The 144179-nt window shown below is 36.4% G+C and overlaps 2 protein-coding genes across 2 annotated transcripts; both read left to right on the forward strand.

The window, feature by feature from the left end:
- Positions 1-9472: 9472 nt before the first annotated feature.
- LOC139733265 (uncharacterized) lies at positions 9473-20138 on the forward strand. The gene is made up of 6 exons (XM_071644105.1): positions 9473-9478; positions 11898-12960; positions 17659-17850; positions 18415-18441; positions 19258-19539; positions 19906-20138. The coding sequence occupies exons 1-6, from the start codon at positions 9473-9475 to the stop codon at positions 20136-20138; spliced, it is 1803 nt and encodes a 600-aa protein (XP_071500206.1).
- A 4522-nt stretch (positions 20139-24660) lies between these two features.
- On the forward strand, positions 24661-108132 carry LOC139733268 (scavenger receptor cysteine-rich domain-containing protein DMBT1-like). The gene is made up of 24 exons (XM_071644106.1): positions 24661-24721; positions 25509-25658; positions 38858-39187; positions 39857-40048; positions 41248-41274; positions 42134-42415; positions 42802-43077; positions 46056-46188; positions 47052-47139; positions 53030-53120; positions 53647-53832; positions 59438-59770; positions 60811-61002; positions 62588-62767; positions 63134-63409; positions 91876-92046; positions 96167-96225; positions 96970-97060; positions 97684-97869; positions 102336-102665; positions 103181-103372; positions 104935-104961; positions 105817-106098; positions 107993-108132. The coding sequence occupies exons 1-24, from the start codon at positions 24661-24663 to the stop codon at positions 108130-108132; spliced, it is 4275 nt and encodes a 1424-aa protein (XP_071500207.1).
- Positions 108133-144179: the final 36047 nt, after the last annotated feature.

Consider the following 144179-nt stretch of genomic DNA (forward strand, 5'->3'; position numbering starts at 1 on the left):
CAAAAAACAGGAAGTAAACCACCAGAGTAACAACAATGAAGAGATTATCAGATTAAACTGAAATTAAGCATGCCTCATTAACACTTTCTGTCTATAATCAATGCCAACTTTCAAAGCAATAGCACTATTCTTTTAAAAGTTATTAGAGTTGAAAGTGAAGAGTGTGGACAAGGTTTTTCAGAAATGAAAAACTGATTCTAAAGACACACCTAATCACACTATTCTACCAAAAATGATCGAAATAAACTGCTAAAAAACACACTTTCCTGCCCGTTTTATGATACCAAATTTTAGCACAATGTAAAAGAAGACCCGCTCTTTCAGAAAATATGAAAAAGTCACGTTCGGCTAGGTTGAGATATTTCACTTATTTTCAGTCCTCACGCAAAATCAGTGTGTGCGACTTTATGTTCGTTTTGAGGTGCACGGTCACATATATATATATATATATGTATACATGTGTGTGTGTGTGTGTGTGTGTGTGTGTGTGTGTGTGTGACCATGCATCACAAAACCAACAAGTCGCCTGACATGGATCTTTAGTAAAGGGCAGATTCAGAAAGAGCAGACTCTAAGCTTTAAAATGATATATAACTCAATTCACATGGACTCCCCTAATCTACCTAAATACTGGAAAGAAAGCACACTCTCAGGAAAAGTGTGAACTGAGAAAAGAGGCTGTGAAGTACAGTGTCTATTCAAGCGCTTAATCTTTCATCAAGCAGCGCTAGATGTGCGATGAACGGGACAAAACATAGGATGTCAACCATCAGAGCATCAACAATGAAATGATTATCGGATTAAACTGAAATTGAGCATGTTCTTTTAACACATTCTGTCCATGACCACGGGTGTTAAATCTAACACCGATCAAACTTCAATAAAGGACCACACCCACAGGTGTTAAATATGCACTGTGATGGTGTTGAAAAGTGTTCACCTGACACTTCATGGTGTTAATTTGACACTGTACCTGGTGTTATTTTGACACTGTACTGGTGTTCATTCAAAAATGACACCACATGGTGTTGATTTCATATTTGTTGGTGTTAATATCAATGGTTTAACACCCGTCCAGCTTCAATAAGAGACCACACCAGCTGGTGTTACTTTGGTGTAAACTTATTTTCACATTTTTTTCAAAAATCTAGTATTTTAATGTAAAATTCTTGATCGTCTTGTTTAAATTAAAAATCAACAAGAAGTGCAGTTACTAAGAAACTCTTCAAAAAACAGTTTAAAATTTTGAAATGACACCCGGAGGTGTTAATTTAACACCATAAATGAGCACCGAAAATTTAACACCAGATCGGTGTTCACTATTTAACACCGGACTTTTTGCAGTGTACAATGGATCTTCAAGAAGTGAAAAGGGCCTCTAAATGCACACTTGATCATTCTGCTCTCTCTCAAGTTGTAGAAAAACTGCTGAAAAGACACTTTCCCATTCGTGTTATGATCCCAAACTAAGGAATAATGTAGAAGAATGACAACTCTTTCAGAAAATATGAAAAATTGAAGATTGACTCAGTTGACACATTTCACCTGTTTTGAGTCCTCGCGTAAAATCAAGGGGAGCGACAATTTGTTTGCTTTGTGATGCACGCTCACATATATACCGTATGTCCCAAAAAAAAAAAATTACAACGGGGCCCTACGCAGTGATATCTTTAACAATATTGCATCAATCTAAATACAAATTCAGGGTATGAAACTATAACTCATTGCCAACATCTTACAGAAAACCCCATTCGATTTGCTTCAGTGGTCAAAGAGAAATGAGGAATTTTGTAGAGGATGTCGGGAATCTCTTTTGTCCAAGTTCTGTCTATTGTTCACACACAAAATCATCCAAGTGCTAAACTCGAAAGAATCAGACTCATGACATGCTTTACTACAATCCCCATTTCTCTGTGCCCGCTTGACCAAATCGAATGGGGATTTCTGAAAAATAGAGCTAAGATGTTATATTTTAAGACCCTGAAGTAGCATTGAAAAAAATAATCATATTGGATGTTATCAATGCGAAAGTATTATTGTAATTTTTGTGGGACATACTGCAGTATATCCCTCAAAAATTACAATCAAATTTTCGAATTGATAACATCCAAAATCACCAACCTGTCTAAGTGCTACTTCGGGGCCTTAAGATATAACATCTTAGCTCTATTTTGCAGAAAACCTCATTCAATTTGGTTAAGCGGTCACAGAAAAATGCAAATTGTTGTAAAGCATATCATTAGTCTAATTTTTCCAATTTTAGCAATTCAAGGCTCTAGTGCGTGAATAATAGACAGAACTTGGACAAAAGAGATTCCCGACATCCTGTACAAAATTCCTCATTTCTCTTTAACCACTGAAGCAAATCGAATGGGGTTTTCTGTAAGATGTGGGTAATGAGTTAAAGTTTCATACCCTGAACTTGTATTTAGATTGATTCACTATTTTTAAAGATATCATTGCGGGGGGTCCCGTTGTAATTTTTTTTTGGGGACATACTGTATAATTATACATAGTACACTCAGCAACAACAAAAAAGTAAGTTCCCCCCTAACATTTTTGGATATATCTTAAAAAGTATTATACGGATTTTCATATTCAAAAGGGAATAGATAGGTAATTTCATTACTCATAACATGAATGGCATATCATTGCCCCCTGATATCATTATTCTTGTAAAAAACGCATTTTATGTCAAAATACACAGGAAAAAAAGTTGCACTTCAGGCTATATGAATCATAATGTATACATTTCCTATGCAAGTTAACAAATGACCTTTTTAAATTGTATAATTCTCAGGAATTCTTCAGATACAATGTGCTTCCCTATTAAACAGATGTTATGCATACTTTTTAAACAATAGGCCTTTTCAATATGAAAATGTTGGTAGAAGCCATGTGATTTGTAATTCCAATTTGGGTTGATCACAATAATGTGCTTATGGCCATTTTGCGTCATGCGCTCAAGTTGTAGATTAGTTTGTTGAGGGAAATGGCATCGAACGTATGGAGTGGCCTGCAAGATCCCCTGACTGTAATCCAGCTGAGAATCTTTGGGATATCATTAAGCGGAAAGCGAGCAAGAAGGTGAAAGATGACACTTCACTGCAAGAATTTCAGCGCATCTTGCAGAAAGCATGGGCCAACATTGAGCAGCGCAAAGTACAAACTTTAGTTAACAGTATGAGGAAGAGATGCCGGCTGGTCATTGAAGCGGATGGTGGACATATCAATTATCAAATACTTCACTGTATGCTCATGAAAAGAAAGAGATAGAGAAAAATGCAATAAACCATGCTTAAATGCTCAGAATCATGAGTGATTGTTTGATTATTTGTGTAAAAGTCATTGCAAATCACTAAAGTGCAACTTTTGTTTCCATGCATTTTGACATAAAATGCATTTTTCACAGCAATAATGATATCTGGTGGCAATGGTTTGCCACTCATGCTATGAGTAATACAATTCCTTATCCATTTCCGTTTGAATTATGAAAATCGGTAAAATACTTTTTGAGATATATCCAAAAATGGTAGGGGGGAACTTACTTTTTGTGTTGAGTGTATATACATGTATATATATATATATATATATATATATATATATGTATATATATGTATATATGAAGAGTTTGTTTGCAAAAAACGATAAGTCCATATTTGCCAAATGGAGATATTTGCGATTAAAGGTCAAGAAAAACAAAGAGAATAATAAGAAAATGTTTGCTTCTTTTGACCATAACTTCAAAAATATACCTTTATATGTAGTAACCAATATATCATTTAAAAGGTATTATTTTGTACTTTATGACAGAGATCGTACTTCAAAATCTTCAAAAATGGACTTATCGGTTTTTGCAAACAAACCCTTCATATATATATATATATATATATATACATACATATTCATATGAAATGACATCACCACATCGCCGATATTTGAAGTCACTTTAAACATTTTGAGATCTGCGATGAAACTTTACCTAAGCTGAAAAAAAGAAGACCCCCCCCCCTTACAAGACAGAGAACAGACAAGAATGAAAGCTCCTCAAAAATGCAGACGATGGAGTTGCTTCAATTGAGTGTCCTGTCCAAAGCAATACACAAATTTATGAGTCTGGGTTTCAGATTTCTTTGATGATAAAAACGATAAATGATGATTCACAGTCCGTGGGTCATATGAACTGTGAAGAAACACAGTTCACTGGATTCCTTCCAAAGAAAGGATGACGTCATTCCACTTTACGATGACGTCATTCCACTTTCATCGGGACGGAAGTGAACCTTTCACCGAGTGCGATGATTAGTACATTTTCATCCACATAGTGTCATGAAAGGCAAATTAATATTGATTTCTAAGCGGATATGATGACACCACAATGTCCAAAGAAGTCGATAGCCATATGTTACGAATTTTACTCGCCTGGAAAATTCATTAAAACAGAGAAAAGCAAAACATTATGCGTCGATATGTCTGAGAAGCTACTGGGAAGATTATTCGTCGTTCTCAACGGACTCGCTAAGGACTTTGGCTTTCATAGGTAAACCGACATAAATCTCGTTGACATTTTTTCATCTCCATAAATCAATACACGTTCTTTATAAGTTTAAAATGTACTGAATATGTAATAATCTTTGTCTATGTGTGCTTTACAGGAGTTCTGGAAACGATCAAACGAATACTTAGTGGGATTTATTTCTTCCCACGCTTAATGTAGCAGGTATATACCTCGCTGTGAACAGCGAAAACTAACGTCCCATAATCATATTTCAACCGAGATTTCTAGTTTTCTAAACAACCCGACCGACCGACCATATCTCTATCTGTGAGAGACAAGTCTTAGGTGTTAAGGAGTGATAACTAGTTAATTTGAATAATGCAACGTGTTGAAATTTTCACAAAACTAACCGAACCTAAAGTGTCAGAAGAATTTAAGCTTTTCATTGTTTTAGCAGTGACGTGTGTAACCTATCACCTCTTATCATGAGCTTCAAACCGTTTCTCAGTAGAAAAGGAATCACTTACTTGTATTACCTGAAATCATCCTGATGACGTTGTAGGTCAAGACGTAATATGTCAAGTATTTGCTTCAAATTGTGCTGTGATGCCTTGGAAAAGAAGTAATCGGTCCGATTAGCTGTCTTTTCGAGTTACTATCTAGCATAGGACGGAAATACAATGTAGAATGTGAGTTAACGGACAGCCTAAGGCGCCTACCGTACTGTTGTGGGCACGCACTGCACGAAAGTCTGTGACAGTGAAACCGGTAAGCAAACAAGCCCTCCGCTGGATTTAGTCCAAACTAACCTTCTGTTGTTTTGTTTTGTTTTGTTTTGTTTGGGGGGATTTTTTTTTTGTCTAGAATTCATCAGTAAGAAAAGCATAATCTCCTGAGCAAGCATCCTAGCGAATCTCAATCTGTCCAGACTCCTCAGGAGGCATCAGTTTAAACGTCTTCTAGTATACATTTTCTTTTTTTTTCTCCGAATATTTCTAGAAAAAAAATTATAATCAAAATTCAGAAGTGATGTGCGATAAAATGATATTATCTCTTTCATTCCAGTTGTTTGCCATGGTTGCTCTTCTCCTTTGAACCGTACAGTTGTTAAAAAGTCATGTTAAAAAAAATGATTTAGAAATCCTCAATCGATGTATTAAGATGTATTCATTTCTTTATATGATTATGATGATAATGATCCTAAAAGAATGCCGACAGCGCGTTTTTTTTTGTATACAACTTGTAGATATCTATGTTGATATGCCTTGCTGCTATTCTAGATTTTCAAAAGTTAACGGAAGCTCTTGTAGGAAATATTTCAGCATGGTTGACTGCTTTTTCTTCATGCTGTAGCGACTGATTTCAAAATCTTCATCATTCAAATACATTTTATGCACGTACTTTATGTTCTCTCTGATGAGAATATTCTATTATTCATTTATTTATTTATTTATTTATTTATAATCTTTTATTATAACTGATGGTATATATTTTGATTTTATCTCATCTCCAGTGAGACTGGTAGGAGGGTCCAACGAGAAAGAAGGTCGAGTCGAGATAGAGTGCGATGGGATTTGGGGCACTGTGTGTGACGGTGGCTGGAGTATAGAAGAAGCTCACGTGGTATGCAAACAGCTAGGCTACCCGAGGGCTTCGGCACACTTCATCGACGCTCACTTCGGACAGGGCTCGGGACCAGTGTGGCTCGACCACGCAGTTTACTGTCCCACGGGAAATGAGAATTCTCTACTGGAGTGCTTCAGACTTCCCTGGGGTTGTACGGGCCAGGGTTGGGGGTCGTGTGGTCATGGCGAGGATGCTGGTGTACGATGCGAAGGAGAAAGTAAGTGAATGAGAAATAATGTTCAACTATTCCAATACGCCAAAATAACTCGGTAGGATTTCGCAAAACTTGATAGTTTGTCTATACTAACCAGGCAAATGTATTACTATCAGCAAACTCTTTATCTCCGTTACAGAGACGAGTATGTCCAGGAAACCATGTCTTTTCCAAATCAGGACTACTTCTCCGATGACAGCATTTTAATGATAGAACGGTACAATCCCATAGTTTCATTCCAAGGTGTATTTTAATGCAATTTCAATATCAAGCAATTTTTAGGACACGTAAATTTTACTCATAGGCATACATATATTTTGATGCTTAATCTTCTTCTCTTTGACTCATTCTTTCTAGCAAGATCAGATGAGTCGTTGCAATATACAGAACATTACTTTATATTCAATGAGTTAGTCAAATACCGGTTAGTGATTGGCTAAACACAGTCACGTGATGGAGGCACATTCGTTATGTTCGCCCATGGGAGACCATTTTTGTTATGTTCTCCCATGGACGAACATATTCACGTAACAAATGACAAACGATACCAAACAATTGAACGATCATATTTTCACGCAATCGATAGGATAAATTTGCCTATGCAATACGATGTGAAAAAGCAGATGATCGATTATTGTAATGCGTACGAAAGTGTGATTTGAACAAAGAGGTTCTATGGAACCTCTGTCCATTTGAAGGACCCGCGCACAGTAAATTTGGCTCCACGCGTTGCGTTGCGCGATCGAGTGCGTTGTTCTGGTGGTTGACGTTGCGAACATGGCTTCCACGGAAAATTCTGCTCAAAATGCAAGATTTCCTTCGTTTTCCGACAACGAACTCGACAGTATCATTTCAGAAAAGGACTCAAAGAACACGAAGGATGTCATAAAACACGCAGTGAATGTTTTACGATATTACTGCACGGAAAGGGATATTTCAATCGCCGATGTCGAACCAAAGAGATTTTTCTCCTCCCCACCACTGGGGAAAATCTCTTTGTGTCGAACAGAAGTCCCCCGCTGAACTACGTCGTTTTCTCCGTATTAACCGGAGGGCCAAACCCCAAAAAGTCGCTTCCTTAACGAGTGAGTTGCACTCTCTCTACAAACTAAGTAGACCATGCTTATTTTCAAGTTTTTATTGTAACAAACAACATTCCACTGGTCTACCTCAAAAAAATTGTTGCGAAAGCCTCTAAATCCAAGATGGCGTCCAAGATGGCCGCCATATTTACTGAATTTGTTATTTAAATGATAGAATTTGATTGAAACATCAGACTTCAACAAATTTGATGTCATATGAAAGAGAATAAAATTGTCTACAAGTCGATACCATTTTTGTGGGTTATTGTGATAATTGGATTCAGATTTTAAGGAAAAAACACTCATTTTTTGATATTTTTCTGAAAAAAGGAAAATCATGAAAATGCTTGATTCAGCATAAATCAAAGAAAGACTGAAGGATTATCTTGAAACGTTTCAAAAATTTTGTTTGACATATAATTAATATTGGGAGAAAATTAGGGCTCAGTACCATTTTTGGTTCAGGAGTAATAATGTCTCAAACTTGAAAACTCACTATGTAAAAATGGCCACTTTAGTTGTGACAAGACCTTGTTTGTCGTGAAAAAAAGCCTGGGCACGCCAAGACTACTACACGCACCACTGGCACTGGCGCTTGTAGCAGCGCCAGTGGTGCGTGTAGTAGTCTTGGCAAACGCAGACTTTTTCTTTGACAAACAAGGGTTTGTGCCTGCAAACTAACTTTTTCATACCAAGTGGTAGCTCAGGTGACGCTGATTGCTATTATTTCAAAGTAGATTGTTCTGAAGCAGATGAGATGAAGCAAAAATATCTTTCAAATAGAGGTAGAAGCTTGAAACACTAACCTTGCTATAGAAAGTTTAAAACAAAATTTGGATCAATCACTCAAGAAATTCAAGATTGCAGGCCATCAGAGCTGACATAGTGTATTGCGCCAAAGTAAATGTATCATTTTGATTTTGATACAATTTTGTCTGTTTTGCTGTCTATTTATATGGTTTTTATATATTCTGAACATTTTAATGGTATTTCAAACCATCTTAGGTTTTTATGGAGACATTTTTCAGAATGCACCATGAATATTTCTCTAAAAAGTAAAAAAAAAAATTAAATTAAAAATGTTTATGAAAACTATGCAGAAATTAACATCTTTCCCATAATATAATCAATATTTGAAGAAAATTAGGGGTCAGTATTGTATTTGGTTCAGGAGTTATAATTTCTCAAACTTGAAATCCAATTTACATAATATATATTTGCACGCATCTGTTCCCAAAGACGTCACAGAGGGTCAAATCAAAGATCGTGCCTACTTTTCGAGTTCCACTCTCTCTATAAACAAGACCATTTATAATATTAAGTATACTAAGCAATGTTCCGTAAGTACACCTCAGTAGATTTGTTGCAAAAACCTCCAAAGTACAGATGCGGTCCAATAGGGCCGCCATTTTTATTGAATTTAACATTTCAAACGTAAAATTTGATAGAGATATTGGATTGCAACAAATTTGATGTCATAATCTTATGAAGGAGAGCAAAACTTCAGTAAAAGTTGATACCACTTTGGCTGTGTATTGTGATAAATTGGGGGGGAGTTGTTTGCTTCTCTTTTTTTTGGGGGGGGGGGGAATACATATTTTTATATTGTTTTGAAAAAAGGAAGAAATGTAAAAATGCATGATTTAATATTAAAGAAGAACTGAAGAATTGTTTTGAAACCTGCGATTGAGATTGAGATTTACTGAGATTGAGACATTATTCATATTTCTGGAATTATAGGCAACATCATACACTGTTGATAAGTTAACATCTAAAACTTGAAAAAATTATATTTATGCATTATAAATTTTGCATACAATGTGTTTACATGGTCACATGCAATATTGTTATGATCCAGTGACTTGCAAGTACCTGCAAACTAACTTTTCATGCCAAGTGGTATATAGGTGTCGCTATTACTGTAGCATTTCATCATAATAGATTGTTCTGAGACAGATGAGATTGAACAGAAAGTATTTTCCAAAAAGAGATAGGAGCTGGAATTTGTGTGTAATATTTAGCGATAAAAATAGTATCCACACAAAATTCAAGATGGCGGTAATTAATCAAGGTTGTCATTCAAGGCCTTTTTTACCATTAGTGCACGCCGTAAAACAAAACCCAGCTTTACTCATTTCCTCAAACTAGGTCTAACCTGTGAGTTAGGGATAGAACAACTAATGTACGAACTTAAATCAGTATAATTAATGCTAAATATTGTTAGATGTACTAAATAGATCTGATAAGAATGTTTTTTTATATACTAAATTGTTAACAGTTATCATGGTTATGGTTTCTTGAAAAGAAATGGTGTTATCTCCGTATGTTTTAGGCTTTATTATAATTTTTTTTACATGGTAGAATGTTTTGTGATACAACAAACCTGCACATATAAATCGAATGTGATATCTCTCCCAATGGTAAACAATACCTTTAGTGTGTTGCGTGAAAATTAAATCTCAGCTTATACACTGTAACTTATAATTTGATATATCTTTTTAATCTTCTTATATTGCTATCTATTACATGTTTCTATACATCCGAACGATATTGTACTAGTGTAAACCATATTGAGGGTCTTTTTTTTTGGGGGGGGGGGGGGTGGAGCTCATTCCAGTGTTTGGGTAAGGCCTAATCTTTGATAAAAAAAGAAATGCTTCTGTATCAAAGATATGCTTTTTTACTTGTATGTTACTCTGCTGTTGTAGAAACGTGAATGATGATGGTATATGTGTAATAATGTCTGATCCGCAGATGTCCTTGAAAGCCCTTCTGATCCGAACCCCCCCCCCCCCCCCCAAAAAAAAGGGAAGAAATCCGACATGGCGGTAATTTCTCAACTTTGCTCTTAAATGTGTTGTGCGAAATTACTTTTCAGTATATTGTTCGAATAAAATTGTCCAAATTGATTATTCGTTCTGTATATTCACATTTACAAATAAGCATGCTGAAACTGTATTCACTATTATCAGATTTTCTTACATTGTTTTTATGCTGATTTCATGTGGGTTATAGTGTCACAATTGATCTGAACTTATGCCATTGGTAGATGCTTTCCCATATTAGATATAAGGATCTCTCGAGAGTGAAAATGTTCATTTTCATTCATTTTAGAGTGACCTCGGGGATCACTCGAAGAGTGACGAGTGATCCCTATAAGGCAGGGCTCGACACTATGGTCCGGTGGCCCAGGGCCACCAAAAACGCACGTCGGGCCACCAAAATGTCAGAAATGAAGAATTTGGTGGCCTGATCGGGCCACCGAAAAAGGTCGAATATTTGCCTTTGGGCCACCAAAAATAAAAGTTAGTGTGGGGCCCTGCCTAAGGTCACTCTAAAATGAGTGAAAATGAACATTTTCACTCAAAATCACTCCAATTTCACTCTAAACTCACCGTTTTCTGTTATTCACTCCTCACATCAAAAGTAAAAACTTCCACTCGATTTGTTGTTGTTTTTTTCTTTTTCGGAGAGTAGAATATCACTGGCTTTAAAAAAAAGTCCATAAACACCTAAGACAGTTTAAGATAGCGCAACAGACAAAATTGTATCAGACTCGAAATACTACATTTAATTGGCGCAATACACTATGTCAACTTTGATTGCTGTCGTCTTGATTTTTTTTTTTTTTTTTTGGAGCGGTTGATCTAAATTCTGTCTTAAACTATCTACAACAAGATTGGTGCCAAGTTTCAAGCTACTACCTCTATTTGATTTTTTTTTTTTTTTTTTGGCTTCATCTCATCTGCTTCAGAGCAATCTACTTTGAAATAATAGCGATCAGTATCACCTGAGCTACCACTTGGTATGAAAAGTTAGTTTGCAGGCACAAACCCTTGTTTGTCAAAGAAAAAGTCTGCATTTGCCAAGACTACTACACGCACCACTGGCACTGCTACAAGCGCCAGTGCCAGTGGTGCGTGTGGTAGTCTTGGTGCGCGCAGACTTTTTTATGACCAACAAGATCTTGGTCACAACTAAAGTAGCCATTTTTACGTAGTGAGTTTTCAAGTTTGAGACATTATAACTCCTGAACCAAAAATGGTAGTGACCCCTAATTTTCTCCAAATATTAATCATATGTCAAACAAAAGTTTTGAAACGTTTCAAGATAATCCTTCAGTCTTTCTTTGATTTATGCTGAATCAAACATTTTCATGATTTTCCTTTTTTCAGAAAAATATCAAAAAATGAGTGTTTTTTCCTTAAAATCTGAATCCATTTATCACAATAACCCACAAAAATGGTATCAACTTGCAGAAAATTTTATTCTCTTTCATATGACATCACATTTGTTGAAATCTAATGTTTCTATCGAATTCTATCATTTAAATAACAAATTCAGTAAATATGGCGGCCATCTTGGACGCCATCTTGGATTTGGAGGCTTTCGCAACAAATTTTTTTGAGGTAGACCAGTGGAATGTTGTTTGTTACAATAAAAACTTGAAAATAAGCATGGTCTACTTAGTTTGTAGAGAGAGTGCAACTCGACCTCTGTTTTTAGCTTTTGGCCCCCCGGTTATATTTTCTACGCTAAGGTACGGCAAGCCACCGGAGACCTCTACGCTAAGCGTACCATGATATCAATAAGGTACGGTTTGATGCGCCACTTTCAGAGCGTGAAATCAATTGATAATACGAACAATACTATCTTCAAACCTGCTAACGACATGTTCCAAGCGGTGATGCAGAAGCTCAAAAGTGAGGGAAAAGGAGTTATCAAACACAAGGAGCCAATCACAAAGGATGACATGATCAAAATCAAGAACTCTTCAGCTTTGGATGTTTCTACACCAAGAAGACTTCAAAATAAAGTTTTCATGAATGTCACGCCACATTTCTGTAATCGCGGCCGCGAAAACCTGCGATACATGAAGAAAGACGGCTTTCCTATTGCAACAGACTCAACCAACCGATCTGACGTCTACGTGAAGAAAGACAAATTAAAAAAGAATCATCGTGGTGGGTTTGGCGGTGACGGTGAGGAAAGGCAAACAGGTAGGATGTATGAGAGTGCTTCAGATGATTGCCCAGTGAAGTCATTCTATTCTTACATTCCACGACTTAATCCTTCATGTGCATTCTTGTGGCAACGACCAAAGGCTAAATTCAGTCCTGATAGCCAAACTCCGTGGTATGACAATATGCCTGTTGGCAAGAACACCCTGGGACAAATGATGGTGAAAATTTCAACTGAAGCAAACTGTTCTACAAAATACACGAATCACTATTTGCGTGCAACGACTATCACAACTCTCGACGCAGCAGGCTTTGAAGCACTTCATATCATGGCAGTTTCGGGTCACAAGGCAGAATCTAGTCTGAAACATTACTCCAGAATTCAAGAAGCACAAAAACGACAGATGAGTTTCACAATTTTAGGACAATGTCAGTACAATACTGCCTGTGCCAGTACATCATCATCAGAACCTGGTTCTGGTCCTTCAACAAGCACAGTGCTACCCCTACTAGCCCAGGGTAGGCCTAAATCTACGGGCATGAGTAGCGCCAGAAATCGATCAGCATCAACAAACAGTGGTACTCTGCCATTTTTACCTCCGCCATTTTTACCTCTGCCTCTGCCATTTTTACACCGAACCAAAATGGCAGAGGTAAAAATGGTAGAGGTAAAAATGGCAGAGGTAAAAATGGCAGGGGTAAAAATGGCAGGGGTAAAAATGGCAGCGGTAAGAATGGCAGAGGTAAAAATGTCGGAGGTAAATTTGTCAGAGGTTAAAATGACAGGGGTAAAATTGTCAGAGGTAATAATGTAAGAGGTAAAAATGTCAGAGTCAAATAACTATTATGTCAGTGGTAAAAATATCAGAGGTAAAGTCGTCAGTGGTCGTAATGTTGGTGGTCAAAATGCCAGAGATAAAATGTCATTGATAAAAATTTAGTTGTAGAAATGCAAGAGGACGAGGTAAAAGTGACAGAGATTTTTTTTTCTTCATGTTTCTGACACTTTTCTCGCAATACGCGCTTTTCGTGCCTTCTCCTGAAATAAAGCACGGGGGAGACCGGGAAGAAATATGGGACACTCATGTAACTTGAAAAATGCTCGGCCAGTCAACAATCCAATTATATCAGTGAAAAAATGAGCCTCAGTACACCTGAAAATGGACATATTAACCTCTATACAGCTTTACAGGTATCTTGTCAGTAATATCAAACGTACAGTAGATCTGGTAGGTCCTATACTATCTTAATAGGTATTTTAATACTAGTGTGCAAACTTCTGAAAACAAAATTGCTTGATAACAGACATGCAGGTATGAAATATTCGCAGGGATCTTTTACTGTTTCTGTTACCACTGGAGAAACATGATAGGGCAGTGTTACATTTCTCATATGTTTATGTAAATCCTACTCCGGCCATGATGGTAATCAAATTTCTCTCCAGGTTGTGTCATTTCTCCCCGCTTGATGTCCCATTTCCCCAAAATTAGGGGTTAAACAAATCATTAATTACATGAAAATGTTTTTATATATATAGGGGTATCACTATGTACTCTACTGTGAATTTCAGAACCTATACTACATAATTATGATTATGACCTAGTTTGACAAGATATTTTAAAAGTTACAAGGAATCTTTCATGATGATGCAAAAATTTCCAATTTCTTCCCGGTCTCCCCTACGCTTTCCTGCATTTTTTTTTTCTCACGAATAACATCTGCGTTTTAATGGCAAGGACCAAACCTCCCACCCAGCCCCCATCGTCTCTAAACTATTGCAAATGGAGCACGTACACAAATTGTCCAGAATGAAAACTGTATTCCTTCACGACCAGTAGGGCCTACGTACATGTACAAAATATTTCCCTCGTTTTCCTCACTTACAGGTAGAATGCATATCGCCTCACCTGGCCTCTCTCTGGTTTATTCGGAACGTTTTCATCGAGTTATGAGATAAGAGTGCATGAACCGTGACGTAAATGATGTACGTTATTATAAACATTTAAACGAAAAAAAAAAGTATGCATGTGCATAGTGATCACAATCGATCTTTATCAAGGCAGCACAAAAAGAAGAATTTATTCACATTCATAGAAAGTGTGCGTGTTGTCATGATAAATATGGGGTTGGTTCATGCAGAAAAGAAAGTAGGCGTATACTTATATTTGTCATGCATCCGGTGGTTGAATTTTTTAACTCTTGGCTTTAAATTATTTTCACAGTGTTATTACTACATTAAATTTAGCCTGACTCCAAAGTCTTCAAAATAAAAAAATCATGCACAACACCAGATCGTAATACCCATGTTAATTCAAACTTTCACACCCTCTCGAAGGAGGGAGAGGTAATTTCCCCATCCAATGAAGACTTTAGACTAACATAGTGACAGCAAACTGCCTGCAAACAGGTTTTCTTACATGGTTATAGTATGTATTGTATGTTATTGTATATTGTCTTTTTGTGAGAAATTTGTCATTTGTATATATTTAAGGAGCCTTATTTTAATCAATAATGAAAAAAATAGCTTTAATTCATTTTCCATGATTACTTCTCATGCAGCAGAAGTGTTGTTATCGATGTCATATATCAATGCAGGACAGAGCTCTGAATTTTCTACACGAGCAGACCCCGGAAATGACAATTCAAACTGAACTGGTAATAAATAAAGAATTCTTCACCAAATTGATTCTGATGTTATTTCAATGAAGAATGGATGATCCACCCAACAAGCTGAAATACTATCGCATTTCATCCCAACAAAGTCCTAAAAACCTGTTGTTCAAATTTTGGGGGCCACCCTGTATAGTGTAAGCTCACCGTAATATTTTCGTTTATCTATTTGCATCTAATCATCAAAGTGCCACAGTTTTCGTAGCATTGTGGTCATCCCAAGCAAGTGTAAATGGCCCTTTAGTGTATAGCACAAACTCTGCCAAATTTAGTGACTTCCCATAAAAACGAGTAGCATTAGTTCTCACCTTTAAAGTGACTTGGTGCAATCTGTATTGTCACTGTAAACAGATTTTTGAATGCATACATTATAAATCAAAACCTGGTAGTCAATCGAGAGCCGCAAATGTTCTTACTCTCCTGTGCTACATACTACTTAACTACCCCCCCCCCCCCCGAAAAAAAAAAATGTTTATGAATCTAATGAAATGTTTTTAACAATCAGAATGGTAAAATCTTCGTTTGGCACCTTGGTATATCCATATTTTAACAAATTAAAAAAAAGATTCGTATTACTTTTTAATGATGTTTTCTTACTGTTGTTGTATAACGAGGGAACAATGTCATTTGCGGAGGCTGAATCTACCAATCTTTAGCAACGCACCATGTTGATAAATTTACTACGTTAATCATAATGGAATCTGACTTTGGAGCAACAGCTAAGTTTGAAAGGCATCAAACATTTACATCTGTTTTTCGCCTGCAGATTCGTTCAACAATAATTGAAAGAAATCCCATGGCAAACTATCGGTTCTTACTCTCACTAGAACAGTCTATTGCTAAAGTTCGTCTCCAGTTTTAATAGGCATAAGTTCGTGAAATGACCACTAAGTGTTCATTAAACTTCGAGATATTTGTTTTTGAGCCATGTGATACTTGAACAATTTAATAAAATATTTTGCAAGAGCTTACTTATGCCTGCCGATACAATAGCTGTTTTTTTTGTTGTTGTTGTTGTTGTTTTTTTGCGTTTGGTATGTTTACTTCTACATTGTGTCGTGATCAGGCCTTGTGAATTAAATAGGCTCCTACGAAACCGGAATGTGAGAAAATAACATAGAACAGGTGAAAAATGAGCGGTTTGCTTCGACTATGTCTCCTTCTCTTCTTTACACTCAACAGTTAAAAAATGGAAAATGATGACAATATACTAGCCTGGACGTGAGCGAAATTCGTTTGTGTAAGAGTGTGTATGTAAGAGTATGTATATCTGCGTATATAAGTATGTGTTTATACCAAAAGTGGTTTCGTGCGTGCGTGTGTGTGTGTGTGTGTGTGTGATAACTTCATTTGGCGAACAAACGTAGGACTATACTGTTTAAGGGGTTTGCAGCATTGTTGGAACCTCCCTTATAGTGATATATAATAGTAATAGTAATGATAATAATAATAATAATAATAATAATAATTATTATTATCATTATTATGATAATAATAATAATTTCCCATAGGCCTACTAGGCTCTTAGCTGGTTTGATATTCCTCTGAAATGACAGATTACGCCACTGCACTTGAATCAAACTCAGAATAATGAGAGTGATCTATTAAAAAAAAACATAATTCAATAAATATTCTTCAAATCTGCAGTTTGGATTTGATAATTCGATAGATACAGTTTGCTCTGGCTGGTTTATTATTCAAAACCTCTTCATACGTTTACCTCTGACGAAATCGCTCTCATTACTTCTGATTACCTCTGACATAATTACCTCTGCCAGTTTTACCTCTGTCATTTTTATCTCTGCCATTTTTACCTCTGCCATTTTTTCCTCTGCCATTTTTTCCTTCTGCCATTTTTACCTCTGCCATTTTTACCTCTGCCATTTTCACCTCTGCCATTTTTACCTCTCCCATTTTTACCTCTGCCATTTTTTCCTGGCACCGCACAGGCACAGCAGATTCGTGAGTTTGCTGCGTCAACTTCTCCAGTGAACATATCCCAAATAAACTCCAACAAGATTGATTTCCACCAGCACCTCCACTTTCATGAACGTAAGGTGAAAATTTTCTACATGTAGATTACAATAACTGGTCACTGTAGTTCCAGCGGTCTGCGCACAAAGCACTGTACCTCTTCATAACTATAAGTTCACGTTCTTCAGACTTTGGAAATTCTCCATGCTAAACATTGACCTAAGTTTCTGTGACAAGTTGAAGGTAAGTTTTCTCAGATTACTTTTGTGTTGACTATTAATATCAACCCATAACAGATGATGGTATTTCCCATATAATATAACAGATGATGACTTTTGTTGTCGGGAACATACAAAACGATCCTCAGAGTGTGAAATGCTATTTCGGGAGGCTAAAAGTCCCTCGACTTCGTCTCGGGACTTATAACCTCCCTCAATAGCATTTCAAACCCTTCGGGTGGAACATTCGGTATGTTCCCTCCCCCGCCAGTCATCATAAGCATCTATAATCATAATGTTTCTCCTTTTGTACAAATATGTGGACAAGTTTTGTCGGGAAACTCAAATATTTATACGTAAAAATATTCTTATCTAATTCACAGAATGTTTCGTACCTTTTCACGCTTTTCCTAAGAAAATGTAACCGGCATTAAAAAGCGATATGCAGAAAGCCGACGCAAACTAGGTTTGGCGTACGGCTTTACGGAATACGTCTACTACGACTTGAGGAGTGAGCTCACGTTTACATCTTCCTCGGTAAACAAAGGAGATGTTCTACAATGCCACGTGCTTGGTCTCGTGCGATCAGCCACGCTACAATTGCCAGGTGAGTTAATTGTGCATAACATGTTATACGTCATCATCTTTATTTTTTCTGGTCGACAAAGCATTGTTATGGGATTTGATAAACGCAAACTTTGGAAGTAGGTAGGCCTAACCACGTGATGTTGTCTTTTAAACTGATCACACTGGAACCGTATATATTTTCTGCTGAAATTAAGAATTTTGTAAGAAGCTTTGAATTTCCTTTCGCCTTTTCATGATGAGAACATTTCGCTTTGAAAGAAGGGTACTAATAAGATCTCTTAATTTTCTGTAACTATTCATTTTCGGTTTGAAATTATGACACTGTGTTGCTAGTTTTCAAATTCAGATATTACAGATACAAACAATAGACCAAAATAGCGGGACTCGTAATAAATGTATCAAGTTTCAAAACAGAAAAAGAAAAACACTTTGCAAACTACTGCTTAAGTATTTTTTACCCGAATGCATGTAGAGTATATAGTACCCTTCAACATTTCCGTATTTTCACCCTGTACTCATGCTGGCTAGAATCTAACTAATTCTATTTTTGCCTTTATTCATTCCATCTGCGAACATGAAATAGGATCAGGAGGTGGTTCATGTGACGGAGGTAACTGTGATATTTCTTTTGTAAAACAGTTTTCTGGCATAACGTTACTCAGCCTGTCACTTTTCTTTATGAAGACTTCCAGGAATTTTGTAGTGGAAGGTTATGAATTATGAAAAAAAAAGAACATTATTAAATCCCTGATACTATACTGAAGTCACAGAATCCCCTTACAACTCGATTCTTTAAAGAAGTAAATATAAATTGTATTTCACTCAATCACATTTTATTTTAGATCATCAGTCAATGAAATTATCAAATTGCAAATATTATTCATGTTTCTACTCTTGTTTTTGCTTCTATCATAGTCAACTTTCTCTTTAATGTCCCACAATATATGACCAATAACCCGTAATTCTTAGACAAACGTCGTTCCAGCAACGTAATTCTACGTATTTTTGAAGGGGAGTGTCGTTCTTTATTATTTTCGTATACTATAGATACAGCAGTATTTGTTTTCATAATCAATTTTTTTTTTTGATAAATTGCTCAACATCGAATATTATTCGGATTTCCTTTTATCAAGGTGTAGGTGAGGACATTTTGTTTTGTCCTCATTTTTTTTTTTGTAATACCCTCATACCATGACCAATCTGATTACAAGTCTATGGCCTACCCTCAAGTTCATACAATTTGAGGCCTAATTCTATTGAGTAAAACCACACGAAACCCCAAAAGGATTTATGTTGTAAAGGTTAAAAAAATAATATCATCATGTTTTGTCCTCTTTTTTTTTTGCCAAATTTCGCTTGATTTATAAAATGATTGTCTAATCATGCTAAATCATCTTGTACAACGATGCCCCTTTTCGTTTCGTAGATGGCGCTCAGCCCAATGCCGGCATCTTGTCTATTGAGACTGCGGAGATCAGAGGCGAGGATAGTATTGTGAGTCTTTTCATCGTGTGCCATGTAAACGTCACCACCCAGCCGTCTCCTCCAATCCACACGTACACCATCTCTTCTGACAACGTCAAAATTTCGTCATCAAGCTCCGCCTCCACACTCTTTGCGCCACGCCCAAATAAGTGTATCACTGTCACGTGTTCAGGAACGAACGGATATGGCGTAACATCGGCGTGGCTCGAACATTGTCCGAAGGGTGAATTTCATAGAGAAACAGATTCGCCGTCAGTAACAATATGAAAAAAAAAGTGATGAAAAACGAATTAAGAAGTAAATAAATGTTACAATTATGAGAACAAATTGATAAATACATTCTTTTTTGCATCATTTTGAAAATAGATGCATTTTTCTTCAAATTTCTCCTCTTCATGCTAACTTTTGTTTTCTAAAAGATTGGCCCACGCAATCTAACATGTCCCTCCCTAACACACAATATCTTCTGATATTCAGTCCTTTAACCGAGATAATAAAACAATGCTAGCGCGATGAATGGTAAAAATCCTATGCATTATTACATATCAGTCGACGTAAACCTTTTGTACTGTCGTTTAACTCACGTTAGATCGACCTTCACCAGGCATCATATCAATCCATTACCAAACCCTGGAGAGGGAGGACGAGACAATTCTCAACATCACGTGTCACGTGAATCCAGCCGACCAGCCTTTCCCGCCAATCCAAACATTTACGATCGCAGCTGACGATCACGTGATATCGTCTGAAGCCGCACCATCAGCCACTTTTGAACTCTCGTCTGCGACATGTATCACTATTAACCGGGGGGCCAAAAGCTAAAAACAGAGGTCGAGTTGCACTCTCTCTACAAACTAAGTAGACCATGCTTATTTTCAAGTTTTTATTGTAACAAACAACATTCCACTGGTCTACCTCAAAAAATTTGTTGCGAAAGCCTCCAAATCCAAGATGGCGTCCAAGATGGCCGCCATATTTACTGAATTTGTTATTTAAATGATAGAATTCGATAGAAACATTAGATTTCAACAAATGTGATGTCATATGAAAGAGAATAAAATTACCTACAAGTTGATACCATTTTTGTGGGTTATTGTGATAACTGGATTGAGATTTTAAGGAAAAAAACACTCATTTTTTGATATTTTTCTGAAAAAAGGAAAATTATGAAAATGCTTGATTCAGCATAAATCAAAGAAAGACTGAAGGATTATCTTGAAACGTTTCAAGAATTTTGTTTGACATATAATTAATATTTGGAGAAAATTAGGGGACAGTACCATTTTCTGTTCAGGAGTTAAAATGTCTCAAACTTGAAAACTCACTACGTAAAAATGGCCACTTTAGTTGTGACAAGACCTTGTTGGTCGTGAAAAAGCCTGCGCGCGCCAAGACTACTACACGCACCACTGACACTGGCGCGTGTAGCAGTGCCAGTGAAGCGTGTAGTAGTCTTGGCAAATGCAGACTTTTTCTTTGACAAACAAGGGTTTGTGCCTGCAAACTAACTTTTCATACCAAGTGGTAGCTCAGGTGATACTGATCGCTATTATTTCAAAGTAGATTGTTCTGAAGCAGATGAGATGAAGCCAAAAAAAAAAAAAAAAATCAAATAGAGGTAATAGCTTGAAACTTGGCACCAATCTTGTTGATAGTTTAAGACAGAATTGAGATCAACCGCTAAAAAAAAAAAAAAAAAAAATCAAGATGACAGCCATCAAAGTTGACATGGTGTATTGCGCCAAATTAAATGCATTATTTCGATTTTGATACAATTTTGTCTGTTGCGCTATCTTAAACCGTCTTAGGTTTTTATGGACATATTTTTAAAACCAGTGATATTCTACTCTCCGAAAAAGAAAAAAACAAATCGAGTGGAAGTTTTTACTTTTGATGTGAGGAGTGAATAACAGAAAACGGTGAATTTAGAGTGAAATTGGAGTGACTTTTGAGTGAAAATATTCATTTTCACTCATTTTAGAGTGACCTTAGGCAGGGCCCCACACTAACTTTTATTTTTGGTGGCCCAAAGGCAAACATCCAACCTTTTTCGTTGGCCCGATCAGGCCACCAAATTCTTCATTTCTGACATTTTGGTGGCCCGACGTGCGTCTTTGGTGGCCCTGGGCCACCGGACCACCGTTAGTGTCGAGCCCTGCCTTAGGGATCACTCGTCACTCTTCGAGTGATCCACGAGGTCACTCTAAAATGAATGAAAATGAACATTTTCACTCTCGAGAGATCCTTATATCTCATATGGGAAAGCATCTAGACATACCAATGGCATAAGTTCAGATCAATTGTGACTCTATAACCCACATGAAATCAGCCTAAAAACAATGTAAGAAAATCTGATAACAGTAAATACAGTTTCAGCAGCTTATTTGTAAATGTGAATATACAGCACGAATAATAAATTTGGACAATTTTATTCGAACAATACTGAAAAGTAATTTCGCACAACACATTTAAGAGCAAAGTTGAGAAATTGCCGCCATGTCGGATTTTTTTTTTTCGGGGGGGGGGGGGTTCGGATCAGAAGGGCTTTCAAGGACATCTGCGGATCAGACATTATTACACATATACCATCATCATTCACGTTTCTACAACAGCAGAGTAACATACAAGTAAAAAAGCATATCTTTGATACAGAAGCATTTCTTTTTTATCAAAGATTGGGCCTTACCCTAACACTGGAATGAGCTCCACCCCCCCCCCCCCCCCAAAAAAAAAAAAGACCCTCAATATGGTTTACACTAGTACAATATCGTTCGGATGTATAGAAACATGTAATAGACAGCAATATAAGAAGATTAAAAAATATATCAAATTATAAGTTACAGTGTATAAATTGAGATTTAACTTTCACGCAGCACACTAAAGGTATTGTTTACCATTGGGAGAAATATCACATTCGATTTATGTGCAGGTTAGTTGTATCACAAAACATTCTACCATGTAAAAAAATATATAATAAAGCCTAAACCATACGGAGATAACACCATTTCTTTTCAAGAAACCATAACCATGTATATTAAAAAAAACATTCTTATCAGATCTATTTAGTATATCTAACAATATTTAGCATTAATTATACTGATTTAAGTTTGTACATTAGTTGTTCTATCCCTAAGTCACAGTTTAGAACTAGTTTGAGGCATTATAAGTAAACCTAGGTTTTTGTTTTACGTGCACTACTGGTAAATAATGCCTTGAACGACAACCTCGATTAATTACCGTCATCTTGAATTTTGTTTGGATACTATTTTTATCGCTAAATATTACACATTGGCAAAATTTGTGCCAAATTCCAAGCTCCTATCTCTTTTTGGAAAATACTTTCTGTTCAATCTTATCTGCCTCAGAACAATCTACTATGATGAAATGCTACAGTATAGCGACACCTATGTACCACTTGGCATGAAAAGTTAGTTTGCAGGTACTTGCAAGTCACTAAATCATAACAATATTGCATGTGACCATGTAAACACATTGTATGCAAAATTTATAATGCATAAATATAATTTTTTTCAAGTTTTAGATGTTAAGTTGTCAACAGTGTATGATATTGCCTATAATTCCAGAAATATGAATTATGTCTCAATCTCAATCGCAGGTTTCAAAACAATTCTTCAGTTCTTCTTTGATAAATATCAAATCATGCATTTTTACATTTCTTCCTTTTTTCAAAACAATATAAAAATATGCATTCCCTCCCCCCCCCCCAAAAAAAAAGAGAAGCAAACAACCCCCCCCCCAATTTATCAAAATACATAGCTAAAGTGGTATCAACTTTTATGAAGTTTTGCTCTCCTTCATATGACATCAAATTTGTTGCAATCCAATGTCTCTATCAAATTTTATGTTTGAAATGTTAAATTCAATAAAATGGCGGCCCTATTGGACCGCATCTGTACTTTGGAGGTTTTTGCAACAAATCTACTGAGGTGTACTTGCGGAACATTGCTTAGTATACTTAATATCATGTATGGTCTTGTTTATAGAGAGAGTGGAACTCGAAAAGTAAGCACGATCTTGGATTTGACCCTCTGTGACGTCTTTGGGAACAGATGCGTGAAAATATGTATTATGTAAAATTGGATTTCAAGTTTGAGACATTATAACTCCTGAACCAAATACAATACTGACCCCTAATTTTCTCCAAATATTGATTATATTATGGGAAAGATGTTAATTTCTGCATGGTTTTCATAAACATTTTTAATTTTATTTGTTTTTTTACTTTTTAGAGAAATATTCATGGTGCCTTCTGAAAAATGTCTCCATAAAAGCCTAAGATTGTTTGAAATACCATTAAAATGTTCAGAATATATAAACACCATATAAATAGACAGCAAAACAGACAAAATTGTATCAAAATCAAAATTATACATTTACTTTGGCGCAATACACTATGTCAGCTCTGATGGCCTGCAATCTTGAATTTTTTGAGTGATTGATCCAAATTTTGTTTTAAACTTTCTATAGCAAGGTTAGTGTTTCAAGCTTCTACCTCTATTTGAAAGATATTTTTGCTTCATCTCATCTGCTTCTGAACAATCTACTTTGAAATAATAGCAATCAGCGTCACCTGAGCTACCACTTGGTATGAAAAGTTAGTTTGCAGGCACAAACCCTTGTTTGTCAAAGAAAAAGTCTGCATTTGCCAAGACTACTACACGCTTCACTGGCACTGCTACACGCGCCAGTGTCAGTGGTGCGTGTAGTAGTCTTAGCGCGCGCAGGCTTTTTTCACGACCAACAAGGTCTTGTCACAACTAAAGTGGCCATTTTTACGTAGTGAGTTTTCAAGTTTGAGACATTATAACACCTGAACAGAAAATGGTACTGTCCCCTAATTTTCTCAGAATATTAGTTATATGTCAAACAAAATTCTTGAAACGTTTCAAGATAATCCTTCAGTCTTTCTTTGATTTATGCTGAATCAAGCATTTTCATGATTTTCCTTTTTTCAGAAAAATATCAAAAAATGAATGTTTTTTCCTTAAAATCTCAATCCAGTTATCACAATAACCCACAAAAATGGTATCAACTTGTAGAAAATTTTATTCTCTTTCATATGACATCACATTTGTTGAAATCTAATGTTTCTATCGAATTCTATCATTTAAATAACAAATTCAGTAAATATGGCGGCCATCTTGGACGCCATCTTGGATTTGGAGGCTTTCGCAACAAATTTTTTGAGGTAGACCAGTGGAATGTTGTTTGTTTCAATAAAAACTTGAAAATAAGCATGGTCTACTTAGTTTGTAGAGAGAGTGCAACTCACTCGTTAAGTAAGCGACTTTCTGGGGTTTGGCCCTCCGGTTATATTACATGTATGGCTTTAAACGATTTTGGGAAAACTTTCATAAGTGATACGTACTGCCCGCCAGACTCAGGTACGTATCCTTGATGTTGTTGTTGTTGTTGCTGTTGTTTTACCGGATTTTTCACATTTACTGAGATAGGACAAATGAAACTTGGCCATTAGTCACACTAAGATGCATATAATTATTGTTATTGTTTTTTATCATTACAGTTATCATAATTTATTATCATTATTGTAATGATATAGTTCGTGCCTTTAAGACCGTGCACCCTCACAAAGGATCCCATTCTAAGCCTTCAAGAAAATCTTGAAAAACGAACAAACAAAAAACAACAACAACAAAACACCAGGGCGTCCTCCATCCCGCTTGAGAGGTCAGATCGAAAGTGATCTGGGCATTCCTCTGGAAGATGGTGAACACCAAACTAAAGAAGGATCACTCGTAGGAGAGCAAGGGACAAACTGTTCTATTCCTTTTCACTGGAATCTAGTCAACCTCCGGGGCAAGTGTGGTATTGTAATGGATGACACATCTTGCCAAAGCATGTGTGCCAACAACCAGGCAGAATTCCATTTCAAGATTAGAAAATGTTGCATTTAGAAAGTACAGCAACAATAGTCTCAAGTTTGTAACGCGTTTTTCGGTTAGCATGTCTGTCCATTCTAATTACCACCGCATAAATGGTCATCATCTGTGTTTTTGTTTGTTTTGTGTCGTTGTCGTTCTTTTAATATCCGGGTATACATTGGACATAAGGGTGAAATATCTTGCCAAGACATGTAAGAAACGACCAGAACCATCCCTCCTTTTTATACCGCGACGTTATTCATCTCACCGATTTCTGCTTTCCAAACAGTCGGCCCCACGGCCGGTCCTCGTCTGGGCGCACTGCAGCGGTCGTCGACCACGTACTCGCTCCTCACCGTCATTTTCGTTCTCTCAGTCGCCACCTGTGCCATCGTCCTCATGAGAAGAAGGAAGATAGCGTGCTGTGTGGAGATGAAAGGTATTCACTAAGACCATATCGTTATCTGAATTATTGCAAAGTGTAGGACCTATTCAGTCGATGTTAATCACAATCCATTTGATCATATGTGACCGTGCACCTCAAAACGAACATAAAGTCGCAAACACTGATTTTGCGTGAGGACTGAAGTGAAATAGGTCAACCTAGCCGAACTTGACTTTTTCATATTTTCTGAAAGAGCGGGTCGTCTTTTACATTATGCTAAAATTTGGTATCATAAAACGGGCTGAAAAGTGTGTTTTTTAGCAGTTTATTTCGAACATTTTTGGTAGAATAGTGTGATTAGGTGTGTCTTTAGAATCCCTTTTTCATTTCTGAAAAACCTTGTCAACACTCTTCACTTTCAACTCTAATAACTTTTGAAAGGATAGTGCTACTGCTTTGAAAGTTGGCATAAATTATGGACAGAATGTGCTAATGAGGCATGCCTGATTTCAGTTTAATCTGATAATCCCTTCATTGTTGTTACTCTGGCGGTTTACTTCCTGTTTTTTGTCCCATTCATCGCACAGCTAGCACGATTTGGTAAAGATTAAGCGCTTGAATAGACACTGTACTTCACAGCCTCTTTTCTCAGTTCACACTTTTCCTGAGTTTGTGCTTTCTTTCCAATATTTAGATAGGTTAGGAGAGTCCATTTGATTTGAGTTATACATCATTTTAAAGCTTAAAGTCTGCTCTTTCAGAATATGATCTTAAATAAAAATTCATGTCTGGCGACTTTTTGTTTGTTTTGAGGTGCAGGGTCACATATATACCTGAGCTATAAGTGTGTGGGCGAGGAATTATGTGTGTTGCTTTCTTGACAGTGCATCTACCGAGATAATAATGTTCATGCTGCACAATTCTCCCGCTTGGTTGTCACTGCAATCAGGTTTCAGGCCACCATGGATAAAAAGGAGATGGACGTTGTGTAATAAATTTGTCATGAAAATGTCCTAGTCGAGAATAATACAACATTCCTAATACTACGTTTACACCACGTTCCCGGCAGTCACGGCAGTGCTGTAGGCCTATACGCGAAACGTAGTGCTCCCTGGGTAGATATAATATTTTCTTTCCCCCCCCCCCCCTCCAAATTCAATTTTTGCCGTGGCTTTCCTCTTTTTTTAAACAGTTTAGATATCTGACACGGCATCCACAGCAATAACGGCCTGTCACGTTTGCCCATCCCGTTCGCCACGTTGTCTCATCGCTAATATTCCGCTTTGTCCACGGTGGCCTGAAAAGTGACTGCCGTGAACATGGCGCAAACGTTGCATTAGAATGGCATTTTACCATTTGAGAAACTTTTTGTCACAACTAAAGATATCAATTTCCATTTTTTTTTTAAAGTTATCATCAAAATGCGAGTTAAACAAATGTGATGTTCCTTGCAAGGTACAGACATATCTGTCTATAGCGGCCATCCAAGGGATACAGAAAAAAATGACCGTTTGTAGACAGGTTGTCGCTCCAGATAGGTGGCCGTTAAGGCAGGTTTGACTGTATATACAGTGACCTTACATTCTCAGAAGGACATTGGTAAAAAGTGAAATGAAAGAAAAAAAAGAACATATTGTATGCGTAATATTTCTTTGCTGAACCCAGTCTTCAGCCGAAAAGGCACAATCATATATTCCGAATCACACTCGATGTCCTATCCTTTCTCTAACCATCTCAAAATTATCACCTTGGTTTAGTAGGAAAATTGTGTTTCTGCAACAATCTTCTTTTTTTCATCTTTTTGTTGGTGTTCCTTCTTTGTATTGTAATTCCACTACAGGTGGGCCGTAACTGAGTACATCATCAATGTATAAAAAGACGTAGTTGGGTGCACCAACTTGGATACACTAGAAATGCGGAGCAGAGTCCTATCAGCTACACTTGTCACTTATCCGTGAAAGATTCATAGAAGATGTGTCCCGGAAACCTCTTGACAAAACGTTCTCTTTGCTGCATGATTTTGATACTTTCTAGATTGCATGCTTAGGATAAAGCACGTTGCAATTGATTCCAAATCGAATATAGCAATGAATTAAATAAATTAGAAATCAGCATGTAAGAATGATAATCTTGTACTCTTTACCATTGCTAATCCATTTAAGAAATTTTGCAATATCATTGTGTTCTTAATGTGATCATGTTCACATATCCACATCATCGACTGCGAAAGTATACAACTGCAATATACTGACATATCTTTTAAGGCATTTATATAACCGCAAATGACAAAGTGTAATAAGAAAATGATATCTGTGCATGCTTTAATGAAGTTAAGATCTTATACGACTGAACTTATTTCATCATTGTGTGGAGATACAGTGTTGTATGGACAGGTGTGGAATCGAGAGAGTATACTAGTCCACCAACAATGTGAGGAAGTGTCCAATCCAACTAATAACTTTAAGAGTGATTTCCATTCTATATTGATGCAGATTAACCCTTGTATGTTTTCTTTTAATTGTTTGATTATCTTCTATTGCACTTTGAACATGCCCTTTAAAACATTTTGCTTGTTGAAATATTCATTATAATCATACACCTACTATACTAACATTATTGACTAATAAAGACTGTATCACGTGTATTAGCTGTATAAAGATTAATTATTTTGAAGCGTGGTAATTTTTGTGAATAACGTAATTTGATAGTTACCAAGGTCTATTTTTTTTTTCAGATCCGAAAGTGTAGTAATATTATTGTGCAGTTGGTAGACATGAATGTTTTGGAAGTCAGGTTTGCTGTTCAGGTTGAAATAGTAATAAAAAAAGACCAAACTGGCTTGACTGCAAAATTTCAGGTTGAATGTCATGATTATTCTTCTGAGTCGTCATCTATACATTCTACAAGGAGACAAAAGATAGCAAAATAGGCGTCGGAGACTGAAGTATTCGATCATCCTGAGTGTCATGTGGATTAGCAATTTTGGTTTAGAATCTGAAGTAGAGCAATCCCACAGACACTTTCTGCGTGTGAGTGTGAGTGTGTGTGCGTGTGGGTGTTTGTGAGTGTGTGTGTATTTTTCGATCTTATATAACCATATATCACATTTAATTCCCATTTATGTTGTGGATTCATTGACAGGAGATGTTATACTTCGATTGTGCATTCATTTTACAGTTGAATAAGAATCAAGTTGCTCACCTTGTTTTCTTTACACCCTGCGTATTCGTAGAATACAATGTATATAATATAGCAGAATGATTCAAGTGTACTCCACGACCTTGACAGGAGATTATATCGATTTAAATATTCAAGTGGAATGTGTGGCAACGATTGGATCAGATTGAAAAAAGTGTGTGAATGTGTGTGTGCGTGTGTTTATGTGTTCCTGTTAGATATAGGGTATCCAACAAAATACTAATGTCAATCACCTGTACTCCATTTTCATTTGTCATCTGGGTTACTATGATAATGATAATGTCACATTTGAGTTACATATTCTTGTTGGTTTATTACATTGGATTTTCTTATAATTGTGTATATAATTAGTCTTGCATACATAACATGGAAAATACTGCAACACCTGAAACGGCAAAACACTTCTCACAGTCATAAATCTAAAATCAGGATGAATCGTAATAACGTTCACTGGTTTTTTGAGGGGGAAATCGCATCCCACAACGTGTATTTCTTGTCATAGTTAACATTTTCACGAAGAATGTGGAAAAAATAATGACAATATAGGTTAGACTGTTATTTTCTGTTTGTCTGCGAATCCACACTGAATGCTTATGAGGAAATATTATTCATTACATATAACCCTTTTGACTCTTTTCGTAGAACGCTTTTGTTTGGGTAATATCAGCAATCACCAACATCCAATAACGTTCTTGGCAAAACAGTGTCCTGTTTCAGGCGATGCAACTTATGTTTTACTTGTACTCATTACTTATTATGTTTTCTCATTTCCTAATCCTTATTCTTATATGTGTGGATTTAGTCCCATTTTCTAATAATTATGTAAAAGTTGGATTGAAATGAATGGAAGAAATAAAAAGCCTGCAATAATCTTCCGCACGAGTAAGCCACTTTGTGATTCAATTGACCTTATCGTTGCCCATCATGCCCAAGTAAAGATATTTCATTCATTTGTCATACACTTTAAAAGCACTCACACGTCCAAACACATGTAAAACACACGTACACACGCCCGCGTTGATAAACCTTTAGATTTTCATGAAGGAATCAATTTTCCATATACTGAAGATCAATTCCATAAATGAATTGATTTATGCCAAAGCAAAAGAGCAGAATAATTACGGAAGGTGGCTTTGGTTTGGTCACAGCCGGATAATAAAGCAATGTTTCTTTCCAATATCTGTGGTCAACACGGAATACTTTATTAGATGGTTTTTTACATTAAAAAAACAAAGGTATCAATTTCTTGATCTTTCGTGGATATCTATTTTTTTCAACCATTTTTTTTTTGTCTGCTGAAGAGTGAACATCTGCACAAAAAAAGTAATATCATTATATGTACTGGGAAACATTGTAGAATTGAAGAAGGAGAATTGCAGAAAACAATGATAGGAACTTTATTAATTTCGTTTTTGTTTCGCCTTTTAAGATTGCCACATGCCTTATCTTTAGTTTTTCTATCAAAAGTGAGGAACACTGAAAGATTCTAACATTCCGAATTCTCAGATAGTCTTCATTAAATGTTTGGTGATTTGAAAGCGTTTTGTCTCCGACCTGACTGCCGAACCTTCGCGAGATTATGCGACTACAGAATGTGATATTTAAGAACGCCATCTACGGCCTCTCTCTCTCTCTCTCTCTCTCTCCTTTGATAGTATTTGTGACCATGTTGTGACGTAGGCATCTACTCTTCCCATTCATAGCATGCATATTATACTTGTCGTGTTGAGCTTAATGTTTGTCCAAGGCCAGGCCCGTATACATGACTCTGTGTGTGAGTTTGAAAGGATTGTGTGTCTTAAGCAAAAAACAAAAACAAAACAAAACAAAACAAACAAACAAACAAAACAAAAGCAAAAACAAAAACAAAAACAAAAACAAAAACAAAACAAAAACAAAAATAACAAAAAAGGCGTAATAACAGGTTATCTACAAGAGATTTTCATCTCTCTCTCTCTCTCTCTCTCTCTCTCTATATATATATATATATATATATATATATATATATGTATATGTTTGCATATATATACATAATATATGTGTGTGTATTTCTACCTTTTATAGGGTGGTAATGCATTTCATTCCAACAGTGCTATTTATTCAGACCAAGTTTTCCACGAATACATTCGTCTTCCTCACGGTCGACAATGACAATTATGAAAGTAAACAGGATAACTCTGTTCTCTGTATAATAATACATAAATGGTTGCCATAGGAATGTTTATGGCAACCCGCGTGTGGTATCTGAGTATCCTCATATAATATTCATACATACACGCACATATATCACATAAATATATGACATTCTATTTTTCTTGACTATAATATTCGTCTCCAGAAGCAACGACTTTATCTAACAAAGAATCTAGAAACTATTTTCCAATACCCCAACACCCCGTACACACGACTCATTGCAGACCTGTCTCTTGTGCTTTCATATTTTGGTATGATTGATAAATATAATAAGGGTAGTTTTACAAGAGGATTGCCAACAGTATCAGCTCGAGTGATCGAAACTGTTCGCAAGACAAACAGGAACTCGACTCACGATGCCACAGCCAAAGTTGTTTTGATTTGACATTTGACTTTAATTTCCGGATATGTGATATATGACAACAGCGTCTTCGGGGAAGATGATACTGCATATACGTATTGGTCGGTACATTAATGAACACAATTTAAATCCTCGTTCAATAATTGATTTAAGTCAAGATTATACTCAATACATTTCTGCCAATCCTGTTATAAAAAGGTACGGACCTATACATAGGCAAGACCATGTAAACATTATACACAACACAGTGCATTCTAAGAGTGTAAAGTTCCATTTCGCATAATTCGTAAGTCGATCTAACATTAACATTTTGAGAACAAAAAAGAAGAAGAATATTCTAAGGTTAATCAACGTTAGCACAATGGCAACAACTACCTAAAAGTCTTAAAATGAATCGATGTCCCCTATTCAAATCAACGTTAATGATACACTTTTACTATTTTTAATGCATACATGTGATTCTTTCCAATTTGGTGAGATCTTAAAATTTGAAGGCTATGAAAACATATGTCTTTCATATGATGACAATATAATCCATCATTAACAGATATATCATGATAATATATTATTAAAAGATCAACTATTGCTGAATCATACATAAAGGCACACACAAAACCATATATATACATATACCCACATGCATTAATATCAAATGAGAAGAATTACCTCAAATTTGTTTTTAACGATACATCATATATCAGAAGAATAACAATACACTTTGAATAGTGATGACTGGGGTAAATCTATGTCTTGTGTCACTGAAAGCTGATGCGATATTCTTGCAACGTTTGTCATCCTTGAATTTAATAAATACGTGGAAGAGGGAAAGAATGCCATTTTGATATATCTTTCAAAACAAAATAAAACAGAGTCAGGGGTTAAAGGTGTAAGATCATTCGTAGATGATGGAACATTGAAGAGGTTAATAACGATATCTGAAGAGCCTGGTCCAGTGTGGACAGGTATGAACACATTGTCATCTTTAACTTTTAAATACTCGGCATCACTCAAAACTATAACTCAGCGAGGAATTCTGCAGAACGAGAAAACAAAAAATAAAATGTTCGCTGTTAAAATTCTATTTTTGTTTTCCAAAACTCAAACTCAAACAGAGATTACTGCAAGTTTACCTTTCTTCTTACATGTATAAGCAATTGTACTTACTTAATAATAATTCATTATCACCTTCAAGTATACTAACATAATAATGGAGGTACATAATGTCTTTTCTTTTACACGGCAATGTGTTTGAGCTCAGAGACAATAAAAACGTGAATGTGTTGAAAAACAATTAGAATATAAACAAATAAACATGTTTCAAAATTTTCAGTGATATTCTATAATGAGTAGTCGTATAACGATACCTCATTTTGCAGGTCATTGAAAACAAGTGTATTTAATGACACCAAATAAGATTACCAGATCCGGATTTGTACAGTCTTCTACGATCAAATAGACCAGGATACCGTTTCATGAAAGTTGTCAGCGCTGACAAGTTGTTAGTCTCTGACAATCACCATGGTAACAGTCAGTGACCAGAGCATCTCAGCCAATCAAAACCAAGGATTTTGCTGAAATTTTCAGAGACTGACAACTTGTCAGCGCTGACTAAATTGATGAACCCCCCCCCCCCCCCCCCAGTTGTATGGTGACGTAGGAGCGATGAACATCTGTGTCAATGCGCAAGAAGTAACTAGGGCGTAAGATAGAAATACAAAAACAACATCGAGCGAGCAAAAATTGGGTGAATTAAAAAAAATAAATGTACAACCAACTCGTTCAATCATTCATATATTATCTAAGATTGAAAAGAAAATGCTTCACATCCAAAATTAATGCTTCACATCCAAAATTAATGACGATTACAAACTGCGCGGAATAATCGCGAACCGCTACGTTTCCAAAATATCGGGTGACGAACATCTCAAGTGATTGGGACACGTAATTCTTTATATTGAGATTACAGTACGAGGAAGTTTCATGTCATTTCGGACATCGACCGTTTTGCTATATACATTAGTTTGTCGAGAAGCTGGCTACCAACGTCTCAATTCTGGCATTTATCGGAATTCTTCGGGGTCTCTCCTTTCTTATCATGTAATATTGCTCTATGCCATGTTTGCTCTTTAACGTCTAAAAGCACAGGATTTCAGTTTATCAGTTGTAGACGGAAGTGACCACACCCATGTGTGTATAGGTCAGTGCTTACATCGTGAACATGTATTTCATGCATAAATGTTCACATGTATAACATGACAATGATACATGTACAAATATAAACACTTTGTGACAAAAGTAAGACATGAATTAGGAAGAGGGGACTTTTCAGTCAATGCAAGTGTGTGAATGGAACAATGCTTTGATTACCTTTGGCTGTTAGGAATTATTAATCATTATTTCTTTATTCTTCTCATCAGATTTCTACAAGAGAGCTGAGAGTGACGATGGTGGTTGACTGTCGACTTTTGCTACTCGTTAGCATCCTTCCCATCGTCATACAACATATTGGTAAGCATTATGGCCTAATTGAAACATAGCGAAGTCATCGATATTACCTGTTGAAAAGAAAAGGATTTCGTGTATCGCTTAAGCTTGTAGCAATTTTTGTTTTTTACACGTTTTCACTTGCAATGTTCTTTCTACTTTGTCGGACACGCTTTAATATTGCAAACTCTCATCAATGACAGGTAGAAAAAATACGCTTTAGAATAGCTGTACTGTTGTGTATATTCATGTGAACGTCATTTTTTTTTTTCTTAGTTCAAACTTGAGTTTATCACGGGGAGTCAATCGTGAAAGTAACTGTTATACATTACTCGAAGGGACTGTTTTATTCTTGTGAAGTATCATTTAGTCATAGTTTAACACAAAACAGACCATACACAGTCGTTTTAAATGACATTGATAATGATGAATGCCTGACGTTTTACATCAACTTTCTTACACGTGTTAACTTTTGTACTATGTAAAAATTAGACTCACTGCTTTTTTTTTTACTTTCTTTCCCTCTTTTTCCCTCTCTCATGACTTTGCTGTATAATCAGATGGCATCCAAATGACACTCAATGTATCCAACCCTCTCCCGGCTAACCAAGAGGTAACGGCTATGTGTTCGGCAGAAGAAGTGTATGGTTCCTACGAGCTGGCTTGGTATTTGAACGGCGTCCAATTAACGGATGGCGTTACCACCACCCCCACGGTGAATCGAGTTGGCCTGCTGTTATAGGGAGTTTGGAGAGTTTTATCCTCACCCGAGTGGAAATCCTTTCTTTGACTTAAGGATAGTTTTCATTTCCAGATGCACAAAATACGGCATTAGTTTGGCAATTTGGGAGGAGATTGGCTAGAAATAAGAACATTTTGGTGACCATTTTCTAGTCATTTTCTGCCCATCCGGCCCGCTCTGTGTTCATGGAACAGCGCCAAAATCTACTTCGTTGTCCTTCGACATCGTGACGTCAGATGACGTAGATGACTTTCGATAATCTGAGGGGAAAGTATTGCTGTTATACGGCGAGTACGAAGTGTGCTCTAATGTGTAAAATAATGATGCAAAGAGACGAACAAACAGATACAGAGAAACACACACACACACACACACACACACACACACACACACACATAGGCCCTATATATCGGTACAAAACACATTTGTATGTCTGCCTTACCGGGATAAGTCGCAGTGATTAAAACTGTAACAGTTGCCCCTTTCAAAAAATCAGACTTCATCAGCCTTTCGTGGAACTTGGTATTATATTCATGTATAATGCTCACACACACACACACACACACACTTACATATGTATACATCTCAGGAGAACTTGATGGATATTTTGATGGATATAACATGTTCATTACCTATTCGAAAGGATTACAGTGAGGCAGGTGTTTTGCCTCACTTATGATAACGCAGGTTCGCGGCATACCTTCCATTCATTTTGCCAATAATTCGAAACAGCTATATGCATTATTAGATATATCATGGTTTATCACAATATTTATGTTACTTTGTTATTGTCATAATCATCGAACCTTAAGTTCATATAAAATATATATCTTATACATATACATAATTTATATTGACTAATATCACATATCGATAAATTCAAAGTAACAAACTTTCATGACAGTTCCACATTTTTAGGTCAGAAATGAAATTGTCAACTAGACTGAAAAAAAAGGAGAATGTATCCTTTACAAAACAGGTAAAGCTGCTCAAAAAAAGCACACAACGGAGTTACTTCAGCTGACTGTTCTGCCCAAAGATTGCAATAAACACATTTATGAGACTGGGTTTGAGATCTCAATCATGATGAAAAAGATACGTGATGAATCACAGTATGTGAGTCATATGATTTGAAAAGAAACATAGTTCACTGGATTCCTTCCAGATATAATATGATGACGTCATGCCACTTTCGTCTCGGGACGGAAGTCAACCTTTCACCTAGTGCGGTAGTTCGTACATTTTCATCCAAATAGCGTCATGAAATGTAAAATTTTATTGATTTCTAAGCAGATATGATGAAACTACAATGTCTAAAGAAGTCGATAGCCATATGCTGAGAATTTTACCTGCCTCGAAAGTTCAGTAAAACAGAGAAAAGCAAGACGCTCACCGTCGATATGTCTGAGATGCTAGTGGGAAGATTATTTGTCGTACTCAACGGACTCACTAAGGTTTAACAGAGTGCCCGTCAAAAATTATAAATCACGTTTACACGAAAATATCACAAATTCAATAAATCATTTTCATTTTCGGATGATACACATGATACTCTAATCAGAAATGAATAAACGGTTTCTAAGCTAAATTCATTTTGTATGCTATAGCGTAGGCACCGTTTTCTTCCCTTACTTTGCTGTTACAATACGGCTGGTATTGTACATGCCAAAATGGCGCACAGAACATACGTTCCTATGCCATATCGCCGTTCACTCCTCACAGCTTATAAATGTCATCTATCATCGCCATGATCTAAATCCTAACGTCACTTCTTCCTCGTTCCTGTATCCATCTATATTAAAACTAGATAGCGTTCGTACCCTCCAGGACTGTGATAGTGCCGACAGAACACATCAAAAGAATTTCACACTGAATTTCTGACGATTTACACGAGCGTGAACGGATGTGAACTTTGACCGAATTACTATCTCATTTGCGAACACGTCATTATTATCTGCTATATAAGGACCCGTTTACAACCAGGTTTAGCGATATGAAGTGCATATACAATCCTCTTCAATCTTTGGCAGGGCTCATTCACTTACCTTGAATTGCTAAGACTCCAAAAGGAAAAATGCTGTCAACAGTAACGCCACATATCCGAAGATGGCAGAAGGAAGAATAAATCCCAATAACAGCGGTCTACCTAAGGGTATTGTAGGTAAACCGACATAAATCTCGTTGACAGGTTTTCATCTTCATAAATCAATACACGTTCCTTATAAGCTTTAAATGTACTGAATAGGTAATAATCTTTGTCTAAATATGCTTTACAGGAGTTCTGGAAACGATCAAACGACTACTGAGTGGGATTTATTTCTTCCCACGCTTAATGTAGCAGGTTTATACCTCTCTGCGGACAACGAAAACTAACGTCCTATAATGTTATTTCAGCCGAGATTTTCCGTTTTCTAAACAACCCCACCGACCGACCAGATGTTTATCTGAGGGAAAACATGTTCTAGGTGTTTACAAGCGACAACTAGCTAATTTGAATAAAGCAACGTTTTGGAATTTTCACAAGTTTACCGAACCTAACGTGTAAGAAGAGTTTAAGCTTTATATGGTTTTGACAGTGACATCTGTAACCCTTCACCTCGTATCCTAAGCAGCAAACCATTTCTCAGTAAAAAAGAATAACTTACTTGTATTATTTGAAATCATCCTGATGACGTATTAGAACAAGACGTAATATGTCGAGTATTTGCTTCAACTTGTGCTGAGATGCCTCGGAAAAGAAGTAATCGGTACGTCTAGCTCGACTTTTCGAGTTACAATCTAGCATAGGACGGAAATACTATGTAGAATGTGTGTTAACGGACAGCCTAAGGATATAGCCTAGGTTGGTCCTTCAAAAAATGAATGGTTCCCGTAATCGAGAGTTCTTATTATAACTAGAAAAGGATTATTTTTAATAATTCATATTAATACATGCAAGTTAAATATGCCCATGGAAGGATGTACTTTTGGATGTTTTCCCCGTGATATGCAGGGTGTAGTTTCTGCCCCGTTAGCCAATGCGTTACTATATACCACAGTGTCAGGCGTGGAAATCTGAAGTTATTATGTTCATAAATCTCCAATAAAGTAATGTAAATTGACAGAACTGTTTGACAATATCTTCCTGTCTTGATGGAACGTCTTTGTAATATAGGCTACTGATGTGAGAATGCGATCGTTTTCACAGAGATAACAAAGGAAAAGGATTTAGTGGTCCATAAAGTGAGATGAAGTAGAATGAAGTACTCAATGACATTGACGAGGACGGAAATAAGTAAATGGGAGAGCAGTTCCTAGTGAAGTGTAATGCGTAGAAACATTACATATCGTATTTGTTGAAAGCGCATTTGTTCATTTACCTGAATGATATCTTCCCAAAAACTGCTAAACATCTGCATCTTATCGCTGGTATTCAAACACCAAGATGATTCAGCCCCGAAAATATGATTTATTTTTCAGTAGAGACGAGAGCAGACTTTGCCTGTTATACAGCGGTAATCCTAATACCGTACTGCTGTAGGCACGCACTGCACGAAAGTCTGTGACGGTAAAACCGGTAAGCAAACAAGCACTCTGCTGGATTTGGTCCAAAATAACCTCAATCCATAAAAAATAATCTCATCCAGTGATCGAATCCTGCTCGAATATATGTACGCACATGATTTCTTTTGTCATGGCTAATTCTACTACAATGATCGATTCAGTGCTTAATTACGTCGATGTAGGGCAACTTGTCAATTAGTTGCAATAAAAACAACTCGACGGAAGAATTTCATCACTTTGAATACATTTATTTTTTCCTCTTTTTTTACAGGCTGTTCCTTGAAAATACAATGTAAAAAACAAAAGTGATGTACAACAAAACGATACCACTTCATCAATGTTGTTCGGTCTCCTGATTTGATCAGTGCAGTTAAAGACATAATAAAAAGTAATTTTGAAATCTCCGATCGACGTATCGAAATACAAAGAATTGTTCATATATGATTTTTCATCTTTTCTTTTTAATCAGATACGAATTTCCTCGACGTCTCATACCAGAAGTATAGAACTTGTTGGTATCTACGTTGATTTGCATTGCTGCTATCCTAGATTTTCAAAAGTTAACGGAAGCTCGTGTAGGAAAGTTTTGAGCTGGTTGATGGCTTTTTCTTCGTGCTGTCACGAATGATATGAAAATCTTCGACAGTGAATACACGCATGCTTTACGTTCTCCCTGCTGAAAATACTTTATAATGACGTTGTTGTTGTTGTTTTTTTTAATCTCATCTCCAGTGAGACTGGTAGGAGGGGGAGACGAGAAAGAAGGTCGAGTCGAGATAGAGTGCGATGGGATTTCGGGTACAGTGTGTGACTATGGCTGGAGTATAGAAGGAGCTCATGTAGTTTGCAGGCAGCTCGGCTACCCGAGGGCTTCGGCACACTGCAGACGTGCTCACTTCGGACAGGGCACGGGACCAGTGTGGCTCGACTACGGAGTTTACTGTCCCACGGGAAATGAGAATTCTCTACTGGAGTGCTACAGACTTCCCTGGGGTTGTAGGCGCCAGGGTGATAGCGGATGTCCTCATAGCTATGATGTTGGTGTAAGATGCGAAGGAGAGAGTAAGTGAATGAGAATTTTTTTTTATCTATTTCAATTTGCTAAAATAACTCTGTAAGATTTCGGAAAACTTGGCCGTTTGTCCATTCTAACAAAGCAATGGTATCTATTAGCAAAATCTTCATTGACATTTTACAGAGAAGAGTATGTCCAGGAATCAATTTCTTCTCAAAATCAGGATTATTACTCAAGGGATGACAGCACTTTAATGACAGAAATGTACAATCCCATAGTCTCATCCCAAGGTGTATTTTAATGCAGTTTCAAGCATTCTTAAGGACACATCAATTTTACTCGTAGGCATTCATACATTTTGCTGCAGACTCTCCTTCTTTGTGACTCGTCCTTTCTAGCGGAAGCACACTGGTCGTTGGAATATAAAGAATAATTATTTTATGTTTCTCTTTGTGCTCAAATCTCTGGACAAAGTTTGAAGGGAAATTCACATATTCGTTTGTGAAAATATTTGGACCTAAATCAGTGGTGGATCTAGAGAGGGGCGCACCGGGCGCCCCCTTTTTTTCGTTAAAACAAAAGAAATAAAAAGAAAATATGGGGGGGGGGGGCGTGCGACCCCCTTTAATTTTGTGAAGGCGCCCCCCTTCACAGAATTCCTGGATTCGCCCCTGTAAATCACAGCGTGTTTCGTACCTTTTCGTACTTCTCCCAAGAAAATGAAACCGCCATTGCGGAGCGGTATGCGGACAGCCGACGCAAACTGGGTTTGGCCTACGGCTTTACACAATCCGTCTATTACGACATAAGGAGTGAGCTCGTGTTGCCATCTTCCTCAGTAAACAACGGAGATGTTCTACAATGTCACGTGCTTGGCCTCGTACGGTCAGAGAGGCTACAGTTGTCAGGTGAGTCAATTGTGTACCACATACTAGTATTAAACGCCATCATCATTTTTCTCTTTTTTTTAAACTGGTTGACCAAACGAATTCAATGTTTTGTGGATTTGATAAACGTGAACTTGGAAACAGGTAAAATACCTGATATGGTCATTAAACTGATCACACGGATGACCATATCCGTTTTCAAGTTGATACTCAAGATGTTCCCAGTTCTCCACTCATTCATAATCAATATTTAACCCTTTACGTGCAAAGGCAATTTGACTTACATGGCAAGCATCTTTTTATCAGCCTTCCGTAATCCTTCTTAAAACTTGACCGCAGTTGCAGATTAGCACTCGGGTGTAGAAATCAGCCTCAATCTAAAAAGAAGATCATGGTGACACAGTAAGTAACCTTCAATCTTTGGCAATTAATTTCAAGACATCTATACTAAACGGAGAAGAAAGCACTCCGGCGTACATGCGTGCAGTGAAAAATTGCAGCAAGGGTTAAAGGTAAACACTCGACGCTGTTTACGTATTCGATGTGGACGTAAACACGCAAAACAGACACGCACTCTTGCAATGTCAAATCACATTATAAATGGGTTTAAAAATAGATATTATGCGACCTTCTACAATATCAACTATCAAGAATCTCCACTCTAAATCGATGGAGAATCTACACACCTTGAAAGGCGTGAAAGACAAAAATCATTTATCAACGTACCATTTTCCATTTAATGCATTTTTCCTTACTAACGATAAACTGGTGAGAATTCAAAAATGTCGTTACATTATGAGTGTTAAAATATTTTCTTTATTTCATTTTGCCTTTCCTTCCTGAGAATATTTCGTTTGAAAGAAGTGTACTAATAAAAACCTCTTATATACTTTTCTGTAACTAAATAATATTTTAGTTTTGAAGTTATGGAACTATTTCGATGGTTTTGAAACTCAGATAAATATTGTTTTATAAGATACAAACGACACGCTCATAGCGGGGCTGGCAGGAAAGTTATCAAGTTAGAGAAAAAGAAAGAAAATAACCACACCACGGTTAAAGTGTTGTTGTTGTTTTTTATTACTTTTTTCGAATACATGTAGCGTGAATCGTACTCTACAACACTTCCATATTTTGAACCTCTACTCACGCTGGCTAAAATCTAACTACACTATGTACTATTATCGCCTCTCTTTATTCCATATCTGGACTTCAAACAGGGTCTGGAGGTGGTTCGTGTGATGGAGGTAATTGTAATATTTCTTGTGTAAAAGTTTTCTGGCATAACGTCACTCAGCCTCAATGACAGAATAGAATCCCCGACCGTTGTTGTTGCTGACACTGTTTCTTTATAAAGACTCCCAGGAATTCTGTAGTGGAACGTTATGAATTATGAAAAGAAATGAATATTTCTAAATCCCTGATACTATCCTGATGTCATAAAATCCCCTTACCGAACTCGATTCTTTGAAGAAGGAATAAATATTGTATTTCACTCAATCACATTGTATTTTAGAGCATCAGTCAATAAAGTTCTAAAATCGCCAATATTATTCATGTTTCTATACCCTCGGTTTTTTTTTCTATCATAGTCAACTTTGTCTTGAATGCCTCACACTATATGACTAATGTCTCGTAATTTTCAGACAAACAACGTTCCGGCAACGTAGTTCTACATGTTTTTAATGGGGAATGCCATTCGTGGTTATTTTCGTGTACTATATGAAATCTGCGGTATTTTTCAGAAATCGATATATTTTTCTTTAAATTGTCCAACATCGAATATTATTGGGATTTCATTAGGATCTTTGAGTGTAGGTGACGATATATTTTATGACCTAATATCTTGTAATAAGTTCATACCATGAGCAATCTGATAACAATTCTACTTGCTATGAAGTTCATAATAACAATTTGGGGCCTAATTCTGTTGAATAAGATCTAACATTTCTGTTGTAAAAGCTAGAAAAATACTATGAACACGTGTTTTTTGTGTTTGTTTGTTTTTTGTTTTAGTATGATATGCCAAGCTTCGCTTGATTTCAAACAGAATTGTGGAAACTTGCTAAATTATCTTCCACAACGATCCACTTTTTCGTCTCGTAGATGGCGTTCAGCCCAATGCCGGCATCTTGTCTATTGAGACTACGGAGATCAGAGGCGAGGATAATGTTGTGAGTCTTTTCATCGTGTGTCATGTAAACGTCACTGCCCAGCCGTCTCCTCCAATCCACACGTATATCATCTCTGCTGACAACGTCAACATTTCGTCATCAAGCTCCGCCTCCACCCTCTTTGCGCCACGCCCAAATAAATGCATCGATATCACGTGTTCAGGAACGAATGGACATGGCGCCACATCGGCGGGGCTGGAACATTGTCCGAAAGGTAAATTTCACGTATTCGCCGTCAGTACTAATCTGTTATGAAAAAAGTTATGAAAACAAATAAACAAATAAATAAATAAATGCTTACAATATGTTAACAATTGATAAATATCCAGTTTGTTTTTTGCAATATTTCGAAAATAGATTAGTGTATTTTTTTCTCAAATTTCTCATCTGTATTTTAAGTTTTGTCCAATGCAAGAATATTGGCTTATGCAATCTAACATGGTCTTTTATTACATACAATATCTGCTGTAATTCAGTCCCTTTACCGACGGAGATAATAAAACAATGCTAGCGCGATGAATGAAAAAAAAATCCTATCCGTGATTACGTAATATTATCAGTCGACGTAAACCTTTTGTATTGTCATTTTACTCACGTTAGATCGACCTGCACCAGGTATCATATCAATCTATTACCAAACCCTGGAGTGGGAGGACCAGACAATTCTCAACATCACGTGTCACGTGAATCCAGCCGACCAGCCTTTCCCGCCAATCAACACATTTACGATCACAGCTGACGATCATGTGATATCGTCTGACGCACCTTCAGCGACCTTTGAACTCTCGTCTGCGACATGTATCACTGTTTCCTGTATGGGTTCAAACGACTTTGGAGAAACTTTCAGAAGTGATGATTATTGTCCTCCAGATTCAGGTACGTCTTTATGTTTGTTTGGTTGTTTGTTTGTTTGTTTTTGTTTTTTGATCGGATTTTTCGTTTAGATTCAGATTCAGATTCAAGTTTATTTCGTTTCTCGACAGTAAAAAAATAACATAACATACATCACTCTTTCTTCAGTGATAAGAATCGTACCAACAAAAAACAAACAAACAAACAAACAAACAAACAATCAAAGTGAGTTTAACAGAGTAAAATAGTACTTGTATGCTTGCAGTAAAGATACATTTCAATGCCTGAAGTAAATTAAAGTAAAGTAAAGTTGAATATCAACGTACACAAGGCGAAAAACGGAGGGACCCACTGAAAAGACGAAGCTTGTAGAGTGTGGGCCCCTCAGGAGAGAAAGAATCATTGAAATTATTGGTAATAATTATCGGCATCAGGACAGCAACGAAAATATCTGAAGCAACAACAGCGAAAATAGTTGTAACAGCAGAGAAAAAAAAGAGGAAAAAATGTTTAAAAACATTGACAAAATAGAATTAGAAATGGAAGCCCATAAAGAGTCAGACAGAAAAGGAAGAAAAACACAAAATGACAACATTAACATATAAACGAACATAAAACGACACTGGGACATCGACGAGGCTAAAAAACCCGCAAAAGACAGACTACGACAGGAAGTAAGACTAGCACAACGGAGATAACGATACACGAGGGCTGGACGATGGAAAACAAAAACAAGACAGAGACAAGACCGGACGGAAAAAAAAATAACAATCCCTCATTGTATAAGCGTATAGAGTGCAGATCCCGAAGAAAAATCCATCAACTGCATGACTAACTTAACCCAAAACTTTATTCACGAACTTGGCGGTGGTCAGCTAGTACGAGCGACAATGTGTAAGCAACTATGCGGATTTTATGAAAGGGGTATCAAAATGAATAACGTGTAAAACTAATCCGATTCATGACAAATGTTATTGTAAAATCGCAAAAGATAGGCTTTTAATTTTCTTTGAAATGAATACAAAGAGGGAGCTGTTTTTATATCGTGGTTCAGAGAATTCCAATAGTTTGGACCAGTGTAGATAAATGAATTTTTCCCTAAAATTGTTCGGAAAAAAGGTAAATGAAATTCATTTGAACGTCGGGTGGGATAGGAGTGAAATGATTGGTTTTTAAGGAACATTGAATCAAAAATAGATGGAAGTGAACTGTTATTAAACATGTACATAAATTGACCTAAGTTCAATAAAAACAACTCATTTATTTTTAGTAGCTTATTAGACGCAAACAGTAAATTTGTATGTGAACGTGTAGGAGAATGACAAATAATACGGAGGGCTTTTTTCTGCAGTAACAACACTCTATTCAAGAGGGTCTGATGAGTATTACCCCAAGCCAAAATTCCATAATTCAAATAAGGCAGTATCAAAGTGGAGTATAACATGAGTAATGACTTTTGAGGAATATAAAATTTCAATCTGTTCAAAACACCTATATTACGTGAAATAATTTTACATATATGATCAATATGTGTTTTCCAAGACAGTTTATTGTCAACAATTATACCAAGAAATTTAAAATCTAATACACTTTCTAAATTAATATCATCTAAAACTATGTTAGAATTTAGTGCTTCGACAGTATTACTGAAAAGCATATATTTTGTTTTTTGAACATTCAATGATAATTTATTAGCCCTGACCCAATTAGTAACTTTTAACAGTTCTGTGTTAACTTTTTGGACTAAAATATCAACATCGTTGTGAGAAAAAATAACAGTGGTATCATCTGCAAAATGAATAAAATGACTGAAATGGGATAAACAAAATTTGATCACTTCACACAAATATAATAATTATGCGCATACAAAATTACTTTTGTAGTTATTTTTCATATTATAGTCAGTATAGTCTTTATCTTTATTATTGTTGTTATTATATTGTTATTAAATACATAATTCTGAAAATAGAAAAATACCCTGTTGGCAACTTTGTACAACATTCCTTCAGTGACTAACAATGTGAAATGACGTACCATAGCTGCTTGGGCATTTGGCAAGCTGAAAAGTACTAACTATTAGTGGACCAACCAAATTATCACCAGATCACTCAAAGTGAAATTCTACAAAGCACCCATCCTTCCTTTTGCCATCTACGGTGTTGTCTTGGATACTGCGCCAACCTGACCAATGTCAATCAGACACCTTCGAAATGAGATTCTTGGTGTGAGTCTCATTGACATGATAAGGAAAGAGGAAATTAGGCAGAGGATTCATCTTACCAACACCATCTGTGATGAAGTAACCAAAATGAGCCTGAAATGGTTTGGGCAAGTAGTTCGTATGCCCTCACATAGGATCCCATTCCAAGCCTTCAAGAATGATTTTCTCGAAAGAAAAGGAAAGAAAGAAAAGACCACCAGTACGTCCTCCGGCCCGCTTGAGAGACCAAATCGAATAAGACTTGGACATTCCCCTAATACAGGCTGACCATCAAGCCTAGGGAAGACCAAACTGGAGAAAGATCACTCAAAGGAGATCAGAGGGACATACAATAAGTACTGTACTAAGCTATTAAGTCAAGTCAAGTCAGTAGGCTCATTTGCTTCATTCTCACTGGAATCTATTCTTTTCCTTCTTTTTCTTTTACCTCCGGGTCAAGTGTGGTATAGTGGATGGCACATCTTGCCAAAACATATGAACCCATGCACGACCAGGGCGAAATTCCATCTCAAGATTTGAAAATGTTGGCGAGAATATGTCTTATGTTTGTAACGCGTTTTTCGGTTAGCATGTCTGTCCATTGTAATTGTCACCGCGTAAATGGTCATAAGTTTTGTTTTTTGTTTGGTTTGTGTCGTTGTCGTTCTTTCCCTATCAGGGTACGTTTTACATATGGGCGAAATATCTTGCCCAGACGTGACAAGCAGCTACACACCCATCCCTCTATTTTATACCGCGACGGACAAAATAATGATCTCACCGATTTCTGCTTTCCAAACAGTGGGCCCCACGGCCGGTCCTCGTCTGGGTGCATTACAGCGGTCGTCGACCACGTACTCGCTCCTCATCGTCATTTTCGTTCTCTCAGTCGCCACCTGCGCCATCGTCTTCATGAAGAGAAGGGAGACAGCCGCGTATTGATTGGAGATTAAAGGTATTCGCTAGGACCTTATTTTTATCTAATTATTCAAAGTGTTATTCGGTTGATGATAAACACAATCCAGTCGATCATTTATGTGCTTGTGATGGCAAAGAATTATATGACAGGTGTTTGGTTTTCAGGACAGAGCATCATCCCACAGACCAGTCGCTGTATCTTCTCCGCACGACTTCTGGTTGGGCTAACCACGACCGTTGTCATGCTACGTTTATACGATGTTCCCTATTGGCGGCCGCTGCAGCAACCATTTTCCAAACCACCGTTGCTAAAAAAAGGGGATGGACGTGGTGTATCAGGCTTGTCATGAAATAGTCCAAAATGAAGAATGAAACAACCTTCCTAATGCCACGTGCCAAAATTTAAAAAACTTCTTGTCACAAATTCAAAGCTTTCCCTTTTAACGGACAACTTTAGTTATCGTCAAAATACTAGTAGAAAAATATAATGTTCCTTGCAAAGAACTGTCGTATCTGTCTATAACCTACACCCAAGGGAAACGGAAAGAATGATCGTTATACACAGGTGACCTTTAAAGATGGGTTGTTACTGTAGACAGATACAGAACAAGATGGCCGCTAAGAGAGATTTGACTGTATCTACAATGACATTACATTCCCAGAAAGACACTGGTAGAAAGTAAAATATTTCCTTGCTGCGACCAATCTATACAGCCGAGAATGTGCAGTCATGTCTCAATATTTGTGATACGCGATGTGATTTTTATTACCATCATGGATTTGTAATACAATTGTTTTCCAGCAATAATCTTCTTTGTTCATATTTTGGTTGATGATTTCACATGTTCTGATGATTCTTAATGTTGTTATTCCACTACAGGTGTGCCACAACTGAGGACACCATTAATGTACAAATAGACGTACTTGAGTTCACTGACCTGGATAAACTCAAGTATTGCGCTTTTACTGTACAGCTGCACACTTGTCACTATGGCAGGAAATGAGTACTGTAACCACCGTTAGAGGGCGCTTGACAGAACCTTATCCTCGTTGCATTGTTTTTGTACTTTCTGGAATGTAGGCCTATACTTTGGCTAAGCTATACGTGGCAATTGAGTCCAGATGCAATATAACAATGAGTTCAATTACAAAACAGCATGTAAGAATGATAACATTTGACTATTTACCATTGCTATAACATTTTTAGCCATCTAACAATTTTATTGGGCTTCTTATGCGATCCTCTCCACGTATGCGTAATATCGACTGCGAAAGTATACTCATAACATAGCAGTGTTATCTTTCTAGGCATTTATATGACCCGAATGACAAACTGTTTGGAAAAAAATAATATCTGTACACGCTACCATTAGGCTAAGATGTTAACAGGAATTATATCATTCCATAAATGTAGATGAAGTATTGTATGGTATACCTTGTCGAGTATAATATTCCAACAACAATGTCAGGAAGTGTCCAAATCCAGCGACAGACTTTAACCCTTTCTCTGTCAGGTACTTTGTAAAGTTTGTACAATGCTATGGGGTTTTCTGTGTCAATCAGCACTCAAAGTACACAAAAGGGTTAAGAGTGGTTAAATTTATTGATCCTTTCAACTCAACCTCGAATGTTTTCCATTCCATATCGACACAGATCAACCCTCTTATTTTTTTCTCTTATTTGTTTATCTTCAAGTACTATTCAAACATATCCTTTAAAACGTGTTGGTTATTTTCAATATTCATTCTCATTATCAACATTGTTGATTAATAAAGACTGTATTAGCTGTATAAAGCATGATGATTTCGATGAGTGGTAATTTTGTATATGACGTCATCTTAGTTGGCAAGGTCTATGAACATTCTCAGATTTTGAAGTTAGTAAAGTCATTCTTTTTTTGTTCACTTGTCAGACATGAATATATGCGAATTCATGCTTGCTCGAAAAATGATGATAGTATAGGCCAAACTGGTTTGACTGCACAGGGTGGCTACTGATAGGCCACAATCGTGTGCTTTCATGTTAGAGTGCAGTGAGACGTTTTGTCTCTGATATCATGAAACTTAACTTCACCAATAGCACCGATTTAATCTCCGGCAAAAAAAAAAAAATAATAATTCAAGACCAAAAGAACTTGATAGGGGTGATAGGAAACAGAGAGAAAGAGAGAGTGAGAGAGAGAGAGTGAGAGAGAAGAAGGGGGTGGGAAGAGAGCTGCTGAAGACTTTTTTTTTAATTTGAGTCTATACTTTTGTACACTTTTTATCTGCCTGAGCTCTAAATCTATGACTCTGCAAGATAACAGCAGAATCATTACCCTCATTATCATCGCACTTAGAACTTTGAAAAAAATGAAATGATGAATTAGCATCTTAACTGCTGTCACTCGTCTAACTCGTTGTAAGGCATTAGATTTAACACTCAAAATGTTACATGTAGCACTCCAATTATTGAACTACCATATCAGAATTGTAAATAAAACGTTTTGACTGTAAAATTTAACATACACAAAAAAAGGTGTTTAGAAGTGACAAATCAGAGCAGAGTATATCTGCTCTGATTTGTCATCTGGGTCACTATGACAATGATAATACCACTTCTGTGTTATATACTGTTGTTGTCTTTTTATTTTGCATTTGTGTATTATGTTGATATTGTATGAGCCATGCAGTTATCAAAGATGCATAATACTGGAACAAATTAAACAGCTAAACATTTCACACAATTACAACTTTAGACTCAAGCTGAATTGTTAAAATGTTTACATACTGGAGAGGTTGGGAGGGAAAAATTGCATTATTCCACAGAATATGTATTCCTTGACATTGTAAACATTTTCACGAAGAATGTGGAAAACATGATAACTAAGTTAGACTGACATTTTCCTTTTGTCTTATAATTTACAGTGAATCGTTCTGGCGAAACATATCCATTACATAACCCTTTTGACTCTTTTGGTAGAACGTTTTTGATTGGGTAATATCAGCAATTACCAACAGCCAATAACGCTCTTGTTATAGGGAAACTGTGTATTGTTTCACGCTATGCAACTTATGTTTTACTTGTACTCATCACGTATTATGTCTCCGCATTCTCTGTTCCTTATTCTAATAAATATGGACATAGTCCCATCTTCTATTAATTCTTATGTAAAAGTTGGACGGAAATAAAATAAGTCGAATAAATAAGAAGAAGTATGCAATAATCTTCCGCAGAAGTAAAAAAAAAAAGCGATTAAACTGGCCTTATCGTCGCCCAAGTAAAAGCTTTCTCTAGCTTGTCATATAAACTACATTTTACGAGCACTCACACGTCTCCACACATGTAAAACACACGCACAAGCGCGCGCGCGGATAAACCTTTATAGATTTTTATGAAGGAATTAACTTTCCAAATATTGAAGATCAATACCATTAATGAATTGTCTTATTCCAGAGCAAAAAAAAAAAAGAAATAGAATAATTAAGGAAGGTGGCTTCGGTCTAGTCACAGCCGGATAACAATACTATGTTGCCTTCCAGAAACTGTGGGCAACACTAAATACTTTGTTAGATTTTTTGTTATACTATAATTTTGAAGGTATCAATTTCTTAATATTTCGTGGATATTTTTTCCACCATTGTTTTTTCTCTGCTTCAAGAGTGACCATCTGCACAAAAAAGGAAAGTAATATCAATGTACTGGGAAGTACTGTGAAAATTGAGGAAGCAGAAGTTCAGAAGAATATTGATAGGAACTTTATTCATTTTGTGTTTTTTTTTTTCATTTTAAGATTTCCACATGACTTATCGTTTGTTTGTTTTTTAATTTATCGAAAGCGAGAAATATTGAAAGATCATAACACTCCTGAGATTATGTGACTACAGAATGTGACATTAAAGAACGCCATCTACGGTCTCTCTCTCTCTCTCTCTCTCTGTCTCTCCTTTGACATCATTCGTGACGTAGCCATCGACTCTCCCCCTTTATAGTATGCAAATTATCCTTGTCGTGATGAGCTTAATGTTTGTACAAGGCCAGGCCCGTAGGACTGTGTGTGTGAGTTTGAAAGGATTGTGTGTCTTAAGCGCAGCAAATTAAGCCATAGTCGTAATAGCATGTTGTCTACAAGATATTTTAATCTCTCTCTCTCTCTCTCTCTCTCTCTCTCTCTATGTGTGTATAATATATATATATATATATATATATATATATATATATATATGTATACAGCTGTATATATATATATATATATATATATAATATTTACATATACACATGCATATATTTATTACATGAACATATGGCATTCTATGTTTAAGATTTCTTGACTATAATATTCGTCTCCAGAAGTAACGTCTTATGTAACAAGAATTTTAGAAACTATTTTCCAATACCCCAACACCATAATCCTCTCTTGCATTATCATATACTTCAACTGTGATTTTCGTACACACGACGCAAGGCAGACCTGTCTCTTGTGCTTTCATATTTTGGTATGATTGATGAATATATCAGGGTAGTTTTACAAGAGGTTTGCCAACAGTATCAGCATGAGTGATCGAAACTGTTCGAAAGACAAACAGGAACTCGACTCACGATGCCACAGCCAAAGTTATTTTGATTTGACATTTGACTTTAATTTCCGGATATGTGATATATGACAACAGCGTCTTCGGGGAAGATGATACTGCCTTTACGTATTGGTTTGTACATTCATGAACACATTTTATTTCCTCGTTCAATAATTTATCTAAATCCAGATTACACTCAATTCTTTTCTGCCAAATCTGATACAAAAGGTACTGCCCTGACACAGACAAGACCATGTAAACATTATACACAACACAGTGCATTCTAAGAGTGTAAAGTTACATAAGTCGTTAAGTCGACCTATTATGTTTATAACATTTGAGAACAAACAAAAAAAGAAGAATATTCTAAGGTTAATCAACGTTAGCAGAATGGCAAGAAATTATTAAACGTCTTAAAATAGATCGACGCCCCTATATAAATCAACGTTAATCATTCACATTTATTGTCTTTTAGTGCATATATGTGATTCTTTTCAATTGGTGGGATTTTAAAGTTTGAAGGCTCTGACAACGTATATGTCTTTCATATGATGATAATAATCCATCATTAACAATTGATCAGGATGTTATATTATTAAAAGGTCAAATATTGAATTGAAATATATGAATTCAATCATACATAAAGGTATAAATACATAAATGTATTACCACATGCATAGATACCAAATGAGAAGACCTACCTCAAAATTTGTTTTTAGCGATGCATCAGAAAATATACAACGGTATAATAACTATGCACTTAGTGATGACTGGAGGAAATCTATGTCTTATATCACTGAAAGCTGATCCGATATTCTTACAATGTTTGTCATCCTTGAATTAAATAAATACGTGGAAGAGGGAAAGAATGCCATTTTGATCTACCTATCAAAAAAAAAAATAAATAAAACAGAGTCAGATGTTTAAAGTGTAGGATAATTTGTAGATGATCGAACAATGAGGAGGTTAATAACGATATCTGAAGATCCTGGACAAGTGTGGACTGGTATGAACGCATTGTCATCTTTAACTTTTAAATACTCTGCATCACTCAAGACTATAATTCAGCGAGGAATTCTACAGAACGAGAAATCTTACAAGAAACTGTTCGCTGTTAAAATTCTAGTTTTGTTTTCCAATACTCAAACTCGGTCATAGGTTACTGCAAGTTTACATTTCTTCTTATGTATAAGAAATTGTATTGACTTGATACTAATTCATTACTGGCTTCAAGTATACTACCATGATAATGGATGTACATGGCAATGTCTTTTCTCTTACATGGCAATGTGTTTGAGCTCGGACACAATAAAAACGTGAATGCGATAGAAAACAATTAGAATATTATACAAATAAAACATGTTCCCATCTGTTCAGTGATATTCTATAATGAGTAGTCGTATTATGAAACCTCATTTTGGAGGTCATTGAAAACTAGTGTATTTAATGACACCACATTTCCTCTTAATTGTATGAGATTACCAGATCCAGATTTGTACAATCACTGACGAGCAAATAGATCAGGTGTACTCCATGGTGACGAAAGAACGATGCTCGTCTGTGTCAATGCGCAACAATAAAATAGGGCGTAAGATAAAAATACCAATAACATAATAGAGTGCGTGAGAATTGGGTATGATATTACGGATAAGTGTTCAGCCAACTTGTTCACTCAGGAAATCGTATATGCAGTGCATTATTTAAGATTAACAAGAAGATGCGTCACATCCGAAATTTATGACAGTTTGAAACTGCGCGGAGTAATTGCGGACTGCTACGTTTCCCACGTATCGGATGACGAACATCTCAAGTGATAGAGACACGTAGTTCTTTATATTGAGTCATTTCGGACATCGACTATTTTGCTACACATTAATTTGTCCAGAAGCTGGCTACCGACGTCTCCATTAAGTTTAGACATTCATCAGGATTCTTCGGGATATCTTCTTCTGATTTTCTTATCATGTACCAGCGCTCTTTGCCATTTTTTCTTATTATTATCTACATAATTAACGACTGAAAGAACAGGATTTTAGTTTAGTTGTAGAAGGAAGTGACCACACCGCTGTGTGTAGGTCAGTGATTACCAATTACGTGAGCATGTGCATTACGCATAGATATGCACATGCATAACATGAATATGGTACTAGTAGAAATATATTGAATATACACTCTGTAACGAAAGAAGGACATAAATAATAGGAAAAGGAGACTTTGCATTCAATATATATGTGTTAATGGAACAATACTACGATTACATTTGCTGTTAGGAATTATCAATCTTCATTTTTTTTCTTCTCATCAGATTTCTACAAGAGAGCTGAGAGTAACGATGGTGGTTGACTGTCGGCTTTTGCTATTCGTTAGCATCCTTCCCATCGTCATACAACATATTGGTAAGCATTATGGTCTGATTGAAACATAGCGAAGTCATCGATATCACCTGTTGAAAAGAAAAAGAGTTTCGTGTGCTTGTAGTAATTTTTTTACACGTTTTCACTTGCTGTGTTCTTTCTACTTTGTCGGACACGCTTTAATATTGCAAACTCTCATCAATGACAGGCAGAAAAAAATACGCTTTAGAATAGCTGTACTGTTGTGTACATTCATGACCATTGTGAACGTCATTTTTTTTTCTTAGTTTAAATTTGAGTTTATCACGGGGAGTCAACCGTGAAAGTAACTGTTATACATTACTCGAAGGGACTGTTTTATTCTTGTGAAGTATCATTTAGTCATAGTTGAACACAAAACAGACCATACACAGTCGTTTTAAATGACATTGATAATGATGAATGCTTGACGTTTTACATCAACTTTCTAACACGTGTTGACTTTTGTACTGTGTAAAAACTAGTCTCACTGTCTTTTTGACTTTCTTTCCCTCTTTTTCCCTCTCTCATGACTTTGTTGTATAATCAGATGGCATCCAAATGACACTCAATGTATCCAACCCTATCCCGGCTAACCAAGAGGTAACGGCTGTGTGTTCGGCAGAAGAAGTGTATGGTTCCTACGAGCTGGCTTGGTATTTGAACGGCGTCCAAATAACGGATGGCGTTACCACTACCCCCATGGTGAATCGAGTTGACAAGCTAGGAATAGGGAGTTTGGAAAGTGTAGCCCTCTGCTCAGTCTAAATCCTTTCTTTGACCAAAAGATAGTTTTCATTTCCAGATGCACAAAATACAGCATTAGTTTGGCAATTTGGGAGGAGATTAGGTAGAAATAAGAACATTTTGGTGATCATTTTCTAGTCATTTTCTGCCCATCCGGCCCGCTCTGTGTTCATGGAACAGCGCCAAAATCTACTTCGTTGTCCTTCGACATTGTGACGTCAGATGACGTAGATGACTTTCGAGAATCTGAGGGGAAAGTATTGCTGTTATACAGAGAGCACGAAGTGTACTCTAATGTGTAAAAGAATGATGCAAAGAGACGAATACACAGATACAGAAACACACACACACACACACACACACACACACACACACACACATAGGCCCTATATATTGGTACAAAATACATTTGTATGTCTGCCTTACCTGGATAAGTCGCAGTGATTAAAACTGAAACAGTTGCCCCTTTCAAAAAATCAGACTTCATCAGCCTTTCGTGGAATCTGGTATCATATTCATGTATAATGCCCACACACACACACACACATACACATACACATACACACACACACACACATACACATACACACACACACACACACTGACATAATGTATACATCTCAGGAGAACTTGATGGATATATTAATGGATATAACATGTTCATTACCTATTCGAAAGGATTACAGTGAGGCAGGTGTTTTGCCTCACTTATGATAACGCAAGTTCGCGGCATACCCTCCATTCCTTTTGCTAATAATTCGAAACAACTATATGCATTATTAGATATATCATGGTTTATCACAATATTTATGTTACCTTGTTATTGTCATAATCATCGAACCTTAAGTTCATATAAAATATATATCTTATACATATACATAATTTATATCGACTGATATCACATATCGATAAATTTAAAGTAACATTAAACATTCATGACAGTTCCACATTTTTAGGTCTGAAATGAAACTGTCAACTAGGCTGAAAAAAAAAGGAGAATGCATCCTTTACAAAACAGGTAAAGCTGCTCACAAATGCACACAACGGATTTACTTCAACTGAATGTTCTGCCCAAAGATTGGAATAAACAAATTTATGAGACTGGGTTCGAGATCGCAATCATGACGAAAAAGATACGTGATGAATCACAGTATGTGAGTCATATGATTTGAAAAGAAACATAGTTCACTGGATTCCTTCCAAATATAATACGATGACGTCATTCCACTTTCGTCTCGGGACGGAAGTCAACCTTTCACCTAGTGCGGTGATTCGTACATTTTCATCCAAATAGTGTCATGAAATGTAATTTTTTATTGATTTCTAAGCAGATAGGATGAAACTACAATGTCTAAAGAAGTCGATAGCCATATGCTGAGAATTTTACCTGCCTTGAAAGTTCAGTAAAACAAAGAAAAGCAAGACACTCACCGTCGATATGTCTGAGATGCTAGTGGGAAGATTATTTGTCGTACTCAACGGACTCACTAAGGTTTAACAGAGTGACCGTTAAAAATTCAAAATCACTTTTACACGAAAATATCACAAATTCATTAAACCATTTTCATTTTCGGATGATACAACTGATACTCTAATCAGAAATGAATAAACGCTTTCTAAGCTAAATTCATTTTATATGCCATAGCGTAGGCACCGTTTTCTTCCCTTACTTTGCTGTTACAATACGGCTGGTATTGTTCATGTCAAAATGGCGTACACAGCACACGTTCCTATGCCATATCGCCGTTCACTCCTCACAGCTTATAAATGTCATCTATCATCACAATAATCTAAGTCCCTCATGACGTCACTTCTTCCTCGTACATGTATCCATCTATTTTAAAACCAGATAACTGTCATACCCCCCAGGACAGTGATAGTGCCGACAGAACACATGAAAAGAATTTCACAGTGAATTTCTGACGATTCACACAAACGTGAACGGATGTGAACTTTGACCGATTTACTATCTCATTTGCGAACACGTCATATTATCTGCTATATAAGGAACCGTTTGCAACCAAGGCTTAGTGATATGAGGTGTATATACATTCCTCTTCAATCTATGACAGGGATCATTCACTCACCTTGAATTACTAAGACTCCAGAAGGAAAAATGCTGTGAACAGTAACGCCAAATATCCCAAGATGGCAAAAGGAAGAATAAATCCCAAAGGCAGCGGTCTATCTAAGGCTATTGTAGGTAAACCGACATAAATCTAGTTGGCAGCTTTTCATCTTCATAAATCAATACACGTTCTTTATAAGCTTAAAATGTACTGAATATGTAATAATCTTTGTCTAAGTGTGCTTTACAGAAGTTTGGGAAACGATCAAACGACTACTGAATGGGATTTATTTCTTCCCCTTCTTAATGTAGCAAGTATATACCTCTCTGTGGACAGTGAAAACTAACGTCTTATTATTATATTTCAATCGACATTTTCCGTTTTCTAAACAACCCCACCGACCGACCAGATGTTTATCTGAGGGAAAACATGTTCTAGGTGTTTACAAGCGACAACTAGTTCATTTGAATAATGCAAGGTTTTGGAATTTTCACAAGTTTACCGAACCTAACGTGTAAGAAGAGTTTAAGCTTTATATGGTTTTGACAGTGACATCTGCAACCCTTCACCTCGTATCCTAAGCAGCAAACCATTTCTCAGTAAAAAAGAATAACTTACTTGAATTATTTGAAATCATCCTGATGACGTATTAGAACAAGACGTAATATGTCGAGTATTTGCTTCAACTTGTGCTGAGATGCCTCGGAAATGAAGTAATCGGTACGTCTAGCTCGACTTTTCGAGTTACAATCTAGCATAGGACGGAAATACTATGTAGAATGTGTATTAACGGACAGCCTAAGGATATAGCCTAGGTTGGTCCTTCAAAAATTGAATGGTTCCCGTAATCGAGAGTTCTTATTATAACTAGAAAAGGATTCTTTTTAATAATTCATATCAATACATGCAAGTTAAATATGTCCATGGAAGGATGTACTTTTGGATGTTTTCCCCGTGATATGCAGGGTGTAGTTTCTGCCCCGTTAGCCAATGCGTTACTATATACCACAGTGTCGGGCGTGGAAATCTGAAGTTATTATGTTCATAAATCTCATATATAGTAATGTAACTTGACAGAATTGTTTGACAATAATCTTCCTGTCTTGATGGAACGTCTTTATAATATGCAGTAGGCTACTGATGTAAGAATGCGATCGTTTTTACCGAGATATCAAAGGAAAAGGATTTAATGGTTCATAAAATTAAATGAAGTAGAATGAAGTACTCAATGACATTGACGAGGACGGAAATAAGTAAATGTGAGAGCAGTTCCTCGTGAAGTGTAATGCGTAGAAACATTACATATCGTATTTGTTAAAGGCAGTTGTTCTCTTACCTAAATGCTTATCCATCCAAAAAAGAAAACTGCTAAACACTTTCATCTTATCCGTTATATTCAAACACCAAGGTGATACGGCCCCGAAAATATAATTTATTTTTCAGTACACTAGAGACGAGAGCAGACCATGCCCGTTATACAGCGGTAATCCTAATATACTGCTGTCGGCACGCACTGCACGAAAGTCTGTGACGGTAAAACCGGTAAGCAAACAAACCCTCTGCTGGATTTCGTCCAAAGTCACTTTTTTTCTCTCTCTTTTTTGTTTTTGTTGCTGGAATTGTCTGTGTTAAGAAAAGCATAATCTCCTGGGCAAGCATCCCACATGATCTCAATCCATCAGTGAACGTCTTATATATTAACAGACTGTTTCTAGAAAAATGTCGGCTTTTCTGAATCAAAATTCACAAGTGATGTAAAATCAAATGATATCATTTCATTCCTGTTGTTCGCTCTCCCAGTTTGATCAGTGCAATTAAAGTCATGTTAAAAAAAATGGAAATCTTCAATCAATGTATCAAACTAAAATCGAATTCTTCATATATGATTTTTCATGTTTAGAAATTGATTTATGAATTTCCTTGAGGTAAACCGGCAAAGCATTATACAACTTGTGGATAGCTCTGTTGAATTACCTTGCTGCTATTCCAGATTTTCAAAAGTTAACGAAAACTTCCAAAAGAATTTTTTGAACATGGTTGGTTGCTTTTCGATTGATTGATTGATTGATTGATTGATTGATTGTTTACTTTATTGTCCACAATAGAAAATCTTTTTACATTGGATATCACAACAAAATAAACATCAAATACACTCAGTAAAAAAAAGAAAGTAAACGCTTTGTCGAGTTCATATTTTTCATAGAAGATTTTGATGAAAATCAATGTATTATATACCATATTAAAGGTAATTTATTTGCCCATCAAGCTAGTAGATTAATACAAAAGGAAATTTGATGCATGAGTGAACACATTCGTTTTTGTCTTCCAAAGCACAAAAGTAAAAAGTGCCAAAATTGACATGTTGCCTCTCATTTGCAAATACCCTCCACGATAACAATGACAACAAAAGACCAGTTTAACACAATGAGAGACATGAATGAAAGAGCAGAAATAAGTTTTTGTTCTCTTTATTTCTTTATTACCTCCAACAAAAACAAAGTGGGAAAGTAAAGGGGGAAAATAAGAATTTTCTTTCAACTCAAACTTCAAATGATATAGGGAGTAATATGCATAAACATGGTTAAATGAACAGATTTTTTTATTTATTTCATTCTTTTATTTTTTTAAGAATTCATAGGACAAATTCAAAAACCGAACATTATTGACAATTTTCTCATTTGAAAAAAAAAATAAACAACTCAAATTTCTGCCATTTTTGTTAACTATTGCTTCTTTTCTGTATGCTGTATTTTGTTTTTACGTTATATATATTATTTTTCCCCGATTTGATGCGCTTAGAAACATCAGTATTAAGCGCTATATAAATGTTATTCATTATCATTATCATTTTCTTATTTCATTTGAATTTAGTTTTGACAGAAGATTCTTCATTTTCCTCCATTATTTTTAGCCTTCATTGATCTTTTAGGCTTTAAAGATATCAAAGAGATTATAGGCTTATTTTTGAAATTTAATTCATGCTGCTTTTTGTGTGAAATTTGTTGTTTGTTCCCATCATTATATAAAAGAGCGCCTACGCATGAATGACAACTTGCTCAGTTTTGCAATTTTTACTTTTGTGCCCTGGAAGAGAAAAACAAAGGTGTTCACTCATACGCAAAGTTTTCCTTTTTGTTGACCTACCGGGTTGATAGCCAATTAAATTATCTTTAATATGGTGTATGCTAGATTAACTTTTAGCCAAATATTATATGAGAAATATAATCTCGAAAAAGTGTTTGCTTTCTTTTTTTTGCTGAGTGTACATCACAGGTACACCACAGACATATCGCAGAATGCGACAACAACTATTAGACTCAAATAACATATAACACCGCATACACCGTAACGTCATGCATTTACCCGACGTTTACAACTACAAGAATTATTACTATCAACATGTTATCGCTAATGATATAGAAATATTCAACATTCATAAACAAATGCTTTGTGTTCTCCCCGGTGAAAATATTTTGTTATGACTGGTGGCATATTATATTTTAACCATTGTCATCTCATCTACAGTAAGACTGGTAGGAGGGTCCGATGAGAAAGAAGGCCGAGTTGAGATTCAGTGCGACGGTATTTGGGGTACTGTGTGTGGCTACTATGGCTGGGAAATAGAACAAGCTCACGTAGTTTGCAGACAGCTCGGCTACTCGACAGCTTCGGCGCGTTTCCTCAGAGCACACTTCGGAGAGGGCTCGGGACCGGTTTGGCTACACAGAGTTTACTGTCCCACGGGAAATGAGAATTCTCTACTGGAGTGCTTCAGATATCCCTGGGGATGTAATATCCAGAGTGGTATGAGAGAATGTCCTCATAGCAAAGACGTGGGTGTACGATGTGAAGGAGAAAGTAAGTGATAGAGCCAAAAAGCAAATCTGTATTTGTATATAAAGGATGACACGGACATCACTATTTGGTGATTGCTTGTGTAGTTTCAAATACAACAGCTACGTACTTTTCATAATTGGAACTCATACGCGAAGGCGTATGTCTATTACATCGACACCCTAATGTATTTCCTATTAATAAGAACTTAAAATATGTCACAATTGCCTCAATTTTTACTCAGATATGCAGAAAATACTCTGAATTCATAGGCGCGCATTAAAAGTGCGATTCCCGGTACACTCTCGAAGATGACTGCTTCGAACGCGTGGAGTGTTATTTTGATGCACTCCGTTGCGGCGTTGTTCTTTTAAACCGACTCCCCTACTCTCTATTGTCAATACGTGTGAAGTGAACGTAATGCTTTTCTAGCGTGTATTTATAATCTACGGTATCATTCTTTTGCTGTTGAACTTTTTTATTATTGAGTGTCTCAGTAATATTTGGACATTTTCAAATCCACAATGAAGAAAAGAAAACCACTGCGCGGAGTGTCGTGCGTAAACGTTCGTTTTAAATAGAGGGGTGTCCGTTTCAATGTAAAGTGTCGATGTGTTGGACATCTACCATACTATAATGATACATGTATGAATGCAGTAGAATAACATGAGAAATTAGAAAATATATAATATGACGCTACTATTCTGAAAACCTACCATTTTTATCAATCAGTCTATAATTCTTCAATTTCCATTTGCATTTGGTAATTCCAAGTCATCTGCGTTTTGAATACAAACTATATGTATATATACATATATATATATATATATATATATTAGTTAAGACGTTTGATTTGACTTTGGTTAACTTTGCCATCATTATTGTGTATTATCGCAGTGAACCAAACGGAATAGATATTGCTACGTGAGATTTTCTCAATGTGTGCATGTTGAATTACTCCAAAGTTTAGGAATGTAATCTTTTGTGACAGTCACAGTCTCAATCTCGAGCTTATTCCAATTCAAACTCGATGAATGTTGGTTTCAATGCACGCACCCACCTAGAAAATGAAACCATCATTTCGGAGCGTTATGCAGAGGGCCAGCGCAGATTTGGTTTGGCGTACGGCTTTACAGAATCCGTTTACTACGACATTTGGAGCAACCTCACGTTAACATCTTCCTCAGTAAACAACGGAGATGTTCTACAATGCCATGTACTTGGCTTTGTGCGGTCAGCTAGGCTACAGTTGTCAGGTGAGCCAACCTTGTATCAACCACGTTAAACCTTTGTGAAATTTAAACTAAAAATATTTATCTTTCATCGAACATTATTTTATTAAAGATAACAAAAACGAAAGAAATATAAAAAAATAACAATTAAGTATTTATCATATCTGATGTGGTTCTGGAAATTGAGAACAATAGCGACTATTTTCCTTAAGAAAAAAAAATCAAGGTAATAACTCTTGTTCATTCATACAATTATGTTTGTTTCATTTTACATTCCAATAGGATAAAAACTTCAATTTTATCACCGATAGAATTAGAACATGAGAATGATTTAAACCATTTGTGCATCTCTAAATGTCAAAATGAATGGAATAAGTGCCTTGTAAGGAGTACAACAAGTATTCACATATTGTATTCTATTATTATATAGAAAATATTCCATGTGATTACTAGTGACGAGTTCACTTATAATAATGATGCCATCCCACATGGAGGAAACAAACAGACAAAGAATTAATGGAAGATAACGCGTTGTTAACTGTTGATTTTTTTTTCTGTGGACAATAATGTTCATACATTAGCAATGAAATGTTTTATATATATATATATATATATATAATATATATATATATATATATATATATATATATTTATATATATATATATATATATATATATATATATTTATATATATATATATATAATTCCTTTATATTGTGCTTGGAAAAAATAATTCTGAGAATCACTTTTTTAATTGTTTGAATATGTGTATGCTAACCAACAATAATGCGGCCCATTTACCAGAAACGGAATACAATAGCGGGATAACGTTTCTCCACGGACAATGTATGTAAACTTTTTGGTTAACTTTAGACTTTTCGAATGGGTGATCAGTCCTCGGTTCCTAATTTGCAGGTGGGTAACAATCTTTAGCCTGGACACTACTGCACAACTCTACAATAGTCAAATGTACCTCAAAAGTAAGATACTTCAATACCAGTGAAAATCTTATACACTGTAAGGTGTTTGATTCATGATGAGTTAAAAAAATATGAGACACGCATGCTCAGTTTGTTCATGCGTGACCTGATTTTTATGTTTTATTATATAAGATGTCAAGAACAGTGACGAAAAATATATCATATTTGTGAAGCGTCTTCACGAAAGAAGATTAGGAAAAAGTAGTGTTTGTGTGCGTGTGTGTGTGTGTGTGTGTGTGTGTGTTGGTTTTTGGCAGATATGAATTAGTCAGATGCTAAGCTTTAAGTTGACAATTTTTCGTACTTCATTACAAGGAGACTATATATATATATATATATATATATATATATATATATATATTAAGAATAATCAATTGTTTCGACATATTTCTTTTTCTTACATTTTCCATGAATAATATCACAGAGAAAACAACATCCTTTTCATTTTTTGTTTGTTCTTTTACACGTCCTTCTCAGTTACCGTTACCTCCTGGTATGCTTGATTTCTATTTCTCATCGTTAAGATGGCGGTCAACCTGATGCGAACATGTTGTCTATTGAGACTACGGAGATCATAGGACACGATAATGTTATTAGTCTATTTATTACGTGTCACGTGAACGTCACAGCCGGGTTGCAGTCTTCTCCCCTCCACGCGTACACTATCGCCGTCGACAACGTCAACATTTCGTCATCAAGCTCCGCCTCCACCCTCTTTGCGCCACGCCCAAAGAAGTGCATCGATGTCACGTGTTCAGGAACGAACGGACATGACGCCACATGGGCGCGAGTGGAACATTGTCCAAAAGGTGAATTTCAAAGATTTGCCGTCAGTAACAATATGAAAAACAATGACAAAAACTAACAAACACATTAAAAAAAAAGCCTACCTAAAATTATGTCAGCAAAATGATAAATTCTTACAATTACGAAAATAGGTTACGTTAGTGTATCTTTTCACATTCTCCTCGGTATTCTGAATCTAGTTTTCATAAAGTTTTGCTTCTCTATTCTAGCATGTTCTTTCAAAATCCATCTTCAGTAATTCAGTCCCTTTACAGAGTAAATGAAGATAAAGCTAGCGTGATGAAGAGTAGAAATCCAATACAAAGTCATGATTCCATATTGTTAGCAGTCGACGTAAACCCTTTGTAATGTCATTTTACTCACGTTAGATCGACCTGCACCAGGTATCATATCAATTGATTACCAAACCCTGGAGTGGGAGGACCGGACGATTCTCAACATCACGTGTCACGTGAATCCAGCCGACCAGCCTTTCCCGCCAATCCACACATTTACGATCACGGCTGACGATGACTTGATATCGTCTGACGCACCATCAGCGACCTTTGAACCGTCGCCCACGACGTGTATCGATGTTTCCTGTATGGCTTTAAACGACTACGGGGAAACTTTCAAAAGGGATACGTACTGCCCTCCAGATTCAGGTACGTCTTGTTGTTGTTGTTGTTGCTGTTTTTTTTTTGACGGGACATTTTGTATATACTGAGATATGACAAAGAAAATTTGATCCTGTTTTACACAAATATGTTACAATATATATCTATTGTTATTATTATTATTACTATTATTTTCTTTACTATCATTTTCATTATTATCATCATTACTATTATTGTATTTCTTATAAGAATCATTATGATCAACCTACTATTATCGTTATTGTTGCTGTCAATTATGCTATTATCATAATTAAGAAAAAAGCCTACCAACGCCAATTAGTTCCTTCGAAATGAGATGACTCAGAGTAATCCTTGGTGTGAGGCTCATTTACAAGATAAGGAATGAGGAAATTATGCAGAGGCTTCATTTTACCAACAACATCGTGATGAAGTATAGTTGGGGGCCTAAGGGCTCAAAATAGGTTGTTTGGTTCAGATTCTTCCAAAAGCACCAAATTTGGCTCATAAGTCCATTGTACCATACTCTTTCGATTTTTGATGGGCGCCAAGACTAAAAACCCTTGGGGCCGCCATATTTGTAAAATCCAATATGGCCGCCATCCGGGTTAAAGGTCAACTGCAGATACAAATTGAAAAGGTTGATTAAAGTTATGAATCCCATGTGGAAGATTTTACGGGGTTAGAGAATATGATTCTAAATATCATTTTTGCAATTTAAGGTCACTATCACCTCTCAAGGTCACTTTCAAGGTCAAATAAAGGTCAAATCAGGCATTTTGGGCATTTTTCGAAATGGCGTCTGTGAGCATTCAATTGCAATTCACTGGTACCCCACTATTTTGTCCCATTTGTCATCTCTTCCATACTCCTTCAATGGTCAATTAGGGCCAAGAGCGGTTCCACCCCCTACATATTATCAATAATGATTATGACAAATAAATGAAAAATCATGTTTAATACATTATATATATATATATATATATATATATATATATATAGTGAAAACTTTGAGCACAGAAAACGGGTTTCCATCGGTTTCTTGTTCTTTTCTCATATTCTTTGCTCAGTGTTTTCACTAATTATCATTTGTTTCTGGTCAGTTTTCCCTTTCTTTGTTTCAATATATATATATATATATATATATATATATATATATATATATACATAATAATGCTTAAATACGGCCGCCATCCAATTCCAAGGTGCTGAATCAGGGTGCAATGGCAAAGAGGGTAATAAACACACCTAATCTTATTTTGTCTTCATTTTTCCTTCTGACGAGATAGCTGGATAGCCCGTATGCCACTAGCTGGTCTGTTTGTATAGCTGGCCAGTTGTATGTACTTGGGGTGGACCAGTTTACCGGGTTATGCACCTTGAGTTTTCCGATAACGGAATGTCGATTCGAGATCTTTTCATGTGTCTGGGTTTGTGATTCTTTCACAAACGGGACTTCCACTTTTTTATATCCTAGTGATGAGGTGCAAAGTGTTGTTCCTCTACTAGAGGGGACGGTATGACAACTCACACCATTGCTCAGCTAGACTTGAGATAAGTGAGATTCGAACCCGCGCCGGAGCACAAGTCTTTAGACCGGAAGTCATACGCTACCGACTGAGCCACCTCGTCACCTTTCATGGTCAATTATACAACTTTCTAGCTGGCAAGCGATATGATTCTCCTCCTGCTGAAATTGGTGTATACCTTCTCTCCCTTGACAAGACAGCGTCTGCTTCTTCAGTGAAGGAAGCAATGGCCGAAGCTTAGGTTCCAGGGAATTGAGCTCCTCAATCCAGGTCAGACCAGTATTCCAGGGAAAGTTAACTAAATTCGACCATTAGAGTCATTTAATGGCAGTATTTTATCAGAGTAGGTAAAGACAATTCAGCTGAAGGTTTTTTCTTACTTTTTTTTTATTCTCTCTTTATCAAACGAAACCGTTTTTTTTTTTTACTGAAGGCGCAAATGACTAGGGAAACTGAACACCTATTGATGTTGTATGGGGTGATCTCACAACCCTTCAGCTTTCCAACAACTTAGATGCGATCTACGCAAAGATGTCTTTACATACACACTAAGAAAAAAAGGTTCAATAAGGGAGCTAGAAGGGTTCGAAGTCGCGAAAATGGGTGCAAACTACACGATTTGAGAAAATGGTGGAACTTTGCTTCGTATATGGTTCATTTTGGGTTCGATCTTGCCACGGTCATTGACGGTGCAATATTACGCCCCAAACTAGTCTCAAAACAAAGGCCATCCTATGGTGTTGCTCGGCACTAAAATGCAATATTACATATCCTTGTGCTGATATTATGAACATATATTTTTTGATATCAGGAAACTTAAGTTTCTTTCATATTCTATAATCATTCATCGAGAGTATATTTTCAAATTAATTTGAGTCCATGATGAAAGGGGTCTCCAAAAAAACAAACAAACGTAGAATACCTGATTGCTTGTCTGGTATTGACCAATCACATTGTACACATAACCTAGGAGGTTTAACAGATGAAGTTCCACAGGTGCATTTGTGCCTTCGCTGATCGGGATTCGATGCCGCCGTCTCGCTGAGCAATCTGAAGATTCATTTCGGACGTTTACATAATTTTGGCTATATTTTGCTTCAAATGAAATCCTATACTTTAAGATAAAAACATATTTTATAAAACAAAAGTCAATTCTGAACGGAAATATTATTGTGCAAAAGTGTTAATCAGAGCTGTTTCATGTGAAAGTGTTTAAACTGTACCCTGGATAGCCGGTTTATTTTATCACTTTTCCTCATGATTCTGACAATGCAAACTGATATGAATCTTCAAATAGAATTCTTTATCAATAGAAACATCAGATTACTGCCCAGGCATGCCTATTAGAATAATGTTCGTTTTATTTCATTTTTTTTGAGCAATTTCTATTCGTGTATCCCCGTGTCTTTAACATTCACCTAACCTATCTCTTATTGGTTGGGATGTCGAAACTTAATTACCATTACAAAGACATATCTTCCTGTTTGTGGTTCATTCTTGCTAAGGTGCAATATTGAGCCCATAACAAGTCTCAAAAAAAGACCCATATGGTGTTGATCGACACTTGAATACAATATTGCATACCGTCGTGGTGCTACTATGTACATGTTTTTTTTAAAGACATCATAAAACTTGATGTTCTCCCATAATTTCATAATCATTCATCGGAGCATTTTTAAATGAAGTTGAGTCTTTGATGAAAGGGTCTGCGAACAAGCTAATGAAGAATACTTGACTGCTCGTCTGGTATTGACCAATCGAAATGGAATATGTCACAGCATTCCCTGCATGCTTACTGTGCGATGATGGAATCAAACCCTACTACACGCTAAAGATTTTCGTTGCGACTCGATCTCGGGACAGAAAAAAAAGTCAATATTTTTTCAAGGCCCTCAAATCTGGAATTCCATCCACTCTGATGTGAAATGTAAGAAAACAGTACAAAGTTTTAAGGAAGCTTTCAAACGTATTTTACTTGAAAGGTTTTCTGGAAGTTACCAATATCATTTTACGAATTTATAAGAGACTAGAAAGATAGGGTGTGTTTGTGAAAATGACATCTTGTGTGTTGCTAATATGCGCTGGTCCATGTTTTTGTCTGTGTATGCATGTGTGTGTATGTGTGAGTGTGTGTGTGTGTGTGTGTGTGTGTGTGTTTGTGTGTGTGTGTGTGCCAATGTTTTTCTCTGTATATACAATGTATTTACTTTTCCGGGATTAGTCTTAAATAAGGCCAATTGCCTTCTCACTCACCCCTTCACTTGATATCTTTTGCTGTTTGTTTGCTTTGTTTGTTTGTTTGTCACATTGTCATTTTATTCATACCATTGTCACATTTTATGTATGCATATTTTATTAAGTGAAAGTAAAGGAAATGATAAACTAAAATCATTTAGAGAGCAAACTCGCGGATATATAAGAGTGCAAACTACACGATTTATTTGTAAGGGTTGATTTTTTCCCCCTTTTTTTCATGGATTCATGCACGGTAAAGCCTATGGGTAAAATGCATGCACATGAAAAATGTAAGCACATGTTTCCGTGTGCTTGCAAACACCACATTTTAGAATGAATAAAGACTAGCTTTCATAGTGGAATTTCTCATGAATAAATAATAAAGCATTCAAACCCTGGCCATTGTTCAACACCACTGTCAGGGTGTTAACCACATACTCCCATACACACCCATTGACCCCTGTGCAAAGTGAAAATTTTGTACAGAGGGTTGGAAATAGAGCAAAATCTGTAACCTAACTGTGAAATTGATCATGGATTTCATAAAACTGATTTGTGTTTTAAACCACCTCCAACGAAATTGTACGCTATACAACTATCTCCCATATCAATGATAGTGTTATCTGATATATTGTTACTGAATTATTAAGAATCAAAAGTGGAAAATGTTTTTTTTTTAAACGCCTATTAATCCATAGAATACATTCGATGCAAAATAATGACATGGATGTTTCCTAAAGTGTCAATTCACGGACCCAGTAGTTTGGTCACCTGGTGTGGGCATGTTCATTCTTTTCTTGAACATGATTTATGAATTCAATGAATTATTGAGTCGTGCAAACTTATGTGCACATAAGTTGACTCCCAGATGGCTCATTGTACAGCTCGTTCATGCGTGTTTGAGCTGAGCATCTAGCGCAAATTCCATTTCCATAGCAGATCAGCTCTTCTGAGGCTTTTCGTAGCGGCTTACTGCAACTCTGACTTCAAAATTATTTTGTCCACTTCATAATATCAAGACCCCGCAGATTCCTACTATGTGGAAAATGGTGAGTTAAAACATCATCGTAAAGCATGATTTGAAATATCCACAATGTTCTCGACCAAGGCCTTACTCTCGATATTACCCTTCATCAAATTTCTTGTATCTGTTATGTTTTTGGTTGTATAGTCATGTCTTATAATGTAGGCTTGCAGGCAGTAATATTAAAATGTTCATTTTAGAGTTCTGTTAAAACTGGCTAGTTTTATGCGTGCTGTTTTCTTTTCTGTTTTGTTTTGTTTCGTAACCATTCTGTGGAATTAGAGCAGCTTTAGCGATAAAATGTCTTGCTAAAGACGTCATGGCATTCCGATTTCAGATTTCAGATTCATTTATTGTTCATTTAGGAAATTCTTTTTGTTGGTACATGGGCATGCACATAGGAATATCTACATACATGCATAAACTCACATTCATGTACATGTACACATTATAAATGATACAATTTTCACTACATACACAATTATACAAGCATAATTTATATTCACAATACAGTGAACACATACATAATCACAAATTTCAAGTAATTCTTTATATTTGCCGATCAACAACAAAACAAAATAGTTAAGAAAACGTGGAATCGGATATTCCTATAGAAAGTGTATCCTTAACATAACCTTTACGCCACCTCCCCCCCCCCCCCCCACACACACACATCCCCAAGGATAATACATCGCGTCGTGCCATACCACATTTGATTAATAACGAATAAAAGGAACGGAAGTTGATGAATAATTGTTGATAAACTTATGGATGAATAGACCAGTGTACCAACTAAACTTATAATGGCAAACATTGCACGCTTATCTTTATGCTGGGATAATTCTCTGTAGTCAGGTAGTGTTAGTGGTGGACTTAAGTTCACCCTGTATGCAGCAAGGCAGTGCATAAAAGTTGAACTATACATTGAGCTGCCATGGAGTGAGTTATGTAGTCACATTTACATAAGTTAACTCTTCTGCAAAATTATTACACACGCATGAACAGTGGCCTTGAACTCATGACACTTGATTTTCCTTTTCAGGTATTCAAGCAAGATACAATATGATGAAGTTGCGCGCATTCTCCTGATCACGTAAACTTATATGCAATTCTTAAGGACAGAGTGATTCCTCGACAGAATATGTAAGTTTCACTAATGGATTAATCCGTAATACATGTATATGTATTTTCAGGTTATTGATTCATCTAGATTTTCAGCATGTGATATCCGTGAAGTATATTATATTAAAGCGTATTATTACACATGAACGCAGTTTTATCAGTTACTATAACGTAGCCACCGTTTAGTGGGTTGCGGAAAATTTGATAAGACTATAGTGCAATTTTTGATACCATCTATAATCGAGAGATATGTTACTCAAGTGGACCATTGCGATCATTCATTCTTGCCTTTTCCGTTCTACGTCTTCTCAGTTTTTTTTTTTTTTTTTTTTTTTTTTTTTGGGGGGGGGGGGGGGGGGGGGGGGGGACTTTTTCCTGAAAACTCCATGATGGATTGTAACTCATACAGGCAGCATCTCTACCCCGCAAGAATCTTCATTTTTTTTTAAATTTATTTATGTATTTATATATTATTTATTTTATTTTATTTTATTCTATTTATTATTATTATTATTATTTTTTTTTTTTTGGGGGGGGGGTAATCTTCTTTTCTGTAACCAGTATTATCAAAGTAAATCAAATCAATGTTATGAAAAAGTAGAGGGGGCTATATTTTCACTTTTTGTGTGTGTGTGGTAGCAGGATTAGAGGTGTCAACCATAATGGGCATCATTACACCCATTGCCATGGCCAGCACCCGGACCATCATCTGTGGCAAGCTCAGCAACGGCTGAATGGCTGAGGTCTATAAGTCTTACTCCTTTCCTAACTGTGTAAAATATACAGCAAACTGATGTTAAATTGGCATGTAATTTGATGTTGTCTTACTTTGTTATTTTATGTTATGAAGACTTTGAGTTGGTCAGGAAAAATGTGGGAATATTTGAATATGCCCTATGTCATAAATGTATGCAGGCCTACATAAAAGGTGTGTATTTTCATCTCAGTCCAAATTCGCCACATTTTTCTTTTCAACATGACTTTACTCAGGCTATTCCACATCTATTCTTTTTTTTTTTCAGCTCTAACTTAGTGATGTCGGCATGCTGTCTCCTAATTCCCCGTCTGCCTGGAGAGGACATGCTGTATGTCTGTGACAAAGTAAGTGCTGCACTTTTATTTTTTTATGGGAGACGGGAATTCCATCTGCTTTGTGACTAGAAATATAAGAGGAATATTTCTTTGCAACATTATCATGTTTTACTTATATGACAAAGAGCTGAAATAAATCTATCCGACCGGATTTGTTTAGAAACCAATATCAAAGCTTAAAGGGATGGTATAGTATTGGTGGAGGTGAGGATTTGGGCTTTTAACTTTTTGTGATATACCAAGAACCTACTTATGAAGTAATAGAGAGTATGCCATTCTATGAGAAGAATTGTAAAGATTATTTGATGAAAATTGGTTTTGAAGTGGATGAGCCATCCAAAAACAGAATAAAACGCAGCGATCGTGATAAAAAGTGAGTCCTATATTATATTATTATTGCTCTGTTTTGGATATCGCAGCTATTTCAAAACCATTTCTCATTATTTCAGCAAAAGACGTTAGAAACCTGAAGTACATCTATGCAATCAATTTAATTTTCCATTTTCTGGTCAATGGTCATAGTTGCAACCTGTTAGTTTATGTAACCAACAAAATTGCGTAGTGTAAACGACCTATTTCCTTCGAAATTGTATTCAGTCATTATTTATTCATGCCAAAATCTCTTTCAGAACCTGGCAGGACTAAATCTCACAATCTTCACTGTGAATGCTGCGCACTAGTGACATCACTATTTGGCTGGATGGCTGTGAAATCTGCCCGAATTCCTGTATACAATCGTGTCTTCCTTCGCTACAATGTTTCCGGCCTTCTGTGCTCTGTGGCTTTCAGTATCCCAGACAAAGCAGAAACACCCGATGCATACTTCAGCAGTACATTGCAAGCCTTGATCTGAACAGGCAACTATCACGAAGAAAAACCTACGGCATTTCATTAACAATATTGTTCAATAATTGTCTTGATATAGTTTACCAGCCTTAAGTTTTCATGGTGTATACTTTTACAAGGAATTGTCACCACACTGTAAAAAATTTGTTTAGTTTCTAAACACCTAACTAAACACTTTTCTGTGACAGTTTAAAAACACTGCGACGCGTTTATATATTAAACATGTTTAGGAACTAAACACATGCTGTGTTTATTTTCAGCACACCCTAGGTGTTTATCACACACACATGTTTATGTTTTAAACGGTTGTGATGTTTAAAAACTAAACACCTGCTCTGTTTATAGCCTAAACACCAAACGTTTACACCATAATCACTCACAGTGTTTAAATACTAAACACCACACAGTCACATAATCACCCACAGTGTTTAAGATCTAAACACTGAACCAAAAAATAAACATGACGCACTGTTTACGATGTAAACACTGCGACATGTTTATTCGCTGTGACAGATTAAAAACACTGCGACATGTTTATTTGCCATTGAAGTGTTTATTCTCAGAACACATGTCTGATTTTTAGATCGATCACAAAATTGCATACACTAAACATGTGACATGTTTACATATTAAACATCGCAATTCCTCAGTGTTTATATGATACATGTTTACACCTTATACATGCTGAGTGTTTATATGAGACATGTTTACACATCATACATGGTAATTTCCACGTGTTTATATGTGACATGTTAACACATATATTCATACATGGTAATTTCTACGTGTTTAAATGATCATGCATGTTAATTCCCATGTATTTATTAATGTAAAGTGGATTGTTTCCACTTTTTTTTTGATGGAATGAGATAAACGCATAACATTATATAGAATTTACCCAGTATGTACCAAATCAGCAGCACACTTACATCGCATAATACCAGGGAAGACCTGGGTTAGCTTTCACAAACATTTTGGCTACAAGAGTCAAAGGCAATTCTCTGAATGCAAGTTATCAAAACATCAATCAAATCTTGGGCAATATCTGATGAATAATAAGTTAAAATCCTTTAAAGGGGAAATCGAGTCCAATAAATAAGATAGTCTGATAAAAAAGAGTAAAATCTTACAAGTTAAACAGTAAAAATTTGAATGAAATCGGATGAAAAATAAGGAATTTATAAAATTTTGAAGTTTTGCTAATTTCTGCAAAGCAGTTAAAAGTGGAATATGCAAATGAGTGAGTTGACCATGCCATAACCTCACAATTTTCCATTGATCGTGTAAAAAAAAAATGATGAAATTCAATGTTTATGTTAATGAAATGTGAAACATTATGGTATTGCTGGTTGAATACCTTCAGAAAAGTGATCAGTTAGATATATTAGGACTTGAGCCTCGGGAATAATTGCGTTTGAATGAAAAATTTGACATTAAGTAAGTTGTGAGGGAACGACATGCCCATGTTGCCATTTGCATATTCATATCAACCATTCAAGAACTGTTTCCTCAAAAATTAGCGAAACTTCAAAATGTCATAACTTCCTTATTTTACATCCGATTTCGATCAAAATTTTACCAATGAACTCTTGATATTTTACTCTTTCTTATCAGACTAAATTGTATTTGGACTGCATTTCCCCTTTAAATATTGCCATATTTTGCTATACGACACAATACTGAGTTAAATGCAAGATACCTGGGAGTCACTGGCATGTACACGAAGACGTAAATGAAATTCTTTCCTATACACACAATAAAGTCTGTATATGCAGGAAATGGCACAAATGTGTTCTCATTTTGGAGAACAAAAAAATATTGCATTAAACAATTACTTTTCAGCCACATGTAATTCTTGGCCTACTTTCAAGAATTACCGTCTTTCTACTGTATTCAGAACTAATTCTTAGAATTGTAAAACAAACTAATAAACTTGTTGATTGTGACTTGCAACTCAACGCTTCGGAAGCTTGACATGTATGTAACACCTCCAGGAACATAACTACAGTCTGTGAAGAAATCCATGCCGACCTTGAAGATTGCATCAATTATTGGCAAAGTACTTTGGGGTGTACCTGAACCAGATTAGGCTCACGGCAAGTTATACCATGCACAACACTATGGTCGTATTGGTACTGGTCAGGGAGTGTAGATGATGCACTCCATCATAAAGAGACCAAAGAAAAAAAAAATGTTTTCTCTGTATTTAGCCTGTGGTGAACATTTGCACTCCCTGATCAGTACCAATAATGGAACTTAAATACATACATGAGTTCTTTTCATTGCGACGATCACTGAAAGTACATGTAGGCTAACAGTACTGTATGGATTTTTCACTTTTGCTATTTTGAGAGAAATATTAGAATGTTAGTGGATTTCAAGGGGTGAGTGAGAAAAAACTTCTACCTTGCTAGAACCTTGAAGAAAGAAGTCAAACTCAATGGGTATACATGCATAGTCTATTAGAGTCTAATCAGTCTCATCATACTCCACATAATCAAGGTATGGAGGGCTACTTTCAATCTCGACACAGCAGAATTTTTGGTAAAGACAAGAGGATATGAAAAAAAAATAATGCATTGCAACTGGAGGCGGGAGGGTATGCAAGGCTGTCATGAGCACGCGATGTGATCAGCAAGACTCCTCCCTTGTCAATTTGTCAGTCAGTTGCAAGACCCCTCCCTGTTCTCCACACATGTTGTACTACATTTCTAATACCTCTCTCCATGTGACCGATTTCAAGAATATCCCAAAAAGAAAATATTAACTACCGAATACTGCATTTCCTATCAGGTCTACAAGAAGATTGCAAAGAATTCCAAACAAATGCAACTACTGGCCTCTTATTTGCCTCCAATATCTGCTGATTGTATTGGAAGCACCTGAGGGGAAAAAATGATATGGCTGATATTTTGATTTGATTTGTTTTGATTTCTATATTCCTTTTTGCACAAGAATATAACAGAAAGCCACTCGAACAAAGTTCTTGAGAAATATCTTAACAGGGAATTACAATTAGTACATTGGTTGATGAATAAAATGAAGTGAATAAAACTGTTTTTCTTAAGAGTGCGAAACGATTTCGAGCAAGTGTCTTTACATACTAGTATTAGATAAAATTACAATTTTACGTACCAGCTGTTAAAAAAAGACAATTACACATATCTATGAGCAATAAGAATGCAGGTGACCATTATCGTAAGCACAGAGGACAATAGAATTGCTTTGTTTTGGATATCTCTGCCATTTCAAAACCAATTTTCATCAAATAAGCATTGAATTCCTCTTCGAATTATATAGGCCCCCTACCTTCATTTTCTTTAGAGGTTCGTCATTATGTAATACACACACGCATACACACACACGGAGAACTGAAGCCCCATCGCATACAAAACCCTATCATCCCCATATGATTTACTTTATTCTAGTGTATACAGGTTTAGATGCACACTGTCAGTGAAGAAAAAAAAAATAGAAAGGTTGCTCTAACAGGTGGGATGCCTCCTAATTGGTCTGTAGTGCATCATGACGATGTGAGACATCACATGGCTAGCGGGAAAAAGATTATTAACATTCAAAATTATTATCCATGGTTCATTTCCTTCATATGGCATGTAGGCCTATAGATATACTGTATACAAGTGTATCAGTTATTTCTTGCGATGTCCTTGTAATCCTCAGATGTTTGCACTTTTAGACGGGTTGTATAGAAGTAAGCGCATGCATCTTTCATTCTAATCCAGACAGGTTTGGCGTGATCCCTGATCAATTCTTCCATGATGTACTGGTGCTAGTAAAAAGAAATGATTACACAAGGAAAACAAATCAGTTGGCTTTTCAATACAATGGACTTAACTGCTCCCATAGATTCTGAAAATGAATGGATAGCAAAAAAGTTGTCTGAATCCATAAGCAAGTTCAAATTAAAAGGAATATCAGAGTCCCTTCATCACATTAGCCCTTGGTGTCTTGCGTCAGTTTGTACTTACTTTGCTGAATTTTCTGGAAATAATTCAAGTCTTTTTTGTTGTTGTTGCTTCTTTCTTATTCATCATCATTATCAAGCAGAGTTACGACCATTACTGTATCCTTTGTCTCTTGGGTGAAGATTTTCACATCTGCAATTTACACTTTCAACAATATTTGCAATACATCAATTTTCCATATTTATTTTACCTAATGGATTAGATTCGGGAGTCGGGAGTAGGTAATCCCCCCCCCCCAAAAAAAAAAAAAACCAACCAAACAAACAAACAAACAAACAGAAGAACTTAAAGCATCTAAAATCTGCATTTTATAGAAACTCATTTACATGCCCTTTCATTGATTTGGCTCTGCAATTTTGAGTACTTACTTGATTTCCACTTTCCACATGGGTATTATACAGTGATGTACTATCCCCAGTTGATGTAATACTCCGCTGACTGCACTATGCCTCGTTCTCTGCCAGCAGAGGTAATGATGTCTTGCAGAATTTATACAGTCGTCAGGACATCACGTCACCCACTTTGGTGCCATCGGCATCCCTTTCCAAGACATCCTAATGGGCTTTACATTCAATTTTCACCACCTGTTGAGTTATGAAGAATTTACAGGGAATAAAACTGAATTTCACTCAAAATATAGATCTAGTCACTAACCCATCGTCATTCACATGAAAGATACCTCATAACCTCGTTAATACAGTGAGTTTACCCGCTAGGCCGAGTTTACCCATAACTACGGTACCGGTAATCTGTAGAGTGTAGGCCTATTGTATTAACGTTAACAACACTAACACGTTACAGTTACAGCGTTCCCCGTTCAAACGTTAGATTTAGAAACAGAAAACTAAAACAAACGAGCAAAATCTTCAGGGCGTAGCCTATTTCTACGCCTACTACAGTTTTACATTAAACGAGGGCAATTTTGCAATAAATCTTGTTATTCACCGACTTAGCAGACTTACCGCTTTCAAAGTTTCATGCAGGCCGACCAGGCTAGAACTTCTTTATCGCTTCGACGCCATCTTAGCTAGATCCGTTCGTTTAGCTTTACATGCAGTACAACAGTACAGTCAGTGCATGCAGTCGATCGAGTCGTAAGTACAATGGTGGACGATACCAAGCCTAGAACGAATGCGCACGTACTGTAGGCCTACGCACATCACGCTGCTAGGGCTAAGGCAGCACCAGCCAGCCAATCAGACAGATCCATCCGTACAGGTACCTACGCATAGCACGAGTGTGCGCTAGAAGCGCACGCACCACAGGGCACCACTGCGTGCGTTGTGGCCGCGGCCGTCATGTCACATGCGCTGCTGACTGGTAGAGTACTCTTATCACAGTGTTTATGTTAAACATGTGCGGTGTTTAGAACGTGTTTACGAGGCGTTCTAAATGTAAACGCGTCTGTTTACCCTGACAGTAGAAGTGTTTAGGCCTAACCAACAAACATTTGGGTAATGCCCTAAACCATTTATGAACGAAATCATTAAAGGCAGTTCTCCCATTTTTTTCTAGCAGTTAAAATATAGGACTGTACATGCGAAACCAAAATACAAATTTATTACAGTTGTATTACATATTTTTAGGTTATCCTTTTTCCTTATTGGTTAGGCATTTCAATGAAAGGCCTAAAACATGAATTATTTCATAGTGACTCTTGATGTCGTAACACTTTCCACTTTCTCGTGATAAAAGGAAACTAGAAATTGCAATTTACACACCATTTCCAACACTTCTCCACATATACATGGACATATTGAGATTAACATAGCGTGACCAGAATAAACACTCCAACTAAACACTCCAAGCTAAACACTCTAACTCTCAATACTTTACACGTGCTATACACACCGGGTGTTTTAATGTTAAACAAAGTGTTTAGATTTTTAACACTGTGTTTAGTTCATAAACATGTCGCATGTCGCATTTTTTACAGTGCAGAGAAATGATGTTGTTCAGGTTGTCCCTCCGTTCGTACATCAGTCTGTTATCGATTATGGCAACGTTGTATCACGAAGGAAAATGAAAGGAAAAGTACAAGTGGACAAGTTAATGCAGGGAGATTACTTTAGCAGTTGAACACATCGTCACAAATTGAGGAATATCGGAAAATCCGTTAAAGAGCTATATATACACATATATTTTTCAGTTTCAGTGCCGCCATTACGAGATGAGAAAGCTACATCTTTGACGTCAACCATGGAAAATTATATAAAGAAATGTAAAGAAAATAGGCATAGTTTCACGTTTCTAGCATTACAAAAGGAGCACTTGATTTACTTCTTCCAGAAGGGGGTGGGGGTGATATTACCCTTAACATTATGGCAACGACAATTAAGTGGAGGCAATTTGTACTTTTCATTTAGAATCAGATTTTATGGAATTCCCTTGATATTTTCTTCATATACGTTTCCATACATGAAAGTGACACTGAAACTTTAAAAATGCATAACTTCCACTGGATCATACGATTTTCCATGTTCACTTATGTGTTCTTATGATATTGCTCCAATCCACGGGTACATTTGGGTTTCATTCCCCTTTAAGTACCGTTTGAGGTATATCCAAATGAAACTTTGCATGTATTGTATGTACGATTTGACGAAGTTACTTCTACCACCTTGTGGGTGCCAGCGTTCAAGGTCAAATATTGTAGGTCATTGTCAAATATAGCCTACAATGCCATTTCGTGCTCTTTCTTTGTATCTCACCTTGTAAGCACTGTCGACATAGTATTGTGGTGTTCTTTTAATAACTTTCCACACTTTTGAGCTATATGACCACCAAATTCACTCCTCAGAATCATCTAAAGATGGCTGTCAAGTGTTGATATTGGTGAAGTCCGACTCCGTCAACAGTCAAAAAGTCAATGAGCTTACATTTGAAAATCAGTGTAATCGCAAATTCGATATGTGGGCAAGACATCACTTCGCTTTTACCTTGTTAGATGGTGAATATTTGTGAAGCTTCCGTTTCTAATTCATACAGCATCAGCATACCTTATGTCTGAGAATAGTGGTAAAGAAGATTAGATACTTTGGCAACAGCGTGTAAAATTCGCAAAATTTTATTTTGTGCCTTATTTGCTCAACAAACGTCGTAGGAGGACTACAACCTGCCAGGCAGCATGGCGGAACAATTACTCTATTATTAGCGTCATAGAATAAATGACAATGATGTAGTTCTGAAGCATGCTATTCATTAGATACTTTTGCACTGACTCCATGTATACTTTTAATCGAACTAGGTATATAATCATCAATGTCTTGTACTTGAATAACGACAGAATGATTTCGGTGAGGAAAGTTTTCTGTCACGTCATTTAGGAATAAGGGAACGTGTCAATATTATGCTATTTGTTCCATAGTTATTTCTGAAGTGGTTAAATGTATTTTCCTTTAAAAAACAATCATTTTATATACACCTACGTGGCATCCAGATGCCTACTCGTTGAAAAAATATGGGCAATGTACTCAAAGGACAAAGATCACACACTAATGGGCCTAGGGTATAACAACATTTCACTCGTTGTTGTTGTTTTGCTTTGTTTTGTTTTGTGGTTTTTTTTTTTTGGGGGGGGGGGGGGACACGGTTCAAAGTGTCCTGAAACCTTGTATAATACATGTATTTAGTCATGTATGATGCCAAACTGTTCCCGCTCATACAAATGCAGCCATTTCAAGGAAATAACATAAGATTATTCTTATACTCCATGATTTGGTAATGCTTAAAGGACAAGTTCACCTTCATAAACATAAGGATTGAGAAAATGCAACAATATTAGTAGAACACATCAGTGAAAGTTTGACGAAAATTGGACAATCGATGCAAAAGTTATGAATTTTTAAATTTTTTGTGTTGGAACCGCTGGATGAGGAGACTACTACAGCTTGTGAGTCATATGCGTACAACAGTATAAAGAAAATGTAAAAGAAAATTCAACATATTTTCACTTTTTTTCGCATAATAAAAGAGCTCTTGACTTGCCTCTTTCTAAAGGCAGGGGAATAATATTACCCATAACATTTGTCGGTAACGAGTCAGGGGAATGTGTACTTTTTTCAAAAGATGGCATTTTGTGAAATTCTCTTTATATTTTCCTTATATTGTTGTACGCATGTGACATCTAAGTTATTCATACACTGGAGTAGTCTTCTCATCCAGCGGTTACTGCACAAAAACTTCAAAAATCCATAACTTTTGAACGGATTGTCTGATTTTCCTCAAACGTTCAATGATGTGTTCTACTAATATTGCTACATTCTCTCAATCCCTATGTTTATGAAGGTGAACTTGTCCTTTAAGTGGTTCATAAGAGTCCAGTGAAACTGTGTACAGAAAAAAAAGTGGATTTGACAATGGTATACGATATCCGCAATTAACTCTTTGACGGGGTCTATCATCCGATTAATATGTATAAGCACGGTAGTCCCCTATTCGGAAACTACAAGTTAGATAAGCTACAATCATTTTGCACGCGACCATGGCGTTATAGCCAAAGGTGATCTGCAAATCCCTGTGTGCCTACAGAGGATTGGAAAACGTAACAACTTTCTATGTATAGAACAACGAAACAGAAACTGGTGCATGTATTATTCTCAGTCACTTTGTTAGTCATTATGATGATTTGCTCATTGCAGTTCCGGAATCTCAGCTCGAGGTACTCGAATTGATCCCAAATCAGTCGGAATGAGTGTATCACCCAAAACAAAATCTGAATACATAACCATGATAACTGCGATTGTGCCTAGTCTCCATTGGTAGCCCATATCTTATAAGGGCTGGTATCAAGTTCGATTTTCATATTATACTTATACCTTGTATTTTGATGTTTTCATCGAAATGCCCGTATACCTGAATATGGTATGCGTATGTCAGTTACGTATCTAAACCATAATAAATTGTAGTCGTAATCTAAGTGCCAAGAATCTCATGATTTGAATAAGTGTGAACACCAAGACATGTCGTGATAAGGACTTTAAGACAATTGGCATCGTCATTATAAAACAAACTCCTAATTGTAAGACATGTTTTAAATTTTAGATAAATTCATGTCTATGCTGGAAACATATCTTTTTGATGATTCATGATGACGTCACTGTTACATGAATATTGTACACATGGAAATATGTAGGCCTATTCGTTTAAATGCATACAAACAACTTGTTAAATCCTCTTACATTTTTTTTATAGATATATGGAATGGTGCATACTTTAGAAATGTACGTAGCATGCTTTTGTTTTTTTTTTAGGCTTTGAGTACTGGTAAAAAGCATATCTTATTCTTATAGATTATGTGAATAAGTACGTATTCAAGTACGTTTTGAATAAAACGTATCCAGACAAATGTGTATCATATTTTTACCTCTTCCTTCATGCAGATGTATGCTCTTGCCTAGAGGGTTTGTTTGATAGATAGTGATAGTGCTAACCTCATTGGAAAGGTAATTGGGTAAATATTTGGTTTTAGCATGTCATTCAAACACAACTATAAGTTAACTTCTACATTAACATTTCAAAACTCACAAATTCCACACACACATTTCATGATTCACAGGGTCCAATAATTACACCAATCTTATTTACTTTGCAGAGTGCAACAACAGCATAAGTTTGATATACTGAGCAAACAGGCTTGCATTAGTTCGCACTATTCAAGGTTTAAAGTAGTTAAGTAACCAAATTGTACCTTGTTATGTGATGCTAAGTATATTTACCTTATAGGTATAATGTTGCAAATATGTGGTGCTTATTTCATCCATAACTGCTGCAAAATTGCTTCTTTAAAAGAGCCAATCAGTGTCACTGCCTGTTCCTCTAGAGACGCAATATTGCCCAGTAATCTCAAGGTGCACTTGAGGTTATACTGGGCAATATTGCGCCTCTAAAGGCGTAGACAGTGACACTGACTGGCTCCTTTAAAGAAGCAATTTTGCTGCAGTCATGGATCAAATAAGCACCACATAGGTGCAACATTATACCTATATATATGGCACAAAATCGCACCCTCAAAAGAGGCTACAATCTTGGAACTTAGGGTGCTTCTTTGCACCCTCACGAAAGGTGTAAAGTTGCACCAAAAGTAGAGGCAAGAGAGGGTGCAAAGTTGCGCCGAAAATTAAAGGGAGAAAGATCGCACCCTCAAGAAAGGTGCAACTCGGCACCAATTAGTGTGGGTGGAAAGATGCACCCTCAAGAAAAGGGTGAAACTTAGCACCACTTAGTGTGGGTGGAAATACGCACCCAAGGGAAGAACTTCGCACCCTCAATAAAGTGTGCAATGTTGCACCCTCTATGGAGGGGCAAAGGTGCACCCACAGGGTGCAAAATTATACCATTGCACCATGGTGCTACTTTTGCACCAATTTCTTGAGGGTGCAAGATAACACCCATAGGGAGCCACCAGTGTGACATCATTTTGCACCCTTAAAAGGTGCAAGAATGAATCATTTCTTCTTAGTGTGCAGCATGGGTCATGATGTGATCCCTGACTTCAGGAAGTGGAGTTGGAGTAAAGGTGGCACAGGTGCATTGCAATTACTAGTACTATTAGCCACTCTCCGCAATGCTTCAGTACCAAATTTCATTCTTCTGCACTACAACTGTTTGAAGGCTTGCATTGGGAGGTAGAAAACATAAACATGAAAAACAAAATGAATGAAATGAATGAATGAATGAATGAAGGTGAAAATGCACAATGTAGAGTAGGTGTCAGACGAGCCATGGTCAGTAGTTTTTACTATTATTCACATACGTATGGTTTTTTTCGCATTCCTTGCAGATGAAGGTGAAAATAATGATCCAATAATCAAATCTTGAAAACTCTTCGAAAGGGTATTACCCATAATTCTAACTAGCTCTTTTGGCTGTCATTAAAGCGAATGCAAACAAATTGAATTCCGCAAATATGACCAGTCGGTGAGGACATTTCCTCTTTGCGCCTGTAAAAATAAAAAAAAATGAATGATTGTGATATAAACTATGATATTCAATAGCTTTGGACAGAACCTCACTTAAAAGCTTGTGTAGCCAAATAATAACAGGCCATAATTGAACTGATGCAGAAAAAATTACCGTAAATAATCATTAGAAATGAAATTGAAGGGTTACCAAGTCTTCAAATTTAATTGTGAAATAAGGATCTGAGTGAGATCCCTTGAACCTTACTCTCAGAAAGGGGTTCTTATTATAATTCATGAGTTCATGCCTAGTGTTTGAAATCTTTAACACGAAAGCAGATCTCTTTTTATATTCAATTCAATTCAATCAATTCAATTCAATCATAGTTTATTTCCAATCATCGAAAATCAAAAAACATAGTACAAAGTATACATGTGATGAAATATTGTTCAAACGTTTGCATAAGATTCATGTAATATATATACGAGACATATTATAGAACAACATATAATATGTACAATATTTAGGAAAACACTGTATAAATACTTCGTGGGCGAGCGGAAAATAAATACGATTATGGAAAATAGTGATCCACTAAAAAGCATAGCTTGTCGGACGTGGATCGCTAGACAAATAATGAGTAAATTATATACTATTCTATAACAATATACATGTAATTATTTTGAGATACACCGGTTGAGAAAAAATATAGAATACCAATGCTAGTGCCCGGACACTGCTCACTGAACCACGTGTACCGGGAAAATATGACAAGGACAACACGTTCGTACACACATTCAATTACCCACACGTATACACTGTAAGACGCGAGACAGTACCGAGAGGAGAGAAGACGGTAACAATACAAGTCTACGAAGAACAAGAGACAGGAAAGGAAGAGGAGAGAAGAAAGAAGAGAAGTCTGCACACAGAACACGCCAAGTGCTGCGACATCAGGACAAGTGAAGGCTCAAGCATAAATCAAAACAATTTAAATTATCTAAGATTATAAGTAGAAAGTAAATATTTTCTGAGTTTGTATTTAAATGTAACAAATTTGGGGGAATCTTTTAAACTATTATCTAAACTATTCCAAAGTCTGGGTCCGGTATAAAGAAATGTATTTTGGGCATGTGCGGTTCTCATTAATGGAAGATGAAATTCGTCGGATCGTCGCGTGGGATAGTTATGAACATGACTATTTCGATGAAATGAATCATGGAATATTTTAGGTAAAAAGTTACTGTTGTAATTAAACATAAACTGGCCAAGTTGAAACACATACAAATCATTTACTTTTAATATTTTATGGTCAGAAAACAAAGCATCTGTATGTTCTCGGGTATGTAAATTAAAAACAATTCTAAGCGCTTTCTTTTGCAGTAAAAGAAGTTTGTCAAGTAACATCTGGCATGTATTACCCCAAGCAAGAATCCCGTAGTTTAAATAAGGTAGTATCAAACTAGAATAAAGAGTTAATAATGCAGATGAAGGAAGATAATATTTTAATCTATTCATTACACCAATGTTACGTGATATAATTTTACATATGTTATCAATATGATTCCTCCATGAAAGCTTGTTATCGACACAAACACCAAGAAATTTAAAGGAAGAAACTTCTTCTAAAGGAGTAGTATCAAATGTTATATTGCCTGGGAGGCTATTTAAAGAATTACTAAAAAGCATAACTTTTGTTTTTTTAATATTTAATGACAATTTATTTGCGTATATCCATTGTATAGCCTTTTTCAGTTCTTCATTGACTGTTCTTATTAAAATGTTTGGGTCAGGGTGAGAAAAAAAAAGGTTAGAGTCATCCGCAAATAATATGAATGATAGTTTCTCCGAGGATCTATGAAAATCATTAATATAAATAATGAATAACAATGGGCCTAATAAACTCCCTTGTGGAACACCAGATGCAATTGTTTTACTTTGAGAGTCAAAGCCGTTGACATGTACAAATTGGGATCTTTCTGATAGGTAACTCGTGAACCACTCCAAGGCCTTTCCACGTATTCCATAATGAGACAGTTTGGCGAGAAGTATTCCGTGGTTAATCGTGTCAAAGGCCTTGGAGAAGTCCAAGAAGATACCTATTGTGTGTGAAAGTGTGTCGAGTGCGTGTGTGACTTTGTCGATGAGGGCAAGTAGTGCGTGTGTTGTGCTGTGATTTTCCCTGAATCCAAATTGAAAGTTTGAGAATATGTCGCAGGTTTTAAGAAAACGTACTGTCCTGATATAAACTATTCTTTCAAGAATCTTAGAAATAGAAGATAATAGAGATATGGGTCTATAGTTATTGACATCATCCTTCTCCCCTTTCTTGTAAATAGGAATTACTTTCGCAATTTTCATGCTATTTGGCACATGGCCAGTTGTAAGCGATGAATTGATAATGTGTACTAAGGGATCCACTATTTGAGGAATTATGTTTTTTATCAAATAGTTGTCAATTCCGTCATGGCCAGGACTTTTTCCTTCTTTCAAATTAGCAACAATCTTTATTATTTCTTCTTTATATGTTGGGTCAAAAAATATAGTTTTGGAGTTAGGTGTATCTAAAAAATCATTAAAAGATTTACTAGAAAGAGGAATATTTTGAGAAAAATTTTTCCCAATTGAAGAGAAAAAGTCATTGAAAATTTCCGCCATGCCAGCGGGAGTGTTGCTGGAGGCATTGCCCCACCGAATTTCGGAAATATTAGATGAATTGTTAGATGTATTCATAGCATTCTTTAATGTTTTCCATGTGTTTTTAATATCATTTTTGTATTTGCTTATCTGATTCACATAAAACATTTTCTTCTGCGTACGTAATAATTTGGTGAGTGTGTTTTTGTATGAAACATATTTTTTCTTATTTTTTTCAGTGGGATTACATCTATATTTATAAAACAAATTGTTTTTCCTGTTTATAGATCGTAATATAGACTGGGTTATCCACGGGAGTCTTGGAATTTGCTTATATCTATTTTTTATGTTACACAGGGGAATATGGTTATCGATTTCGGAGGTGAGAGTAGATATGAAATAGTCATAAGACAAGTTGACATCGGTAGTGTTGTATACAGAAGACCAGTCGATTTCTTTTAAACTGTTTTGAAGACTTATAAGATTATCTGCAGTAATCTTACGACGCTTATAATAATTATTTTGTTTAATCAGTTTAATTGGTACCTGAGTAAATATAGGAAAATGGTCAGTGATGTCTGAGAGGACGATACCAGACTCAGGAAGTGGAAAAACATTACAAAAAATGTTGTCTATGAGGGTAGCCGATTGGCTGGCGACACGGGTAGGCTTGGAGATTAATGGTAAAAACGAAGCAGACATTAATGTTTCTATAAATTCTTTTGAACTGTTTTGGGAGTTACATTTCATGAGATCGATATTAAAATCGCCCATCAAAAATGTATCTTTATTAAGTATCATGGGATTTTGTACTAAATCCTGCAAAACAGTCAAAAAATCATTTAAATTCGAACGAGGGGGCCTGTAAATTACGCCAATCATAATGTTTTTTTCCATGTGGATTTATCAATTCAATAAAAAGGGATTCAAGTACATCGCTCATAACACTAATCTCCTCATGTATAATATATTTAAATTTTTTTGAGATGTATAAACCAACTCCACCACCAACTCTCTCGCTTCTATTTCTAAATACAAATTCGAATCCGGGTAAAGAAAATAAATGACTGATATTAGAGTTCAGCCATGTTTCTGTTAACCCTATGATGGAGCAAGATTTATGATCTGGGTTTTCTAAGAGTAAGCGCAACTTATCAAAATTTTTGTTAATACTGCGTATGTTAAAGTGAGCTAACAAAAATTTTTCACCAACTGTATTCATGATCCGATTTTTATACTGATTTTCGGTCAAATAAACACACGATGGACTCTGGACTGGATCATTTGAGTCAAAGTTATATTCAAATTCTTGTGTTGAGGTATTGTATTTATCGGATATGTAATCTTCATATACACTGGAAATAATATTTACATGATCAGATTCAGAGTGCCTTACTGTGTTATAGAATTCATCACTATTCAAAGAATTAAAAGCAAAATTTGTTGCGTTAGCCATGGGTTAAAATATAAAACATTCGGGAATTAATAACTGGCTTCCCGTCTGGTCCTAGCTCAGCAGCTACGTGGGGGTATGCAGACCTAAAAGAAGAAAGGAAACCGAGATTCGTACAGAGAAACATGAAACACACACAGAACAGGGAAACGAACATGAACACGAACACAGATGACACAGAATCAACATCGTTGCGGATGGTACACAAGGCCATGGCCTCGTGTACAATACCTAACATGAACTTATTTAACAAGCAAGGACGTGTGCTACACGTACTAGGCAGTGGAGAGTGGAAGTGGACAGAGCTCCCACTGACAAGAAAAAAATGTAAACAATCAGCTATTTACCGATATACATTTGCTTGGCAGGAAAAGAAATCATCCATATCACTGAATTATTCTTCAAACATATCAAACATTTACATGTATATGCATATATAATTATCTCGGAATCAATAATCACTAGACACCTCCGATCTCCTACGTCACAGAAATCCCAAAGGGGGGGGGGGGGGGGGCGGCAGTAGCCCATAGTCATTTCATACGTTTCGGAAAGTACAACAATCTCTACTTTGTAATTTCCCTCATGGAAAACAAGAGCAAAGAGACAAACTAAGATACAGCTAACTGAGACGCGACTTGGTATATTAAAATTAACCTAGGGATAAATACCAGTCGAACACCTCATAAGAGGTGAGCACCCTCTGAAAGGGTGAAACTTTGCAGCCCCATGTGCAAAAGATTGATAAAAGATTGATTGATATTGCTGTTACTCGTGAGAAAGCCCACTTCTCCCTCTCTCACAGCCCTCAACAACTGCAATTCTATTAGCAGGGCTGACATTCCTGCTATACTGACTACAGGCAAGCCATTTTTTAAATTACCTATTGTGAATATAATGTTTTGACCCCAAATGACCTTTAGGGAGACCTTATACGAAAAAGTTGACATCAGACCATAAAAACAACTTCAGAATCGAATTCCTTGACCCAGAAAACCTCTAAAGCTGACTTTTCAGATTATTATAACACTTTAAAGTTTTTTTTAAAATGTTATACTGGCCTTTAAACGTAGGTGGCAGCCATATTGGATTTTGCAAATATGCCGCCCCGGAGGGCGCCCTTCGCAAGAAATATGCCTTTTTCAGCCGTCGACAACTGCGATTCTATTACTAAGGTTGGCATTCCTGGAATACTGACCATGGGCAAGCCATTTTTAAATAACCTGTTATGAATACAACGGCTTGACCCCTAAATGACCTTTAGGTGACCTTATAAGGAAAAGTTGATTTCATACCATAAAAACAACTTCAGATTCGAATTCATTGACCCAGAAAACCTCTTAACCTGACTTTTCAAATGATTGTAACCCTTTTATGTTTTCAATTGCAAATGACCTTTAAACCTACATGGCGGCCATATTGGATGTTGCCAATATGGCCGCCCCAGAGGGCGCCCTTCTTGTCGCCCATCAAAAATCGAAGTAGTATGGTTTGGGCTATATGTGTGCCAAATTTTGGTGCTTTTGGAAGAATTTGAACCAAAAATCCCTCGCGCCCCCCACTAGTATCCAAAAATAGAATTAGAATAGTTGGCCAGGGGCATATATAGTCCAAATGCCCTCGCAATAATAGGATTCCATTCCAAGCCTTCAAAAATCATGAATTTCTCCAAAATAATAACGATAATAATAATAATAATAACAATAATAATACTAAGTATTATTATTATTATTATTATTATTATTATTATTATGATAATAATTATAAAGTACCACCAGGACGTCCTCCAGCCCACTGGAGAGACCAAATCAAAAGTGAATTGAGGATTCCCCCAAAAGAAGCTGAACATCAAGCCCAGGGAAGACCAAACTGGAGAATGATCACTCGTAGGAGAGCAAAGGGACACACTGTCCTCTGCAACTAGGTGTTAAGTCAAGTCAGTATTTATTTCATTCTTGTTGGAACCTAGTCCTTTTTTTTTTTCTTCACCTCCTGGTCAAGTGGTGTGGCATTATAGTGGATGACACATCTTGCCAAAACAAGTGGGTCAACGACCACGGCGAAATTCCAGCTCAAGATTTGAAAATAATACGTTTTGATAGCAGAAATAGTCTCAAGTGTGTAGTGTGTTTTTCCACTGCTATCACTGCGTAAATTATCACCGTTTTTATCTTTGTTTCTTGCTTCTTGTTTGGTTTGTTTCGCTGGTGTTGCTTCCATATCTGGGTATTTTTGACATAAAGGGTGAGATATTGCCCTGTCATTTAAGAAACGACCACAACCATCCCTCTATTTTTTACCGCGACGTTATTCATCTCATCGATTTCTGCTTTCAAAACAGTCGGCCCCACGACCGGTCCTCGTCTGGGCGCATTGCAGCGGTCGTCGACCACGTACTCGCTCCTCATCGTCATTTTCGTTCTCTCAGTCGCCACCTGTGCCATCGTCCTCATGAGAAGAAGGAAGATATCGTGTTGATTGGAGATTAAAGGTATTCACTAAGACCAATGAAATGTTTGTTCGCAAAAACCAATAAGTCCACTTTTGAAGATTTTGAAGTACGGTCTCTGTCATAAAGTACAAAATAATACATTTTAAATGATATATTGGTCACTACATATAAAGGTACATTTTTGAAGTTATGGTCGAAAGAAGCAAAGATTTTCTTATTATTCTTTTTTATTTTTCTTGACCTTTAATCGCAAATTTCTCCATTTGGCAAACATGGACTTATCGGTTTTTGCGAACAAACTCTTTATATCGTTATCTGAATTATTTCAAAGTATTATTCAGTAGATGATAAACACAATCCATTTGATCATATACTTGAGCTATATGTGTGTGGGCAAGGAATTATGTGTGTTGCTTTCTTGACAGTGCATCTACCGATATAATAATGTTCATGCTGCACAATTCTCCCGCTTGGTTGTCACTGCAATCAGGTTTCAGGCCACCGTGGATAAAAAGGAGATGGACGTTGTGTAATAAATTTGTCATGAAAATGTCCTAGTCGAGAATAATACAACATTCGTAATACTACGTTTACACCATGTTCCCGGCGGTCACGGCAGTGCTGTAGGCCTATGCGCGAAACGTAGTGCTCCCTGGGTAGATATAATATTTTCCTTCCCCCCCCCCCCTCCAGATTCAATTTTTGCCGTGGCTTTCCTCTTTTTTTTTTTAACAGTTTAGATATCTGACACGGCATCCACAGCAATAACGGCCTGTCACGTTTGCCCATCCCGTTCGCCACGTTGTCTCATCGCGAATATTCCGCTTTGTCCACGGTGGCCTAAAAAGTGACTGCCGTGAACATGGCGCAAACGTTGCATTAGAATGGCATTCTACCATTTGAGAAACTTTTTGTCACAATTAAAGATATCAATTTCCAAAGAAATTGTGCTAGTTATCATCAAAATACGAGTAAAACAAATACGATGTTCCTTGCAAGGTACAGGCATATCTGTCTATAGCGGCCACCCAAGGGGGACGGAACAAGTGATCGTTATAGACAGGTGTCGTTTGTAGACAGGTTGTCGCTCCAGATAGGTGGCCGCTAAGACAGGTTTGACTTTATATACAATGACCTTACATTCTCAGAAGGACATTGGTAAAAAGTGAAATGAAAGAAAAAAAATATTGTATACATAATATTTCTTTGCTGAACCAAATGTTCAGCCGAAAAAGTGCACTCATATATTTCGAACCATACTCTATGTCCTATCATTTCTCTACCCATCTCAAAATTATCACCTTGGTATTGTAGTAAAATTGTATTTCTGCAGCAATCTTCTTTTTTTTAATTTTTTGGTTGGTGTTTCTTCTTTGTGTTCGAATTCCACTACAGGTGGGCCGTAACTGAGTACATCATTAATGTATAAAAAGAAGTACTTGGGTGCACCGACTTGGATACACTAGAAGTGTGGAGCAGAGTCCTATCACCTACACTTGTCACTAACCCGGGAAAGATTCACCAATAGAAGATGTGCCTCGGAAGTCGCTTGACAAAGCGTTCTCTTTGCTGCATTATTTCGATACTGTCTAGAATGTAAGCTTTGGATAAAGTACGTTGCAGTTGAGTCCAAATCGAATATAGCAATGACTTAAATGAAATAGATTAGAAATCAGCATGTAAGAATGATAATAGTGTACTCTTTACCTTTGCTAAACCATCTTGGTCATTTTGCAATATTATTGTGTTTTTAATGTGATCATGTTGAGCTGGGTTTGAGTTTTTTTGTTTCACCACGTGTCCCTAACTTCAGCCAATGGCTGTTCTTCTGTGAGTCCGTGAAGTAAAAACGATACGATTACAAAATACAACATTTAATACATAGTATAGGAAACGTAAAAAACAATCAAACAAACAAACAAACACGTATCCGTAACATCGACCGCGAAAGTATGCAAGTGCATTATACTTACATATCTTTTAAGGCATTTATATAACCCAAAATGACGAAGTGTGATGGGAAAATGATATCTGTGTATGCTTTAATCAAGCTAAAATCTTATAATAATGATATTATTTCGCTATTGTGTGGAGATACAGCGTTGAATGGCCAGGTGTGGAATCGAGAGAGTATACTAGTCCACCAACAATGTGAGGAAGTGTCCAATCCAACTAATAACTTTAAGAGTGATTTCCATTCTATATTGATGCAGATTAGCCCTTGTATGTTTTCTTTTAATTGTTTGATTATCTTCTATTGCAATTTGAACATGCCCTTTAAAACATTTTGCTTGTTGAAATATTCAGTATAATCATTAACCTACTATACTAACATTATTGAATAATAAAGACTGTATCACGTGTATTAGCTGTATAAAGGCTAATAATTTTGAAGCGTGGTAATTTTTGTAAATGACGTAATCTGATAGTTACCAAGGTCTAAAAAATTTTCAGATCCGAAAATGTAGTAATATCATATTGTGCATTTGGTAGACATGAATGTTTTTGAAGTCAGGTTTGCTGTGCAGGTTGAAATAGTAATTAAAAAAAGACCAAACTGGTTGACTGCAAAATTTCAGGATGGCTGTATGCCACACTCGTGTGTATTTTTAATGTGAGAGTGCAGTGATTTTGCCGTACGTCAATTCGGATTTTAAGTTGGAGATCTTTGATGTCGAGAAACATAACTACACCAATAGCAGAGATATTATCTCTCGCAGGAGTAATTCAAGAAACAAAGAACTTGAGAGGGTAGATAGAAGAGAGAGAGAGAGAGAGATGGGAGTTGGCAGAGGGATGGAGAGGGAGAGAGAGAGGCTGAAGATTTGTTTTATTTGAGTCTACTTTTATAAACTTTCTATCTGGCTGAGCTCTACATCAATGACACTGTAAGATAACATTAAAATCATCACCATTATATCGTTGTGATTATCGCAGGATAAAAGATGATAATAGAATTATGAGTTAACGTTTTGAATATGGTCACTCGTTTACCTCTTTCTTAGATGTTAAACTTTACATTCAAAATTTTACAGTTAGCACTCAAAATGTTGAACTACCATATCGAAATTGTTGATCAATCGTTTTGAGTATAAATTTAACATTTACAAATTAAAAAAAAAGGTTGGCGAAGTGACAACATATAAAATGTTGATTTACATTACACATCCGGGTCAAGCGTAACATTGTTGTCTCATGTTGCCCACATGTTGGCCTACAGCCACTGAACAATTCCCAAAAGGGAAGCCGCACACTATCTGTCCTAAACAGTTTGTCCGACGGCCGGTCCTTGTCGAGGCGCACTGCAGCAGTCATCGACCACGTTCGTGCTCGTCGTCATGTTCGTCTTCTGAGTCGTCATCCAAACATTCTACAAGGAGACAAAAGATAGGTAAGTAGGCGTCGGAGACTGAAATATTCGATCATCCTGAGCGTCATTTGGATTATCAGTTTTGGTTTAGAATCTGAAGTAGAGCAATCCGACAGACACCTTCTTCGTGTGAGAGTGTACACGTGCGTGTGGGTGTTTGTGTGTGTGTGTGTATTTTTCGATTTTATTCAACATATCACATTTAATTCCCATTTATTTTGAGTATTCATTGGCAAGAGATATTATACTTCGATTGTGCATTCATTTTGTATAGTTGAATAATATCAAATTGTGCACCTTTTTTTTGTCTTTACCTGCGCATTCGTAGAATGTAGTAGAATGATTCAAGTGTACTCCCTGGCAGGAGATCATATCGATTTAAATATTCAAGTGGAATGTGTGGCAACGAAAGGATCAGATTAGAAAAAAAAAGTATGCTAATGTGTGTGTGCGTGTGTTTATGTGTTCCTATTATGTATAGGGTATCCAACAAAATACTAATGTCAATCACCTGTACTCTATTTTGACTCGTCTTCTGGGTTTATACTATGACAATGATGATACCACATCTGTGTTATGTACTATTGTTGTTTTTTATGTTGGGTTTTCTAACTATTGTGTTTATGAGTCATGCATTTACCAAAGATGGATAATACTGGAGCAACTTAAACGGCAAAACATTTCTCACAATCATAACTTGAGAATCAAGCTGAATTGTTAAAATGTTTACATACTGGAGAGCTTGAGAGGGGAAAATTGCATTCCACAGTATGTACTCCTTGTTATTGTAAACATTTTCCAGAAGAATGTGGAAAAAGTAATGACTATATATGTTAGACTGATATTTTCCTTTTGTCTTAGAATTCACAGTGAATGCTTATGTGGAAGCATACATTACATAACCCTTTCGACTCTTTTCGTAGAACGTTTTTGATTGGGTAATACCAGCAATTGCCACCAGCCAATAACGCTCTTGGGGAAACTGTGTCTTGTTTCAAGCTATTCAACTTAAAATTACTTGTACTCATCACTTATTTTGTTTCCGCATTCTCTGTTTCTTGTAAATATTGTGTGGATTTGCTCTCATTTTTTTCTAATAATATTTAATAATAAATGGAAGAAATAAGAAAAAGTCTGCAATGATCTTCCACAGAAGTAAAAGAAATTGTGATATAATTGACCTCTTCGTCGCCCAGGTAAAAGCTTTCACTAGTTTGTCAAATAATCTACATTTTACAAGCACTCACACGTCCGCACACATGTAAAACACACACACTCGCGAGCGGATAAACCTTTTGATTTGTGTGAAGGAATCAACTTTCCAAATACTGAATATCAATACCATTAATGAATTGTCTTATACCAGAGCCAATGAGCAGAATAATTAAGGAAGGTGGCTTCTTTCTGGTCACAGCCGAATAATAATACAATGTTGCCTTCCAGAAACTGTGGTCAACACTAAATGCTTTGTTAGATGGCTTTTTTATATTAAAGATTTAAAGGTGTCAATATCTAAATACTTCGTGGATATTCATGCACCATTTTTTATTTTTGTCTGCTCAAAGAGTGACCATCTGCACAAAAAGAAAAGTAAAATCGTTATATGTGCTGGCAAGCATTATAAAAATTGAGGAAGGAGAATTGCAGAGAATATGTGTTTTGTGTTTGTTATTTCAAAATTACCACGTGCCTTTTTTATTTTTATAGAAAGTGAGGAATATTGATAGATTCTTACTTTCCAACTTGTCAGATAGCCTTCATTAGATATTTGGTGGTTTGTAAACGTTTTGTCTGCGACCTGGCTGCCGAACCTTCGCGAGATTATGTGACTACAGAATGTGACATTAAAGAACGCCATCTACGGGCTCTCTCTCTTTATCTCTCTCTCTCTCTCTCTCTCTCTCTCTCTCTCTGTATTATAAAGATATATAGATATTTACATATACACATGGATATGACATTCTATGTTTAAAGGGCCTGTACAGTACTGGTTGAGGTGAGGATTCATGCTTTGAACATTCCTAAGTGAGATAATGAGAAACCTCTTGTGAAATATGAAAGAGCATGTAATTTTAAGAAGGATTCAACATTTATTTGATGAAAATTTGTTTTCAAATGGCTGAAATATCCAAAAAAAAATGATAATAATAAAAGGCAACAGGCCATGCCTTTTGTTAGGATCTCTTTGTTTCACCTTGTTTTTGAATATCTCAGCCATTTCAAAACCGATTTTCATCAAATAAACCTTTGATACCCTTTAGAATTGCATGCTCTTTGACATCAGATAGAGTGGTTTCTGAATATCTCGCAAAACCTTAAATGCTAAATCATCACCTCAACCACTACTGTACACACCCTTTAAGACTTCTTGACTATAATATTCGTCTCCAGAAGTAACGTCTTATGTAACAAGAATTTTAGAAACTATTTTCCAATACCCCAACACCATAATCCTCTCTTGCATTATCATACTTCAATTGTGATTTTCGTACACACGACTCAAGGCAGACCTGTCTCTTGTGCTTTCATATTTTGGTATGATTGATAAATATATAAGGGTAGTTTTACAAGAGATTTGCCAACAGTATCGGCACGAGTGATCGAAACTGTTCGAAAGACAAACAGGAACTCGACTTACGATGCCACAGCCAAAGTTGTTTTGATTTGACATTTGACTTTAATTTCCTGATATGTGATATATGACAACAGCGTCTTCGGGGAAGATGATACTGCCTATACGTATTCATTTGCACATTCATGAACCCCCTTTTTTCCTCGTTCAGTAATTTATTCAAATCAAGATTAGACCTAGTACCTTTCTGCCAAACCAATTATCAATGGTACTGAGATGATATACAGTATACACAGGAAACACCCATGTAAACATTATACGCAACACAGTCCATTTAAAGAGTGTAAATTATGTGAAATAAGTTCCATTTCACATAATTTATAAGTCGACCTAACATGTTCATGGCATTTTGAGAACAAGGAAAACAAAAGGATATTCTAAGTTTAGTTAACGTTAAGAGAATGACAAGAAATTTCTAAACGTCTCAAAATGAATCGATGTCCCCAATTTAAATCAACGTTAATTATTACTTTCGTTATTTTTAGTGCATATATCATGTAATTTTCCCCCCAATTTGTTGAGATTTCAAAATTTGAAGCCTTTGGCAACATTATGTCTTTCATATGATGATAATATGATCCGTCATTAACAGATATATCATGGCAATATAAAGAGATCAAGTATTATTGAATCATAGATAAAAAAAAAACACACACACAAAACTTACACACATATATATATATATATATATATATATACTCATATGCATTAATATCAAACAAGAATTATCTCAAACTCTGCTTTTAGCTATACATCAGAAAACAAATATCAGAAAAATAACTATACACTTAGTGATGACTGAGGTAAATCTATGTCTTGTATCATTGAAAGCTGATGCGATATTCCTCCAACGTTTGTCATCCTTGAATTGAATAATTACGTTGAAGATGGAAAGAATGTCATTTGATCTATCTTTCAAAACAAAATAAAACAGAGTCAGAGGTTGAAGGTGTAGGACAGAGGTTAAAGGCGAAGGATCATTATTGATCGAACAATGAGGAGGTTCACAATTGTATCTGAATATAACGGTCCAGTGTGGACTGATATGAATGCATTGTCATCTTTAACTTTTAAATACTCGGCATCACTCAAGACTATAGCTCAGCGAGGAATTTTACAGAACGAGAAAACTAAAAACAAACTGTTCGCTGTTAAAATTCTATATTTGATTTCCAAAATCCAAACTCGGTCAAAGATCACTGCAAGTTTACCTTTCCTCTTATGTATAAGATATTGTACTGACTTAATAATAATTCATTACCACCTTCAACTATACTAACATAATAACGGAGGTACATTTTCTTTTCTTTTACATGGTAATGTGTTTGAGCTACAAAGGGACAATACAAACGTGAATGTGGTAGAAAACAATGAGAATATAAACAAATAAACATTTTCCAAACTGTTCAGTGATATTCTATAACAGGTAGTTGCATTACGATATCTCATTTTGCAGGTCATTGAAACAAGTGTATTTCGAGACACCACATTTCCTCTTTATCGCATAAGATTACCAGATCCGGATTGGTACAGTCTTCTACGAGCAAATAGACCAGGTGTATGGTGATGTAAGAGCGATGAACATCTGTGTTAATGCGCAAGAAGTAAATAGGTCGCAAGATAAAAATACAAAACAACATCGAGCGAGCAAGAATCGGGTGAAATAACAAAAATACATGTACAACCAACTCGTTCACTCGTTCATTGTTATATTATTTAAGATTCAAAAGAAAATGCTTCACACCCAAAATTAATGACGGTTACAAACTGCGCGGAATAATCGCGAGCGGCTACATTTCGCAATCGTATCAGCTGACGAACGTCTCAATTGATAGCAACACGTAGTTATTTATATTGAGATTACAGTACGAGGAAGTTTCATGTCATTTCGGACATCGACCATCTTGCTACACATTAGTTTGTCGAGGAGCTGGCTACCAACGTCTCCATTTAGGCATTCATCGGGATTCTTTGGGGTCTCTCCTTTCCTATCATGTAATATTGCTCTGTGCCATTTTGGCTATTTTACGTCTAAAAGCACCGGATTTCAGTTTGTCAGTTGTAGAAAGAAGTGACCACACCCCTGTGTGTAGGTCAATGCTTACATTAACATGCTAGTATGCATCGATGCACATGTATAACGTGAATATAACACACATACACATACAGATAGTGTACACTGTGTAACAAAAGGTAAGACATAAATTAGGAAGAGGGGACTTTTCAGTCAATCCAAGTGTGTTAATGGAACAATGCTACGATTACCTTTGGCTGTTGGGAATAATCAATCTTTATTTCTTTCTTCTCATCAGATTTCTACAAGAGAGCTGAGAGTAACGATGGTGGTTGATGGTCGACTTTTGCTACTCGTTAGCATCCTTCCCATCGTCATACAACATACTGGTAAGCATTTGTCTGATTGAAACACAGAGAAGTCATCATTGTTACCTGTAAGAAATGATATCCTGTGGCTCTCTTAAGCTAGCAGCTATTATTGTTTTTTAGCACCTTTTTCACATGCTATGTTCTTTCTTCTTTTTAATGACCCGGTTATTACAAACTGTCATCAATAATTCACCAAAAACATAACTACAGTTGTGAAGATTCATGTTAACGTTTTTTTCTTTGTTCAAATTTGAGTAGCAACGACAGTAGCTTTCAAAGAGTAATCGATGGTACTGTAATTCTTGTAAAATTTCGTTCAATCATATTTCAATGCGAAACAAACCATACATAGTCGTTTCAAATGACATTGATGATGTTGAATGCTTGTCGTTTTGCATCCTGATTAGAACACGAGTTGCTTTTTAAACTGTGTAAATCTAGTCTCACTCTGAATGTTCACCTTCTCTCTCTCCCTCTCCGTTTCTGTCTCCCTCTCCCTCTCGTTCTCTCTCTCTCTCTCTCTCTCTCTCATCTCTTCTCTTCTCATTGTATGTTTAAATCTCTCATTCCCTTTTTGTTACTCTCTCTCTGTATAAAATAATTTTCTCTTTTCCGCTCTCCTGATTTTACATTGTAATCAGATGGCATCCAAATGACACTCGATGTACCCAGCCCTCTCCCGGCTAACCAAGAGGTAACGGCTGTGTGTTCCGCAGAAGAAGTGTACGGTTCTTACGAGTTGGCTTGGTATTTGAACGGCGTCCAAATTTCGGATGGCGTTACCACCACAGCCACGGTGAACCGAGTTGGCAAGATAGCAATAGGGAGTTTGGAAAGTGTAACCCTCTGCTCAGTCTAAATCCTTTCTTTGACTAAAGGATAGTTTTCATGTCCGGATGCACCAAATGCAGCATTAGTTTGACAATTTGCAAAAAGATTACCTAGAAATAAGGAAAATTCTGTGAACATTTTCCAGTTGTTTTCTGCCGATCCGGCCCGTTGTGTGTTAATGGAACAGCGCCAAAATCTACTTCGTTGTCCTTCAACCGCGTGACGTCAGCTGACGTAGATGACTTTCGAGAATCTGAGGGGAAAGTATTGCTGTTATACGGAGAGTACGAAATGTGCTCTAATGAGTAAAAAAAATGATACAATAAGACAAAGACACAGATACAGGCACACACGCACGCGCGCGCGCACACACACACACAAATATGTATATATACGCTATATATATATATATATATATATATATATATATATATGTGTGTGTATATATATATATATATATATATATATGTATATATATATATATATATATATATATATATATATATATATATTGGTAAAAAATACATCCTAGTCTGCATTACCGGGAAGAGTCGCAGGGATTAAAATTTAGAAAGTTGCCCCTTTCAAACAATCGGACTTCATCAGCCTTTCTTGGAATTGGGTATTATATTCATGTATAATGCTCACAAACACGCGCGCACACACACACACACACACACACACACATATATATATATATATATATATATATATATATATATATGTATACCTTTCAGGAGAACTTGATGCATATTTTTATTGTTATAACATTTTCATTGCCTATTTGAAAGCATAACAGTGAGGCAGGTGTTTTGCTTAAATTAAGATAACTCAAATTGGCACCATATACCTTACATTCCACTTGCCAATAATTCGAAACAACCTTACTATATTATGCGTTGTCACATATATCATGGTGCATCAGAATAATTGCTATTGTCATAAGCATCATCGAACATTAAGTTCATACAAAACGTATGACCTATATACATATCCATAATGTATATGAAATGATATCACCAAATCGGATACATTTCAAATAACAGCAATTATAAATCAAAGTTCGACAATTTGAGATCTGAAATGAAACTGTCACCTACGCGGAAAAGAAAAAGAAGAACCCCCCTTAAAAAAAATATATATAACAGAGAATAAACAAGAATTAAAGCTCCTCAAAAATGCACATCATGCAGATGCTTCAACTGAAAGTTCTGCCCCAAAAGAAAAAAGAAATGCAATAAAACATTTATGAGACTGGGTTTGAGGTCTCATTATAATGACAACGATATAATGATCTAGAGTCTGTGAGTCATATGATTTTAGAGGAAACAAAGTTCACTGGATTCCTTCCAAAAATAGCAAGATGACGCCATTCTACTTTCGTCTGGGGACGGAAGTAGACCTTTCACCTACTTTGGTGATCCGTACATTTTCATGCACATAGTGTCATGAAATGTGAATTCATATTGATTTCTAAGCAGATAGTGCGCAACTACAATGTCTAAAGAAGTCGATAGACATATTTTAAGAATTTCACTCGCCTGAAAAATTCATTAAAACGGAGAAAAGCAAAACACTATTCGTCGATATCTCTGAGATGCTAGTGGGAAGATTATTCGTCGTTCTCAACGGACTCACTAGGGATTTATAGGAGGACCGCAAAAATTCAAAATCACGCTTACATTAAAATATCACGAATCCAATGATCCTTTGTAATTTCAGGATGATATAACTAATACTCTAATCAGAAATGAATAAGCGCTTTCTAAGCTAAATGCATTTTGTATGTCATAGCGTGGGCACCATTTTCGTCCCTTACTTTGCTGTTACAATACGGTTAATACTGAACCAGCCAAAATGGCGTACAGAGCACACGTTCCTATGCCATATCGCTGTTCACTCCTCACAGCTTTTAAATGTCATATATCATCACTATAATCTAAGTCCCCCATGAATTCACTTCTTCCTCGTACCTGTATCCATCTATTTTAAAACCAGATAACTTTCATACCCTCCAGGACAGTGATAGTGCCGACAGAACACATCAAAAGAATTTCACGGAATTTCAGAATTTCTGACGATTCATACAAACTTGAACGGACGTGAACTTTGACCGATATACAATCTCATTTGCGAACACGTCATATTTTCTGCTATATAAGGAACCATTTGCAACCAAGGCTTAGTGATATGAGGTGTATATACATTCCTCTCCAATCTATGAAAGGACTCGTTCACTTACCTTCAATTGCTAAGACTCTAAAAGGAAAAATGCTGTCAACAGTAACGCCACATATCCGAAGATGGCAGAAGGAAGAATAAATCCCAATAACAGCGGTCTACCTAAGGTATTGTAGGTAAACTGACATAAATCTCATTGAAAGGTTTTCATCTTCATAAGTCAATACACGTTCTTTACAAGCCTAAAATGTACTGAATAGGTAATAATCTTTGTCTAAATATGCTTTACAGGAGTTCTGGAAACGATCAAACGACTACTAAGTGGGATTTATTTCTTCCCACGCTTAATGTAGCAGGTATATACCTCTCTCTGAACAGCAAAAACTAACGTCCTATAATCATATTTCAACCGAGATTTCTAGTTTTCTAAACAACCCCACCGACCGACCGGATCTCTATCTGGGAGAGAACATGTCTTAGGTGTTAAAGAGCGACAAATAGTTAATTTGAATAATGTAACAAGTTGAAATTTTCACAAAGCTAACCGAACCTAACGTGTCATAAGAGTTTAAGCTTTTTATGTTTTTTACGGTGACGTCTTTAACCTTTCACCTAATATCTTAAGCAGCAAACCATTTTGTAATAAAAAAGAATAACTTACTTGTATTATCTGAAACCAGCTTGTTGACATATTAGATCAAGACGTAATATGCCAAGTATTTGCTTCAACTTGAGCTGAGATGGCTTGGTACTGGATTTATCGGTACGTCTAGCTCGTCTTTTCGAGTTACACTCTAGCATAGGACGGAAATAAAATGTAGAATGTGAGTTAACGGACAGCCTAAGGACGTAGGGTGGTCGTTCAAAAATTTAACGGTTCCCGAAATTGAGAGTTATTATCATAAGTAGCAGATTATTCCTTTCAATAATTCATATCAATACATGGAAGTGCAAATATGACCATGGAAGGATGTATTTTTGGCTGTTTTGCCCCTGATATGAAGGACGCAGTTTCTGCCCGTTAGCCAATACTTTACTATAGACCACAGTGTCAGGTGTAGAAATATGGAATCATTAAACTCATAAATCTCCACTATAGTAACGTGTCCTGCCAGCAAAGTTCGACAATATCTTCCTGTCTTGATGAAACGTCTTTGTAATATAGGCTACTGATGTAAGAATGCGATCGTTTTCACCGAGATAGCAAAGGAAAACGATTTAATGGTTCATAAAATTAAATGAAGTAGAATAAAGTATTCAATAACATTGACGAGGACGGAAATAAGTAAATGGGAGAGCAGTTCCTCGTGAAGTGTAATGCGTGTAAACATTGCATATCGTATTTGTTAAAGGCATCTGTTCATATACCTGAATGCTATCCTTCCAAAACAACTGCTAAACAACTGCACCTTATTGCTGGTTTTCAAACAACAAGATTATACAGCACTGAAGATATAATTTATTTTTCAGTAGGCATGGTAGAGACGAGAGCAGACCCTGCCCGTTGAACAGCGGCAATCCTATACTGCTGTAGGCACGCACTGCACGAAAGTCTGCGACGGTAAAACCGGTAAGCAAACAAGCCCTCCGCTGGATTTCGCCCAAAGTAATCTTCTACTGTTTTGTTTTATTTGGGTTTTCTTTCACTTTTTGTTTTGTTTTGTTTTGTTTTGTTATTTTTTTTTCGCTAGAATCATCAGTAAAAAAAGCCTAATCTCCTGAACAAGCACCCCACGGAATATCAATCTATCCAGAGGTATCAGTAAACGTCTTCTATTGTACATATTTTCTTCTTCGACTGTTTCTAGAAAAAAGTCGGCTTTTCATAATCAACATTCAGCAGTGATGTGCGATAAAATGATTTTTTTTTCATCCTTTTGTTCACTCTACTGCTTTCAAACGTACAGTTGTTAAAAGTCATGTTAAAAAAGGTAATTTAGAAATCCTCGATCGACGTATTAAAATGTATTGATTTCTTCATGTATTATTTTTCGTACTTTGAAGTTAGATATGAATTTCTTAGACCAATGCCGACAGTGTATTAATTGTATACAACTTTTAGATACCTACGTTGATTTGCCTTGCTGCTATTCTAGGTTTTCGAAAGTTAACGGAAGCTTTTGTGGGAAATATTTTAGGTGGATGATTGCTTTTTCTTCGTGATATCACGAATGACATGAAAATCTTCGACATTTATATACGCATGCTTTACGTTCTCCCCGATGAAAGTATTTTATTTTGACTACTGTTTTTTTTTGTTTTTTTTTAATCTCATCTTCAGTGAGACTGGTAGGAGGAGCCGACGAGAAAGAAGGTCGAGTAGAGATAGAGTGCGATGGGATTTGGGGTACGGTGTATGACTCCTACTGGAGTATAGAAGAAGCTCATGTAGTTTGCAAACAGCTTGGCTATCAAAGGGCTTCAGCACACTACATCAACGCTCACTTCGGGCAGGGCTCGGGACCGATTTGGCAAACCTGGGGATTTAACTGTCCCACCGGGAATGAAAATTCTCTACTGGAGTGCTACAGACTTCCCTGGGGTTGTAACTGTCAAGGTTGTTCGACGCATTATCATAGCGATGATGCTGGTGTACGATGCGAAGGAGAAAGTAAGTGAATGAGAAATATTTTCAACTATTTCAGTATGTTATAATAACTCAGTAAGATTTCGGGAAACTTGACGGTTTGTCCATTCTAACAAGACAATGGTATCTATCAGTAATATCTTCATTGATATTTTACAGAAACAAGTATATCCAGGGATCTATTTCTTCTTAAAATCAGTATTACTACTCAAGGGATGGCAGCATTTTTATGACAGAAAGGTACAATCCCATAGTTTCATTCCAAAGTGTATTTTAATGCAATTTCAATATCAAGCAATTTTTAGGGCACATCAATTTTACTCCTAGGGATACATACATTTGTTGCTGAATCTTCTTCTCTGTGACTCATCCTTTCTATCGCAAACAGATGAGGCGTTACAATATAATAACATTAGTTTTTGTTTCTCCTTTTGCTCAAATCTCTGGACAAAGTTTGTCGGGAAACTCACATAATTATACGTGGAAATATTCGGATCTAAATCACAGAATGTTTCGTACCTTTCCACACTTCTTCCAAGAAAATGTAACCGCCATTGCGGAGCGGTATGCGGAAAGCCGACGCAAACTGGGCTTGGCGTACGGCTTTACGGAATCCGTCTATTACGACTTGAGGAGCAACCTCACGTTTTCATCTTCCTCAGTAAAAAACGGAGATGTTCTACAATGTCACGTGCTTGGCTTCGTGCAAACAGCCAGGCTAGAAGTGTCAGGTGAGTCAATTGTGTACCACATATTAGACGCCATCATTTTTTTCTCTTTTTTAACTGGTTGAGCATACGAATTCATTGTTTTGTGGATTTGATAAAACTTTGGAAACTTTGGAACTTTGGAAACAGGTAAAATACCAGATGTGGTCATTAAACTGATAACACGGGTGACCATATCCGCTTTTAAATTGATACTCAAGATGTTCCCAGTTCTTCACTCAATCATAATCAATATTTAACCCTTTCCGTGCAAAGGCAATTGGCCTTACATGGCAAGCTTTTTTATCAGCCTTCCGTAATCTTTCTTAAAACTTGACCTAGTCGTGGTAGTTGCAGATTAACACTCGTGTGTAGCAATCAGCCTCCGTCTAAAAGTAAGATCATGGTGACACTATAGGCAGGGCTCGACACTAACGGTGGCCCGGTGGCCCGGGGCCACCAAAAATGAAAGTCGGGCCATCAAATTTCAGAAAAGGGCAAATTTGGTGGCCCACCTCGGGCCACCAAAATTTTTTGAAAAGTGTGTAAATAAATTCGTAACTTTTTGCGCCGGAAATGCATAAATGCATGCAGTGAGTGTGCGACTTATTAAAAAAAAAAGGACTTTTATCAATGTTTTTTTTTTTTTTTTTCTGGCCACCAAATTTTTCTCTCGGGCCACCAAAAATGTGAAATTGATGATTTTGGTGGCCCCATCGGGCCACCGAAAAATAAAGTTAGTGTCGAGCCCTGCTATAGGGATTAGGAAGAGTAAGTGACCTTTAACCTTTGGCAATTAATTTCAAGACATCTAGTCGAAACGGAGAAGAAAGCACTCCGGCGTACATGGGTGTAGTGAAAAATTGCAGCAATGGTTAAAGGTAACACTCTACGCCGCTGCCGCTGTTGCCTGAGTATTCGATGCGGACGTTAATACGCATAGACCCGCACTCTTGCAATGTCAAATCACTTTATAAATGGGTTTAAAAATAAATATTATGTGACCTTCTACTATATCAACTGTCAAGAATATCCACTCTAAATCGGTGGAGAATCTACTCACCTTGAAAGGCGTGAAAGACAAAAAACATCCAACGTACCATTTTCCATTTAATGCATTTTGTCCTTACTAACGATAAACTGGTGAGAATTCAAAAATGCCGTTACATCAAAAATGTTATAATAAGCTTTTCTATTTCATTTTGCCCTTTCTTCCTGAAAATATTTCGTTTGAATGAAGGGTACTAATAAAAGCCTCTTATGCTTTTCTGTAACTACATAATATTTTAGTTTTGAAGTTATGGAACTATTTCGATGGTTTTCAAACTCAGATAAATATTGTTTTTATAAGATACAAACGACACGCTCATAACGGGGCTGGCACGAAAGTTATCAAGTTAGAGGAAAAAAAGACAATAACCACACCATGGTTAAAGTGGTGTTGTTTTTTCCCCTTTTTTTTCTAATACATGTAGCGTGAATCGTACCCAACAACACTTCAATATTTTCACCCTCTTCTCACGCTGGCTAGAATCTGACTAATATTATTATTGCCTCTCTTTATTCCATATCCGGACTTCAAACAGGGTCTGGAGGTGGTTCGTGTGATGGAGGTAATTGTAATATTTCTTGTGTAAAAGTTTTCTGGCATAACGTCACTCAGCCTCAATGGCAGAATAGAATTCCTGACCGTTGTTGTTTCTGACACTGTTTTTTATAAAGACTCCAAGGAATTCTGTAGTGGAACGTTATGAATTATGAAAAGAAATGAATATTATTAAATCCCTGATACTATCCCGAAGTCATAGAAATCCCTCAACTCGATTCTTTAATAGAGGGAAATATATATTGTATTTCACTCAATCACATTACATTTTAGAGCATCAGTCAAGAATAAAGTTCTAAAATCGCCAATATTATTCATGTTTCTATACTCTCGTTTTTTTTTATCATAGTCAACTTTCTCTTGGATGCCTCATACTATATGACCAATGTCTCGTAATTTTCAGACAAGCAACGTTCCAGCAACGTAGTTCGTCATGTTTTTCATGGGGAATACAATTTGTTGTTATTTTTGTGTACTATATGAATTCTGCGATATTGTTCAGTAATCAATATATTTTTCTTTAAATTGCCCAACATCGAATATTATTGGGATTTCCTTTTATCAGGATCACGTAGGTGACGACACTTTTTGTATTACCTAATATCTTGTAATAAGTTCATACCAAGAGATATCTGATAACAATTCTACTTGCTATGAAGTTCATAATAACAATTTGGGGCCTAATTATTTTGAATAAAATCAAACATTTCTGTTTTAGAAGTAAGAAATATACTATGAGCACGTTTTTTTTTTTGTTGCTTTTTTTTTATAGTAATATATACCAAGCTTCGCTTGATTTAAAACAGAATTGTGAAAACTTGCTAAATTATTTTGCACAATGATCCACTTTTTTGTCTCGTAGATGGCGCTCAACCCAATGCAGGCATCTTGTCTATTGAGACTACGGAGATCAGAGGCGAGGATAATGTTGTGAGTCTTTTCATCGTGTGTCATGTAAACGTCACCGCCCAACCGTCTCCTTCAATTCACACGTATACCATCTCTGCTGACAACATCAACATTTCGTCATCAAGCTCCGCCTCCACCCTCTTTGCGCCACGCCCAAATAAATGCATCGATATCACGTGTTCAGGATCGAACGGACATGGCGCCACATCGGCGCGGCTGGAACATTGTCCAAAAGGTAAATTTAACACAGATTCGCCCTCAGTAACAATCTATTATGAAAAGAAAATATGAAAACGAATAAAGAAATAGATAAATGCTTACAATTATGTTAACAATTGATAAATACCTAGTTTGTTTTTTGCAATATTTCGAAAAATTTCTCCTCTGTATTTTAAGTCTTGTCTAATGCAAGAATATTCGCTTATGCAAACTGACATGTTTTTCCTTACGTACAATATCTGCTGTAATTCAGTCCCTTTACCGAGATAATAAAACAATGCTAGCGCGATGAACGAAAAAAAAATCCTATCCGTGATTACATAATATTATCAGTCGACGTAATTAGTTTGTATTGTCATTTTATCACGCTAGATCGACCTGCTCCAGGTATCATTTCAATCGATTACCAAACCCTGGAGTTGGAGGACGAAGCAATTCTCAACATCACGTGTCACGTGCATCCAGCCGACCAGCCTTTCCCGCCAATCCACACATTTACGATCACAGCTGACGATCACGTGATATCGTCTGACGCACCTTCAGCGACCTTTGAACTCTCCTCTGCGACATGTATCACTGTTTCCTGTATGGGTTCAAACGACTTTGGAGAAACTTTCAAAAGTGATGATTATTGTCCTCCAGATTCAGGTTCGTCTTTATGTCTGTTAGTCTGTTTGTTTGTTTTTTGTTTATTTGCTTTTTGATCGGATTTTTCGTTTATAACTGAAATGGGATAAACAAAATTCGATCACTTGTCACACAAGTATATGGACGTATGATATTACTTTTGTTATTATTTGTCATGTTATAGTCATTATAGTCTTATCTTTATCGTTGTTTTTATTCTATTGTTATCAAATACATAGTTCTGAAAATCGAATAATACCCTGTTGGCAACTTTGTGCAACATTCCTTCAGTGACTAACGATGTGAAACGACGTATCATAGCTGCTTGGGCATTTGGCAAGCTGAAAAGTACTAACTATAGACCAACCAAATTATCCCCAGACTAATCAAAGTGAGAATCTACAAAGCAATCATCCTTGCCATTGCCATCTACGGTGCTGTCTTGGACGCTACGCCAACGTGACCAATGTCAATCAGACACCTTCGAAATGAGATTCTTGGTGTGAGGCTCATTGACATGATAAGGAATGAGGAAATTAGGTAGAGGCTTCATCTTACCAACACCATCTGTGATGAAGTAACCAAAATGAGCCTGAAATGGTTTGGGCATGTAGTTCGTATGCCCTCACATAGGATCCCATTCCAAGCCTTCAAGAATGACTTTCTCGAAATAAAAGGAAAGAAAGAAAAAACCACCAGGACGTCCTCCGGCCCGCTTGAGAGACCAAATCGAAAGAGACTTGGGGATTCCCCTAATACAGGCTGACCATCAAGCCTAGGGAAGACCAAACTGGAGAAAAATCACTCGAAGGAGAGCAGAAGGACATACAATAAGTACTGTCCTAAGCTATTAAGTCAAGTCAAGTCAGTAGGCTCATTTGCTTCATTCTCACTGGAATCTATTCTTTTCCTTCCTTTTTCTTTTACCTCCGGGTCAAGTGTGGTATAGTGGATGGCATATCTTGCCAAAACATGTGAACCCATGCACGACCTGGGCAAAATTCCATCTCAAGATTTGAAAATGATAGCGAGAATAGTCTCAAGTTTGTAACGCGTTTTCCGGTTAGCATGTCTGTCCATTGTAATTATCACCACGTAAATGGCCATCATTTTTGTTTTTTGCTTGTTTTGTGTCGTTTTTGTCGTTCTTTCCCTATCAGGGTACGTTGGACATATTTGCGAAATATCTTGTCAAGACATGACAAGAAGCTACACACCCATCCCTCTATTTTATACTGCGACGTACAAAATAATGATCGCACAGATTTCTGCTTTCCAAACAGTGGGCCCCACGGCCGGTCCTCGTCTGGGCGCATTGCAGCGGTCGTCGACCACGTACTCGCTCCTCATCGTCATATTCGTTCTCTCAGTCGCCACCTGCGCCATTGTCCTCATGAAGAGAAGGGAGACAGCCACGTATTGATTTGAGCCTAAGGTATTCACTAAGACCTTGTTATCGAATTATTTCAATGCATTATTCAGTTGATGATAGGCACACTCCAATTGATCATTTAATTATGTGCGTGTGTTGGCGAAGACTTATATGTGTATGGTTTTCAGGACAAAGCATCATCCCACAGCCCAGTCGCTGTATCTTCTCCGCACGGCGTCTGGTTGGGGCTAACCACGACCGTGGTCATGCTACGTTTATACGCTGTTCCCTATTGGCGGCCGCTGCAGCAATCATGTTCCAAACCACCATTGCTAAAAAGCGAATGGAGGTGGTGTATCAGGCTTGTTATGAAATAGTCCACAATGAAGAATGAAACAACCTTCCTAATGCCTCGTGGCGTTCTTGTCACAATCAAAGATTTCCATTTTCACGGACAATTTAAGTTATCGTCAAAATATGAGCAGAAAAAATACGATGTTCCTTGAAAGGTACAGTCATATACATGTATGTCTATAACGGACAGCCAAGGGAGACGGAAAGAGTGGCCGTTATACACAGGTGGCCTTTGTAGTCAGGTTGTTACTGTAGACAGGTGGCCGCTAAGACAGATTTGACTGGGTCTACAATGACATTACATTCTCTGAAAGAGACTGGTAGAAAGTGAAATGAAAGAAAAGAAATATATCTTCTTTGCTGAACCCAATCTAGTGTACAGCCGAGAATGTGCAGTCATATCTTATTATTTGGGATACTCAATGTGATTATTACCAAAATGGATTTATAATAGGATTGTGATTCTGCAACAATCTTCTCTTTTCATCTCCTGGTTGGTGATTTCACATGTTCTGATGATTCTTAATGTTGTTATTCCACTGCAGGTGTGCCACAACTGATGACATCATTAATGTATAAACAGACGTACTTGAGTTCACTGACCTAGATAAACTCAAGTATTGAGCTTTTACTGTACAGCTGCACACTTGTCACTATCGCGGGAAATGAGTAATGTAACCACCGTTAGAGGGCGCTTGACAGAACTTTATCCTCGTTGCATTGTTTTTGTACTTTCTGGAATGTAGACCTATACTTTGGCTGAGCTATACGTGGCGATTAAGTCCAAATTCAATATAACAATGAGTTCCATTAGAAATCACCATGTAAGAATGATAACATTGGACTATTTACCATTGCTATAACATTTTTAGTTAGCCATCTAGCAATGTTATTGTGGTTCTTATGTGTTCCTCTTCACGTATGCGTAATATCGACTGCGAAAGTATATTCATAACATAGCAGTGTTATCTTTCTAGGCAATTGAGTGTATGAATATAAGAACGACCCAAGTCCATGGAAGATCATTTCGAGTAAACTAAAAAAAAACTTCATATCTTTTTTATTTGTCCAATAATATTCTATTTAACTGTGATCGGAAGGCAACATTGTATATACAAATTAGAACATATATTATTATGACAATTAACATTTACATTAATTGTGGAGAGGCCATTTTGTGTGGTGGACTTGGGTCGTTCTTTGATTCATATACATGATATTCTGCTATAGAGATGGGAGAAGGATGAGAGAGGGCGCTATTATATGAATGTAAGAATGACCCAAGTCCTTCATTCTTACATTAATATAAGATTTAACTCATTCATTTCAGGCACTTCCGGGGGTAATTAGGATTTATCATTTACACACAAGATGAGTCCATGCATAAGCTACAATTTCCCATGTCAAACTAAATTTGGCCAAAAATTGGACTTGGGTCGTTCTTATATTCATATACTCAATTATTTGATCCTGATGATCCTAATGTTTGGGAAAAAATAATATCTGTACACGCTACCATTAGGCTAAGACGTTAACAGGAATTATATTATTCCATAAATGTAGATGAAGTATTGTATGGTATATCTTGTCGAGTATAATATTCCAACAACAATGTCAGGAAGTGTCCAAAATCCAGCTACAGACTTTAACCTTTTCTCTGCCAGGGACCTTGTAAAGTGTGTACAATGCTATGGGGTTTTCTGTGTCAAACAGCACTCAAAGCACACAAAGGGTTAAGAGTGGTTAAATTGATTGATCCTTTCAACTCGGCCTCGAATATTTTTCATTCCATATCGAAACAGATCAGCCCTCTTACTTTTTTTTCTTATTTGTTTATCTTCAAGTACTATTCAAATATATCCTTTAAAACATTTTGGTTAATTGTAATATTCATTATCATTATCAGCTATATTATTGATTAATAAAGACTGTATTAGCTGTATCAGGGAGGTGTGAGACACACCTCCCTGGCTGTATAAAGACTGATGATTTTGATGCGTGGTAATTTTGTATATGACGTCATCTTAGTTGGCAAGGTCTATGAACATTGTCAGAATTTGAAGTGTAGTAAAGTCATTCTTTTTTTTTGTTCACTTGTCAGACATGAATATATTCGAATTCATGCTTGCTTTAAGAATGATAGTAAAGGCCAAACTGGTTTGACTGCAGAGGGTGGCTGCAGACCACAATCGTGTGTTTTTATGTTAGAGTGCAGTGAGACGTTTGGTCGCTGATATCGAGAAACGTAACTTCACCAATAGCACCGATTCAATCTCCGGCAGAAAAAAAAAAAAGGAATTTAAGACACAAAGAACTTGAAAGGGGTGACAGGAAAGAGAAAGAGAGAGGGGGAGATAGAAAAAAAAGGAAGAAGAAGAAGAAGAAGAAGAAGAAGAAGAAGAGGGAGAGAGGGTAAGAGATCTGTTGAAGACTTCGTTTACTTTTGTAAACTTTTTTATCTCCCTGAGCTCTGAATCAATGACTCTGCCAGATATCAGCAGAATCATCACATTTCAAACTTAAAAAAAAAGAATGACATGATGAATAAACATCTTAAAGGGTGTGTACAGTTCTGGTCGAGGTGAAGATTTAGCTTTTAACGTTTTGTGAGATATTCAGAAACCACTCTATGAGATGTCAAAGAGCATGCAGTTCTAAGGGCTATCAAAAGTTTATTCGATGAAAATCGGTTTTGAAATGGCTGAGATATCCAAAAACAAGGTGAAACAAAGAGATACTAATAAAGTTGGGGCATGTTGCCTTTTATTATTAGCACTTTTTTTGGATATCTCAGCCATTTGAAAACCAATTTTCATCAAATAAACGTCGAATCCTTCTTAAAATTACATGCTCTTTCACATTTCATAAGAGGCTTTTCATTATCTCACTTAGGAATGTTCAAAACATGAATCCCTACCTCAACCAGTACTGTACAGTCCTTTTAAATGCTTTCACTCGTTTAACTCTTTGTAATATATCTTATTACACACTCAAAATGTTACTTTTAGCACTCGAGTTATTGAACTACCATATCAGCATTGGGAATTAAACGTTTTGAATGTAAGATGTATAGAAGGTTTTCAGAAGTGACAACATATAAAAATGTTGAATTACAAAAAAAAAAAAATCTTGTTTACGGTATGATAACTAGAAATAAGTAAAATCAAATAAAAAAAGTGAGTGTGAATGTTTGTGCGCGTGTGCATACGTGTATGTGTGTTTATGTGTTCCTTTAAGGTAAATGGCATCCGACAAAACACTTATAGTTATCACCTGTACTCTGCTCTGATTTGTCATCTGGGTCAATATGACAAAAATAATACCACATCTGTTTTACATATACTGTTGGTTTTTTTATGTTGGATTTTCTTACTATTGTGTATATGAGTCTAGCTCTTATCAAAGATGGACAATACTGGAAAACCTGAAACGGCAAAACATTTCTCAAAATCATAACTTTAGAAACAAACTGAATTGTTAAAAATGTTTACATACTGGAGAGCTTGAGAGGAGAAATTGCATTCTACAGCATGTATTCCTTGTCATTGTTAACATTTTCACGAAGAATGTTTACTAAATAATGATTATAAAGGTTAAACTAACATTTTCCTTTCATCTTAGAATTCACACTGAATGCTTTTGACAAAATGTTTTTATGTGCATTACATAACCCTTTTGAATATTTTCGTAGAAAGTTTTTGATTGGCTAATGTCAGCAATTATCGCCTACTTGGCGAAACTGTGTCTTGTTTCAAGCGATGTTACTTATGTTTTACTTGTACTCATCACTTATTATGTTTCCGCATTATCTGTTCCTTATTCTAATATGTGTGAATTTAGTCCCATTTTCTAATAATTCTTATGTATAAGTTAGACGGAAATAAATGGAAAACAATGAGAAAAAGTCTACAATAATCTTCCGCAGAAGTTTTAAAAAAGTGATTTAATTGACCTTTTCGTCGCCCAAGTAAAAGCTTTAACTAGTTTTTGTAATATAAACTACAGGTAAGAAGCTCTCACACGTCCGCACACAATAATGCAAAACACACGCACACACGCCCGCGTGGATAGACCTTTAGATTTTCAACTTAGGAATCAACTTTCCAAATAGGACCTACTGAAGATCAATACCATTAATGAATTGTCTTATTCCGTAGCAAAAGAGCAGAATAATTACGGAAGGTGGCTTTCGGTCTGGTCACAGCCGAATAATAATACAATAGTGCCTTCCAGAAACTGTGGTCAATACTGAATACTTTGTTAGATGTTTTGTTTTTTATACTATAAATTAAAAGGTATCTACTTCTTAATATATCGTAGATATTTTTTCCATCATTTTTTTTTTTGTCTGCTTGAAGAGTGACCATCTGCACCAAAAAGTAAAGTAATATCATTATATGTATTGGGAGGTATTGTGAACATTGAGGAAGCAGAATTTCAGAAATATATTGGTAAGAACTTTATTAATCTTGTGTGTTTTTTTTTCATTTTAAGATTTTCACATGACTTATCGTTTTTTTTAATGTATCGTAAGCGAGAAACTTTGAAAGATCCTAACACTAGTATTGTCTTCCCTAAATATTTGGTGATTTGAAAACGTTTTGTCTCTGACCTGTCTGCCTAACCTTCGTGAGATTATGCGACAACAGAATGTGACATTAAAGAACGCCATCTACGGTCTCTCTCTCTCTCTCTCTCTCTCTCTCTCTCACAATCACACACACACACACACATACACACACACACACACACACACACACACACACACACACTCTCTCTCTCTCTCTCTCCTTTGACAACATTTTTGACGTAGGCATCAACTCTCCACCTTATAGTATGCAAATTATCCTTGTCGTGTTGAGCTTAATTTTTGTACAAGGCCAGGCCCGTAGGACTGTGTGTGTGTGTGACTTTGAAAGGATTGTGTGTCTTAAGCGCAACAAAATTAAGCCATAGTCGTAATTGCATGTTGTCTACAAGAGATTTTCATCTCTCTCTCTCTCTCTCTCTCTCTCTCGCTCACTATGTAGATATATAGATATATAATTACATATAAACATGGATATATTCATTACATGAATATAAATTATGACATTCTATGTTTAAAGGGCCTGTACAGTTCTGGTTGAGGTGAGGATTCATGTTTTGAACATTCCTAAGTGAGATAATGAGAAACCTCTTGTGAAATATGAAAGAGCATGTAATTTTAAGAAGGATTCAACGTTTATTTGAAAAAAAAAAAATTGGTTTTCAAATGACTGAGATATCCAAAAAAGTGATAATAATAAAAGGCAACAGGCCATGTCTTTTATTAGGATCTCTCTGTTTCACCTTGTTTTTGAATATCTTAGCCATTTCAAAACCGATTTTCATCAAATAAACTCTTGATCTATACCCTTTAGAATTGCATGCTCTTTGACATCTGATAGAATGGTTTCTGAATATCTCGCAAAACGTTGAATGCTAAATCTTCACCTCAACCAAAACTGAACTCTTTTCCCTTTAAAACTTCTTGACTATAATATTCGCCTCCAGAAGTAACGTCTTATGTAACAAGAAGTTTAGAAACTATTTTCCAATACCCCAACACCATAATCCTCCCTTGCATTATCATACTTCAACTGTGATTTTCGTACACACGACTCATTGCAGACCTGTCTCTTGTGCTTTCATATTTTGGTATGATTAATGAATATAATAAGGGTAGTTTTACAAGAGGTTTGCTAACAGTATCAGCTGGAGTGATCGAAACTGTTAGAAAGACAAACAGGAACACGACTCACGATGCCACAGCCAAAGTTGTGTTGATTTGACATTTGACTCTAATTTCCGGCTATGTGATATATGACAACAGCGTCTTCGGGGAAGATGATACTGACTATACGTATTGGTCTGTACATTCATAAATACATTTTACTTCCTGATTCAATAATTTGTTTAAATCAAGATTAGACTCAATAATTTTCTGCCAAAGCTGTTATAAATGGTACTGAGATGATTTATACACAGACAAGACCATGTAAACATTGTACAAAACACAATCATTTAAAGAATATGAAGTTCCATTTTATATAAATCGTTAAGTCGACTTAACATGTTTATGGCATTTTGAGAACAACAACAAAAAAGAATATTTCAAGATTAATCAACGTTAATAATTCTTTTATTCTTATTGTTTTTAATGCATACATTTGATTCTTTCCAAGTTGATGAGATTTAAAATTTGAGGGCTATGACAATATATGTCTTTCATAATGATGATGATATAATTCATTATTAACAGATATATCATGATAATTATTAAAAGATCAAATATTATTGAATCATATATATTACATGAAGGCACACACACACAAACATACATGTATACCAACACGCGTTAATATCAAATGAGAAGAATTACCTCAAAACGTATTTTTAACGATACATGAGAAAATATATATCAGAAGAATAACTATACACTTAGTGATGACTTGGGTAAATCTATGTTTCGTATCACTGAAAGCTGGTAAGATATTCTTGTAACGTTTGTCATCCTTGAATTGAATAATTGCGTGGAAGATGGAAAGAATGTTATTTGGTCAGTACTTCAAAACAAAGTGAAACAGAGTCAGAGTTTAAAGGTGTAGGGTCATTTGTACATGATTGAACAATGAGGACGTTAATAAAGATATCTGAAGATCCTGGTCCAGTGTTGACTGGTATGAATACATTGTCATCTTTAACGTTTAAATACACAGCATCACTTAAGACTATAAATCAGCGAGGAATTCTACAGAACGAGGGGAAAAAAAAGAAACTGTTCGCTGTTAAAATTCTATCTTTGCTTTCCAAGACGTTACATTTCTTTTACATGTATAAGCAATCTATTGTACTGACTTAATGATAAAACATTATACTTTCAAGTATACTAACATAATAATCGATATGCATACTGTCTTTTCTTTTACATGGTAATGTTTTTAGCTCAGAGACAATAAAGATATCAAAGAGGTTGAAAATAATAAGAATACATAAAATAAAACATGTTCCAAAGTTTTCAGGGATATTCTATGATGAGTATTACGATACGTCATTTTGCATGTCATTGAAAACAAGTATATTTCATGGCAGCGCATTTCCTCAGAGCCGATTTCTACAATCATTGGCAAGCAAATAGATCAGTTGAACTCCATGGTGACGTAAGAGCGTTGCTCGTCTGTGTCAATGCGCAAGAAGTAAATAGGGCGTAAGATAAACACACAGAAACAACATCGAGCGAGCGAGAATTAAGTAAAATATTCCGGATAATTGCTAAACCAGTAAATTCAACCGGGATTTCACAAAGTGTTTAAGATTATGAAGAAAATCCGTCACACCCGAAATAAATGACAGTTACAAACTGCGCGGAATAATATTGTGAACAGAACGTTTCTCTCGTATCAGGTGACGAATGCCTCAAGTGATAGTAACACGTAGTTCTTGTGTTTACAGTAGGCTACAAGGAAGTTTCATGTCATTTCGGACATCGACCATTTTGCTGCACATTAGTTTGTCGAGAACCTGATTACCACCGTCTCCATTTAGGCATTCATCGGAATTCTTCGGGGTCTCTCCTTTCTTATTATGTAATATTGCTCTGTGCCATATTTCCTATTTTACGTCTAAAAGCACAAGATTTCAGTTTAGTTGTAGAAGGAAGTGACCACACCCCTGTGTGAAAGACACTGGTCAGTGCTACATCGTGTACATTACATGCATATTTTGCAAAAAATATTCGCTATTGTATAACATGAATATGATACATGTACAGATATATATACACTCCGTAACAAAAATAAGACATATACATGAATTGGGAAAAGAGGACTTTTCATTTAATGTTAGTGTGTGGATTCAAGTATACTACGATTACCTTTGGCCGTTATGAATTATCAGTCTTTATTTCTTTCTTCTCATCAGATTTCTACAAGAGAGCTGAGAGTAACGATGGTGGTTGATGGTCGACTTTTGCTACTCGTTAGCATCCTTCCCATCGTCATACAACATACTGGTAAGCATTTTTCTGATTGAAACATAGAGAAGTCATCTTTGTTACCTGAAAACATGTGTATATAATAGTAGCATTTTAACACATTTTCAATAACTATGTTCTTTCTGCCTTGTAGAGGCCCTCCTAATACTTAATGTCGTCATTTGTACAAAAATACTCTTTAAATGCAGTATGTACAGATTCAGTTGAATGCCATTTTGTTTTCTTACTTTAGGTGTCACTGGGAGGCAAAGATGTGGTTTTTATGCATTACTCGATGGGACTCTACTATTGGTGATGTATCATGATTATAATTCAACATAAAACAGACCATACACAGTCGTTTCAAATGGCATTGATTAAAGTTCAATGCTTGCCGTTTTACATCCCGTTTCTAACACGTGTTGTTTTGTACTGCGTAAAAACTAGTCTCATTGTCTTTTTGACTTTCTTTCCCTCTTTCTCCCTCTCCCGTGATTTCACTTTATAATCAGATGGCGTCCAAATGACACTCGATGTACCCAGCCCTCTCCCGGCTAACCAAGAGGTAACGGCTGTGTGTTCGGCAGAAGAAGTGTACGGTTCGTACGAGGTGGCTTGGTACTTGAATGGCGTCCAAATTCTGGATGGCTTTAATACAACAGCCACTGTGAACCGAGTTGATGCGCTATTCTGTAGGGAGTTTGGAAAGTTTTATCCTCAGCCCAGTCTAGATCCTTTCTTTGACCAAATGATAGTTTGAATTTCCAGAAACACGAAATAGAGCATTAGTGTGTCAATTTTCAAGGAGATTACCTGGAAATAAGAACACTTTGGTGTCCATTTTTTAGTCATTTTCTGCCCACCCGGACCGGCGATGTGTTCATGGAACAGCGCCAAAGTCTACTTCATTGTCCTTCGACAACGTGACATCAAATGACGTACATGACTTCTGAGAATCTGAGAGTCTGAAGGGAAAATATTGCTGTTAGAAGAGTACGAAGCGTGCTCTAATGTGTGAAAGAATGATACAACGAGACAAAGACACAGATAGACACCCACCCCCCCCCCACACACACACACACAAACACACATACTACATAATGTACAGGCTTGTATACATCTCAGGAGAACTTGATGCAATACTTTTATGGGTATAACGTTTTAATTCCCATTTTGAAAGCATGACAGTGAGGCAGGTGTTTTGCTTCAATTATGATAACACACATACCTTACATTCCATATATATAATAATATATGATAATAAGTCGAAACAACCGTAGGCATTAATAGATATAGTCCACTGCCTGGACTGTTTTGTGTGATTATTTACCGCGCGCACACATCGCTACAGCACGCGTATGCCCCACCGTACGCTCGTGTATTAATTTGCCGCGCACGCACGCATTTCGACCTCCAAAACAGTCCAATCTGGTTTGCCAAGTCTCCCCGAAATATTTCGGGGAGAGTTGCCCCCCCCCCCCTCCTCATTTATTTCGAGCATCCTGATTGGTCGATGAGATCGCGTCAATCATTTCCAGCAGGCAATTTGAGGGATCGAAAAAAAGTCGATCGTTGTTGTTGTTGTTATTTCATTTTTTGGCGTGTATCATTCATTTATGAATATTTACGCCTAATACCTATTAAATTTTATACAAATATCTTTTTAATTATCATCATTCAACACAAATTCATTTTTCCCCTGCATTATTGCTGCAATTGTGGAGATTCTATAAACAGAGTGTCACCCACCCATCTTTGGCCGTTGTTGTGTATTTTCTGGCCAGCCCGGTTCGTCGTGAGCAGGCTTCTCAGCTTGCGCATGCGCGCGTGCAAGCCTAGGCCCCTCCAATACCGGCCAAGACTAGGATGATGTCTGTCAATGTGAATGTCTCCTTTTCCGATTGAATCACTAGAACCAAGAAACAAAATATACATGGAATAATTTTGAAACCATTATACCATAAAATCAAAGCAGACATTATGGGCTTCTGGTGAGGTGCATAATTATTATCAGAATATACTTCTAACGTACATTTTTGTTTTACATACATACATAAACATACATGCACTTATATAAGATATATACGAATATATACGTAATGATATCTTCAACGATTTACTGTAAATAATTATAAAGAGGAGAATCTCTGTGTCCTTCTTACGAAAGCCACCAATGCTTTTTGGTTTAAATATTCTGATGAATTTAGAAGTCTCAAAATGTTCTCTACTTCCTTGCAATTTGTTTCAACTAACAGCATTGTTCTTTCTATTATAAATCTAGGGCATTCGATTAGAAAATGTTCCGTGGTTTCTGGTACTCCACATCTTTCACATAGCCCGGTATCATGCTTCTGCAATAAAAAAAGATTATGATTTAAGCCATTATAATCCATTCTTAATCAGTGCAAAATTGTCTCACTGTTTTTTGTTTTTTTGTGGTTTAATACACGTTTGAATGTCACTGATACATAATTTTGTATGTTTTTTTAGGGGAAGACAGTTTCTTCCCATCTTTTTGGCCATTTTTTCATACAATACAATCTGATAATACTATTTGACTCACTTTTGTTTATTTAGTTTGGAACTTCTACTTGATTGTGTGTTAAGGCTTGTTTAGCCGCTCTATCTACTACCTCACTTGGATTGATCTCGCAGTGACCTGGGATCCACTCGAAATATACCTGAGTTCCTTCATGGCGTAGATTTGTATACAACATCAACATTTCGTAGATGATCTGTTCTTCCCGATCGTTTTTTTTTTTTTATTGCTTGCATGGCACTAAGAGAATCGGAGAAAATCACTGCTCCTGTATGCAAACCTGGCAGTTGGTTTATCCAGTGTAGAGTCAGCACAATAGCTATTAATTCAGCTCTGTATGAAGAAGTATTATCTTGGAGTCTCTTAAATTCTAGGTGATTATAATGTGGGACAAAAAATGCCGCAGCTACTTTTCCTTTGTCTGGAGATTTTTATGAAGATAATTCGCCCATTTTTGATTGATCAGTTCTAAACTTCGCTGTCTTTGATACGAAATACTATCACTCTTCGAAATATGGTCAGTTAACTCCGTGGATACTACCGCCGTTTCATAGTGCCACAACGGTATTGTAGTTGTCATAAATAATTATTCTACATTATAATTCAAATCTTCCGACAAATTCAATACTCTCTGTGCGAAAGGTTCTCGTGTGTTTTTACCTTTATGGATATTGAATTGCCAACAATCTTCCAGCTGTTCTGCGAGAGGGTGATTCGGGATAGTAACGACACGGTTTTTTAATCTTACACTAAACATTTCACGACGTAAATCTAGAGGCATTTCCCCTAACTCTACCTGTAAGGTTCTGAGAGAGGTTCCCTTGTTTGCCCTAGCACAGACTAACAGAGACTGAAACTGAATGGAATTCAAAACATTCTTTACGTTTGTTGATGCGGAGTCGTATGCCTCACAAGCATGATCCATGAGGGAGCGTATAATGGCTTTATACACCTGTAAAATTTCTTGAACCTGGGAGCAAATATGAGCGTAAGCTATACATTTTAATATGCTGATTTTTTTCTTACATCTCTGGGCCATATCATCTATATGCGGTTTCGAAGTTAGTCTACTATCAAATATGGCACCTAAGTATTTGTGTTCTTTCTGATGGATGAGTTTGTTTCCATCAAGCGTTATCTAAAGGTGCTCTTCTCTATATGAGCGAGAAAACAACATTGGAACAGTTTTCTCATATGATATGTTTAAACCCCATAATGAAAACCAATCATTCAGCGTATTCAAATATTCTTGGATATATTTGCTGGATTCTCTCAAATCACTTCCAGGTTTCCAGATTACACAGTCGTCTGCATATAAGAGACTATGCACAGTAGGTGAAGTGGGGATATCATGAAGCATTACGTTAAACAACACTGGACTGAGTGGACTACACTGTGGAAGACCATGGCTAATTTCCTTCGAGGGAGATAACTGATCTCCTACACGTACCTGAAATGTACGACGTAATAATAAATTGCGTAAGTAAAGAAGCATGTTACCCCTCAGTCCAAGTTTACTCAGTTTAAATAAATGTCCTTTGATCCACAGGGAATCAAAAGCCTTCTCTAAATCTATGAATACTGCTATTGTCTTTATTCCTGTTTCTAAATTCTTCTGTATATCATTTTCCAGGTGAACAATGTTATATACTACAAAGCGTCCCTTTCTGAATCCATTCTGTATTGGAGGCAAAAGAGTATACTTTTCTAAATAAAACTGGAGTCGCTTTTTTACCATACTTTCCATTGTTTTCATAAAACATGATGTTAAAGCAATAGGGCGGTATGAACGTGTTTTTGTCGGGTCTTTGTTTTGTTTCAAAATCGGAATCAGCACTGAGTGCTTACACGGTGCTGGAATTTCACCAGTCACCCATATTTTGTTTATTATAGAAAGCATGTCTTTGCCTATTTTTGGAAGGTTCTTGTATACCTGGTATCCTATCTGATCTTCCCCAGGTGTTGTAGAAGATTTTATCTGCAGGGCCTTCGCTAATTCCTTCATTTGGAAATTTTCATTAATTGACAGCATCATATGACCTGTATCCCTAAAAGGGAGGCTGTTAATTTCTTCATCAATTTCTCTTTCCGTTCTATTATGAGTATTATTTCTCCCCATGGAAATAAAACTGTTTGAACATTCATCCGCCTTTTCTTTATCTTTGATTATAAATCTGTCGTTTATAATCAGAACAGGGAGTTTAGGTGTTTTCACTGATAAACCGTTTAGTCTTTTAACAAAACGCCAGATTTGCGAGGTTGGGGTAAATCTATCTAATTTTGCGCAGTAGGCCTGCCAATATTTTTGTTTTGCTTGTCTTATGGTTCTTTGGGCTTCTGCTTTCTTTTGCCTGTAAAGTTTCAAATTGTCTTCACAGAGACACTTTCTTAACTTATTTTTTGCTCTGTTTCTTTCTTTAATCTTTATCGAACAGTCTTTTGTCCACCAAGGGACAGGATTCCTTTTACATTTCTTATACTGTGGCGCACACTCATCGAGTACAACTGTGAGAGACTTCATAAATAATTCATACATTTCCCATACATCTAAACTGTTATATGTTTCTGAGTTAAAATTTCGAAAATGTTTCCACTAGTACACTCGAAATCATTCCAGTACATTCTCTTAAAGGACCATTTCCTTGTAGGATGACAACTTTTTTTTCCAACTTTCTTTTCCCAATTCACATGCTGCTTCATATAACAAATACATGCATAATAATAAATAGTACATTATGGAAAAAACAAATAACATAGAAAACTATGGTACAAGAGCTTGCCATTTGCTCACATGAAAATCTAGACGAATCTTTTTCAAAGCTATGATGCGTTCTGTATTTTACAAATGCTTCATAGAAAACAGAAACGGACTTAGAGTTGGAATGATATTTTTGATTTTACAAGAAAATATAAAATATTTTGCATAATATGTAATTGTATTCACGAAATGTCCCCTTTCAACATGCAAAGTTCCAAAACAGATTTCTTCATTTGTGAACATAACATTGCGGACGTTTTTAGCTTTGAGCCAAAAAAAAAAATACTTCATACCAGAAAGATGACACAAGGTACATTTCAGAAATAAATGTATTAATGTCTGTGGATGACAGTCACAAAAATCACAAGTAGCAGAATCACTGATACCTATTTTACATAGATAATATTGAGTAGCGATTTTTCTATGTACGAACTTGAAAATTACAAAATCTATTCTCTATTGATGATTATTGGATCAAAGAAAAACGAGACTTCCATGACAAAGAAGTTCAACAGCAAATCAGTTTCCCATTTTACTTGATGGTCTGTCTCTGAAAGTGTGGTTTTATGATTCTTTACAAAGTATGGGTAACAAAAATTTGAAACTCTTTTGGATTTAAGAAAATTGTTCAGTAGAAGATCACATGGATTCGAAAGTAATACAAGACTTTGACAATCTATATTTCGTTTTATGGTGAATTTCCATTCTTGAGGAATAGCATAGCCTATACTATAGAAAAATAAATCAAGAATGACCCTGGATTAAATTTCTGCAATAATTGGTCATAATTCATGAAGGAACCATCAGGGTTGATAATATCTCCTATGTAAGTCATGTTTGATTCAAACATATTTCTAGAATAAATAGGCTGATCATCAACTAAAATATGGGAATTGAACCATAATGGCTGTGAAACAATTTCTTTGAATTTAAGTGCATTGTAGTACTTGTGATGACACCATGCAAAAAGAACATCGTACCAAAAAATATCAATATTGTCATTTAGAATAAGGTGCCGGGGTGAAAGATTCCATTTTAAGAACATATCATCGCCCATAGTTTTTACATACATTCTAAGAAAAACGTTATGGTTACTCTCATTTTCTTTATCAAGGTACCTCTTTACCCAAGTTATTTTCAAACCAGAGGTAAAAGACTGCAGATGCGGCATTTTCAGACCACCGTCATCATAATCATTATACAACAAAGAACGTTTTATCTTATCTGTCTTATAACTCCATAAAAACCCAAAGAACAATTTTTGAACCTCATCAAAGAAAGATGGATGAGGATCTGGCAATATACTTAAAGGATAAATCAATTTTGTAATTATTAAAGATTTTATAACAATTTTTCCATACAGTGTCAAAGATCTACAATTCAACAAACTCAAAAGTGCTCTTATTTCTGCAATTTTAGGTCTGAAATTCAAATCATAATCGTTGATACAATCAGAGAGGGGAATCTTTATTCCTAGATACATAAACAAATCTGTTGGCCAAATAAATGGAATGTCTCGACACAATGTTTCTGAAAAACCTCCAAGTCTGACTACATTGCATTTCTCAAGGTTTATTTTTAGGCCTGACATTTCTCTGAAACTATCCAACACTCCAAGACATTTTCTTAGATTCAATTCATTCGGCTTCAAAAACATAATTGTATCGTCTGCGTATTGACATGTTTTCACATCCATATCGTATATTCTTAATCCCTTGATTTCCTCATTTTGTCGCATTAAACAGCCAAGTAACTCAACTGCAATTATAAAGAGATATGGAGATAAAGGACAACCTTGCCTCACTCCACGTTGTATATCAAAAGATTTCGAAGAAAACCCATTATTTATTACGCAACCCTCAATTTTGCAATATAGCAATTTGACCCACTGAATAAAAGACTGATCAAAACCAAAGGTATAAAGAGCATAATATAAGAACTCCCAATCTAACATATCAAAGGCTTTTTTTCAAAATCATTACTTAAAGCAATACCTTCCATGTTATACATTTCACAATAATGTTTTTTATCAATGAACAACCGTATGATTTCTCCTATGTATCTACCTTTCAGGAAACCATATTGATCCCTACTTATTATATAAGGTAAAGCCTTTTTAAGTCATTGGGAGAGAATTTTTGTCAAAATCTTTATCACTATAAAGAAGTGATATGGGACGCCAGTTCTTTAAAAAGTAACAGGTCTTTACCTTTTTTTGGAATCAAAGTTATAATGCTTCTTCGCATTGAATGTGAAAGAGATTTTTCCTCAAAACATTTATTATACATAGAACACAACAAATTTCTAATCTGAGACCAAAATATTTTGTAAAACTCAACGGGTAAACCATCATATCCCGGTGTTTTATCGTTTGCAAACAACATTATAGTTTCATAACATTCTTTCTCTGAAATATTTCCCCCAATGAGTCGTTCTTCATTCTGATGCAGTGTAGGTAACATCAAATTTTTAATGGGATCAACATCTAACTTTTTTCAGATTGTCTTTGGTATATAACCGGAGATAAAATAACCTGTCTTCTTCAAGAATATCAGTTGCATCGGTTAAGATGCCATTGTTAGTAGATAATCGAGAAATACATTTCTGTTGAAAATTTCTCTTTTCCAAATTAAAAAAAAAAATCTTAGTATTACGTTCACCTTCAGCAATCCATTTGGCTTTGGTGCGGGCAATTATACCACGCACGACTTCTTCCTGTAATTCTTCATATTCCGTTTCTTTCCTTTTAAGATTATTCAATAACACATTGTTATCTTTCAAATTATCTTTTTACGCAATTCATTAATTTCTGATTCTAATTTACTCAATCTTTTCTGACGAACACTTTTATTTTCTTTTGAAATTTGAATACACTTTTGTCTTACTTTATATTTCAAATATTCCCAAGTGTTTATTGGGTTCGAATCTTTGTTTTCAGTCAAAACTAAATCTACTACCCTTTGTATCTTTTCCACGTTTTTTGCCAAAGCTAAAATAGATGTGTTGAGTTTCCAAAATCCCGGCCCCCGCTTTGCAACGGACTTCATTAACATCAAAGAAATCAAAGAATGGTCCGTTTTATATCCAAAGCGGATATCACATTTTTCAACTGAAGTGGTTAAGCTTTGGGATATCAAAAATAATCAATGCGACTTCCTATCTTACTGTCATGAGACATCAAAGTGTATTTCAATTTTGACAAATTAAAGGATCTCCATATATCAATCAAATCAAATTCTAACATTATATCGGTTATGGCCTTGAAGCATCGTGGATGATTTTGAATCAAATTCGGAAATTTATCTAACTTAGCATCTAAAATTGTGTTAAAATCACCACCGACTACAAATGGTTCTTCCCCGTGCATTGCAAGTAGCTTATGCAGATCAGTAAAAAAGCTATCGTTGTCATTATTGGGGCCGTAAATATTACCGAGTGTTAACAAATTTGCATTTAATTTCAGGATGACCAACAATATTCTCCCATTGTCATCTCTAACAGAGTTCACTATTTCAAAAGTTGCAGAAGGTTTCAGAAGCACACATACTCCTGCACTGTCAAATCAACCATGGTTGAATATGATTTTATATCCCCATTCTTGACACCATCTTTTTTCTGAATCTGGTGAAGAATGTGTTTCTTGTAAGAAAATCACATGATGATCTGAATTTCTTATCCAATTAAAAACGCATCGTCTTTTAAAGGGGTTTTCGAGTCCCCTCACATTCAAAGAACAGAGCTTGATATCAATTGGCTCACTCATGACGTACGTAAAACATTTTCACAGTATTATACGGATTGTACAGACACAATATGAGAAGGAAATTGACATGTATTTTCATTCCGAGACTCAATAGTCACAGTATGAAACAAAACAAAAACCACCACCATCCAAAAGAAACCGTAAAAAACGAAAATAGCTGATTTGCGATTTTCGTATTTCTGCCAGCATACATTTCCATGGCGTGCGAAAAGGAGCTCGTCATTTGAGTATTTTGGCCTTCTAAAGCAGCATGAAATGAAATAACTCACATTATTTGACTTTGTTACCTCGAGCAAAAAATCTATATGGTGTGTCGTTTATAATAGTTACATCTCTTGATAGCAATTTTGTCTTTTATTTTAAACATACATTCTATAACAGACGTGATGGACAGAATAGCTACCTCCATAGAACATCATTCTATGCACTTACGACTGTAAGACGTACACTTTATGCAAATCTGACAATCTCAGTGTTTTCAGAGAACCGGGGGAATCTTTAGGGCCGTCTTTGTACTTGATAAGTCTTGGTACCGAGTTCGGGATGAAAGCGAACTTGTTTTCTTCCCTGAGCTTTTTTTCACTTTGACCATGAGCTGCTCGTGTTTCATCCGCGTGTCTTTGGGTACATCGTCGCTCACGCCCACTTTGGATCCGCGAATGGTGACACCTTTCAGAACGGAACTACGCTTCAGAATCGCTTCGCGATCAGTGAAACGCAGGAGCTTGATGGGGATGGGGCGTGGTCTCGAGCGGCTACCTTCGTTCCCAGTAGGGCGGTGTACACGTGGTGTGCGATGGGCACGCTCATTCTCCGCCTCACGCATATTCAGATGAGTCGCCAAGAAGTCGCGGGCATAGGTTACGCAATCCTGCGATCCATTCGAAGATTCTTCCCCTTCTGGAATCCCGTGCAGTATGACGTTGTTCCGTTTGCTGTGGTTGACAAGGTCAACAACATTCCTGCGTAGCTCATTTACATACTCAAGTTCAGCCTTTACTTTGCGAATTTCCCCAAGATCTTGCTTGATTTCTCCCATTTCTGTCTCCATATATGACACTCCATGTTCAAGGTCAGATAGTCTAGTTTCTAGGCTTTCAATGTTTCCCTCTATCATCGTGACTTTTTCGGAGATGACATCAATTTCTTTTGCACATACCATCGAGCATCGACACCTTTTCTACAATGTTACCCAGTAGAGACTCGGTATTTTCCGCACGTATACCTCAGTAATGGAAGGTGATATGGGAGTGGCACTTTCACTTACTGTTTTCTCTTGGTCCGCTTCTCCTGATTCTGTAGGAAGGTAACTCGGATCAGGTGTAAATTGTTTTGTTGCCGAGATACAAATCTATTCTAATGGGATAATGAGCACTTCCGAATCTATCAGACAAAACTCGCCATTCACATTTATTTGCTAGGAACAGTGAAGTGATAGATAGATCAAGGCAAGATATCTTGCCGGTGTGTGGGTCGATTCTAGTCCCAGATCCATCGTTAAGAATTACTATATCATTCTGCATAAGAAAGTTTTCAATTATGCGAACGTTACCATCTGTTCTTGCACTTCACATAACTTATTATGGGAAGTAAAATCTCCAAGTATTAATAAATATGATACATTTTTTACACAATTCAATAATTCATTGAAACTTTCTTCTTTCAATTTATTACATGGATTATAATAGTTTATAACCGAGATGATACAATCATCTAAATGAATATTTATCAACTGCATTTCACAATCTATTTTCAAACTCCGGTAATTATAATTCAGGGAATTATGTACGTAAATAGCGCATCCACCTCTAAGACGGGCGTCCCTGATTTTCGAGAGACAAGTATATTTAGGGATATGAGTTATTTGATTGTTTGTATACCACGTTTCCTGTATACATATCACATGAATAATTTCTTCTCTTTTAGAGTCCAAGTACTTAACCAGTTCATCCCCATGACCGTGCATGCCCTGCGCATTCCATTGTAGTATAAAGAGAGTGGGTACGATGAGGTTCATTAACTTGCTTGTACCTGGTGTGATAGCAGTGAGAACTCGTCAGCGGCGGTAGTGATGAAAGAGAGTATTTCTGCCTCTGACCGGTCTTTAACGAAGATAACCAAGAGCTTGACGAGGAAAAGAATCAGTTGCTCGTTGGTGGCTGTTGTTAGGAAGTTTTCTTTCAGCAGGGTTGGGGGTGAAGCCTTTTCTTCCATTGTTGTTTCGTTGTGCGAGGTTTTTGGTGGAATTGGCTCTTTGGACGTAGGTATTTGTGGGAGTTGCCGAGATTTGGCGGGGTTGTGTTCGGCAGCTGATGGGTTGGGTTCTGGATTTCTGTGAATTTGTGCCTGTACAATGGTCTTGGTTTTCCCTTTGTCTGCATTGATGTCGTTTCCTTGATTTGAAGTTGGGGATGCGTCGTGGTTTTGTTGTTTTTCGGTGAATGCTTTTGCTGCTTGTGCGTATGTTAATTTGTTTTCAACTCTTATTCTCTGGATTTCGTTCGCTTTCTAGGCCTTTTCACAGCCTTGGTATGCGGCTGAATGTAACCCTCCACAGTTGACACATTTTGGCTGGTCCTTTTTGGTACAGGCCTCGAACGTATCGTCGGCGTTTTCACGAACCGACGCTATTTCGTTTTTGAGCGAAAATGCAGTTCTGAGAAAATCGCGTTTAAAGATCTCGCAAGTTTTAGACAACGTTATCAATGACTTTTCCTGTCTTGTGTGTGAAAGTTTTGACAGGGTGATGAGAGTGGAAGTTGTTCTTCATATCCATAGTGTAATTTTAGTGTGAATTCAAAAAATCTACGAGATTTCTGTCTTCAAACTCACTGCGTCGGTTCGTAAATCCATCGTTTCTTGCGCGCACCATAGGCTATGTACTTAAGCGCGGGTCTCACGAACCGACGTAAGTTGTATTACGCCGGTTCGTGAGACCCGCGCTGTAGGGCCTGTACAATAGGTAACGTGCAATACGCGTGTATTTACGAACCGTCGCTATTTCATTTTCGTATGTGTTTACATACTAATACTATTGGGGCTATACCTGCTTATCAACAATAACCTTATTAATTGAAATTAATTGTCATGTAATGATTGTTGTGATGATTACAATACATTTAGTGATAATTAAGATGATAATACAAGCCAGTTTCTCTTGTTCTAAAAAGAGTGTTATTGTTTTCATCTTCATTTAGTACACGCATGTATTGTTATTATAGCTGTGGTTGATCGTTCCAAAGATTTCTTTGCCCCCCCTTTTTTTGTGGATATATTATTTAACACTTTTGCACGTGGACATCTATCATTTGGTAATACATGTATTTTTTTAACTTACTTTTTAATTTTTTCACATTATTGTTAATTCAAATTCAGTTCACTTCTTTCATAATAATTATGAATGTTTGTTCTAAGATGAAGGATACCGCTAAATCTTGGGAAAAAGACGTGCCAGTCAGTAATAATTACTTGTATTTACTCATCTTTCATATACTCATGCATGCACTCTGTTATTTCTTTCTCTGAAATAATCTATTAATTTCTTTATTTCTTATTATTCCACATATTTGTGACATTTACTTTGTCACAATTTTTATCAGTGTCATTATTGTCATTTGGCTCGCATGCGAATTCACTCATAATTCCTCATTTTCCATCTTTCTCTTTCCTGCTCAACAGATTCTATGATAGCTGCACCTGATCATATAAAAACATAAAACTCATCCTGCATCCACTCTTCGAAACTGATAAACTCCTAAAAATACATAAATATCAACACTATCAGAATTTCAAGCTTCATTTTAAATATTTAATAATGGTCATGTTTAATTATGCCTTTGGCAGCAATATATTGAAGAGGTACATTATGTAATCGAAGAAACATAGGTCCTCAATAAAATATCAAATTTGAATTATTCAGAGATGAGTAATGACAATGGGAAGGATAACAATTGTGGAAGAGCTCCATAAATCAATACATATCTAATGGCAAATGGAGATGGAATCAAGATTCAAGAATATGTGTAATTCAAGTTCATTATTATGTCAGTTCTTGTGTGTTCACAAAAAGAGGAACACAGTTCGAACATGCACACCAAATCTTACATCGTACATTTACATCTATAGAGTGCGGACGGAACATATACAAGAGAAAGAATAACTTTCTCAAATCAATATATCAAGCATAACTATGTATATGAACACAAAAAGATGTTGCTGCGTATGCATGAAGCTTGAGAGTGCTGCAACACCCATATGCTCAGATAAAAACTTGATGTATATCATACAAAAGAGAAGAGGTACTGCATGTACATGTAGTTACACTATTCACAGGACAGTAGAGAAAAAGCACGAGAGAGAGAAGGAATGGGTGTCTAAAATAGGTCGATGTAAGGAGTGCCAAGCCAATTAAGTCTCTAATAGAAGTCATACATATATAAGGAAACAAATTAATCACAACATAAATGATCGTGCTCATGTTAACCAATAATTAGCATCTAAAAATGTGTGTAGAAAGCCCATAATATCAGCCTTTCGCCCCGTAGGCTTGTTACATATGAGAAAAGAGAAATTTTGGCCGACCCCCCCCCCCTGTGAATCCTTGATCCACCAGTACTACATGTATAAAAACATTCTGAGAATGTGTTTTAGTACATGTACTAGCAAATTCACCAGAGGGGTGGGGAAATTCGGCCAAAATTGTGTGTGGCTAAAATAATTAAAAAGAAAGGTCATCAGCAAAACTACGGGGTGGATGCAGACGAATTTTCATGTGATGACTAAAAAAAAATGCAGCTAAAGGAAAAAAAAAGACGGCGGAGAGGGGCCAAGGCTAATTTGACTCCCCTCCCCCCCCCCCCCCACCAAAAAACAAACAAACAAACAATCACCACTTTTTTACAGCACCTTTAAAGGACTCTTAATTTTTTGTTTGTTAAAAACAAACGTCTCGAAGTAAAGAATTCCATATTGTAGGCAAAATGTAGACCGATACAGTGTATAAAGTGTACATCCCAAGCTATTAAAGAAAAAAAAAACAGATTATGAATATCATTTAAAGTAAGAATTTCAGTGTGTTTAATCATCTTTAGTTGAGTTGCAAATGACATGTACATATTTAATAAGAGCAGTAAACTTCGAAGCGCCCCCAAGCCCTTCTATACTTAATTATTCATGTGTAAAGGTAGCGCCAGGGCACTTCGGTGGTCTAGTGGTTATGACGCTGGTCTAGTAATCCAGAGGTCGTGGGTTCGAATCCTGCTTGGGCTGCCTGTGATTTTTTTTTTTTTCACAGCAGCCTACAAACTGCACACTGCAGTTGCGTGCGTTACTACGGATGGAGACAAATGAATAATCTATTATATTAATATACAATGTTTGACATCCTTATTGCAATCACTTTCTTTAATTGTAAATTTAGAGACATAATGAATTATTATTAAAAGAAATCATATTTCTGTATTTTGTTGTGAGTTTGCATGGGAACATACACGTATCATAATTTACAATTTTAGTTAAATAAAGAACATCTTATAACAGAACTGTCTAGTGATGGTTGAATAATTATGTCAATTTGTTATAAGTCCTATCAGTTACATGGAGTGCATGTTCCCATGTTTATAAGAATCATACGTGACACATTCAAAGTGGGTTGAAGACAACAAAATAATACATAAAAGAATAAAGGAGAATAGAACTTAATCTGATTACAGCATCATCTAAATATTGCCAATGTGCACTTAGAAATCTATCAAGATTTATCACAAGGTTATGATTACCACACAAAACCTTCAAGATTTATTATCATGAAATACATACCAATGAACACTTAAAAAAATCTAACATTCCATATCCACATGAAGCTTTCCTTGATATAAATGTCTCTCTGTAGTGTTATTAAAGTGTAGCAAAATTGTAATTACGACATCACAGAATGGAATGCATTGTTTTCACCTTCAATCTTAGGATCTCCTTTCATGTTTCCACTTTACAATCACATTTCACTATAGATATACCGTCCTTATGTTGTCGCCCTTCATCCCAATTTCTCCCTTCTATCCTATCTGTAGATTGTCTTCTTTCCTAAGCCATTGTATTCACATTCCTTGATGATCAGCACGATGCTGTACTTTTTTCTTCTTCTCTGAAACAGTCCAGCTCTTCGCTACTGCATGGCATCAGTCATCTGAAAGAAAAGACAGAAATTAAGAACTTTCGATTAAAATCAAACATCATGATACAAGATACAACTGTCATTTTGAGAAAAAGAAATCAGCCAACTAAACTGTAGTTGAAATTATTTTGCTCTATTTATATTAAACATAAAACAAAACGGTAAACAGGATCAAAGAATGTGAAACAAATACTGCTGTTCGTCTTTGATGCATATTCAAATTGTCTCGCCTTTTACATATTTTAATGATGCAAGATCTTATGTCTAGCACTTAGTAAGTCTCATGTAGAATTTAAATTATTATTCACATGAATAAATCTACATGTCCTTGTAAACAAGGCATTGCTTTGAAAAAGCTGAATATTACTAACTGCATTTGGGAAACAGTCTACGACAATCAAACTTGTTTATTATCAGAGACTTTAACATCTTAATTAGACCTAGACTCTACATTACCATTGTATTCACATCCGTTGGTGATGTACACGACCCTGTACTTTTCCTTTTCTTTTCTGAGACAGTCCAGTTCTTCGCTACTACATGGCACCAGTCATCTGAAAGAAAAGAAAGAAATTAAGAACTTTTGATTAAAATCAAACATCATGGTACAAGATACAACTTTAATTTTGAGAAGAAAAAAAAATCAGCCAACAAAACTGAAATTGAAATTATTTTGCTCTATTTATATTAAACATAAAACAAAATGGTAGGCCTATGCAGGATCAAAGAATGTCAAAAAATGCTGCTGTTCATATTTGATGCATATTCAAATTGTCTCGTCATTTACACATTTTACTGATGCAAGATATTATGTTTAGCACTTAGTAAGTCTCATGTAGAAATTGAATTATCATTCACATGAATATAAATCTACATGTATTTGTAAACACGGCATTGCATTGAAATAGCTGAATATAACTACATGTACCTGCATTTGGGAAACAGTCTATGACAATCAAACCTGTTTCTTATCAGAGACTGTAACATCTTAATTAGACCTAGACTCTACATTATCATTCAGCTTTTAAAGGTATTAACCATTCACCTATAAAACACTGGCATTGTCATGTGCATCATATTTCTTTGATACTGCACATATTTTCATGAAGTCTGTGCAAGAATGCAAATGAAACACGTCTGCTGTTTGGTATTTATGAAAAAAAAATATCACTAACCCGGAAGTCCTTGGCCTTAGGAATAACACGTTGCGAGTTAGTAGGAATTGACGTTAAAATAGAATAAGAATAGATCTACTAAATAGGCCTTTGCCTCATGAATGTCTGGTCTAATTATAGACTAAGTGAAGTCTAGACCTTTCACTTTTAAGTTACCAGTGGCACACAGAATTTATATTATAGATCTAGACTACATCTAGATCTAGACATCTAATACTATTAGATCTTGGCAACTTTTGTCTTTGTGACACGAAATTAACACGTCACGGATGATATTGCGGCGATATCCAACAGGATGACAGTACCACTATTGGGCCATTCTCAGATTAAGTGTTCAATTCCATGTGAGTAAAACCGAAAAATCAACCACAAAGTAATACATTCAAAGATGTGTTTTCGGAAACTTCAAAACCGGTCAAATACGAAACAAAAAGTGGAACATTCTAAATGATGGCCATTGAGTAAAAATGAATTGAAATAGAGCATCATATATGATTTTTGATCACCAATCAGATACGTTACCGCAAATGTACATGTTGTAATGGACTCCTAACTCTGAATTAAATTTATTGTTTTGATCCAATTTCTGTTTAGGAAAAGACATCTGTCCCCCCTAAAGATATTGGGGTTTTTCAAGAGGTAAAGATGTTGTCATCCCTTGCTAACTGGTAGAAATTATTTCTGTGTGGTAGGTTGAAATATGCTTTTTGCTGAAATGAAATATAACCTTAAGATTCACTTTGTATTTTTAGCAAATTTCGCTTACAAATAAAGTTTCGAATCCCACAAATCATGCAAAGGGAACGATCCAATTTGGAATTTCACAGGAAACAAATATGAATTGCTTTCCTGGGGAAATAACTATTGAAAAACATCGAATCACCTTTGGTAACGTATCTGGTAAAATATAAGTAATAATTTTAGTTGTGTATGAATTAATAAATATCACCTGTTTAATTATGTACCTCATGAATTGATGTAAAAATGAATGATGTAAGCCCAAATTAACCATTTTAAACATTGTACGTAATATTTAAACTATGAAATGTAGTGGAAAAGAGCCCTAAATGTGAAAGCTGAGTTCTTCATTCACAGAATATTCTCATCTTACGTCTGAATGTATTTATCCATCTGACTATAAAATATTCATTAAGTTTTGATGGATAATGCAAACAAGGTTTAAAAAATATATTTCTGTAGGCATTTAGAAGGAAGTAGGTACAGTCTCTATGAACTCGATATGCTAAACAGTTGTTTGACCTATGGTAACGTATTTGGCTCATCCCTTTTAATGAAAATGAATAAATAATTGTTCAACTTATCAATGAATCTTGAGTAGTTCTTCATATGTTGAAAAACACTAGAATAAATATGCAACAGAACACTGAAACTTTTCTCGGAAACGTTTCATAAACTACTTTTTACTCTTTCAAAGTTTGGTAACGTATCTGGCGTACCGTAAATGAACCTGTCGGTGAAGTTACAGAGCAATTTCTACTGAATATTCTTCATTTGAACATAACTTTAATTTCTTATGGAAGCGTCATTCTATGCAGAATTGTTTTATGAACACTTTGTTTTACATAACATTATTTGTCACCGTGGGTGCCCTGAATTATACGTAACGTATCTGCTAAATCTGAAAAGCAAAAAACTGATATGCTGAATCTTAGCTTCGTCTTGTAAAATAAACGTTCAAAGTTGTTGCATAGAATATGAAAGTGGCTGGGTTTTATAGAATAGAACTTTGGAGTTTATGAGCACACAACGATTTGTTTGTAAAAACATTTACAATTTCTTTTCAGCATTTTGATTATGTGGTAACGTATCTGTCGGAAAACTTGGCATTAAGTTGTGAGACACTGACGCAGAAAGAAAAATCATGTGGAAGTGTTGATCTTTTCACCTCTCTGTCCTTTTGGTGTAAGAATATAATCCTGAGGTCCAACAAAACGAGACATGTAATGTGTAGGGATGAATTTTGACCAGATTTGATCCCCAGAAATACAAGACCAATGAGCAAAATTCGGTCACGTATCTGGGGTAACGTATCTGTGGTAACGTATATGGTCGATCATATTATTATGAGAGCGATATCTACCAAATATTTCTCACTTGTACTAAACTTTAATGTTGAATCGATGCGTCATTCCGAGGAGTAATGTATAATATACAATTTGTCTGACATTGCAATATCTGTCGCAGTGGGTGGCGTGAAAAGTATGTCACGTATCTGTCCAAATAAAAGTGTAGAAAACCGATATTTCAAACATTGTACCGTATTCTCAAAAAAGAGCTGTTGCACAAAAACTCTAAGTACTTGCAATGTATGAAGTATATCCTCAGGGTTTCATATACACAGGGTCATTGCATAGTCTTGTTATTTTCGCAATGCTGTAACACTAAAGAAACTGGTAACGTATCTGGCGGTGAACTTGGCGACAGGTTTCAAAAGGCTATAAAAAAAGAAGTCAATAAAAATTTTGGAACTTTTCGAGTATTGTGATTAGCACATATGATATGCTCATCGTCCATGAAAATGATATTTGGAGAGTGTGTTTGTGGACGGAGAGGAGCAATAAAACATAATTCTGAAATAGCCGGCGACACTGCGTTTTGGGGGTCTTAACGAAGTTTAACAGCAAAATTTTATACAAAAAGGCAGACAACCGCATTTGATCGTGTTTATTTTTAACAAATAAAGTCCTCGTGATATATTATAAACATTTAAATAGTATCTAATAGGTTTCAGGGAACCGCAAACTGTCATGGAATGTCGGCGACACCAAAATTCCGTATTTGCACGCTTTTACTGAGAATGGGCCTATTACTGAATCAGTAAGTTGACATAGATAACTAACATCAACTTGTTAACGTACGTTAGAGATGGCACCATTATACAATAACCGGTGACACTGACACTGACAGATCTAACGACTACGTTTAGACTAACGTTAAAGAGTTAGACTCGCCATCTCAGTAAGTCGGCCAAAGACAAAGTCAATACAGGGCTAAGTCAGTGTTACTGTTATGTTAGGCCTAACAAACGTTAACGGTTGCTCGGTTAGGTTAGGTTTACCAGGACTCAAGAGTCCTGGTTAAATCAGTCGAGGGACATTTCTTAGAAGTCCTTCGATTCCAAGAATAAAAAGGGTGAAAGAACAAAGGGAAAAAAGGAAAGAAGAAAGGACAAAAGATTATGTATGGCTGCTGTGGAAATCGACAGCGCTACTGTATCACTATCAATCACGCGTAAATATGTAAACGCCATTAATGGTTGGGCCGCATTCACAAGTTTTAGGGAAAAAAAAGCCCCACCGCTGTGCTTCAAAGGTACTCCACTCGAACTAACGTTAGACATAATGTCACATATCTACACAAAGTACGGTACTAGGGCTGAATTCACAAGTATACTAACACTGCACTGTACAGGAAAGCCACCTAACCTGTAAACTACTCGTAGTGTTTAGGTAGTATCACTAGACCACATACTGTCATAGATGACATCTACACCAACGCTGCACACTGGCACTGGTCCGACGGTCCCTGACCAGGAAAAATCACTGTTGGACACTGACCAGTAACTTTTTCAGGAATGGACCAGTAAAAATTGGGGGAAAAAAATGGGTGGACTCTACCTACTATTACCACTAGTCTAGATGTAGATCTAGAGCTAGACTATAGACTCTGTGTTAATTTGACTTGGTCTTAGACTTCAGCTGATCTTAGTTTTAGTAACTGGTATTACAAGTAAAGTCTTAACTTAGACTTAATAGTTAAACTTGAAAGTTAAAGTCTAACATGTCTAACTTTATTCTTTACTCTTCCTTTGAGTTTTACTTTTAGACTTTTTACTTTTTGTTTAGTTTAGTAGGCCTAGTTAGTCAATCTCATGATTTCATTTTCAACTCAAGTCAAGGCATAGCCATGAGTGTCTTCGAGACTTTGACATCTTGCATGTCTTGCACACAGACGTTACGACTACAGTACTCAGTAGTCTCAGAAGTAACGACATAAGTTGAAAAGAAACTATAAATAATATGATTTGGGATCTAATTTGAAATTGGATGGCGTTTACAGACTAGGCTTCATAAGCATCACGCGATTGAATACATGGGACTACACTCTACCGCAATTAATGGTTATGGTAGTCCAACTGAAACTGTTATTTTGAGCATGATTTTAATAGGATTATAGCTTACCATTCACTTCACTCGTGGACAGTGGGCTGGCTTAGGTCATCATTCATCTTTCAGAAGGTTTGGTTCTCACTCTGAGATCTGGATTAGGGCCAAAACCTAATTCTAGGCCAGTAAGTTGAACAAAGCTCAAAATAATGCAACTGCGACGGTTCGTAAAACCCGCATTGCTCTTCACCCTTGTAGCAATTCGGGTTTCACGAACCGGCGTATCTTTCCTGCGTCGGTTCGTGAAACCCCTTTTTCTCAATTTCTCGATATTTCGAGTACCGTCGTTTTTTTCTTTATTTGATAAAATGAAGACTAATTAATTTTGTGATCTAAAATTTGGGGATTTGGTAGAGTTTTGAAAGCACTTTCATTTGGTACCAATATCTCGATTTTGAAAATTTTGACCAAAATCGAAATAGCGTCGGTTCGTGAAAACACCGACGGTATGTTCTCCCCTGCACCTGACACATTTTTGTTTTGCATGACATGTTGCTGCCGTGTGTCCATGACTTTGACATTTGTAACACCTCCTCACGGGAGGAATGTATGCTTTGACTTGCATTCTTTGAAAACATAGCGAAATTTCCTCTGGAAAAGATTTCGTATCAAAGAAAAGAATCACACTGCGTGTTGGTGTTTCCTGTTCGCGATCGTCTCCCATGTCAGTGTCTGAGTTCTTTTTTTACTTTCCTCACAATTCTTTTAGCACTCATTACCGGTACTCTGACTTTTTAATTCCTTCTCTATTTCCTTTTCTGACATATCCGTTGGTACTCCTGATATCACACCTTTCTGTAAGTTTAGCTGTTTATCAATTGCTACAGGAATATTTCCTATCATTTGGATTACTTCGAGTCGTTTTTCTTGTTTGACATTGGCACATTTCACTAGGATTCCTGTCCTTGTAGTTTTAATAAATTCCTGGGGTGATCTACAGCAAGTTTGGACCGACTTTGCGATTGTAAGTGGGCTGACATTTCTCAGGGATTTTTCTTTGCTGATAGGATTGATAAACACTTTCAGATTTAGGGTTCTCGCATCAGTGGCGGGGGTACAAAATGTACCGACATCTTGGAATTCATTCTCAGATCCGAATGACGAATCTGCCTTAAATGAAAGGCTTTCCACACTCTGGATACTACCTTCGCGCGTTTTACGTTTTTGAGGCCGTCTTCTAGCTGATCCGACGATCTGAAAGTCCCCCTCCTGATCAGTAAAAGGGGCAGAGTCCCCATCAAGTTGGGTATGTGAAGCACTGGCCGCCATCATTGGCAGGTGCCAATATGGCGGGGAAATCGATGTGGTTAATTAGATGGGTGTTAGTTGTGCGAAGAGAAGCCCAAAATGTTTGCTTACCCGAAATGTCCAAATAACACAGTTGTGAGAAAAGTCCAGGGATTCGTCTCCCATATGCCGCGGCAGGTTGGGGTTGTATGTCAGATAAATCAAATAAAATGTCCAAATAAGAATTTCCTAGGCTTGGAGAGAATCAGAAAAGCAGAAAATAAGAGGCATCAGAAGTGGCACGTCCGACCGCCTTGACCGCTTTGACTGCTATGATCTCTAATCTTGTAGTCTTATTGCAAACAGGTACATTGCATTTAGCAATATTACATACGTATTTTACGCCAATATTTGTATTAATCTCAACATATATTAATGGAATTTCAAAATTATTTTTCTTTTTATTAAAAAGTGCTTAAATAATATATCTTAGAGATCATAAGAAGAGAATGAAATTAGAACGTACATAAACCATGCGTAGGATTAAGACTAACTTCTACTCGTTCCCATAACTGTTATAAATGAAATTACAAATATCACAATTATCAACATTTGAAATCTATTTTTCGACAAAAAAATAATAATTCAGAAATTACAAATGAAAAATTGATAGGTCTAAATACGTTTAGAAAAGATATTCGCCCATTTAAAAGAAAACTGTACTGATATTTTCTACTTGTCTGATAATTCTAATCTACATTTTTTTATGCCTACAACTGGAAAGAGAGGATTCTAAAACCCAGGAAAAGCCTGTAATGATTTTTTGAAAAAAAATGAAATCATTTTTTTTCAAAAACTACACATGTCAATTTACTGATGAAATCTCACACGAAGTACTGCAAACACTGTTATTTAGTAAAATTGCAATATGGAGCTGAAATAAACATGTTAAACAATATTTATTAATTCTTAAAAGGAATCTCTTCAAAACCTTTTTATTCAGATAAAATTTGTGGGGAATATTCCAGATATACAAAATGAAATTGGCATCATTGTCAGAACGTGCTGCCCACAGAAAACTGTGTGTAAGTAACGTAGCACTAACTAGGCATTGATGATGAGCGATAATGGTTCGACATCATATCTAGCTAAGAAGAGGACTGAGTGATTCTTAAAATCTAAATCCAAAAAATAGTCAACGGCAATCACGGTTTACGCCTAGTTAGAATAAAACGGCACTCAGTAGGCCTACATATAGACTCTAGACTAGAACTAGGACTAGGACTAGTGAGCAGTCAAGGACCGAGAAGATTCTACTCGCCGCCCCGTCGACAGCTGTACGTGCACAGCGCTAATAATAGGCGCAGCGTAAACGTTTAGTATGCAATACATACCCCTGCTGCCAGAACTTGAAGAAAGTCTAGACGAAAGTCCAGACTCCAAGGTCTAGCGTTGCCGCTAGATCTAGGTCCTTGTGCTGCAGGCCCTGTTGTTTCTGTGCTGAATTTTGCAGGTAAGGTATCTGCTTTATGGATTTTCAATGTTTTTGTAGTCGAGATAAATCTCATTGTGGCCGTATTAACACCAAGGACTAACTTAGATCTAGTTTTAGTAGGACCCATACCTCGGAAGAGTGGCCTGACCATGTAGATACAAACAGTGCCGCCGCTTCGCGATCCAAGCGCTGGTGTAGGCATAGTGCTAGAGTACTTCCGTATCCATGTAGATATCTCAAAATTCACTTAACCAAATTGCACCAAAATCACAAGAAATATTTTATGACTCATGTCCACTTGCTCACGCTTGTAAAATTGGAACCAAATCGCAAGTCGGGAAGCGTAAGTGAGTTGTCGACTTTCCTGTCGTCGCTAAAAACAATCTGCTCTGTACGACTCAACAAGAGTGATCGCGGCCTAGTAGCCCTACCTGCCTGCGCACGCACAGACTGAAGTTAGCCATCTAATATCATGAGACAAATCTTGCGAGTAATCGGGAGCAAAAAAAAAAATCAATTTATGAATTATTTGAGCTAAGTTGAATGAAAAATAAGGTTCGTAAATCACACAAATCGAAAATATCATGACATTTTCTAGCTTAGTTCCCGCGTAAATTCCCCGTTCGCACAGTACTAGTCGGCTAACTTCAGTTCTAGATTGTGCATGTCGCGTTTACCAAGATCTCTCGCGAAGAGTGAGTTTTTTTTTTTGAGTGACAACTTGAAAGTCGGCGTCAATATTGATACTTTTCGATTACCGATTTCGTTCAAATATAATACAGTACTTTGAAATATTATGCTTAGAAGTATATCCTGTAATTTTGGTGCGATTTGGTTTGACAGCGAAATTTGAGACAGCTGCATGGATAGGACAGTACGCAAGTGCCGCCTAGCTAAATTGGGCCTAAGTATCGTCTGCTACTCGGCACGATTTAACGCACGCGTATGCGAGGGCTTGTAATCAGTGATATATTTGGCACCTGTGACATCACGACATCCGGGCTCGTCAGCTCATTAGCATAATTCTCCCCAAAAAGTTCCATTTTCAACATGAAATTACGGACTAAATCGTTATGAAATTTTGATTCTGTTTGCACCGCTGGGTCTTTTAGAATTAAAAGAACAACATATAAAAAAATAAAAAACCGGTACAATGCCCTTTTAAAGCATCGTGATCTATCGTACATGTCGATTTCGAGGTGGCTTTTACTTCTCGATCGGGGATCCCCCGGATCGCATGTACAGCATACAGCTTGTGCAATGTGCTTTTCGTATTGATTCCGAGTCTTACGTTTTCCGACCAAAATCTGTGCAGTATTTCAAGTATTTCCTCAAAATCTTGTTTACATGATCAATGGATGTCAACATCAGCGTCTCCGCGTCGCTTTTCTGACAGTGATAATGAGAAGAGCATTCAATGCAATGTGCTACTGAGAAGCTTGGATTCGTTGGCGGTTTCAGGGAGCAGCAGCAGAACCAGAACTAGAAGTCCCTACTACATGTACACGTAATTTACTCGTTTCTCCGTGCGTGGTCATGATTTGTTTATCCCCCTGCCGTCTGGTTTCGGCAATAGTATGGTGTTCCAACTTCCAAGCTGCACCGTTATGCGTTGATATTCTTCGCAAACTAGATCTATATGATGGACCAGACTCTCCGAAAGCTGTGGCTCTTGTTGTCATGCCTTTGAAGTCTTTAATTTCGGACCAGATGAGCAGGGCTATGGATCTTGCTTGGCCTGCGTGACAAAGACTTGTAACGGTTTTCAATATCCATGTATTATATTGGCTGGTATTCTGGCTGCTGTAAATTATGCTGTCGGGCAACCCCCTAACATCCACGCGAACTTTCTTTGTGCGCCGACACAAGACAGGTGCGCACTACATTCTTCACCGTTGTCATCGTGCCGAGGTACGCGTATTAGAAACTCACATTCCAACAGTAGTCGGATTTCCATAAACACACTTCTTGTTTTGCTGTCATGGACACGAACTACCAATTAGTTGCGAACTGTGCATTTTCACCAGCCAATTACAACTCTCAAAGCTCCTGTCCGTGACGACTTTTCTCCGACCACGCTGTTTCATTTTCCACGCTTCCTCACTTCACGATTAGCTTTCATCCCGAGAGCACGTCCTAATCGTTGGAGACTACCTTCACAGCTGGATTACCAACCTGTCTGCCTCTTATCGACGGGCAAAAAGGTCTCGTTTCATGCAGGGAGGTGAGAGGAAATCGCCTCCCTGTTTCATGTAAGCACCCAGAGAATTGCGGAAGGAATGACGGCCCTCTGCATAACCGCTTCCTAGCTACATTGTTATTGTAATCACCGCTACATAGGATTGCATACTGTATAGTAAATCAAATCATTAATTTTCTTTTATTACCATTGTTTATGCAAGTCAAACGACTCTGTATTAAATTTACTTTGTATAATCATTTATTTCCAATATGTTACTGCTTATGTAAGTTAGGTATGCTGATTTGCAGAAAATAAATAGTATTATATCAAACAATCAAACAAAGATCACCTTACAAGCCTACATCCTTATCCTACAGACGTACGTATGTAGGTTATTAGCACTTTCATCATTATACAGATTGATTCAAACTTGAAGTTTTTAAAATGTCAGCAAAATACTTGCAAATGGGCCCATCAAGGAGCTTAGACACATGATCAACTATAACCTGCAAGGGTCGATGAATTCAATTAAAAATTAGCTTACGCAAGATTTAGATTTCAGTCGTTCTGGAAAATGTGCACTTTTATTCAAAATGTTTAATAGCTCAATGAATCAATAAACATTCATGCCTATTATCATGTTTACCGTGCATTGTATCTTATCTCTTTCTTGTTGGGAGCGGCTGCAGTGCAGTGGAGCGTGTAATAGTCTTGGCGCACACAGACTTTACTACACACAAGGGTTTCTGCCTAGTGCGCCTGTCGTGCCTGTATTGGAAACTTGTACTAGGTGTTTCAGAAAACATCTTCCACTCGTGATTCTTAATAATTCATAAACTATATATCAGATAACACTAGGCGTTTTCACATCAGCCCGATGTTTCGAGATAGCGCGCTATTTTCTGACTTGGGAAATTTTCCCGCTAGCGGTATAGCGCACCAGTTGATACTGTTTAGCGTTCTAAAATCATTGAGAATGATTTTCAAGCTTTAAAAGTATGACGAATAATTGTGTAGGACCTGTATTTCCAGTCGAAAAAACACACATACACACACACACACACACAAGCACATTCACAAATTTTAAAATGAAAGAGCAAGCTTTATGGCACACTACAAAACGATGTAATCCTGTACAGTGGAACGCGGAACGGCAAACCCAAAAGTGTCAAAATTGGTAAAACAAGAATAAGAAAACACCAACACAACAACAACGCAACACATGCATTTGCCATTATATGCGGAGATGACGCTGTTCACGTCTGTCAGTGTTCCACACTCTTTCATAAGCTCATTCAATAAGGTAATGGCATACAAATATTAACTGCAGTTTTAGTTTTTAGTTTTGGATACATGACACTTCAGCTAGGAACCGAGTTTTTCAGTTTCTTATGCATATCATAATCACACACAGAACAAGCGTTCTCATTTCGGAATTGCGCGTAGACATCCCTATCTGCCTATAGTCTATACGTCACCCACATTGTTCATTGTAATTTGTTAGGGTTTGTTTTGTTTTTGTTTTTCCAAGTATAGGCTCATCTGCTCAAGGATCACATTGATCTGTTCATTTATGTACATACATGATGTGAAATTGAAAAAATTGTCAGGATTGCCCCTCTAAAAAATGAGAGGAAACAAGAATCTCTCTTATACACTCCGTTCCGTCGAGAAGTTACATGTACAGTCCAATGTATACGTGCGCTTTGTCCAAGACAATACTTCCATTTGAACATGAATCCTTCTTGAAATACAATATGCCTAGCCAGCACAAGTATTCATCAATGATTTCGACAGATATGACAATGTTCAGTGTGCACAAATGAAAAAAAGGGGGGCATACATTATATACGCAAATTATTTTTCTTTGAAACCTTCTTTACTTTGTTCGCTTTTCGTGAGACTGGATCTCATCTTATTCTCTTGACTTGACTCTGCCACTAATCTTGATATTTTTATACCTTTTTTGCCAATTACATATACCCAAACTTAATCATGAATATGAATAAAGAAATGTTCTATCACGTGCTGCAAGTAACAATTATTCAATGAGTTACCCATTTGTATTCAAAAAGCCTCCTCATTGCAAACATTTATGAATCGTGTACGCCAACATCAATCTCTCAAGTCTCATTTGATATGAACCCTTTGCACTAGCAAAGTGTATGAACTTTGAATACATCTTTTTCCTCTGCTCGTTTTATGTTCTTTCCTATGTGTTTTATGTTCTTACAAACCGATTACTATTTAGCC

Source organism: Diadema antillarum, unplaced genomic scaffold (assembly GCF_040938485.1).
Source record: "Diadema antillarum isolate AM-2024a unplaced genomic scaffold, OU_Dant_1.0 seq00000466_RagTag, whole genome shotgun sequence".
Classification (NCBI taxonomy): domain Eukaryota; kingdom Metazoa; phylum Echinodermata; class Echinoidea; order Diadematoida; family Diadematidae; genus Diadema; species Diadema antillarum.

Coding starts and splice junctions, on each gene's coding strand:
- LOC139733268 (XM_071644106.1), top strand. CDS start 24,661: ATGGCTTTAAACGATTTTGGGAAAACTTTCATAAGTGATACGTACTGC. Junction 25,659..38,857: donor GTGCTGTGTGGAGATGAAAG/GTATTCACTAAG, acceptor TCTCATCTCCAG/TGAGACTGGTAGGAGGGGGA. Junction 59,771..60,810: donor TGTACGATGTGAAGGAGAAA/GTAAGTGATAGA, acceptor GCACCCACCTAG/AAAATGAAACCATCATTTCG.
- LOC139733265 (XM_071644105.1), top strand. Junction 18,442..19,257: donor AGGTGGTTCATGTGACGGAG/GTAACTGTGATA, acceptor TTCGTTTCGTAG/ATGGCGCTCAGCCCAATGCC. Junction 19,540..19,905: donor GCTCGAACATTGTCCGAAGG/GTGAATTTCATA, acceptor AACTCACGTTAG/ATCGACCTTCACCAGGCATC.